The sequence below is a fragment of the Tyto alba genome, unplaced genomic scaffold (genome assembly GCF_018691265.1).
Source record: "Tyto alba isolate M040663 unplaced genomic scaffold, T.alba_DEE_v4.0 Super-Scaffold_28, whole genome shotgun sequence".
NCBI lineage: Eukaryota > Metazoa > Chordata > Aves > Strigiformes > Tytonidae > Tyto > Tyto alba.
In genome coordinates this window covers 7198637-7321646 of record NW_024881302.1, presented here as the reverse complement: position 1 = coordinate 7321646, position 123010 = coordinate 7198637, and the positions used below count along the sequence as shown (strand labels likewise).

Below are 123010 nucleotides of genomic sequence, written 5' to 3'. Positions count from 1 at the left end.
TAGAAGCCCTGAAGGGGTTTGTACGCTACTGGCTTGGACATGCTTCTAGGAAACAACCTGTGCTTTAATGGGCACTTTGCAATTGCATAGAAGTTCCCACCAAAACAGAAGTGGCCTTTCAAGTACGTTTAATTCTCTCTCATGATGTCATGTAGACTTTCAGGGTGGTCTCCAGGACCACAAGGGAAAAAAAAAAAAAAAAGGTGGGGGTTGAAAAGAGAGAAAAGGAAAAGAGATGTAAAAGATTTGGAAGCACTTTAAAAAGGAGAATTTTTTTAAAAAAAAAAAAAAAAAAAAAAGAAAAGAAAATGCTGAGCCAGTGTGGAGTCATTCTCAAATACCTCCTGATATAAAAAAAAAAAAAATTATCTGAGTGCCATGCTGCAGTAGACCCATCCATGCAGGCTGCGCGGGCAAGCAGCAGGGCTAGCAGGCGGCAGAGCAGGGCAAGTTGCTCTGGGAGTTGCCATCACTTTCTTACACAGGGGTTGACATCGCAGAAGTAAAAGTGATGACTAGTAAAAAAAAAAAAAAAGTCTCATCTGCACTTATCATTTGCTGGGGTTGAAGAAACAATTCTTATGGTCTGTGTTGTCATAGTAATAAAAAAAAATAATTACCAAACAGTGAAATAGATTCTGACAGTACCGGCTCGCTGAGCATTTGCTTCTCTCCTTCCTTCCTTCACTGGCTAATGTGTCTGGGATCAGAAGTGCTGGGTATTTGTAGCTCTCTCAAGTGGTATTCCACTACGAAAGCCAACATAGAGATAACTTCTACTTTATCTATTGGTTAAAAAAAAATCTATGCAATTTTGATTTTTCTTACATTTCCCTCATTTTATGAGAAACATACTGCATCAGCATCTTTTTTAAATCTGTCATTGTGGAGCTCAGATAAGCATCTTTCCCCTGGGTCGAGTTACTTTTGGAGTAGCTTTTAACATTAGACTGTTTATATGGATCATTGCAAATATTTGATAATACTGAAAAATATGTAAGATCCCAGAAGGAACCAAAGACCAGGGAAAGTAAATAAAATTCACACAGATTCTGCAAACAAATTTGTACTTGGGTTGTCTGCTTACAAAACACGTTTTCTCCTTGTCCATTGTTTGATCTAAAAATGCATTTGTGTCATGTAAGTCCTTCCAAGCATGCAAAGATACGCCTGTGTGAAAAACATCACACAAGTGCATCTTTACTTCAGCACGGCACCTTCCTACAGCCCGCAACATGCGTGCACCAAATGTGAAATGCCATCTTTTATGTAATACCTACAAGCCACACATGTGGAATGAGTGACAGGATGGTATTTATAGGTTTAAAAGAAAATCAGCACAAAGAACAGAACACCAGAAAATTAGGGTTTGCACTTTTGTATTTGTCTGAGAGCAGCGAGCAAGATACTGCTTGTCTAATTTAAAGCATGTACTGTTAGAAGTCCCTCGAATGCCAGGAATTATAATAGAATTATACTCTGACAGCGTGTTGAGAGGGAGGATTCCCAGGGTTTGCACAGCACTTGGCATGGGGGAAGGGACGCAGAAGCTCCTTGACACAAAATGAATCTACTTCAGTGGCACCAGAGCTCTCCGCAGGTGGTGACGCAGGAAGCCAGGGTGCCCCAAATCAGGCTGCCCCAAATCAGGCTGCCAGCACCGGCTGCAGAGCTCACTGCAATCTCGGCTGGCGGGGTTGTTAGAAGCACAGGTCAAGCCGTGCGGCGGGACCAACCCGTGTTTCAGAGAAGCGTGCCGGGGCTGGGACGCACGAGAGCCGCCCGGCCGTGGGGGGAAGCGTGGTCCGGGGGTGGGCAGCGAGGCAGGCGCTGCGGCGCTCGGGACGGGGCTGAAGGGCACTGGGCTGGCTTCCGAATGGGACCTGCAGCCCGTGGCAGCTATTTCAGAACCCAGGCTGCAGTGCTGATGCTTGCTTGGCCCTCCTGACAAGCCGTAAAGTTGCAAGAGGAATCATTTCATTGCAATCACATTCCTGCTGAGGGAGCCTTGGGAAACCTGTCTGAGTGTTTTCGAGACTTGATTTTAGGAGGGATTTTGCCTCATTGATAATCATGTTAAAATGAACAAAACAGCATGAGTTTGGGTAAGGGTTTTTTTTTGGAAGGGTGGCCTGCTTTTATTGTAGCGGCTGTTTGGGGCTGGCCACGGTGGTTTGGTATGCTCTGCAGGATACATCCTGCCACCAAAGCTGAAACGGGAGCAAGTGCCCAAAGCATCCAGGCTCTGGAAAGGGACCATAAGAAATACTCTCAGCAATTCGGACCCACACTGTTCAGTGTCAGTGCCACACAGTATAGCACGAAGGAGAAAAGTTCAGAACATAAAATCCAGAAAGCTAGACAGGAAGCTCACCCACTTTGGGTGGTTTCTCTCTGGTTTTGAACATTCCTTTGGCCTGTAGCTTCAGAGGGGCACACGGCCATGGTGGGGGAAGGTCATCTTCCCGCTCTGCAGCTCAGCTGCTGCCTGGTACAGGAACAGGCACAAAGCTGCCACAGGTGCAGGTGAACTACAGGCAATGGATTACAAATGCAGAAAGCGCTGATGGCAGGCAAGCTGTTCCCTTTCCTGAAACCTGGCCCGTCAAGAGCAACAAGGAAAGCTGCAAGAAGAACAAGCAAGTTATTATTCCAGCTGGTACACCTACAAACACTATTTCCTCCTTTTCCAGCTCTTCCTTTTGGATCCTTGCACTGGCTCCATCTTTCTGGCTGAGCTTTGTTTTCTTTGAAACTTTTGTTGGTGCAGCTTTCCAGATGCTTTCACGGTTGATAATTTTCTTAAGAAGTCAGAAGATGCAAATCTGCTACAAGGTTTCAGCTAAGTGGAGTGATCAAAAGGGGCTCGGAAAAGTTTTATGATGTCCCTGCCCCTGAATACAGAGGCTAGCCGGGGTCCTCACCATCTATGCAGGTCAACACTAAAAGCCACAATATTTCTGGAAATGCTTTGCCCTCCTGTGAATGGGGCAGGGTCCCACTAGAGCTGATTCTCCCCCCAAAACTGCCCCTTTGACTTCAGTGGGGGTTAGACTCAACTCTTCCTGAAGAAATGGTTTGGTTTAATAGCAAAGACAGTAACACTCCTGTTAGCATGCTCTTCTCTCCCAGCTGCCCAGCTGCTTCTTACCAGGAAGTTCAGCAGCACAGCCGAAAGCAAGGGGCTGTTTGACCTTCCCTCCTGCAGGAGCCACTGCTGAGTGACACACAGTTCACCTTCAGGGCTGCAGGACGAACTGGCAGCCCTGCCAGCCTGGGTAGCAAGATACCATGTTTAGGCATTGAGCTAGGGCACTTGCATACCAGCACAGGCCGCTATTTTAGTGGGTATATGAAGTTGCTCCCTGCTCTCCACCCTTCTGGGACAACGGAGCTGCTGCAAGCGCAGGATATCCTCTGCCTGGTGGATGTAGCTATTAAAAATGGGCTGTGTTTTGTCAGTAATACTTAGTCCTTCCAGCTGAATAACTGTAAAAGTACCAGCCCAGCTTAAGGTATGCTGATATACGTTGTAAATGAAAGCAATGCGCTCTGGGCTCGGCCTCGGGGGTCCTGTGCGTGGTGCGCTCACGTCTCTTCAGCAATGTGGGTGTAAAGCTCTTCTCCTCTGACTCAAATCAAAGCCAGTCGCAGTGATTCTGTGGAGACCATCCAGGATGTAACTCAGCCACGCTAAGTACCATAAAATTGTGATATTATTCTTCATTGTTTGTAGCTTGGAAGCCTGTAGAGGCCTAGCTTGGAGCAGTCCATTTTATTAAGCTCCATCCAAACACAGTGAGATAGTTGTTCTTCCGAAGAATTTGTATTCTCAAAGTGCAAGCCGCCCCGTTTGTGTTCTTGTATCCATGCAACCTTGTTGCGCTTACAACATTACACATTTGTCCTGTGAGATTCCCTCCCTTACAATAAAAACTCACGAGAATGATACACACATTTGCAGCTCTGCACACACCAGAGACTGCAGGAACCAGCAGTACCCAAAGGACAAAGGAGATATGAGGGCTGCTGTAGTGGAATTGCTAACTTATTTTGAACTGCAGATGTTTGTAATGGCTGTGAAGTTTCCTAATTGAATTTCTGACCCTTTTTGTCACATAAACCCAGTTAATATAGGGGAAGGAGAAGAGCGAATAGAAGGGTTGGTTTGCCTTTTTTATTTATTTATTTTAACAGAAAGTCCAATGTAGAGTTCTGTACATTTTTCTTTTAATTTTCTTACATCTAGAAATACAACAGCCTGGTCATCGCATGGTCTCAGTGGTTACACATAGTTCAAAGGACCATGCATGAGTTCCCCAGTGCAGTGCAGTATCTCTCCAGAGGTCTTCATAGAGCCCACACTAACGACGTCCCCCAAAGCTAATCCCCTCTGAGCACTTCCATTCTTTCGAGTCACGCTGGTACACACAGACCCACTAGTGCTGGTGGCCAGACCAGAGCAAGCAACCCATGCCGTGTCTTCTGTTCCTCAGCAGAAGTTCCCAGGGAATTCAGTGCTTTCCAGCAACTTACTCTCAATACTTAGTACTTACACAGTTTCTTACTAAAAGATGATAAAAATCCTCTATAACCACAAAGCATATCAATAATCAGAAATGCAGAGGAGACATAGTGAAGCTGTGTAGTGAACCTGACATGTGACTGTGGCCAAGTTGCAGATGAGAAGATGGGAGCAACCATTTCCAAAGCTCTTTTTCTCAGCCATCCACCACCCCAGGACAAGTTTTAGTGTTGTCTTGCTACGTTCCATGTCCAACAGACCTCCTAGAAGCACACAGCGGTCACATCATTTGTCTGTGTCCCATGTAGATGTCTTAGCTCGGTCTGTCATCTGCTAGCCAATATCGTGTGTTCACTAGGAGCGTGTTCTTGCCCATGATATGCTGCTGGGCTGCAAAGGGGACATGTACCAGCATTTATGGCATAAGTAAATTTCTCAGTTCTTGCAAAAAGTGAAGCGCAGAGCCACCTTCTGCACCCTACTGAACGCAGCATTTGTTTACCTTTCAGCAATGATTTGTGATACTGTACCCATCGATCTGGATACAGAACTCCTTCTTTCTTGGAAATCGGTGAGAAATACAATGTTAAACCAGAGCACAGGCAATGGCCCTTTAAGCACTGTCTGTTTAACTGTAGCACAATCTCTCCTGCACTCGAGTGCTTTCCATAAACAGCAAGTCATCCTGGAAGGGGAGGGAGAGGATGATAAATAATCCTGTTATTCATGCGACTGCGTTCTTTCATGAAACTGGGAAAAGGCAAAATAAAGTGGCGACTGCGAGACTGAGAGCGAAACGCGAGGCGGTGGGTTGTGTTGCTGCAGTTATTTGGGGCTAGAAGAAAATGTGAAAAGAGAAAGGTGAGCAGAAAAGGTTTAAAATGCCAAGAAGAAAGCCAAGAGACAGGGCAAAAAATACCCAGCTTTCTCTGCATCCCTGCTCTGTGTCTCAGCTGACTGCGAGGGCTGGCTGTAGCGCTGGTTGCCCGCTGCCCGCCCCCGTGGTGTCCTACCTTTCCCCAGGCTCTGTGCATGCACCTTGTGGAGAGGGGAGATGCTGGAGCTCCAGTAAGGAGAGGGACGAGAGTGGGAAAACCCTGGGAAAGAAACCGCATGGAGCAATGTGAGAGCAGAGAAGAAACCTGTTTGCTGAGGGTCCTAGCAAACGAGCTCTAATTAGTTTTCCTGGGACAGTCTATGGCGTTGCCTCCATTGTGCTTTGCCCCTGTGCCAGAGGTGCCTCCCCAGCTTGTGGCGGAGGCGTTGGTGCCCACGCTGCAGCCGCTCCAGCTCTCCATCTGCCCTCCCCAGGCATCCCCCTGGGCCCTGAGCTGGGACAGCTGAGGCCCAGGCATCCGTTCCATTCAGTCGCCTCTGCTTGCAGGCAGCCTCCCGCAGAGAGCCCGGACAGACAGCTGTGGGGTAACAGCTTAAACCACTGCAGCTGCTTGCTGTCTGCATGTGAGTCAGAGCCCTCCATCCCTGGGATGCAGCTTGGCCCCATACTGCTGCCAAATTTCCCGGTACCAGCCTGGTCTTCAGCTTGTAAGAATATCTTATGCCAGGAAAGTGTGTCAGCCCCTCTAAAACTTCAGTGTTGGCACACACATCTGTTTCAGTGATGTGGCATCGGGGATTAGGTTAAGGCAGTCACATCACTACCGTCTTCCAGAAGTGCCTCTTCCCCGTGTAACTTCATGGCATCAATGCAATTCCTTCAGGCTTATAAAATCTTAAGCCATTGTAAACAAAGCAGCCTTGGAGCCTAGGTATTGTAGAGAGAGAATTCCTCTCCACATCCTAGATATTTCAGATGGAAAAAAAAAAAAAAAATACACAAAACACATTTAAGACGTGTAAATGGGACCAGCTCCATGTAACCTCAGTCCGGTGTCTCTGTTATACCATCATTGTGTGAAGCTCCCGTTAAGGCAAATGGGAATTACACATGGTGTGATGAGAAAGCAACAGATACCTTTGTAAATACTGCACAATCACACGAGCCACATGTATCTTTCCTGAAACACCCTGCCAAACTAGCAGGTGTTTTTCACATCAGGCCTTATATTAACACACTCCTGCGTATGTCTGGCTGCATCTGCTGCATTAACGATCATTCAGTGCATAATGGCTGGGTTGGTTTGTGAAGTTAAATACCATGGGCAACAGCCCAGCCACAATGCATACAAACGTTAAACTGCTTCTGTTTGAGTCACAGGATTTATTACTGCTGTTCCTTCACTGTGACTTCTTTCTTTCTTCCTTCCTCTTGCTGCATTTTTTCCTTGTTCCTGCCCATCCTTTCCCCAGTTTGTGGGTTCCAGATTGCTTCCATCTCTATTTTCTCCATCTTTTGCTATAGCTTTCCTGTCTCATTTAAGTTGCTGTGGATGCCAGAGAAGATGAAAGCTGCAGCCAGCCAGCCCCAGCTGCTCCACCACACCCTGACAGCCTCGGAGCGATGGGGTGCTCCTCCAGCCAGTGTGTGTCTGGAGTCCAGGGGTACTGCTATGGGGGCTGCAGGTTGGGGATGCCACCATTTCATCTCTGGATGCTCCTAGTGCCTGCTGTGAAAGTGAAAAAGGGCAGATCAGGGACTGATGCTATTTGAGTGCCTGCTCCACTTCTGCTCTGAATGCAGACAACAAGAATAACTGGTGGATCTGTGTCCCAAGTCCAAAGCCACCAGGGAAAATATACGCGCTCAGCAACACCCAGTGTAAAATCCTGCTTTTACAGAAGTCATTGGTAGAAGTCTTTGGGGATTAGTCTTCTATTGTAATTATCAGTGACTTAAAAAATATTCTGTGGCCAGGCATGAAAGCCATTCAGAAACAAGGAAGGGCTGAATCTGAAGCCAGGTATCATAGACTTCTACCAAAAAAACCCCATCAGTCTTTGTAGGGCTGATACTGAAGTTAGGTAGAAATTCCCAAGGGCATGAAAGAGGTGTGCATGGTCAACTCCCACTGAAATGGGAGTTGGGGGCATTACTTAATGAGGATTTGCAAAAAACTTTTCTATCCTCCTTTGTTTAAGATGCCAAATTCAAACATCCAATGCTAGCACTGTCTCTGTTTCCATTGCTCATGCTTTTAGTCTTGCAGTTGTTGTCATAGTTCTTCATGGAGGTCTCACCTTTGGTCCCAGGCTCTCTTGGCCCAAGGTTTAGGTTTTTGCAGTACTTCCATGGCATATGCACATACACAAAGCACAACAGCTGGTGGATCTCTTATTCATGGCTTAATCACTTCCCTCCGGAGGTGTGCAGTGTGATGTGTGGTCTTACTCAACCCTGGCTTTCTGAGGGATGGAGAGGCAGGGTCAAACACAGTCCAGATTCAGCCTAGAATTTAAGAGCATGACTAACCCAGAGCATGGAGTGATATCTTGATGTCATTAGGACGGACCTGCTTCTTTTCCTGGAGTTAAGCAAGCATTTAGTCTTTTGGAGTTTGCCTTGCCACACCCTTTCCATCTCATGCTCCTCTCAGCATCACATTGCTAGCTGCCCACTGGGTTTCCACACATCTCTGCTGACTTTCCCCAGGCCATCTGTCTGATCTCATAACCACATCTTCTCTGGTGGTTCACCATGTGCCCCTGGTCCCACCCTCCGTTGGGGTTTGTTGTATCATTGCTACTTTCCCATCGATCTGGAATTTCCCCTGAAGGCCCTGAGCCACCTACTCCCATAAATGTCATCAGAAACCTTTTGCTGGGAGGGACTTTCTGCATTGTGTCTTGTGTTTCTTTGCTTCGTGGTTGCGTAATCCAGATTTGCCGTTGATTTAATTTGAAACACCATTACACCAGAAAGGGCCTCAACATTCTCAGCACTTGAGAAAGATAAAATAATGATAGGGAGCCAGATGGCTCAAGAGACTGGGAATCAGCGATGGAGTCTTTAATTTCTACATCACTGCTTCAAAATACAGCTCTGATCCACAGAGAATTTCGTGGTCTCAGTCCAATTTCTAGTTATGTATGGTCATGCCAGAAAAACTTCCCCAATAAAACACCACCTGCTTTGGCTGGGAGGCCTGAAGAGGTGTGTGGTGGTCACCTCAAACCAGAGTGAAATGTCACCTACTGCACAAGGCTGATGTGGCCACGGTGGCTCTATCAGTACTCACACATGGTCTGCAGCAAGGGAAATTCTAATTGCAGCACTGCCCACCTGGCCAGCTTCCACAGGAAAGACATTTCCTTCTCTCCCAAATTGCCTTTCAAGCCATTTTTAAAATAGCCTTGTTACTAAGTCTCATGAAGACTGTAACTGCAGTTGCAGAGGTCTGACTTTGATCTCATGTGTACCTACTGAAAGACTCCTCAGAGGTGAGGGACACTTTGCCAAAGTATCAGTAGAGAGAGTAAGAAGCAAGTAAGAAATTTGTGTCTGGAGTGTCCTTAGGATAAAAACCGTGAGAACAAAATCTGGCCATGCACACAGGAGCCAAAAGCCATATTAAACTAAGCTACAATTTCTAGCGGTATAGTCTTCCTTCCCAATGATGGTTATTTTCTAACCTAGCTTTGCATGAATTAGAAGGAAGTAAGTGCCAGAGAAGAGGTGACTATGAAATAGTGCTGAGGTCATTACACACAGAGCAGGAGAACAGCAATCCAGCCTTTCAGGATTCATTTACTAAAGCCATAATAGCCTGATAGGGCATCAGACCCCTTACTGGTAAAGTCTTCAACTGTATGTGAAGGCAACAAAGCAAATGACTGTTTTTCCTTGCAAGGCTTCTTGGCTTGGATGTTGTCCCTCCTCAGCCCATGTTCACTCAGCTGCTCTCTCCCGGGTTCCCCTTGCCCCCACTGGAAAGCTGCCCAGAAACTCCCTCCCTAGCTTAAGAGCCAGGCCCAAAACAGCCGAGTCAGGCTTGCTATTTAGGTCTCTGCCCCTCCTCGCCTCCCCGTGCAGGTCCATCTCGTGCCTTCATCCTTGTTTTGGCTGCATACGCTCCCTATGTCCCCCGGTGCTGCTGGCTGTTAGATGCACGCAGCCAGCCAGCGCGTTGCCGCTCCGCGTGCCCCCCATCGCTGGTCCCACGCCGCATGTCTGCAGCCCCGCGTCGGCTCCGGGGATCTGCTTTGTACCATCAGCAGTTGTTTGGTTTATATTCGTGTATCGGGCTGTGACCCTGAACTGGCTTCTCCTTTTAAATTCCTTCCACTTGGCTCTTCCCACACTGTCCACAAAGCCTCTCAAAGAAATGCAGCTTGAAAAAAAAAATTAAAAAAAAAAAAATATCTCAGAAGAAGAAAAACCCCTTCACAGCAAAATGTCCTTCTCTCTCCCAGCAGCTCCGCTTGGGTGCGGTTTTCCCAACACTCCCCCACAAATGAGACACAGAGTCTGTCTGGCACTGCTCTCCCCGGCACCGCAGGCAACAGGGTCACCCCTCGGCTGGGCACAAAGCACCCCCAAACTGTCCCCATCTGCAGGGCTTGTCCCAGCTCGTGAGGGGCTGGGTACCGTCCTGGGGTCACCGCATTGCTACAAAAATGGGCTTTTATCCACCTTTCATCCCAAGGCCCACATCACTCTTTCAGCTTCTGCCGTTACACAGTGCTGCGCCTCATGCTGAGCTCACGAGCGGAGTAGCGTGGCCCACGAGTATTCTCCTCCGCAGTGAAGAGCCCGTGAAAGCCCTTCGCCGTCTCATTCACTCCCTTAAATATATATATAGGATTGTCCCCATAAAGTGGCAGCTCCACACATGTGCTGGTGGGTGGATAGCTTTGCATTTGCCCTCATGATTTCATGCCAAAAACATTTGCAAGTTCAGCTCGTCGCTTGATTTCCCTCTCTCTCATCCTCCCTTTCGCAGTTACTCACCGAGTCTGAGGCAGGCGTCCTGCATTCGTCCCCCCCAGCAGGCCATATGGTCTCATGCTTGGGTTTCTCCTTCCATCCCTTGCAGCTTTATCATTCCCTTGTCCTGCCCCAAGTTCTTAAAGATTTTCTTAAGGAGTTTCAGTAAGATCAAAATAAATTATGTCATATGCATTGCTGCTATCAAGCCTTCCCTTTCACCTCTATTTTCAGCAGCTATTTTGAGATGATTAATAATTTACAGCGAGGCCTGGCACAGTAATGGTTAAAGGGATGAAGCTGATCTGATGCAGGAGCCTTCTGGACAGAAGCAGTTTTATTAAGTCTTATAAGTACTATTTTTTCTTTAGGAAAAGAGTGGGTTTTTTATTTTTTTTTAAGTGTTGTGAGAACAGGAATGTTTCTTTTTTAGCCAATTCCACATACTTTTTGTTATAGGAGAAGATGTGGTCTGAGGGTTTTAGCAGAGGCTAAAACAGGGGAGAGCTGGATTTATTTTAGTGGTGTATCAAGTGAATAGGAAATAATCGAAAATGCTGCATTAAAAAATGAGTTTAGCAGCAGCTCCAGGCGAACCCTGTTCCACAGACAGCCCTCCCCTTACCTGCGCAGCACCCAACAGACCATGCCACTGCGTGCAAACGTGCAGATTTGATCCATTTCCACACTTTGGCCAAAATACATTCATTTAATCATGCCCTCCTGGGAACTGAGGTTTGGTGTGTAATTGTTTTTCTGTTGGTAAAATGAAGCATTTTGGTTCCCAGAGGTTGCTGCAAGGCTGTTTTCAGGAGTGTATGTGGGATGGTGGACAGACAGGTCTTGCCCGGGGCTCCACAGAGATGCTCCCACACCTACAGGTTAACGAGCAGCGTGTGCTTTGCTTGGGCTGAAGCACATGGGATAACCCCTGGTCCCCGGGGTGCTGGTGACAGAGGTGCAGCAGCCACCTTCCGCCTTGTACAGCCTATTTCTCTTTCCCCACCTGTTGCTTGGGCTGAAATCAGAGCTCAGGTTCATCCATTCCCAGCTCAGCACCCTGTCTCCATCACACCCTGCTCGGTGGAAAGGTGACGGTGGTTTTTCGGGACCCTGCGTGACACACACATCCCCAGCTAAGGACACTCGCCCGTCCTATCACTTCAGACACACATCCAGGTCTGCTGACAGCTTCGCCAGTAACGATGGTGGGACGTGAAACAGATTAAAAACCAGAGGCCAGAATGTTTTTAGGTTAATCTGCTAATGCCAAAGGATCATATTTGGCAGCAACATAAGGAGAGTTCTCATCAGTTTGTATTTCTGCTTTTCTTCCCTTTAACAATCTAATTTTGCACATCGCTGTGTGGAATCCAGATACAGATAATCCTCCCCCGGTTAACACCGCCCTAGTTGTGCCCTATGTAAATCTGTGTGCTGCCTGTGGGAGCTGGAGAGATGTGGGTGCCATGCTGGTCTAGAGACTATCTGGAGGGGCTTCAGGGAGCAATGGGTAGCTTAAGGTCACAAGAAGTGCTGCTGGACACTCGTTCAGAGCTTTTCATGAGCACTTTCGAAGAAAGTGACCTTTCGTGTTTGCATCTCGCTTTGCACTTTGGTGCAGGGGACAGTTGGTAGCTATTGGAAAATTAAATATTTTGAGTGTCACAGAGGAGAAACTCAAAATTTCCCTGAAAACTTTCACACCAAATGGAAATTTTCTGACAAACTATTCAGCCAGAACGACCTTTTGTACTGCAGAACAAACTGTGATGAACATTTTTTTTCTACCAGGTTTTTCTTCTGACATTATGAATCCTGATGGGAGATTAGTTAACATGGCTCATTACCAGTGTATGTAGCATCAGAGAGGAAGACTTGAAGCTATGTAAGATCTTGATAACAGTCATCCAATGCCAATAAGCAATTTGAGATGCTGCTAGAACCAAAAAGCAGAAACCGTGGGCTAAAGTCAGTGCTGATGTTACTCCTAGCTCTGGGTGAAGTTGCCCCAAGGCTGAATTTGTCTCAAAAGAGTCAAGCTGGGGAGCAGATTAAGAAACTCAGAGTGAATGAATTATGGGAATTAATTGGTAAGGTCAGCATGAGTCCATTGCAGAGGAAACAGGATGCATTTCTAAAGGGCTAAGAATGGCCCCTTTGCTAGATTTATGGGGCTAAGGTGATGAGAGGGAGGTCAGATAATAACCTTTCAAATCACCAAGGCAGACCAAATATGCTTTGCCATCGTCCGCTTGCTTTCCAATGTATGTGTGTCATGTTTGGAAAACAAGGCCCGGTCTGTCCCTGCTGAAACAGAAGCAACAAAATAACACTGCTTGTTAGGGAAATGCCAAAACAGAAAAAAAAGATAATTGAAACATTCAGGCTGGCAGTAAATGGGGATAAAGGCAATAAATCTTGAAGGCACGCAGCGTTATCTCAGGCAGGAGCTGCTGGCGCTACTCTTTGGCCAGCATTTTGCCACCCCGGGGAGGCTTCCTTCAGTGCCCAGTTATGTGGAGTGTCAGCCTTCAGGCAAGGCCACCAGCTTGTGATAAAAAAGGGATGCTGAATCAGAAAAAGATACCTGTCTGTCCTGCTGCAGCTGTTTTCTAATCAGTGATGCTCTGCATGGGGAAACGGCTGCAGGTGAAATGGGGTTTATAAACTAATCCTGCAGGCACACAGCCCACAAAATGCTGCAAAACAGGAGGCAGAGAGGGGTGGCGTCACTGGGGAAGGACACATGGCCCCTTACAGAGCTGCTCCAAGGCCATGTAGCACAGTCCTGGGGCTCCTGCATCACCGCAAGGGCTCGCTGGGTTGGAAGCTGCCTCTGCGGTACTAGCAGCCTTCTACACCATTTCAAGGGCTTTCTTAAGGCCTGCAAAAGCAACTGATCCCTGGTGATTAACATGAATAAACTTGGAGTAAGTTGTCAAGGAACCCCTATAAATCAGCTACAAATTTGATTTAAAAGAAGACACAAACTTCCCTTCTGGATTTACGTATAGTTGAAACACAAGCAATAGAAGGGGGGAAACCTGCAAACAAAAATAGTATCCTCAAGTCTTATGCTTATTACATGGCAGCAAAGCTATGTGGTGCTGCGAAGCTCTTGACTCCTGGCCTTGCCCTGCTCTCACACAAATCTTGGAGAAGTTACGGAAGTCCAATGGGAATCCGTGAGTTCTGATGAGGAGTATCCCCACTTCCCACCTTTCCTGCCCTTGTGGCAAGAGTCAGCACAGGGGTGAGCTGCAAGGCAACTGGGTGATAATGACCACCTCACTGCTGCCCAGCATTGCACCCCATGGCTTCGTTCACCCAGTTTTCCATGCTCAGTGTCCGTGCTCCTGTTGCGGCGCTGAGATTTGTCTGTGAGTGATTTTTCAGCTGGCAGCCTGTGCAGCGGTGGGCCCAGCCTCTGCCAGCCAAACAGGGTCCCCTGGCGGGACGTGGGCTCCAGGGAGCACGTCGAAGCTGGAGGACTGCAATCCTTCTCTGAAGAGCAGCTACCCTGTGAGATTTTTCAGAGATCACCCTCTGCCCTTTTGCTTGCACTGATGTTCTTCAGATGGAGACAGAATTTCAAAATGCTTGACTATAGGGAAAAAAAATGTAGAGGAGAATGCTATTTCTCCACCCGCTTCTTTCCCTCCATCTGCTCAAGGGCTTGATCCTGCAAGTACTACTGAGACAAAACTGCAGTCAGTGGGGAAAAGATGTTTTCCAAGACAGCTCCAAAGTGGGCAGCATGCACAGAGCAATAGGCTCCTGTCTGTGTTGCTTTGGGCTTGTCAAGCAGCAGCCAGAGACTCTCCAGAGAGACCTGCTTTTTCTAAGGTGCTGGTACAGCTCCTTACACAGAGCACGTCGGTTTGAGGTCTGGAGGCATCACTGTAAGACCCCAGATTGCTATGGAAATGTTGATCTGGTAAGGATTACCTCTCTTCTGCAAAACACAGCCCTTTCTTTCACTCTGCTGTTGTAATTTTTCTGCAATTATAACTTACCACCGAACAGCTTAAACTGCAGGCACTAATACAACACAGGCAGCAGCCTTCCTCTACCTTCGGGTGGACAGCGTGTATCAGATGGCACCCGGATGGTTTCAGCATGAATCACTCGCTGCCTCTGTAACCAACATTCCCATAACCTAAATCTATCAAAAAGAACATAAACCACATCAGAAGCCAGTTCTCAGATACTCATTTGCTAAGACTTTGGAAATCTCTTATATTAAACAGATCATCTCTTTATAGGAGTATGAAGCTGCCCTAATTATACAAAGGGTGGAAAGGGACAATCTTCCATCTGGGATGGCTGTTTAACTTTTTCTGGCTTCCTAAAAAGCCATTGTCTTGTAAACTGAGCATTCCTCTGCTAGCCGGGTAGACACAACATTCCCCATGTCCCAACCAAACACCATGCAAGGCCAGCTCTGCTCTCTGTGGAGCAGCAGCTCTGAGTGGGCCAGCCCAGAGAGCCCCGTGGGGCTCAGAGATGCAGGCAGGCTGGTGCTGGCTGCCCCAAAGCACCCCACTTGGACCACAACCTGCTGCCCAACATGGTCCTGCGTGGGCTTTTGTGTGTGGTCCCTCATCAGTGGCCTCTGGCCTGTTGTTTTTTTGGAAGGATGCACTTTGATCCAAGCACCTACTGCGCATGGAGCTCTGCTTGCCAGTGCCCCTCACACTGTCCCTGCGTGGGCTGTGCACCGAGATTCAGCTCCAGGCAATGTGGCATAGCGAGAGATGTTAATCTTCAACCTTTTGGTTCCCTCCTCTGCCAAGCTGTGTGAGACCAACAGCGATTCCCACCCCTCACCTCCCCAGTGACATTTTAAATTGGGGATCAAACCTAGGAGCTAGCTTCCACACTGCATGTTGCTGGAGTTGCAGGGATCTCACCGGGGTTGGCAGCAGCCTCTGAGGGTTTGATCTGGTGGCTCTTCAGTCTCTCCACGTGGCTGGAGATATGATGAAAACCCCAGATCTTCAGGAAGATGAACTGCTTCGTTACAAAGGCTGCCTCGTTTCTTACAGGCCACCTGGGCAGCAAGCAGGGCCAAGGTCACTCACACTGACCACCGGAGGAGGGTGACATCTCAGGATAGTAAACAACATCCATCAAATGCCCTTGGCTTGCAAACCATGCACAATTTTTTTCTGCAGCTAAAGAACCAATTGTGAATAACAGTAAAGTGTCAGCTACTAGCACCAAGTCATATTTTACGGGGAAGATTTTACTTCTGTGTTGCAATCATCCCAGGCATTTTTATTCTGCACTAATAATATTTCCTCTTAGTTTCCTTTATCTGTTGGCAATAATGTATTCGGTTTGTGTTTGTGTACATGCTCTGGTACATGCTATTGTGTAGCAGATGGGCCTTAAATTCACACTTTGTTGGAGGTATATTTATTTCAAAAGGTTTTACATTACTAAAGGTAGCAAGTCACAAAATAAAACCATTGTTTCAAATATCATTTTAAGTTAATCTTCATATAATCCACAGTAAATATTTGTACGCAATACAAAAGTGGCTGGATTTGTTTACAATTTGAAATTGTTGGAGAGGATTCCATATAGATTAGTTGGCTAATCTGCTGTAATCTTCTTAAGAAGCAAATGAAATGGGTTTTCTTTCACTGAATCATGTTAGTCCTATGTGTGCAGTGAGTCCAGATAGGGAACGAATTCAAGCACAAAAGGGCATTTACCTTGTGGGCACTCCGAGCATTGCTCACATTGCAGGACAGCCATAAATTTCCTCTTCTGCCTTAAAGAATGGGACAGCTGCAGTGACTGAATTTAAACTGAGGTGGGTGTCAGGCTCTTCTATCCCATTTCCTCGCTGCAGCGTTTGAACTACATCGCCTGGGGATAAACTGATCTTTGATGAGGCACCTGCAAGGTGTTTGTACAGAAGTCATAATTTCTGAATTTATTCTGTTTTATTTCCCTCCCTCCTAAGGAGGATCTGCATGAGGTACCTCTGTGCTAGCATGCTCCTGAGTTAATAAGGAAAGCATCCTGCTAGTTCTCTCGATGTTTCTAAATTTTGGGAGGAATGGGAAATTATCCCGTATTCTTTACTCACAACTCAACTTTGCTCACAAGGGAATTGCAGCTCATGCTGGAAAAAGATTTCAGATACTCACCATAGTTCACAGATGGTCTCTGGCTGATCTGGGGCCCCACAGGACCTGTGTGTCTCCTCTGTGCAGGTGCTGCAAGGTTCAGGCTTGGAGCTCTAATAGCCCAAGGAGATAAAGGCAAAACATGGGCAGCAGAGTCAGAGATCCTCCTCCAGCCAAGCAGCAGGCTCAGCTACAAGGTTCATTTCGCACGTGGATGAGACTCTGTGAATGGTGATGAAACTCCACTCGTGGTTGTTCACAACGCACCAACATTTGGAGATTGTGGAGGGATCCCTCCGAGCCCCTGTCACCAGTGTGGGGACACTCATGCAGAGGTGGCCTTGCTGAGACAACACACTGGCTGCAGCATGGGCGAGTGCCGAGCCCTCTGCACCCCATCAATCCAGGAGATGGGCATGAGCCAGGCAGGGAGCTGAAACAATCCTGCCTTTGGGTAGGAGCCCATTTTACTTCCCATTTACCCGCCACACCTGGGACCAAGCCACTGGCCATCAGCAGAGCCTGCTGGCATGGAGGATGGGGTTGCCCACGTCTCCTTGCTCCTCACTGGTTTTAAATCCCATCTCCTGTAGACCCCACACTGGGCAGGCTGGGCACCCCCCATTCCTGTGACCTGCTCCTCTGTCTGGGTCAGAGTGGAGCTGCAGCCCAGCTCTTCTCCTGGGGGTTGAGATCAAGAACCTCCCCAGGGAAACCCGGGGAAGGAAAAACACATCTTGCCTCATCCTGTAAACAGCAACACCCGCGGGGCTGCAGATCCCAGCCTGGGAATGGATCTGGCCCATCACCTGTGCTGCCCTCTGGCAAATGCATCAGCTTTCAGTGTCAGGGCAATCACTTTTTTTTTCCCCTACCACATATCTCCAGTGCCGGTAGATTATTTCAGTGTGGGTCGCTCTGAATAATACATTCATCCGCAGTCCTTCCCCCACCCCGTCCTCAGCAAGGCCTTCATTAGTTGAATACAGTGGCTCAGCTCCAGCACGCACAGCTGCCGTCACTGCTGCAATTCTTTTGCCTTGAGAAAAAGCATATACAATTTAATATGCTCCTGGCACAACAGCTTTTCTGTAGCAGAGGAGGCGGGTTTGTTTATGGCTATTTTGATAGGGCAGCTTTCATCCGGACACAGGTTTTGCTGCATCTCCCCGCTCGCACAAGGGTGCCTTTGTTGGGCTGGTTCTCGCGTTCCTCGGGAACCTCTGGCCATTTTGGTACCTTCTCCTGCCCCCTACAAATCCAAATTTTAAAAAGCCCTCCTTGGCTAATCCTGTATTTCTCTAAAAGCTAAATCCCAGGCTAAAAGCCAGAAATGCAAGGCAATAGGAGAGGGTGTGATGCTTTACTGGATACGTGTCAAGGATATGAACCATCCTGCCATCTCATGGGAATGTGGCCAATGGTAGGGTGTGCTGGATGCATCTGAGCATCCACGCCAGTGGGAGTGGAGCTCATGATGCTGCTGGTGGCCGATAGTTGTGACTTACAATCTTGCCAGGCTCGGGAGCAGCTCTATTGCTTTCCCAGATACCTTTGGCCTTGCCGAGAGCCATACAAACCGGGCGTGGGGGGGCATGATTCCTTCCTCCTGATTGCAGGACCAAGACCGGGGCTTTCCCATCTCTGCGGGAGCCAGTGCTAAGAGATGCAGATTCTGCTCCGGCAGAGTTTCCCGCGGTCGTCGTTACGCAAGTTAAACTCTGAACAGTGACACATCTGCCCGCTTGCGCTTCTGCAGCACGTTCAGCTCCCTGGGCAGGATGGGGTGGGGGAGAGATGCCCCTCCAGGCTGGAAAGTTTCAATCAAATAACCCAGAGTCTGCAAAGGCAGCCAACTACTTCTATCTGGCAAATTGCTTGAGCTGCCCCTGGATGAGAAGGAGCAATAATCTCTTGTATTTTTCAGCTGTTAAGTCTGTTCCCTCTCGCTGCCGTAGTGGAAATAAGTGGTGGGAGGGTTTAGCCAGCACTAATTCATTGCCACGTTCGATCTGAAGTTGCTGCGACTTTGTGCTTGGCCCACAAATACAACTGAGAAAATGAAACCGGCTAGAAATACGACTAATCATCCGATCATCGTAGACACATGGTAATGAAACAGAGTCACTCTGTAGCGCATATAAATTCCACACATGTGGAGGAATGCAAAGCAGCTATTGTACCCCCACTTTGCAGCTCCATTTCACTATTTTCCCAGTTTATCTGGAAAATACATACTGCATGGTACTGTACGTCGTATTTCACTGCTATGCACCATGATGTCTTCTGATGGAACAATCACCATGCTTGTAGTCTAAGGGCAACACAAGAGTGCTTTCAAATAATAACAATACATTTTCTGTATAAAGAGGATAGGGAGTAGCCACTTCCCAGAAAGGCTTGATTTCCCTAGAGCCAGCAGTCTGAACATCCAGAGCGCCAGTAACAGCAGGCAGTGGTGAGAAAATCCCTACCTCATCATTAGTCTATATGTCCCGTCTCCAACTGCCAGTTCTTGCAAAGAGCAGAGGCTGTTAGCACTCACCGAGGGTAAGGTGAATGCACCCGGCGAGTCCTGGCAGCACGAGGCTCGGTTTATCCCATCAGGGCTTGGGTGAGGGGTACTTTTTTGGCAACTCAGTTCTTTCGGCTTCGAACTGAAGCTGTGAGGAGAGAGGAGCAGCATTCTCACAGGCAGGCTACCAGAGATCATGCAGCCGTGCAGCATCTGCCAATTCATTCAGCACTGCTGGCCCATGCAGCAACATGGCACGCCGCTGTTCCATGTTTGGAGACAGTTTATACTGGAATAGAAGCAGTCTTCTTGGGTAAAATGATTATTTTTTTCCTCCATGAGAGCTCACAACTTTTTTAAAGAGAACTCTGCACACTTAAAAAAGCCTAAGCACAAGAGGATGGGATGTATGTTGCAGCTTGCCTGGGCAGTGGAGGTTCTCTGCGATAGTTTTGCAGACAGTGACTTGAAAACAATGATTAAAGCACAGCTGGGGAGAGGCTAGAGCACTCAGAGGCAAAAAGTTACCCGTGCACTTCTGAGATAGGAGTCAGAGTGTGCCCAAGGAGACACTCATGCTTTGCTTTCCTTTCCCAGGCAAAGTGCAGCCTCTTTTCTAAAAGCTGAATCCAGATTTTTAGACATCAGAAGAATCAGTCTGGTATTGGAGCCTGATCAAGCACAAAAAACATCCTCAGCCTTTGCAAAAATACCAGATGGCTGCAGATGCCAGCTCCTTTGGCCAGGGAGCTTTTTCAGAGAAAAGGCCAGCTTGTTGTGCGAGTGCTGCATCCCAGATAAAACTCTGCTGAGCAGCAAAGAGCCATAGAGGCACCCTCGGAGAAGGAGGAGCATCGAAGCCAAGGCATTCCCGTAACATTGGATTTTCAAGTCTGCGCATATGCTCATATCCAAATATGTTCTTCTCCAGAGGGAGGTGGGACCTACAGAAGTGACTCTGGCTGTGGAAACACTCTTATGAGTTTCTGAGCAGTTGTGTGCATTTGAAGAAGGCGAAAATGAGCTCCAGTCAGAGTTGCCAAATCATTAGAAACAAATTAAAAAAACATGTCTGGGAATGTAAGAGTAGATAATTCAGTCTCTAAATGGTGAAACTGGCCTTTGAAATATCAAGTGTGAGCTTTTAAACTGGTTAGCACTCATTGGGTCAATGGTGCAACACCACCTACTCTGTCTCTCTATTCTGCTGACTCCCATCCACCTGCAACGGCCTCTGGGGACACTGCTGTGGTTGTGGTGACTGTATAGCCGTGCGGCACTGCAGTGAACAGCAGGCAGTAGGATCTCCGGCTCTCTTTAAGGAAATCACCATGATTTTGCCTCTGCGCAAGATAATATTCTCCCTCTCAGCTGCTACACAGAAATGTGCACAAAGAACTAACATGATCTCTTCCATAAAGAGGTCAGTGAAAGGATTTATGCACCGTTTAAGACTTAAAACTGAATGTGATGCACACACCTTGTGCAACCTTCACAGCAGAAGAAACATCACCCTTTGTGTGGTGGCTCTGCTGCTGAAGAGCACTTAAAGCAAGAAAAACAAACCAGCCGGCAACGACCAAACTGGCGTGCGTTGGGATTACTTGGTTCTCTGCAACAGCTCTCGTTTTTCACCAACACCTGAACAGGTAACATGGTGTCAGACTGTGCTTGCTCGAGGATCAAGGATTCACGTGGTTCCTGTGACTCCACAACTTTCAGCACCCGTTGCCACAAAGCTGTGGGAATGCTTATGAGAGTTTACAGTAATCTGATACACACACTAAAGGCTGGTCAGCCACATGGGCCTTGTAAAAAACCTGGAGGTACAATTAGTTTCTATTAAAAAAAAAAAAGTCTTCTCTTTTGTCTTGGGAGTCCTGAAATGGCTGCGACACAATTAAAACCAACCGAAAAAAGAATGACAATGAGGAGTGGTGAGATGCTCTTTTCTGGGGAGCGTGGGCTGGTAATGTCCTTCTGGAAGAACCTCAGAGAGAGTGGTCACTTTTGATTACTACATAATGTGAGTAATTCTCTGGAAAGACAAGTCCTTCCCGCCTGAATCATAGCAAAGGGGGGAAAAATAACACATTCCAAAAATGGAAAGCCGGACAGCCCTTGGATACTGGGAGCCGCCCAAGGTTCCTGTGCGGGGGCCACCGTAGAGAAGCTGCGTGGAATGAGCCCGAGCCCTGCACGCTGCTCTGGGGTGATGGCTCCAGCACTGGAACCAAGCTTGGACCACAACGTACCTACTCACGGGGCCACCCAGAGCTCTGGTTGTAGGTAGAGTAGCACTAACAACACACTAAACACCTCTTCCTCACCCAGAAGCCATACTCTCCAGTCCTTCAACCCATGCATTCACCCTGATGCACGAGATACGGCTGGTTCCTTTGGAGGCTCTGCCTTCTCTAAGAAGTTTGTCCTCGGTGTGGTTCTTGGCCAGCCCCTCGTATGAGCACAAGCCATGGTGGCGGCACAGTACATCTCTGGTGCCAAAAAAGGCTTTGTGCCTCAGGGCAGCTGCATTTCTAAAAATCCATGCATGGCCAGAGTTGAGAGGAAGGATCGGGACAGATCCCCAGTGTGGTCGGGGAAGTGGGCTTTGTCTGTGATCCTGGGGGGAAGAGGAGCAGCATTGGTACTCGAGAAATAACGAGCCTGCTCTTCCCCAAGTCTTCCCACTGGCTGTACAGCAGTCCTGGGGGTTTTGAAGCTCTACACAGGGTCCCTCTGACCAGCAAGGCATCTCACATATCTTATGTTTCACATGTGTTTCAATGCCTGCCTAAACTGGCATCTAAACCACAACATGAAGGTCTGACAGACACCTTGAACCCCTGCTTCTTCATATAGACATATAGGGTTACATTTTAACAGAGTAATTTTTTTTCTTCATGCTAATCCTCCAGAAAACCAGTTTGGTTTCCATTACTATATATAGCACTGGGATTCTTGGTCTATTTTTTGTCCCTTTGCATCTGATTATTTTCAGTAGAGTTCAAACTTTTTATGATATGCAGATTTAACTAGAGCATGACTTCTATTCATACAGACTTCCATTATTAATAAACCCACAACGGCTGCATATAATATAGAAGAATTTTATTCATACTCTAATCCTGTCCCATCATCCACTTCAAATATTACAATTACCTTTAAAATGTCATTGAATATCATTTTGTTCCACTTAAAGCATAGGAATCCTGGTGTTAAATGGTTACACTTCTCATGAGATTGCTTATAACAGAACCATAATTCAAATGTATTTTCCATGAGCTGCAAAGGTTTAAAGCAAAGAATCTGTGTTGTGTGTGTGTGCTCGAGTAACTTCTAAACAGTGAGGCTAATACTTGGTGTTTAACAAGAAATGTATCTTGCATATTATGCAAAACACAATTTTTTACCAATACAACAGGAATGCAATAAGTAAAAGAACATACATGAGTGACTAGTAATCTTTAAAAAAGATTTCTTTTAAAAATTGCACAAGAGAATACAAAAACAGTGAGGCAAATAAAAAGTTTTGCAAATGCATATACATTTACATATATATATAATGGGGGTCTGCCTATATAAATGTACGTGATAAAAACTGCAGGGCTGAAAAATGTGAATGGTCATATTTAATAACACATGCAAGAAGCATAACATAATCATAATAAATAGTAGCAACGAATATACACTGACAGGACCACTGAAAATATGTGGAAATAAATTAAGCACCTTGAAGTGATGAGAGGACTCTGAAGTCGAGAAGCAGTTAGCTCTGTGAAAACCACTGTGGGCAACTACTGGAATATCGGGCCCTCTTGGTGGGAGTCTATAGGAAAGCCCCGAGTTAGTTTTTGTTAATTCCAAAGAAGAAAGCACTTGTATGTCAGTAGGAGTAATTTTAGCCATGTTTTTCACTAACACCTTTAGTTTCAAAAGGGAGATTGCTGCTTTATTTTGTTGCATGACCTTTGGCATGTTACAAGGTACAGACAGTTTGTATTTGCTCAGAAGAACATGATCCTATAAGAAGAAATATAGTTTTGCCACAACTGAAAACTGGGCGGTGCTATTCAGGGCAACTGAGATGCAGAGCTTTGCTGCTGTTAGCAAAGACAAGTTTTCCTTCAAAGGAAAAGCTTCATAAAGAATAATCTAAATGATCCCATCCTCAAGGGCTGTGCTGCAGAGTAAGGTCTGGATCTGCAAAAACCTCTGTGCAAGAGAATACCCATGTCTGGGCAGGGCAGCAACTGCCAGCAGGGCTGCATGGGCCGGGGGGGGACCTGCGCTCTAGGAGCTTCTTGCAAGATCCTGGTGCTTTTTGTTACGTCATACATGTCTGCTGGAGGATGTATTTGGCTTTCAGAAAATCCTAAAATATCCTAAAATTTAGTATACTGAAAGAAAGGCATTGGACTATAATTAAGTGGACCTTATTAAAAACAGACTGCTGTTGTTGTCCCTGATGTACAACCAGCAGCATCTTTCCAGCATTTCATATAATATTCAGAGAAGTGGCTGAGGACACTCTGCTGCAGATAAGTATGTTTTGAAGCTCAATTAATTCACTGGAGAAGTTCCTGTTGGACTCCTGAGGAATCTAATGCAAACCCTCATTTGAAAAAAGCTGAGGACAAATAACTTAGGTCCTAAAGGTGCCATTTGAATTCTTACAAAACATTGTCCCTTGACTGCTTCACCCAGAAGACTGGAGCAGGCTGTTTGGCTTAGCATATCCTACAAAGCAGACCTGAAAGGACTTGTAACATGGAGGAGTATGGCCCCTATATCTAAGACACAAACAAAATGACTCAGAAGCTCTACTTTTCCCTGGCTTGCTGGAATGATCAGAATCTTCCTCCGACCATCCCTCTTAAACTGCCACTCATCCCGTGGGATTTTAGCAACCTCCAGTCCATAATCAGTGAAAAGTCTTTTAAAAGTGACAGGCAGAGGGACACTGCTTGATCAAAGAAGCTTGACAAAAGGTAAGACCAACTTCAAAGATAGCAAGGGAATTAGAAATTCATATGAATTTTAAATAGTTAAAAACACAGTTTTAAGCTATATGATCCAACAATAGGTAAAAATCTTGCCTGCAAGACAAGAGCCTAATCTTTCCCAAAGCTAGTCTTATCCAAACACTTGTCTTCCTACTTACATGATGCGTGAGATTTGAAGTGACATCCAGTATGTGACAAAAACAGAAAAAAATCACATAAAATGCACATCTTTTATTTTTTTCTTCATAAAGCTATGGAGCTGCACAGAGCAAATTTAAGTGCACAAGGTCACACAAAGGCAGCTTTCCAGAGGGAATCACTTAGACGGTGAGCGAAATGAAACTGTTGTATCTCTGAATGTTTCTCTTGAGGATTTCGGAACAAGGACCGAGCACACGTTCGAAGCGGGGCCGGTCCAGCTTTACGCACTTCAGGGGTCCGCGTGCCACCACCGTAGCAGCTCGGGGCCGATTGAGCAGTAATGCTATCTCACCTGGAAATAGGGTAAATACTCTGTCACACACCCTGTGCCTCTTTTTCAGAGGGTGCATATTCTAGCTACATTCCAGTTGCTTTGATTGTACAACATCTCCCTTTATATATCTCTTGATAGACACTTTACATAATTCTGTTGACAGTACAAATGCATTACACATGCATAATGCATGCGTGTAAAATGCCTTTGAAAACAAATGCTTTCAGACTGTTTTGCTGATTCTGGATCTGTCTCCTGTCAGCTACACTGGTGTAAACCAAGGAATGGTTTCAACTTCACTGAAATCTCTCTGTATTGCTGAAAGCAGTGGCTGACCTACGCATAACCCCTCGCTTGTAAAGAGTAGAACACTAATTAAGACAATAGCTACCTGATACAACTCTTTGTGCGTATCTTTCTGAACCATACTCAAGCTGAATTTTCTTACCAAAATAGTCTGATGGACCAAGTCTTCCAACTTCAACATACTCCTCGTTGTCAGACCTGCGCTGCAGAACAGAAGCTGTGCCCTGGGAAGAGAAGTGCAGAAAGTCAAATTGGCTTTGCTTAAACCTGGTATACTTTAAAAAAGTATCGAGTCCTGAGTATTTCCTTTTGCATGTCACACTCCTTTAGTTCTGCTATGAGGGAGATGACAATTCCAGTCAATTCCTCATATATGAATGAAAGGAATTAAACGATAAAAAAAAAAAAATCCATCAGTATGGAAAACAATTTCTTTCATGGATTGTTTGGATGCAGACGGAGTCAGCTCACACAAAAGAGAAGAGGAACAGGACAGAACTCAGTAACTCCTGTTTAACTAATACACATCATTCTGTGCAAATGTATGCTTTAATTTATCTTAAAAACATGTTCTGGGTGGATACAGAGCCTTCCAAGAGTCTCAGTAAAGTCTTACATCAAAAGGACTAAAAAGGCAATTTTCTCAGGCACAGTCTTGGGACATGATTTTGTATACAGCAACTAGAGTTTATTCCTCACTGGATCGTTCACTGGATCTATTGCTGAAATGGTTGGTAAAGGCAGTTTTTAATGCTTTTTGCAGCAAAGGGTGATTTTATTTTTTTTTAGTGGCTTTGCCCGCTTGTGGCCTGTAGTGATCTGGACACCTGCAAGTCAGCCACTGAAGAGATGGAATGTGCCTTGCTTCCACTACCCTTAATAACTGCTGTACTTGACACATGCTAATACATGTCAAAACTCAGTTACAGTCTATTTAAACCTTCAAAGAGGTTTTACATGCAGAAATATTCTAACCTGGAGGAAATCTTAAATTATTGTGGCATAAAGCTTTTGTAGAGGGATAGAGAAGGTATCTGCTTTTCTGGAAAAAAATTATAGTAATGTATGAGATTATCTTCTGAGTCCAAACCAAAAGCATACAGAAAGGCAAAATGTTAACATATTTTAATTTTAATTGAAATTAAAAGATTTTTAAAAGCCGAGAATTTTAAATAGACTGGAGAGCCATTTTTGACATTGCAGTTGGAGAGTATCGATGTTTCAATCTTTTTTTAAATATTTCAGCTTGCAAAGTAACGTGTGAGGGCTGATCCTGCCCCAGACAGGACATGTAAGGGGAGACACAGTAATGTGGACTGTGCTCAGAAGATTGATGCCATTTATTGGAAAATATCACAGCCCTCACTCTGCAGTTGACCACCCAAGCCTTGCACCACTTGGCTCGTCGGCGCTGTGGGTGCCTGTCACCAGTGGCAGGACCACCCCAGCCTGGAGCATCAACCTCCCTCCAGCGCAGAGTGTTCAGGGCAGACTCACTGGTTGCAAATACCCTGCAGCCTCCTTCCACCAAAAGGAACTCGTGTGCCTCCGGGTGTGGTAGGGAGCTTGAGCAGACACTGAGCACCCTGCAACACCTTGGCTTCAAGGCAGTTAAAAGCACTCAGCACCCTGCAGAGCCAGCGCTTCACCCTTGCACTGCGTTTAAATATACCCGACAATATCCCAAACATCGTGACTGAATTGCAAACCTGAACAGCAATGTAAGGCTGCTTCAGGTCTGGCTTTTGCTCCTCTAGGACCTGGGGTCCCAGGAATAACCAAGTGCAGTAGAATATCCACTCTTATGTAGCAAATTATCACAATTTGCTTTCTTCTGAAGAAGCACAACTAAGCTGCTGTAATACTGTTGTATTGCATCATGTCCTATTTCATAACAGGGTTATTTTTAAGCCCATATACTTTACAAATTGCTGGGGCACTCTCTAGTTTCTCTTATGTGCTATATAAATGAAGAGGTAAATTTTATTTCTTCTGATGCCAGACACTAGAAACAAAAATCAAATAATGTATTATTTGATACATGCTAAACACCTCATGCTCTTTATGTGGACTTGGATGTATATCAAATTAATCTGGCACATTAAAAATTATAATTTCTCATTTTGCCCATTAGCAGTAACCTGTGCTTAGTATAAATCCCTAGATATCAGACTGCCAACATGTTATATTGGTCACAACAATTTACCGTTCCACCCCCCCAGCTACATGCTATAACAGTATTACAAAAATACTGAAGAAACACCAGGGCTGTAAATCCAGGTCCATTCGAAAACAAACCCAAAACTCTTCTCAGCTTTAATGCTTTCACCTTAATATGCCAGGCAGCTGGTGGCAGAAGATAAAGAACCATGTGCTTGGCGCAATGTGCATGAACAAGGGCACCTGAACTGGGCAAGGTTGTTCAGAAATAAGCCAAACATACAGAGGAAAGTTGGTTTTGGTCTTTTGTGGGGTTTGTTTGGGGTTTTATCTACCATTAAAACATGTCATGCACATAAAACTGTCCACAGGAAGTGTAAGGCTATCCACAGAAGTAAATGGAAGAACTGGATATAAGAAAGTGATTTGGTGCCTGTCAAGTTTCCAGAAAAAATTCCTTATCCTTGATATAACTACACTGTTCCGCCAAAGTTGCTGTTTTCCAAGATCTTCCAGTAAATCTGCAAGGGCATGAAAATGCAAAGACAGTGTAATGAGTTTTGTTATTCACACTTACTGCAAGTTTTCAGAACAAACACACATTCATATACAGCATACTCAGAAATACCCCATACAGGGAATAATGCGTATATCCACCTCCCTCTTGCCAAACTTCAGATCAGGTGCAGCTCACTAAATTGATGCTGTTCTTATTGACTGTGCAGTTTAGATGGATTCAGCTTCAGAATCACTTCCAGCCCCTGTCCTCCTCTGCATCCCCATCTGGAGCCTGGCAAAAACCTAACCCCTTGACCCAAATAGCTGTCTGCAATCCATGTCTCCAGTCTCTTTCCCAAAACTATTTTTTTTAAAAAGAACTTTTATTACAGATGTTTTATTACATAAAACAAACAAAAAAAAAAAATCCCCAAAGTAATCATATTGACCGCCCAGGTCAAATGAAGAAAGGACTCAATTCCCCACTGCCCACCTTGAGTATGTTGCTGTAAAGGTAATCACAATATCAAGCAATATTGCTTTCATCTCCCCAAGTGTCAGCTTTTATTGTGGCTAATGTTTTTTTGACAGGGTCCATATGATATAGGACTCTAATAAGTCAGTCTTCTGAAGCAATTTCTTCCACTGTTCCACTACAGTCGGCCTTTTTAATCCAAGAAACACCATGATATCTGTTGGAGGAGGACAGATGTGTCTGGCCTCCACAATAAACACTTGGCTTGGCAGGATAAAGCAATGCATATTCCAGATACATATTTTTCCACTCTTGTTTTAACAGTCACATAGGCTTTTCCCGTTGCCCAGTGAGAACAGGTCTATCACAGAGCAAAAGAAATTTCCTGAAACCGTGACAGTGAGCACCCAGATGTAAGATCTGATTATGGCGCTTGGCCTTTTGCTGCACCAGTCACCAGCTTCACAAGTACATCCTGGAGCATTGTCAGAGTGACCTTCACGGGAAGACTGTCCACACCATGAAACAAAGAAGATGTATTTATAATTATCCATCTGTATCACCTTCACTTTGCGTGTCTTATCTCTGGAATCAATGCTATTCTATTAGAGGAAGAGTCCAATTGTAGATGACCAGTGTAACCAGGGAAAAAATAATACAGCAGTAAAGTAATAGAGAACAAAATGAAATAATACAGAATAAAATACTACAGAAACAATCTTTTATTACCCATATACTTCATGAAGTTGTCATACTAAATGAATTCGGTGCTGACTCCTACCCTTGCTCCCACCATAGGTTTCACGGCTGTATTTCATTTTACTTTACTTGTCAAATTTTTCCGGCAGTTTTTGAGCTTTCTATCCTTCTTGTGATTCAGCAAACCCTACCTCCTGTAAATGATATGACAGAATAAATCTTCTGAGCCCTGTCCCAGGAGGTACAGGCATTATCTAGCAAGGATTAAAGGGGCTTATCACTCTCAATCCCAAAAGCATTTGGTCTTGGTGGGAAAGATTTCCCCTCAAATGGCACATAAAACTTGGCAAGATCAGGCTCTCTGACATAAACTGCACAATCCTAGATTTGCAGGATCAGGCTCTTTAGTGCTGCTCAATTTAAAATACTGTCTTCTACACTTGTACACTTTGACCAAACAAAACCTCCAGAGCACAGGCTCAAAGACTGTCAAGAAGTTTGACACCATTTAATAAATCAGCACTTTGTGATGATATTGAACTGAAGGCAGACAGGCATGTCTTTCTGCTAGCAGATGCTTGGGAGTGAAATTATGATCTTTGGTGGATCCAGGAATATTCCCTTTCAGTCACTGGGGAGTGCCTGTGTTCCCAGGAACCGATATCATTAACCTTCTCTCCTCTCCTTCAAGTAAATACGGGCATCTTATTGCAAAAACAACAAGAGTAGCAGTTCTAAAAGCAATGTGCCATCACCAGCTCTCTGCCATCCTCACCCCACGCACCTGCTCACTCCCTCTATCCCTGCTCTGTCGTGGTGCTGAGAGTATTTATTCGACTCTTTCAAATGCATCAGCAGTTTGTTTTGTAAAAATTTATGGCTTAGATACGGTACCATAATTTAAGATATAAAAACTAAATTAAGGTTTATAATCCATGAGCTCCCATCCTCTCCGAAGTAATGAGATTTTGATAGATGTTTCCCTTTTAAAATATCAGACCATACGGATGAGTGAGACATCTTACAGTGTAAAGGCAGTGACCCATCTGGATCAACACTGAGATTCCCAGGCCTTATCCTGCATGTACTTATAAGCACTAATTGCTTCAGGAGCCCTAATTTTATATTTAAGTATGAATCCTATAGCCAGCAGTTGGCCTAAGTAGCCTGGATACAAAAGGCAAGTGTTCATGATGCTACAAACTGAAATCCTGTATTTTTCCCTCCACTTCAGCTCTGCAGATTGGATGGGATCATTCCCATCCAGCACAAGCCAAAATGTGGTGGCCAAAATGTGTCCGAGTTACCTCTGCATGGGACAGGCTATGCAGTATGGTCCTTCACCAGGGGCAGTGAGTGGGAAGGGAAATTCAGCACTGTTTTAAAAGCTCTTTGGTTTAAAAGTCAATCTTGTTGATGTTTTGGTTTTGCTGGTCTAAACTCCCATTATTAAGATATAGCAATCAGTAAAAAAAATAGTGAGGCTCCATCTGTAATAAAGGACATATTTATCATTATTAAAATTGAAGAATATTTATTCTACCATAAGTGTATGCAACGTCAATGCTTATGTCTTTTTGACACACTAAGTATACAGAATAAATTTGTACTTCTTAGAATAGAATTTTAATTCTCAAAAGCAGGAAGTTACTATTTCTATTTCCATTTTTATTTCATACCTTTTTACTTACTGCTTTTCTAAAGAAAAGCACAGAAGACAAGTTTTTTCCCCATGCCCTCAAAATGCTACATTTTTATCCTAGTTTTGAGCTCAGAATTTTTTTCTAGCCTATATTGTTTTCCTCTTTACCATCCACTAGCAAAGAGAAGTGCAGTCTATAGAATTAGAGATGGAAAAGGTCAGGTGGATCAATCTGCTATTGCTGTTAACTCTATCAATTGCTATTATGAACATACCTTTGCTCTTTCTCACTTTGTTAATCTGCACACTCCCTAATTCACACATTCAAAAGATAAGTTTCTCCTCACTCCACAGTCACACAAACCCTCATTATATGTTGCTATTAAATCTTCGCTAAGTTACTACAAAAGAGGAAAGAAGAGGCTGTGAAGTGGTATAAAATGCTCCTGTTTGCACAGTGAAGCAGACGGGACTGGATGGAAGCTAGAACAGATCCGAAATGAATTAAAAGCTCTTTCACATGGTATGATTCTGGGAGTATTTGATTGCAGGCAAGACGAGGTTTGTGGAAGTAATGCCTTTTATTAGACCAACAAGAATAACTAGAAAAGGCAGAAGTGCTTTTGGGCACATATGCCCTTCTTCAAGGTGCCTATTTCTCTCTCTATATATAATAAAATATACCATTTACCTATCTAGAAGCACTGTCTGGGCAACATTCTTACACAACTGTAGTAAGTTGCACCTTATTTAATCATATCTTCCTGCTTTCTGGTTCACGCATGCAATTCAATCATTCATAGAGCACCTCCAAATCACTACCTTAAATTAAGGACTCAAAAGCTACAGCTCCTGATGATACAAAACTCCTGGAAATAGTGATTGTCTGGTGAATCTGCAAGACCTGCTAAGATCTGTCAGCTAATGTTTCACCCTTCACTTTAAAATGTAATGATTTAAATCAGTTCGGTTGTCTGATGTGAAACCTCAAAAAACTTCGGTCCAGTTCAGCAAACTTTATGACTATCATTTACAATGTACCTGTTGTAATGACTGTAGGGCGGGTAAGCACTACAAGAACAGATCCCAGGTTTTCACTGACTGAAAAAGTGGTGGTTGTTTGGTTTGCTTATCTCTAGCAAGTGAGTTCTTTTCTGCAACCTTAAGGGTTCACTACAGATTACAGTGCGACACAATGCACACACTAGTGAACTACTGAGAGCTTTTGAGAACAAATATAGAACATTTTACACATACAGTTTTTTAAATTTGGTCGTGACTCTGGAAATCTTCAGTGCGACTGCCTTGGGTGGATTTTCAGAAAGCCAGCACCTTGGGAGTATTGTTAGGATTAATAATGCAAGGTCAAATGTGCTCAAAAGGCAACATTAGAGTAACAATGCATTCACTGTGATACCCATACAATCTCCCTGAGAGAGCAGTGCTGCAAAAAGTGCCTTTACACTGCAACAACTGCAGTGTCAATGGATATGATTACCATTATGTTGTCATTGTAACATTAATGTGTCATATTCTTATTGGCCATAACTCTCAACAACACTAATGCACACTGCAATCTAGAAAAGCTGGAAAGCGAACATCACTACCCAGCTGGCATGGATCCTATACATTAGCTCTACAGCCACGCTTGATATCAAACAATCTGCACTTCGTCATGTGTACCAGCTTTATCACACCTGTGTAAGACTATCGTATGTATGACTAAACTTCTACCACCTCTGCTACTTAGGCACATTTATATTAGTTTAGGAATAACATTCAGACTCATGAGAGGGGAACAAAGCTGTCTAGAGCACTCACCAAAATAGCAAACATAGCAACAAACACAAAGGTACTTTTAAAAATGACAATCAATCACAAACCAAGTGTAGTTTAAAACAGCAGAAACAACTGAGCCACAGGGCATTTCTTAGGGATATACGAGAGGCCAGGGTTAAGGCCCAGACATGACTACACCCAGCCCATCATTAATCACCAGGAAACACCTTTGCCTTGATCGTTCAGTATTTAAAATCATAGATGTTTGACATGGGAAGACCTTTTCAATCATTCTGATCATCCCCCTATTGCAGTATCTCAGACAATCTCCCCTTTCAGTGTTTCTTTGATACAGTCTGAATTAAACCTGTGCTGTAACTATGTATTCCCCCTTAACTAAAAGAAATGTTGTTATTAAGATGGAAGAAGACAAGATTCAGGCAGAAAGAGACCAGTAAACATAGTGAAAAGCCAAAAGAAGCAGAATACACTGCACCAACTGAAATTTGCTTCATCTATGGAGACCCCTGCAATACTTAGGCACAACAGTGGGTTTTGAACAGAGAATAAAAAATTAGGATTTTTTTTTGTTAAGCCTTTTCTGTTGAAAGGCTTGTCAGAATCAAAACATGAAGTTTTATAGTTTTTTGACTTCAAAATGTTGCCCTTGAGCTGTAGCAGCAGAGCTAACATCAGGCTAGATCATCAAGGTGTCCAACAGAATCATATCCATGTGTTGGGGGACTGAAGACTTCATCAACAGTCACCATCATCCCCCTCATCAGATGAAGGGACACCACAGTGACCTCTGTGCTCCCCAGCCTTGGTGCCAAGGTAGTCCCACGCTCCTCTTCCATACTACCAGTTGCCAACTGAGACTGGGAAGCCTGGGAGCAAGGGGATGGTGACAGAGGGATAAGGATACCAGCTCTGAGCCCTGGGAGGAGCCCCTTGCCTGGGGTGTGATCCTCCTTGGCTGCTTGTCCTGGCTCCAAGCCCAGAAAGCTGGGAAGCGGTTGCACCACAGCCCAGCCTTTGGGGTCCCTCTGCATTTTTATCTTTGCTCTGTTCTAGTTGCCCCTTTTATTACACATTCAGTCCACCTGTTGCACAGGTGAAAAAAGCAGATCCACTCAGTAAAGGTGGGCTCAGATGCTGGGTTTTAATGAATCATATCAGTGATACTTGGCCTTGACTAATCAGTAGCTTCTGTGGGAAAACAAATGAATTAATATTCATCCTGGTGCCAGATTTTAAAGACCGTCTGTGCCAAGCGCTGTGGATTATTGGCAAGAAGGCACTGTTTTCCTCCCTCAGACATGTCAGCGTACAAAGCAGTAAAAGTCACAAAGGAAAAAAAATGTTGCATTTTAGAGATTCTTTCTTTCTACAAAGCTAGCCATTATCTTGACTCTCTCTGAAGCCAGGAAACGTCCACTGAGTCAACATAAAAGTGACTCTATAATGGGTTATTCATCAACTGTTCATATTTGTGACTGACCTGACAGGGTGCATCTCCTGGAAGCAGACAGTGCAGAACACTACCACCTACAGCAGGGACAGGGTTGAATGTACGGGAGAGAAAACAAGAAAACAGTGCTGAACCTCCCTCACCCTGCCCACAAAATCCTTTCTGGGGAAAATCGTTTTTAGTTGTTAATGTTGTTTTACGGCCCAATTACTCCTACCACCATCTGCTTCTTTGTGAAAACATTCTGTAGATGCTGAAGTAACCAGACCAAGCAAAAGGCTGAGACAGACATCGTCATTAAAGTCTCATAAGTAATGCTGTGACCAGGGCTGGGTGAGCAGCTGTGGCCAGCTAGGACAACAGCTTCTGAGCAAGAAATAAAACTTGGAGCAAGCGAGGGGAAGAGAGAAGACAGTTTATCACAGAGATCAGGAAAATCCCCATGGAAAGCTGTCTTTTAGTCCCTTCAGTTGGTGAATGTTGTGTATTCAAAAGACCAAATTCTGAAATTCGGAAGAAAAAAATTCATGCACTCAAAGTTGCCTCTTCCTGGAGCACACTACGGAGACCCTTGCATGCTCCACAAAATCCACAGTACACAGCTAATGAATGAGCCCTAAGGGGTATATTCTTTCAGCAAATCTGCAGTCATCTCAACTGTATCTTTGTAGAGGAGGGACAAAAGCCATCCCAGTAAGGGACAGCTTTAACATAATCTAGAGAAAGGGATGAACTCCAGCAGGGATTAGGAAATTCTCCATTCCTCCTCCACCGAGTTGGACACCACTATATTTCAGGTCTTTTTCATACTGCAGTATTTTTACTTAAAGACAGAGAAGCACTCCTCAGGACAGAGCTCCTAGCTCCTAAAACAGCAGATGCCTTTAATTTCAGTTCAGATTTAAAGTGCCTCGGGAAATAAAGTTCTTGGTCATGTTGACTAAATGCTTTGAATCAGGGCTTCTGAGATCTGTCTGCAATGGCAAAAGAGTTTATAAGGATCCTGAAAACCTCCTGAAAACCTTGAGGGGTAAACAGCCTGTGCTGCTCTCCTTACTCATACAGAGAGGTGTTTTGTTACCTGGGAACCTCTGCTACTTCTGCAGACTTCCACAGTAGGAAGACACTGCTGGACAAGATTAAGGACAGAAGAGTTAAAGCATCAACCATACCTTAAAGCAAGTATTAGCTAAGTAAAAAGTCACAGGTTTTTTTGAACATGGAGAAAATTTAACACTGATTTTTATGAAAATTCAAATGGAGCATGTATATATTAAGAATCAAATTGCCAATTACTAACTTTGGGTTTTACTTCTGTGAACACCAAATGATCTCCCAGTTTTCCATGTATCCTATAGTGGTAAGAGGCCAGGGTGTGTCTGTATTTCCAGCATAAACTTCAATTTTATGGGTTTACAAATCAGATGTTTTAAATTACAGCTGAATGAGACTGAAGACTCCTACACACGTTGTCATGTCAAAAGTGAACTGGGGAAACATTCATACACATTTTTTTTGTGCTGGGTATAGCATGTGCAAAAGAGAGGTTATGAAAACTACTTTTAAGCCTTTGAGAATAGTACGGCTACATTGCATCCTCCCGGTGGTTTTGCTTCAAGACCTAAGTTTACCAACATCCCAGTGACACAGAGTAACACAGCAAATCCTGCATGTACCTCATGACGCTGGCATAAGCAATGTTCTCAGTCGCAGTGTCCTGAAAGGCAACTAGCATATCACTCCTCAGCTGCCATTTTAGCCCTTTGGGACTGCTGATAGCATCCTTCCTGGGACGACTTTTATGTTACAGCTAAGGATCAGCAGTTCTAGGGCTACTTTCCAAGAGAAGACAAATCCTTTGAACTATGTAGCCAAAGACACTGCAAATATTCTTTTAGCCAGTAAATAATCTTAGTTTTTTATTATTTGCCAACCTTTGATTTATGAAAGACTTTCGTACAAAAACAAGGGAAGAAATAAACAATCTTCAGACAGCAATACAAAGTGCAAGTGACTTCTACATAACCTGCAATAGAAAACAACACCCATCATTTTTGGATGATAAAATTTAACATAAAGGAAAAAATATGGTCAGTTGTTGTGTTACCCTTGGATGCTGGCCATAGGGCTAACACTGCTTCTCTGCCTTAGACCTCTGTGAGCAAAATCATGAAGGTCCAGACCTTCAAGGTGCCTAATTCCCACTGATTGTTTTCAGCAGGAATGGAAAACTATCTAAATTCTTGTGCCTGTGCTTCAGACCGGACCATGCAATGTGGAGGTTGCTTCACACACTTCACCACACAGGTGTAGTGAGGATAAACCCCATGACGTTCGTGAGATGTTCATGTAAGTAGCTAAGATGAAATGAGCTGGTTAAAAGGTTACATATATACTACAGTTATTATGACTCTTAAAATTATTTGGTCATATTAAACGGATGTGCCAATCCAGGTGAGAAATTTTTTTGCATAAAAAACTACTGGCTGTGTACATTGCTTTTACATTGTTTTCCTACCCATCAGACTTACATTTTTAAAAAGCTTAATTTTCATAATATAAAAGCTAGCTGATCTTAATGGTCTTGGAAAAGGATGATGCAAGAGGACTTAATTCTGATTGTGGACTCAAGATTGAGTCATGACTGGGTTTGACAGTATTTTTTTTAACTGTACATTTTTAAACTATTATACATTATTCTCCAGTCTCTGGGTTCATAGCAACTCACAGAATTTACATACAGTTGTCCTGGTTTCTGCCACAAATGAGGAACAAAATCTGCAAAGTTCTAAAATAGACTAGAAATATTGGCTAATCTGAAGTTTCACAAAATTGTTAAGAAAATGCTCCATTGTACATCACTTCTGAGGTTTCAGATTTTGCAGAATTTACCATAGGTGACTGCACTGCGGTGGTTATTAGTGGGGCCACAGAAAGAGCTGGAAGGAAAGACCAAAAGCTGCAGTCACTGACAGGTCCTCGATGGGTGGTGGGAAGAAGAAGGGGAGCAGACAGTTGCTTCCTATGAAACATGGTCCCTTTCTGACAGAGGAGAGATAAGAATACGCTCAAGAGTGCATGTATATGGATATTGCAGGTATGTGCAGTCTGATCCACTGCCCATGGAAGTCAAAGTTAAACTGAGTTTAACAAGATCTGGACTAAGCTGATGTTTTAGTCCCTTTGACTCAGCAAAATACTCCACCTCCATCTGTAGTCAGGATGGAACCCAATCACACACCTAACTTTCAATCTTTGACATCAGCTGGCTATTCAAAATACCATCCTGAACACAGCTGAATTTTGAAACAGGGCCAATGGAAGTGCTATTGCTCCAGCACAACTAGGTCGTATCTAGAAAATTGAATGCACTTTTCCTGTAAGAGCTCTGTGGGAAACAATGTCTCCGCAGTTAAAAATAAGCAAAGTACAGAGACCACAGTGACTGCTGGCTCTGCTTATTCGGTATATTTTGTTTATTAGGTATAAGGAGTCGCTGCAGACTGCCTTTGACAAACATTTTCAGTATCAACAACATCCCGGTAACACTAAGCAGTTCAGATTGTAGCCTTTGAAACTCCTTTTCTAGACAACATTCATCTTCCTAATTAATAATTAATCACACTGTGTTTTTAAAGAGATTATCAGGTGTGATAGCAGAGTGTGCCTAAGGCAGTGACTTCATTAACCATACGGAAGAAGTTTACTTTGTAGTTCTCCTGCCTGTCGCAGGGGTAGGTGCCAAAGGGGTCTCTCTTAGGTTAGAAAGTCAAAGAGCAACAATTTAGAGCAGGAAACAATTGGGCTATTATTTTTCTTTTTTCTTTTCCTTCTTAAGGAGCTTTTAAATCATAAATCTTCAGATGCTTGTTGTGCAATTTAAGACTCAAGTTGACTTTTCCTACAAAAAGGCCTAATTCTGTGAAGAACAGAGTGCCCTTCCGAGTTAGACGGAGGACCTTCCTCTGTCAGTGCACGTTACCATGGTAGGAAGAGTTTACAAACACTGTTCCACCTAACAAGGCTTTGAACCACATTTGTGCAGAGACACTCCATAGCATGCCAAGAGTGTCAGCGGGGCTGGAAACACTGATTTCACCTACAGGACAGTATCTCAAGTACACTCTCAGCAAGAACTCGCAACAGATCCTGCCCAGACCGGAGCCAGTTTGTGGCCCTGACTGGAAATGTCAACAGCAGCACGAAAGCTGGCAGCCCCCTCAGGATTACAAGACTGTTTTCAATGTGATCAGCCAAGAATAATGCTGGACAAATAATCATTACCAATTAATTTGATTAATTTCTGTCAGCAAGGCAGCTCTATGCATTAATTCTGGAAGGATTTGTGCACTATCAATTAGATTTTTTCTCTTATTTGTCAATTTTGCTATTCCCATTGCCTGGTTTCAGAACTGACGGATCCTTTATGCCTTTTCTCATTAAGCTCATGCTCACCTTTATGAAGTGTCATTAGGATTATTCCCACTGATGGGGAAACAGGGAGGGTAATGTTCTGCCCACAGATTGGACTGATAATACAGGTGAGAATGAAAATCAGATGCCCTGACTCTGCCTCCTCTCAAACCAGCAGGATAATAACAAAGAACACAAGTCCCCAGCTTTTTTGAAGTGCTTTTCCCAAAGGAGTTGCAGAGGAGGGTGCAGCTACCCCCTGCAACTTAGCACTAATCTGCAATTAAAAATATTAGTTCTTAAAGTCAAAACCAAAAATCCAATGTGAAACTACTTGATACAATGGGTCCGTTTCTCCTTGACTTTTCTCCTGTGAATTATCTTCTATTTTTAGGTCTTTTATTTTTAGGTTGCTGCATGCTATTGGCTGGGCAGCTCGACCAAGTATTAATTGGAAATGTTTTACTTCTCATGCAGTTTTTTCTTTGCTTTCTGCACCACTTAAACCAAACTGTCCTCCGAGGAGATGACAGGCTATGGAGAGCACATTTAAAGGACAGTTACAAGCTGTGCTCTTCAGGTGCAGTGTGGCACTATTATAAACCTTCTGCTATTCTCTCCTCCTACACCTGCGTACTTTTGTGTCTGTGCATGCATTTTTCTTAAGCCGTGTCAAACTTTACGGAGTATTAGGGGAATATTTTAGCAGTTCAACAAGCTCACAGTTTTCAGCTGAGATTAAAAGACTCCCCGAGCACAGTTGATGGAGTCCCGTGACAATATCCGTGTGCTGTATGTGGTGCTTGGTCATGACAAGTAGATCCAAATGATCGCCATGGGGAGGGATGGGAGCTGGAAAACCCAGCAGGGCCTTCATGGCCGCAGGTCCCAGCATTTCTGGCAGCTGCATTACAGACTTCGAGGTACTGTGCCACCCAGCCAAGTTCAAAGCTGAACTTAGGAGAGTGGTACATGATCATAACTGCTATTTTTAATATTATTGTCATTACCTTTCTCAGTAACCTAGACAACAGCAAAATCCTCATTTCTTTCCAGTTTCAGAGCACTACTACACTAGTCTGAACTACTGTTCAAGCTGAAGTCAGTGGCAAAGCATGAGTCGGGAACAAAATCAGCCCCCATTCAACTGACATTTCATTTAAAGGGACTTAATATTTGCTGGGATATTTAACTCCACAAAGCTCACACGCCTTTGCAAGCTACCACTTTAAAATGCTAGCTAAAAATATTTGCGTTATCTGAAGTCAGATGAATAAATCCTCCCTACTGCTGGGTACACAGTGTGGCAGTGTACAATACAACTGCAAATTTATTTGTTAGAAACTGTACATCTGTTATGATTTACGCTTGCCAAAATATAATTCTTTATGGCAACAATTGTTTCATGGTGCTTAAAGTTTTTCACCTCTGTGCCAGGAATCTCATATGGGATAATTCCATGACCTTGGAATCCAGCAGATACATTCCACATCTGTCTGGTCTGGGAAAGCCCAAGCTTGTTGTGTGAAAACCATAGTGGGAAAATAAGACCTGGAAATGTCTGAAAATACAAAAACTGCAGAGCTGCTTCTTCTTTTCTTTTTTAATTACCAGTTTCAAGTGCAGTAAATCAATCTCACACAAGCGGTTACTTTGCTTTTGTAAGTAGATATTCATTTCTGATCCTATCTTCAAATTAAGAAATATGGTATAAACATTAAAATAATTCTATCTCTGGAAAAAATCACAGCCTTTAAATATTAAAACTAAATCTTGTTGAAGGCTGCTTGAGATTTAAATGGAAAAGCACTACTGCAAGTAAACATCTTACTGGTGCCTGTGAAGATTTAGGATGGCAGAAAAACTGTAGCTGTCCTGGAATCTCAGGGTAATACTTTTTTTGTTAGACTTTTTAACAAAAAATGAAACATAAACAGCTTTGTGAGCAGTGAACTTAAAAAGCCCTGGTTTCCTGTGACTCTTCCCTGTGCACATTTTCTGTTATTCTAATAATGTGGCTGAGCTCCTGCTGTAGCCTTGCTCTCCATGGGGCACTGTAGCATTTTCATGCATACAGCCTGCACCTCAAATAACCTGTAACCTACTACAATCTGTTCAACACTGGAGATAAGATGGTGGACACAAAGCCATGAAAAAAAGGTTATACTAAGAAAAATGGAGAAAAGGTGAATGTGCTTGCTTGACAGGAGGGGGAGACTGAATATTCTTGTCCATACTAATCAGGATGAGATGATATTCCTGGTTTAAAGCAGGAACTGCTGTTCTGATCATCACTGAGGCTGGAAGTCTCCCTTTCAAAAGGGTTTAATGGTTGCTCTTCAGTCTGCAAATCCTGAAGGTGCCAATTCACTTATAGACTATGTCCTCCTGCAGGACCAATATACTTAAAAGACGGTATCCCAAAGGGATGTCACAGAGGAAGGCAGCATTGCAGGCTAACTAGAAATGAATGACTCATTTATGAAGTTCATACAAAACTGTGCTAACAATTTAAAATCCATGTGTGAGTCCTGGGTGTCTTAGAGAAGTTTTTATTATAGGAATCACAAGATCCCACTTGGAACCAGTATCTGTGGTGCTAGTACACCAAAGCTTTGTAAATTGGTAACTGATTTGTCTAAGGCATGCCATGAATGACCATGGTTTATAATAAATGAGTACCTTGCCCAAAAATTTATGTGGCAAAGTACAAGTTAGCTTTGTACTACTGGACAGACAGGGCTCCAAAGGAGACTGCATTCTGGTGATATATGAAATGATTTCTGCATATACAGCAGCCAAATAAATTGGCTGCATTTCTAGTGTTTTGGATAATATGACCACAAACAACAACATACATATGAAAGAAGCTAATGACTTTTCAATGTATTGTGACAACAAACCAGCCAAAACTACTTTCAACCACTTTGTAGAATAATGTGTTCCTGGCAGCTTGCATCAACTCTCCTGCAGAAAAGTTTAACATCAAAGATGTAAACTCCTGTGAAATCAGGTTTAAAATACAAAGCTTAAACTATGTGTTAGTAGACTGAAATACTAATGCAGCAGCACAAGAAATAGTAGATACTCAAAGTTCATTCTTGAATTTAGAAAAATATAGGCTATTTCCAAAGTGAGAAACTATATTAGATTTATAGTGGAAGGGTGAGGTGAGCAGTTACTTTATGATTATGCACTATTCAGTCTTGCTACTTTTCTACCCATTCAAGTCTTTAACGCTGTTCCATCAAGACGGGGAAAATAAAGGCCCTTGGTAATTCTTAAGCAAGCTGCCAATTTTCCACATGGGATTCGATGGCTAAGAAAATTAGGTTTTCCTAGTCTCACACTGCTGCAAGGGATAACAGCACACTTAGTAACACTAGTAGAAATAAAAATTCCGTATTTCTGAAAAAAAGTTTTATTTCCTAAATTTTTCTTACATACTAAATATCTGGTTAACAAAAAAAAAAAATCCCTACCTAATATCTAGTCTCTTTTATTCTGACACCATTTTTTGAAGGAGCACTGTTCATCACATATTTAAAGCTCCTTAAGTGGCTAACTGTGTAATATACAAGTGCAGTTATTTGCACTGACAATTTTGTGAGCATCAGAAGAGAAACTATGTTCATAAATCAAACACATATTTCCAACACCCAAGAGGAAAGAAGGATGGAATTTTAAGTGACATTGATTATGAACCAAATTCTGGCTGCCTCAGATAGAGGCATCTGTCCAAAAAAAGGATAGATAAGGAGCAGGCAAAGAAAAACCTACTGGACTCTAAACCATCTGGAATGAATGCTGTACGAGCCCCTTATCACCTGAGAGGGGCAGGGTCTCTTTCGTCCTAAATCACATCGCAACACAGCAGCCTGATGGAGCCAGAGATGTATTCGGTGTACATACAACTGGATCCCAAGGCAACACAATGATCCCAGCTTCCTTACATCCATCTGACCTACCTTCTCCCACAGTGAGGAATTCAGATTACCCCTTAGCTCCTGTGCCACCACTGCCTCATTGCTGGTCATGTAACATCTGGCCTGGCATGTGTGCTTGAACTGTCACCACATAGCCATATGTTGGTCATTCCTAGTTTATATATTTGTGTATGAACACTTAGAGCTGGTACTGAAAAGCTCCTACTTCACTCCTACTTCAATACATATACAATCATATCCTAATGCTGTCTTGTTATTCTTAGTCTGAGTCTCTCTAATACCTTTATATAACTTGTTATATTGCAGAGCCTAGGTATTTGTATGAGATACCAAGGAACCAAATATTTATGTCAGAGAGGGAGGAAAAACCCCATCAGCCTCTGTTTGCAAAGTGAGATGGTAGAACTGAAGTGTCAGATAAACTCCCCAAAAGAAGTCAGCATTTTCAGCTGCCTGACAGATCTGTCTGTTGGTGTGAGAGTAAACAAAAAAATGTCTCAGCCATTTGGACTGAGTTTAATGCAAAAGAAAGAACAAATTATCCATTTTCAGATCAGGTCTCCAGATCTCCAGTTTACAGATGTTCACTTGTGATTTCTCCTGTAAGTCCCTTTGGGAACAATGATCAATGCACTGTGTGGCTGGCGAGCCTGGCTGAAGTACTGACAATTTGGAACAAGATAAATCTCATGTAGAAAACAAACCTTCAAACAGTAAAGACACTAGACACACCTCAAAATTCCTCTATGTCTTCAATTTACTGGAAATTAGGGATCGTTCCACTTAATACATTTCCATGGAACTGTTGTCTGAATTAATGTGAATTTTGAGTAATCCTCCTGGCTTGAGTGGAGTTAGTTCAGATTTATGCTGAAGTAAGAGATAACACTGAACCCAAATGTCTTTTAATATAAAGTCTCCATCTTTACTAGGAAGTGACAGAGTTTATCAGCATGCCAGTCTTACCTCTGTAATAATGAAGAAGTCATCACCGGGCTCTCCCTGCACAACAATTTTTTCTCCATCTTCAAACTGGACAGGTTCCAGAGCATCAGCCACTGTCAGCCGCTCCCATTTATCCAGGGACTCTAAAATATTGAAGATCATAAAGCTTTATTATAAAAAGACTCTAACTTTGGCTGAAGATTCGTATCTAAACTGACAGATCTGCCATGCCTGGTTCTGTTATAAAAGAAACATTTCTTTCATCCAGGCACTTTGCACAAACCTCTAGTTGGGAAACATGAATGTATTTATTCATTGTGTCTTAGACTTTAGTAATCACCCAGATAATAATCTTAAAAGTTGGACAGGAAAAGTTGGCTCCGGTCCCCTACGCCTGCGATCTGATCTGCGCTGCCCTGATGCTGCAGCAGATTGGAGCAGCCGAGGAGCTGTTTGGAGATACCAGCGATATGGGAGCGCCGAGATTCTCTTACCACATCCCACACCAGATGTCGGAACAAGTCCTACTGTCTTTTCGTCAGAGTTGCTGTCAGCTGGTTACTGATGGCCTGCCAGATAAGCGATGCAAAAGTGCCGATCTAAAAGATGACTCTTCGCCCATGGGTGAGACCACGCACCACTGAAGCCAAGGGCAAGACCCTGGTAGCCTGGGTGGCAGCAGGAGTATGGATGTTTGACATGGCACCTCTGTTTCATTTGCCAGCAGGATGGTTTACAAAGTGTTTTTCTTTTCATTCCCCCACTTAGAGGGAAAAGCTACAAAACTTCAAAGTAAACTTCTATAAGAAAAAACTACCGGTCAGTTTTATGAGTAATGGAGCTCCTACAGCCTGCTTCCTGTGGCTTGGAGTCCTTATCACCCACCTGCAGCTGCCACAAATCCCCTGAGATACCCACACAGCATAAGACAGCCTGCACAGCCGCTCGTCCAGGGCTCCTCGCTGTCCCACTGCCCTCCTCCTCCTGCCTTTGCTAAGGGATGAATTTCACCTGTCCTGCCCTCGGGGAGAGGAGGGGTGCCAGCCTGTGTCTCTCTACCATTTGCGTGAGAATTCAAGACAATGAATTGTACTTGAACTTCTGTACTTTCATCAGATTTGACTGAAAGAAGTGACAGGTTTAAAAGTTGTTAAAAGAAACAGATAATAGAATGACACAACCTTCGCTCCGTCAAAAAACACGGCTACAATTCCTATACTAGAGCTCTGCTGATTCTTACTTGTTATGAATTATTGAACTAATATAAGTCAAGACATGGCTTCTGACACCAGGATTAGATCTGAGCTGTTCTCTCAGACTCTGTTTTCCCCATTTTGTTCAAAATACCGCTTAGAAGTATTGTGTGAGGGTGAAAGAGTTGTTCTGTAAAACTTAAAAAGGCCTTTTGGCTGAGCTTGGAAGTGCACACTGAATCTGGGAACAAAACCAGATTGAAGTGACCAGTGCACCAGAGGTAAGTTTTGAGTTGCCTGACACACAAACATGTTAATGTTTTTATGCCACTTTCTGTTGCTGTTTGGGAAATTATTATTTCTAATATTTTCCCCACCTATAATCATTAATGCACTTTCCTGGTATATTTGCGACCTTTGCTGCAGAAGCATTACTATCAAAGACCAAGTCCATATTGTCAATGCAACATTCAAAAAGTTCTCTATTTGATTACAAATAAGCATAAAACTCTTTCATACAGACTAGAGTAGGCTTTTTCATTAAAAAAAAAAAAAAAAAGAAGAACTCAGTAATTAACAATGAAAAGAAAGAGTCTCTTGAAACTTCTTCAGTTGGCTTTATGAAAAATTCAAAGCTAATTCTAGCTCCAGTCACGAAGCATCCCTCTTTTGTCTAAGAGACTTGTACCACTACAAATACATTGGTTAATGACTCTTGCAAACAGAGCATTATATAGAGTATTGTATGTACACGATAAAATTCCTGAAGTCTTAGTTGCAGAGTTAAAGTCAAGCATCAAATAAAGTAGACCATATGCAATTTTTTGCAATTTCTAAATTGTATGCATCAATTCATGGGGTTACATTTAATTAAACTCCAGAAGAAAGATTTAAAACAATTAGTTTTCTCATATCTTGTTTGATACATTATAAGCAGCTACTGATAATCTAAAAAGTCCTTACATTTTTTTAAAAATATGACTCTTACAGTTATATGACTAGTTACAGACACTAGACAGGCTTTGAAAAAAAATATACAAGAAGCAGGTAGAGGTTTTTCCACCAAAAAATCACCGAGTTCTGACTACATTAAGGCACGAAGTGAAGTTGACTTCTCAGTGTTGAGATTTCTAAAATATCTTTCCGTTTCCCAGGTGTCATCTACTTCTTAGACATGTGAAATAGATCCTCACACATTTCACCCAAATTCTCCATGTTCCTGAAATGATGTTATTTTGTCCACTGCTTTTCCATACTTAAAAAAGGTTCAAATCTTGAAGTCATTCCTCTTTTTTTACTGAGATTCAAAAGACATACTACAAACTAGGATATAATTACATTGCAGACCGCAAATGTAAGGAAGCACATCTGTGAATAACCTTTCTACTCTGAAATTGTTTTGAGATGTCTCATTGTTGTAATTGCTCCTCATTAGTGCAGGTGCAGGTTTATTCTTTAAATAATCATTGTAATTTGGTATAATTTGTGCTCTTAATTTAGGAAGATTTATATTAAACATAAAAGAAAGCATTTAAATGATGAAAACTTCATTAATAAGTGAGCAACATACTTGGCCTTACTTTAAACATACAAATATAATTGAAAATTTCATGGATTTCACTCTTAGAAGTTCAAGTATATTTGCACTAAGACACTCTCAAATTTCAGGTACCTAAGCTCAAATGTTAAATGAATACCATACCAAGAAACGGAAATTGTTTAAGTAGAAATATAAATGCTTTAATTATATAACAAATTAATCCTGAACTGCTTTTTTCAAAATAGCCCCAGCAGAAACATGATGTTACTCCTACAGAATCAACATTTCATTGTACTGTGTTACACTGTCCTCCTTATTAGAAGCTTTTGTTCTCCTAATGGTGATTGATTGGTCAGGCATTATGGGTTTGTTGTTTTTCCTACTGAAGGCCATCAAGAACATGTCCAAATTTCGTGGCTATCACATTAATCAAAGGGAAACAAAATCCAAGGACAAGAAGCTAAACAGATGTTTTAAGAATGTGAGACAGGGGCTGTAAAATACACTGAGGAAAAAAAAATCACTCCGTTTTGATTTGTAAGGTTAGTTTGTTTAGTGCACATAAATACAGTATTCTTGCAGGAAAAAGCTTCTCACCTGTCAATTGGAAGGACATAACTAAATTTTATGACAAATTCACATCTCTGCAATGCTTTCTCCTCTATCCATATGATTTTTACTGCAACAGCAGCTACCAAATGGTTACCAGTGCATGCCTGCTCCCATATTTAAAGAAAGATTTGTCTTTCAAACGCACATTCAGTGGATACTAAAAGATGAGAAAAACAAGTCCTAAAAGGGCCCTTTACACTTTAATTCCTTCAGAAATGATGCAACCGTGAGACCTTCTGTTTGACCGCCATTGCTTTCATCATGCCATCAAAGACCAAAATTCATTCTGCCAACATGTATAACAGAGGAACTAACAGGCAAGTCCAAAGGGCAACTGACCCAAAATGGAGACCTTGCTCAGGAATTCTTCATACATCTTCCGCTTTCTCAGTGTGCTGCCCTGTTATTAGAGGAGAGAGAAAAAGGAGGTAGAACATTACACAAAGTATTTTTGTGATTTCTTCCTACAGCTGCCCTTTTTTTTTTTCCCTCCCCTTCCAAATCTTAAGCATAGCCAGTATAAACAGCCTAAGGCAAACGTTTCCCCATAAAATGTCTGAGCAAGTTGTATTGCTGATAAGCAAAGACAGAAGGAATCAAATTCAATCCTGGTGTAATTTCACTGACTTCACTGGTGTTACTGGACACCGTGGATGAATTGTATCCATTATTTACAGGCTCTCATTTTGAAGCCAGAGCTTCATCAATTAACTGTTTAGTTAATTCAATATATATCTTGTTACCAATGAGGCCCTGCTAGAAGGGAATTTACAATTAAAAAGTAGGATAAAACTTAACATGTCCCCCTCATGGGTCCCATCCTTTTAGGTTAAAACCTCTTTAATGCCAAGAGTGTTTATCTGTAAGCCTGGTTTATATTCTATGTAGTGTTGTATGTACTGTTACTGCTGAGCAACCTATTCATATTATTATTTTAACAAGATTCAAGTGTTTTGGAACAGATAATCCATCAATGCATGTGCAGCCACCAGCACAGTCATTCCCACCCTACTAAGATTTTATTGTGTGATAAATTACTGAGAAACCTTCTGCTTACATAGTGTTTGATCACTATAGACAGAAACCATAAGTAGCCATTCTAGCACACAGTTTTGAAGGAGATTCAGGTATGAATAATGCAGTTTTACCAATACAAAAATAATTAATTCATCCTTAACTCCTTCTGCAGTGACACAAATGACTTGAAAAGAAAACCTTCCCAGGTACCAAAGAGGAACTTCAAGGGTCTTCCTTGGTACTGTGCAGTTTATTCCACACTGTTATACGATAGCCTACATCGATTCTGCCTGGGTAGATTCCCTGTGGATGTCAAAGGCTGCCTGCTGCCTCTTAGTCAAATCTACAAGGCAGGAGTACAGCACAAAGATGATACGTTCATCTTCTGAAGAAAGGGGAAGCAAAGAGGGCATTTACTCATAGGCTGGGCAGAGAAGACAGAAGCAAGTATCAGCGTCTGCCACAGAAAAAGGCACTTCTCCATACCTCCTTCTCCAAGTGAGCCCTGGTAAGTGCTGGAAGCAGAGGCAGAATGTGGGGACAGTGAAAGGAAAAGGAGAAGAAACAGTTTGCCCTCCACCGTGAGAGCATTCAAAAATGTTCTAAGTATGAAAATGGGAAAGGCTGGTGTACTCAAGTGCAATGATATAACTAAGAATTAAACATCGTCTCTCTTCCTACACGCTCTGTGCCCATGGAGCTTGATCCAATGGCCGCGAGAGCAACACGAATCCATCTACCACCATCAAGAGGCTTTGGCTTGGCAACTGACCGCAGCACTGGCAGAAGGTGCCAAGTGCTCTCCCCTGGGGACAGATCCCATTTGCACCCCTCTCCTGGGGCCACCCCTTCTCCAAAACAGCCGCAGCACTGTCAGGAGCTGCCACTCTTCCCAGGTATCTCTGGATCAGCAGCAGCACCAGCTACTAAGGTCTCCCCCTCTGCACCCCGTTCATAATTTCCAAGTCTGGTGATGACAGTTAGCCTCCAGCGATAGCATCGGTAACCCTTGTCTGACCTCTCTGTCTGACAAACCTGGTTCTCAGCCTCCGGGGCCCCCAACAGCATTTGAAGTGCCAGAAAGAAAAAAAAAAAAAACTACAAAAAAAACTTCAAACAGAGGAAGCTCTGCAAACCACGCCAGATCCTGACAGCTCACTGCAAGACAAAGAATGGAAAACTGGACACTGCGCAGTTGTTGCTTTCCTCCCTGCAATCGAGTGGAAACGCGACCAGCAAAATTGACAGCTGTGGAAAACCAGATTGGTGGTTTAGTTTGATGGGCTGGGGCACCCAGGGACAGATGTGGAAAATGCTTTTTAAATGACTTGCGGACACAGATGAATTTTAAGAAGCAGTAATCAGTAGCCATAAGTGACGCCCGACCACAGTTTCGAGTATTTAGAGATGCAGACTAGACCCAGGAAGGTAAGAATTGCAAGCATCCTGCCTGGCCCAGAGAGCCCATCACCTCCTACAGGGAAATGAGTGTGTTATGTCTTGGCTAAACTAAGCCAGCACAGCAGTACAGAACCCACTGTGAAGACTAGTGCAAAAGCACTTGAAGTGGAAAGAATTAATTAAATGTGCCATTATAATTTTTGGAATTGTGATAGTATCTAGAACCTCAGTGGGACTCCACTTAATGCATAGCTCCACTGTCTTAAATATCCCATGTCTCAGAAAGATACCACAAAGGTAAAGGAGAGCTTTGCCTAGGAAAGATCCAGTGGTTGAGACTTGGGACTCCTATTTCCCAGCACATGCACTGAAATCCAAGGTGACCCAACTCATGGCTCACGACTCAACAAGCAGGATGGCTCCATCCAACCCTCCATCTCTCTTGAGGAGACAAACAACAACCTACAGGATGGCACAAGCCACCCAACAGCAGAGCTTCACCTAAGGGTGCCCAGGCAGGCACAGAAGCTTTCTCGGCATTTTCAGAGCACATGAGAATGGATCCCAATTAGCACAACCAGATCCCAATTTCTCTTCCAGAAAGGAGAAGTTTGGCTTATCCTCATGCACGTTGTCTTCACTTGAGTGTGTTTTCCTGCTTAAGCTTTCTCAAGCAGAGGGGAAGACATTTTGAGAGAACACTAATACAAGCTGAAAACAACCCAGCAGTAGTACTCTTACAAACAACCAAAGCATGTGCTTATTTCCAGTGATATTAATCATCTCTTTCTCCCCATGAAACAGAGAGAGAACACGCCTACTTCCCACCTTCCTTGTTCAGCCTAATATTCCCCTCTCATCTGCCCCAATAGACATAATATCACCTCTGACTCTTGATGTCATTTTTATACTTTTATTTGGTCTAGTCGCTTTACCCAAATTGTTGAGGCAACAGGTATGAACACCATCATAACCTCTTCTCCTACCCTTCAAGTAATTTCTGCAAAAGTGTCAACCAGTATGCTCTCTGGAACACATGCTAAGTCTGTTCTTATATAATATTTTCATGAATGTCCTAGAAGCGGCAACAAATCAGACAGCAATGATATCTACAGACTAGAAGATACTATGAAAGCTTGCCAGAACAGGAAAATAACAAGAAAGAACCTGGAGATATTAGAAATGGGAGTAGAAGATAATAGAATGAGCTTTCATTTGGAAAATACAGCTAAGAAATGCAAGGAGAAAAAAATTCAAAGCACAGATGTTTGACAAACAGAAGATGGGAAAGTTGTAAAGCTGAAAGAGATTTACAGACAGTAGGTGAGACCTGGTTTGCAACATCAGACTGCAACAAGACTACAGCCAAGCTATTTTGGTCTGTATACTCAAAGACATCATCCAGGAATTAAGTTTAGAGGCTCCATCTCTATGGCTCAGACATGACAGTGCTGGCATGCTACACTGTCTTGGTACCTCTTCTCCAGAAAAGTGCTCCCAAACCAAATAGAGCCTGAAGAAATGCTAGAACACTTGGGGAGAGCTGATAAGGAAGGAGCAAAACAAATTCAGCTTGTATATGTTAGCTCAACACTGGGATCATAGGTATGTCATGCTCATAGCTAGCATGCTAGCATGCATTGTTGCAGGGGTTTCAAGTAGACAGTGATAATCATCTACAGACATATGACAGAAAGAGAGGGCAATTTAATATAGCATAACTTGACATAACTCAAAGTAATAGGAGAAAATTAAGAAAATCTAATTTAAGATCAATATCAAGTTTTCCCAATGTAGGGATTATTCTCTTGCAGAAAATTTTCCCAAGGGAAGCAGTAGAAATCTTACTGCTTGAGCCAGATAAAAACAATAGTAAAGGTACATGAATTATTCTGTACTGGCAGGGTTCTTGATGGCATGTTTTAAAAAGTCTTTATTAATTCTGCTTTTTCTAACCTATTAATATCTTATTTCAATATTCTCTGCTTCTCTTTCTCCCCCCTTTCCTTTGTTCATTTTCTCCCTGGTTCTGAGCTGTCATGTACAAGCTCATCTTCTTAAAGACAGTGGTTCCCACTAACTACAAAGACTCATTAATATTCTAAGCTGCAGTGCTCCTCCCTGAAACAGTCCCAAGGAGAAACGAGATCACTTGCATTTGCCAAATCCACCCAGAAAAGAGCTCAAAGCCAATTTTAGGACCAGTTAAAAATGTAGCAAGCCCTAGGCTACGCTTAAGCAATACACAGGCTAAAAAAAATGAATGCCTCAGAGATTATAACAGGTCTTGTTGAAGAGGACTGTTTGCATTTCTTTTCCAGCTGCCCCTTCCTCAATTTCCCTGTTTGTTTCAATTTTTAATTCCCTCTCCTCCAGTCCTCCAGTACTCTTCATGTCTTCTTTCTTGCTCCATTTTTTCAGGTGAAGTTGACTGGGTCCTTCCTAGAAATTCCCAACTTCAATAAGAAGCCAAACAAATGTCTATTGAAAGGCAAAACATGGTTCAAGTTTCAAATAAAAAGAATTGTCCTCTGGAATGGCCTTCTGGACTGCTCCAGCACCATTTAATCCCTGCATAAACCTGATATTGGATGATGCTTTGGGTGTACATTCTTACAAGAGCATGAAAGAAAGAGTCACTGTGCATACTGGCCAGGAAAATAAAATAGCCTGCAAGACCCCGGTGCTATACTGCACACATGTTAAGTGGATTGCAGGCTCTGGATTTGCTTTATGTTTTGGCCACTATGCAATCTACATTTTATGGCAACATGAAGGCCTTCTGACTTCATTTTATCTGAATAGAAAAAGGCACTTGTTAAAAAACTTGTTCACAGGTTCAAAGCTGTGAAAAGATGGTAAAACAAAGCCAAAATAGCATAAATAAAATGAGGCACAACATTAGGAACTGATTAACCTCGATTTGTCATTACTTATATCCCAATATTACAATGCACTTTCTGAGAGCAAAGTTTGCCAAATAGGCAAAAAGTATGCTATCCCATGCAGCTCCACTCTCCAAGCCAGGTATCTTGGACCATGGGAACTAGAGGATAGTTAAATTATCTTGAATCAAGCCTTATTAAAGAAGAAATTACAAGAAATTAATACTTCAGATTTCCTCAGTCTGGGAACTGAATTGTCTGGGGGATCAATCTGATGTTGGGATACAGACATTTGCTTCTCTGGTATTTGTGGTATTTGCTATGTTTAGAATACAAATATTATACTACCCCGGGATGTTCCCCACTCCGTGATGCTCTTGAATCTCGATTGCAAAGAAGAGAGCAGCAACATTTCAGCAACTGAATTATATGAGAATCCTATGGCAAAAAATTCCTTTGCCCCTCTCCCAGAAGAATATCAGTAAATAAATATAGAATATATACATAAACATGTGTGTGTGCTTGTGTGTGCACACACAGAGAACATATAATAAAAAAATTTGCAACAGAGTGAAAAGTATGCAACTCGGCACAGATAACTTTATGAAATAAATGGAACACCCAATGGACAGATAATTTGTGACTCTACTGAGGGGGGAACATGTTGAAGTGTTTCTTTGTAACACATCTAGGACAACAAATTTCATGGTATAATACTTTGTCAAGGATTGCAGTGAAAGCCAAGCAATTTCACCACAAATCCTGACAAAAAGAACTATCCCAACATTTATAATCATCACAGCTGCTAAAACAAACTCGAATGTGACCTTCAAGCCATCAGGGTACCTAAGGTGAGACAGTGAAATATAAAGAAATATATCTGGTTTAACAAACTTCCTTTGGGACCGGCTAAATAATAAATGGATGACAAGTGTAACTAAATGCCAGCAGGAGCTTTTTGCATCAGGCTTTGTCTGTCCAGAAAAAGGAAAACCCAAACTCCTAAATCTCCTGAGATGCATTTCATTCATATCATAAACCAGTCAGGATCAACAAGACACGTAAGGGGGAAAATGGCACTAAGAAGAAATAAAAGCTAGAAATTACTAAACACAAAGCAAATAACCAAAACAGAGCCCACAAGGAGAAATGAGGTAGAGGGTCAAGTGTCTCATGACAGGATAAAATCTTTTTGGCAAGTGTAGATCTTGAAGGCATGACTTGCAAATAAATATTTACAACTTGAATAAAATTTCAACACTAGACTGAGAAAACATGGAGCTGGTCATAGTTGAGAAGGAATGCAGACAAAAAAAAACTATCTCGGGTTATGAAGGGGCTTTATCTGTCTACAGAAAAAAAATCATATCTTTGGGAGAAAAAGGTCATTGATCCCTTGGACAAAAGAATTTGCAAACAGAAAATAAAAAAAAAAGAAAAACCTGCTCACTCTCAAGCTTTAAAACCATCTTAAATGATATATTTCAAAAGATATCTTGAACATTACTACCTCTTATTTAAAGGCAAAAGCCTTTCTACATCTAAAATATCCAGCAACTGTCTAGAAGTATAAAGTTAGAGGCTAAATGGCAGGAAACCACATTTCTGTGACTTGAAAGGCAGTTACTACTACATCTTGAAACTGTGTACAGCAAAACCAGCCACTTAATGGTGGAGTTAGCTTCAAGTACAAAATTCAGCCATTGAAACATGATGTAATTAATTCTTAGGCTTGAGGAAATGTGCAGAGAGCCACTGTAACCTGCCCTCACACGAATGCACAGACAGGTGTCTCATTTCACCTACAGCAAATAAATTATCCATACTGCACCTACAAATAAATGAAAATATGACAGAATTCATGTAGACTGGATGGGTAAATTGCATTCACTGTGGACAGCATTTAAAATTGAACATTTTCTATACCTGCAGCAATTAATCCACCATGCTACCTGAAATATTTCTTATTTAAGTACTGGGAATCCCACAATTATACTCTCTAGGTATCTAATGTAATGCAACAGACCACCAATTTTTAATGGCCTCAACTGTAAAAAAACACAGGAAGAGAGAGAGGGAGAGAAAACACCTTCGTGTTAAGTTAAAGGCCTCATCAGCTGCAGAAACTGAGCTTGTGAGGTAAGGTACACCAGTCACTGTTCTGAGAATATGTAAATTAATTTGAAAAGCACTTAGCACCACACCAGGATCACATAAATCTATAATATAACAGTTGTAGGTATGGCTAAAGCTATCATTAAAAACAAAGTCTTTTCTTTCCCACTTGGGACTTCAAAACCTTTTAGTAAAATCCTGTTTCTGCACCGAATACTCATCTTATGAAGGCTGAACCCTCACAGGGTTGGATGATGTTAGGTACCACTATTTTCAACAGTGCTAAAACTGAAATTACCTCTTGGCTGTGAGGCCTGCGAATCTGTCCCTCCAATTCTTTAGTAGCAAGGTTACAGGCAGCTGTAGAAATCTGTGCTTAAAAAGCCAAGGAATATGTGTCTTGTCCTGACATTTATTTCCCTCCTACATTCATCCTCTTTTATATCTTGGATTCTTCCTTGCAGCCTGCAGGTTATTCCAGACACTCCTCCATTGCATGCATGCAGGACATGGGATAAATAAGTTGAGTGTGCCTCTTAAATCTGTTAGGAAATTTTCCTGCTCTATGTTTTAGAAATACCTTGCAGAAGGGTCTCAGTTGCTTCTGACTGCTTCCCTGCATTGGGGAACATTCAAAAACTATTCATCCTGCTTATCCACAAGACAGAAGACAGTATGCTTTTCATCATTATTCCTCTATTTTGTCTTGGAGCCATCAGGCTGCGAATTTGGGGATAGAGTAAATTTCCATCAGATATACTCTCCTAGATTGCAGTGTGATGTTTGTTTATGTGATACAGAACTCAGCCCATGAAATACAGAGTGAAAAACACTAATGCTTCAGAGAGACATCCAACAGTCATCACACAGTATAAATAAAGATCATTTTTACATTCAATAGCTTAAGAACTAATAATTTAAATGTAAAATCTACTCAATTTTTTTGCTAATTTTTCTGTTAGCCATGACAACCACTGGAAATATAGAAGATCTCAAAATGCACACTCCTTTATTTTTCTGAGAGCATAGTGCAATTGCCTTCAAATCAGAATGAAACAATTCAGCTTCTAGAGGCAAGTCCTATTGAGAATGAAGCTTTCATAGAGTTATGTCTGTTAATTATCAAAAAGAAAGGAGTATTTTATGGAGAAGGAAGATATGCACATGGACATCGGAAACAAACTCATAAAAAAAAAGTTATGACATTGCTAAAGTTAATTATCTGTCAAAGTTTCCATTATAAACTCACCACTCAAGAACCAACAGCAAATTCATAAGCTAGCACGTACTCCAGGTGCCCAGAAGCTCTGTTGAGCTTTGCTGCAGAGGTGAGGGAATTTGAAAGGAGTAGAGCAATGAATCATTAGCAGGGACTGTGCAGCTACCATCCTATGATATGTGTGGCTAGTGAAGACAGAGGGCACAGTCCAACCGAGATTTTTTTTTTAATTAGCAGAGCTGGATTTACCTTCTATTGTCTGCCTTGAAGAGCATAATACAAGTTCAGACAAAGACTACATAGGTAAGGGGTAGTGCTGAAAGACATTTTGAAGTTCACGATAAGGAGAGGATTTGCATAGCTTCAGTGGGTAACAGAGGCCTCCTGAGGTTTTCATTCACGTATAATAGTAATGCATAATGCTATTCAATTGCATTTCTGACTCAGTGCCTTTCTGCTGAATCTTGTCCGTTTTCCTTCAGTTCACTTAATTCAGTTACTCAATGTTATTGTCATGTCCTCTCTCTTTTATGTAGAAACACAGACTGTGCAGCTTTCTATCATCAGTGCACTCTGAACACAGAAGTGCTGGCGCCACAAAAGAAAGTAAAAAATATCAACTACATAAACAAGCCCTTCTCCATAAACTTACCATTAAAATGCGTCTGTAGCTGTCTCTGTCGATGCCCCAGAGCTTGAGATCTGTCTTGGCCTTGACGGTGGCAGCCCGGGGTGTTCCATAGATCAATGCCAGTTCCCCAAAGCTGCCTCCTTCTCCGATACTGGTGACCCACTCCCCGTTGACATAAACCTACCACAGCACAAGACAAAATAAGAAGCAAAACCATTTTGGGGACTTAGTTTCAGTTTTCCTCCTACTGCCAGTTACCTAAAAAGCTATTAGTAATTTCTTTCCTAATTGTCAGTGCTGGGGACACAGAAGGAAAACGAGAGAGTAACAGTTTCCACAGTTGGTCCCCAAAGAGGGCAGCAACCTGCTTTCTGGACAGAATTTCAAGCCGTCTTGCTTCAATATAATGATTGTATTTACTCTCCAAGTTTTCAGCTCCCATGGTTAACTGGCATCATGTTTTCCCTCTTGTGTTCAAGGCTCAGACAGTCAACAAGCAGAACTGTCACAATTTTGGCTTTTTATTAACACTGTCAAACTTGAAAGGAAGGAGATTTGTTGATATGTGTAATGAGGTTTGCTGAAAAGCACCATGGCCATGAAATGAAAAACAGTCAAAACAGGGAATCGTCTTTTGAAAGGAACATTTTTTACTTCCCTAAGCGTAGTGCCTCCAACAACCATTTAACTATATTGAGATATCTTTCTCCCTTAGTGAAGACTACTAAGTGCTTTGGACTTGAGAAGCTATATGCAGAATTACCCTTTGTCTTTAACATCAGCTCTATAGAATTTACGAAGCAGTGTTTGACCCACAGCCTATTTAGATAACATATCTTCTTGAAACACAGTATGGATCGATACCACTATTACAGTATTTTTCCTGGATGACGTTTAATTTGAGAAGAATTCCTACACCTGAGTGCTATGTAAAACCTTCACTGGAGAAAGGGGAACTAGTGCAGGTTCTTTCCACTGGGCTGCATTTTCCTCGCTATTCATGGACAATACAGCTCACGAGACATAATAGTGTATTCAAAGACTGGTATGGATTGTGTATACTGCAGCTTGCGTGTAGGCTTGCTGCTATAAACCTACACAATACACCCTTTTCATTCTGTTAACGTGTCTGTGAGTTTAGAGGGTAGGAAAGGCTGCGTGCATTTACCCAGTGCAGAATATATCCCAATCTGTTACAGGTCAATAATGGCAGAAATCAGCCAGAATGAATTTCATTTGTTTGGAAGCTCTGTGAAGAAAAATAATATGAAGAAAATATGCATGTATTCTCATCTTAAGCAGAAAACTATGGAAAAGGAAAAGACCATAACCTATTACCAGTTACTGAGTAACAGTCTAGTAGTTTTTAAAAAATATATGAATTAGAGCTGTGTTGAAGCCGGGCATGAGAAAAGCCAGTGACCAAAATACATGAACTGGGATCGTAATTCAACAAATTCAGTATTAATTTTACTTCTATCTTCATTTTATGATGAAAAGATGTATTACAAACTAAGCTGGAATCAATCCCAATTTACCTTCCCAATATTCAGTTAAGATCTGATCCAGCTCCTGCTGAAGTCAGTGAAATGCTGGTTCAGTAGGAGATGGATGAGGCCACAGAGCAGTTCAGCTCATCAAGAGCAATTCAGCTGAAAAGGAGCAGTATTAGCATCACCGCTTAACTCCAGGCAATTTTGTGGCTCTTGGTGTTCCTGGAGCATCTGAGGATCAAGGGGCTGAAATAAAGGGTAAAAATAATACCAAACAGGCAGGTGGTAGCAGACTGCCAAGAAAAAGCTCAAGCCACAAAAGCTATAGCTTCATTTCTTTGCCACGACAGAATGAATGTCGCATAGGAGAATATCACACAAGAGAATGACAACAGTGTTTCCTTTCAAACTTTTTGACTCACTATAGAAAGAAAATCTCACAGAACAATCTACTTTTGATTCTCCTCATGATGAGAAAAATGAAAGCAAAAGAGGAAGTTTTAAAAAAGCTAGGCAAACCCAAACACTTTCTGGTGAAACAAGCAGGAATACTGTGGCTCCTGGATCTTCTTTTGTGAGATAAGCATGAGAAATGGATGAATAAAGTAGGATTCTAAATGGCTTGTAACATAATGAGAATGTATGAAACTTTTCAAACTCAATGAATTCATTGCAAAATTGTCCAGATGCATATTTGAATGTACAGATAGTCCTTTACTGTGGGGATTTCACCAGATGGACTCAGGGTTTGCTACAGTGCAGTACTTCTTGCCTTCAGTAAAAAGGAACAATGGGGAAAATCTAATAATTCTGATGAGGTTTGGACCACATCCTGAATGTCAACTCACATTGCATCCTTGATTCTTTTCCACCAGACCAAAAATACAAATGTTTCTATATGCTCTTTTGTTGAAAAGCACATGTTTTGTTATTGCAGAAGGGTCTGAATTATAAGCAGGAAATACTCATTCCAACATGTGTCTTTCTAAGCAATATGGTGACGCTTCTTGTTAAATCAGTATATATGATATGACTGCAGACCAGAGAGGGGAATTATGCTGGTAAAACTCAAGATGGAGCAAATGAAGGATGGACATTTACTGTTGCATGGTTATTATAAAGAGAGGCTACTTCTAAGCTGCTCTAAGACTTCTTTAATTTTGATGTCTTACTTGACAAGCCTCCCCAAAATGTGTTTGACATCTCGCCTGTAAACACTTCATGCAAATAGCCATTTCTCCACCCTAAAGCTGTCAGGTTTAAAGTACTCTGAGGTGAAACCAAATCACTGATCTGACAGTCTTTGGGCCCTGCATTCACTCCCCCAATAAAAAATGGCATTTCCGATATTAATCTCCAAAAGAGAAAACAGCTTGAGAAGAATTGTTGTCTTCTATGAGGAAAATGATTGCACTTCATTCTCTGCAAAGGCCTAAGTCAACAATCAACTTTTGTCTTCATGATGAAGTTAAAGTACATTAACGGCACATTACAAAGCCATTCTGCCCCTTAGCAGAGTTCAGCTCAACTGTGAATTCCTTTAAAATAGATTTTTTTAAAAGTAGAATGGAAAGTAGCTCTGTTTGTAAGGTGTAGGAAGTAAAGCTATTTTAGGCTCAGAACAGCTTATGAAAGCCAATGTCATATGGCAGCAGCTCAGATGATCTCTTTCTTTATCCCAAAAAATGCTGGGCTGAGGTTTTGGCTCAGATAGTTTTAGGCATTTGTGAACTCTCACCAAAGTGAATTACTCCTCACTGTTACTTGACCTGCAGATCACAGCTCTGTAATAGCTGGAACCTTCTTCTTTCATGCATGTGAAGAGAAATGCAGAACTGCTGGTGACCAAATATGACCAAGTCATCAGGACTACTTACTTTCCACAGATCAAAAGTACTTTTAGGTTTCTGTTGTTTTCTATCATGTAGCATGAGCACTGAAATTTTTGCAGGCTTGAAAATCACACAACTTGGTTCATTCACTTATTTTTTTAGGATGCAAATGGGAAAAAATTCCTGTGAACACTAGCAGTTCCTTTCCTCATGGGCTGTGATATACTTAGGCGCTAACTGAGAGAGAAAATGCAATGAGTCACACAATGCTCAATGCAACAGGAATGCATCTTGGCCTCACTCATCTTCATGTTGTCTACAGAAGCAGAAAGCAACCTTACCATGAGCAGTAATATAGCCATTTACTTTGAAGGCAGGATACGAACATCTATCTCTGAGCTTCACTGGAGTGAATCTACCTTTATCTTAATTTTGTATTGCTGATTTCAAGTTAACTTTTAACATTTTTTTTGCCACCACTTTGTGATCTATGTGGAAAATTTCATTTGTTCCAGGCACTGCACCTTTTAGATGTTAAATCCCCTTTCTTTGATCTGTTTGTAATAACTTGTGCTCGGTGTCTTGTCAAGCCTTAAAATTTGTTATCCAAAAATTAAGATGAAGTTTATTTATTCTTGGAAAAATAAGCAAGCCTTAGACATGAAGCGTATTTATACATGGGTAGTTTTCTCAAATAAAGCCACTGATTTATTTGTAGTATGAATTTACTTTTCTTAAATATAAATATATGAACTTGGAGACGACTACCTTGAGAATCCTTAAAAATTCAAGCTGAAAAACTCCAAACTCTAAAATATTATGTTTCAAATTTCAAAAAGCATCCTTCTGAAATTAGAGAGATCATTAATGATGGAAGAATTCAAACCAAAAACAATTTATGGAATCTAACCATAACTAGTTTTAAAATCCAACTGTATTCTCATATAAACCACCATGTCATTTTCATCTTTGTATATACAACTTAGTAAGTTTGTATATATGAGTAAGGGCTTCAAGAAGATTATACCTACAATCAAAAGATAATCTTACTTACTGTCCACAGTATTCATGTATAGCTTCACATATATACTTATACACTAAATTCAGAATCTATTTAAGAAAAAATACTGAAAAGTTTTCATTTTGCTTTGCGCCATACTATAGTTTGGCTGCTGTTGTTTTACAAGAAGAAAACCTGAGAATGACTGTAGAGAAAGTTGTTGTGACATTAAATAGAATAGGAAGTTGTTGAGTCTAAAAAAAATACATCTGTTTTAAAAGAGTAGCTGATGGTGCTTTTTAAAGTAAAAAAATGTAAGGTTATAAGATTAAAATAATAAACAGGAAGTCATTTTTATATTTAGAAATATGGATTAAAGATTTTTGCAAGGCACATTCTTTAGCAGGTACTTTCAACATCTTTCCTGGAAACTATAATTTAAGCTCTGCCAGATACTTTTTGGCATACGTTCACATTTGTCTGAGCAGAAAAGCTTCCGGTAGACAACTGACCTCTAAGACTTCAAACCTTTTGCCATCATCTGCTTAGTATAAACTTTATCCACCTGCAGGGCCAGGTCATGAGCTAACAATTCTCCTCAACCCTGACATGCTAAGGAGGAAGACTGCAACTGATAACACTATAATGTCCTTCCCCATCCAATGCCAGCTTTGGTCAAAGTATATCGGGTTTGTAGTATACAGTGTAAGAGAGAAGAACCCCAGGTTCTCCAAGACCTACCTCTTTCTGATTTCTAAAAACCTTTCTTTTGCGTATGAAAATTTGTGCCCTTCTCCCTTGGTCCACAGTCCATGTGTGGCATGGGATGGAACACTGTTGAGTTTTCTTTGGCTGTCCACAGTAGTATCAAGAAGGAAATGTACAGCTACTTTATTCAATGCCAACGAGGCTTGTTTATACTCTAAGAAAGTGAAGATAAAGTGTTTTATATTTCAAAATATTTTCTGTACTTCTAATCTGATTCAGATTATTTTTAAGGGAAAATATTACAGTACTCTTACTCTTTGGAGCATCTATGACAAAACTCTAACAGCAAATTACTTTTAAATGTTGCGGGTTTTTAAACTCAAAACATCATACACTGATTTTGTTATTCTGGCTTTGCTGGTGGTTTCTGTTTGGTTTTGGCTGCTTGGCTGTTAGATTTTTTTTTTTATTTTATTATTTTTTTTTTTGTTTTGCCATGACTTTCTTCCAGGGTATAGGAGTTTTATGATGGCAATTTCAAGTTCCTTTATGTGTATCTTTGCATGTGTATGGGAAACCTGGGTGCTTACCAGTCATGGTAAATTGTTCCTTGAATCCAGCAGTCCTGGTATACCTGCCACTTCTGTGCAGATCAGGGAAATGCTGAAGGCAGATAGCCTGGCCAGGGGTTAAAAGCCTCCAAGCATATGCCAACACCAGCTGACCTAGGCAGAAAATTACTTGAGGCTTTAAGACTCGGGGTCAATTGTCTACTCTCCAAATCACTTTTTTTCTTGGAGAAGGGTGGAAGCATGCCAAAAAAGTATCTGGCAAGGCTTCAATGAATTGCAGCTCACTTACTAGCAGTCTGGATTTTCTTCAGACAATAAGGATTTTAGCACTGCTGCCCAGAAAGTTGAAGAACTCTTTTCTGGGGAGCACTCTATACGGTGTGATAGTGCACAGCCATAGGGTCTGGGAGCTGCTGCCTTATACAGAGGCAAGTTACTCTGCACTAACTGCACCAGTACCGACTTTATTCTGTGCGAGAAAAATGGGATCACCTCCCTGCAGCTTCCCAGCACAGGCAGTTAATGAGGGTAACCTCTGCAGCTACCAGGGTGTAGTTGCAACTTGCTCCCGGATGAGCAAATATTTCTTGTGCTTTCCACAGTATTTTGCAAAGGAATTCAGTGTGTGTTTTGGCTGAAGATATAGGAAAAGCTTAGGAAGGAGAGAGCACCTAGCTGAGGAGATGGGGAAGGCAGTGGTGGTAAGGTGCAGCAGGATGAAGGAAGGGGGATGATGAAGTGGGACAGCATGAGAGCTGGTCACAGAAGTTTTGCAAGACTTAGAGGGTCGGGAGCTTTGGCTGTCCCTGGAATAAGCTCAGTCCAAATGACATCTCTTAAGTCTTGTTAGGATGTATTTGTCCCACAGGTCATGTCAGAAAACTGTCCGTACACGTGTGTGAGAAGTGTCAGGATGAGACTGTTGTGTATCTGTCCGTTTTGATCTGTCCTAGCAGGTATAGGCTGATTCTGGCAATTAGGGGAGTAGGGTTTGAGAATGTTCATGAAATTGAAGTTGCAAACTACTCAATGAAACACAGTTATTTCATTCATTCCTTAGAAAAATCTGTTGTTGCAAGTCTCAAAGACAAGGCAGGAAAAATGTATATCCTATATCATATATAAGTGACTGGACAACTGCAAACTACTTGGAATACAAAGAAAACTTCTGCTTTCAACACTAATAGTGTAAAAGAAAGCTGTGCACTAAGCTCTTTGTTTAGCAAAACAGTGAGTCCCATCAAAGTCAACAGACTCACGTGCTTAAAGGAGGACTGATGCTCAGCTTGTCAAATCAGGGGTCTGGGATAAAATTTTCAAAAACACCTACACAGCTTAAGAGCCTACATGTAGTTGCAATGCAGTGGCACTGAGGCCACTTGGTCACTTTTGCAGTTTTCCGAATTTTACCCCAAATCCTATCTCTGAAGCCTCACAGGTCCCTGAATTGTTCTGGGAAATATATTAGTCTGGAAAAGACTTTCATGAATTCAAGAAAACATCAATGAAAAATTATTTGGACACATGTATCTTCTTGGGCCGTTCGTGGTCAAGATTTATGAAAGGATTTCAAGTTTCCATAAAAACACAGAGAACCTCTGATATGCAACTAACATGATGTAGTAAAGGTGTTTCTGAGTAAACGCCAGGTTATACCTGGGAAGGGAACTACGATGCCATCTCACCCGACAGAATACAGCAGCTGGTGCTCTAAACGAGTCCTTCTCAACATTTGTAGAGCCACGGCCACCTTGACCATTAGTGGCAACAACCAGTTACAGAAAATGCACAAACCACCTCATACAATGGTTTTACAAGAAAGCACAAATCTTGCTAGGCCCTGGCCATTTATTTTCCACACTTTGTCACTGCTTTGGAAGAGCAATATGTGCATATGGAAGATTATCTTTTTTGCAATTAATTGCAAGGGTTTTGCAGACTGTTTTCTGATGTCATTCAGTCCCCCACTATTCCTGATCCAAACGCTGAAGAAAGCTTTCCTAAAGGTTTTGAGCGAGGACAAATTATTTTTAAAGAGGATTAATCTATAACTTCAATATGTGTATTTGTGTATGTTTGTGGGTCTGATTCAAAGCCAGTGAACTCATTAAGCTCAATATCAGGCCCTAACCAATTATTTTAAAACTAAATTTTAGCGCTGTTCTATAATTATTGCCCTTTTATTTTCTGGCCTTGTGGATGTGGCAATGCTTGCTGTCGAGAGGTATGCCTGATAGGAACAGTGACTCAGAAGGATTTCCTGAGGAGAAACTTCCCGAGGCAGAGGCAGCATGTGAGGTTTCTCAATTCCCAACAATACCAATTAGATGGTCTCCTGACACAAACAGACTGCTAAAAAAAAATAACTTTCACTAAAATAACTGTATGCCTCCTGCCCGGATTTAAAATAAATCACTTTCTTCTTTAAATACACCAAACAAAACTCATCTGGGCATTTGAAGAGCACTGTTGCTAATGAGCAAGCCCATCCTATCCGACAACAGTGGATATGTAAGATGTGTGTAGAAAATTCAGTCAAATGAGAAACTTGTAGCAAAACTGCAAAAGGGCGAGTTTCATCCGGGATAAAAATTATAAGAGGTGAATAAATTATGATTTGGAAGGCAGGTTCAGAAAGAAGATTCTTTTCAAAGACTTGCTGATTAAACCACTGCATACTCCTGTAAACATTTTGTGGTCTAACAGATCACTTTAAACGTATAATAATCCTTGCTTTATTAATATGCTGCATTGTTCGTATATTTGGACCTAATTTTAAAAGCAAATTAAGGTTTCTAAGATGAAACTAGCTGCCTGAGGCTGTATCTCAATTTGAGGGGAAAAAAACCCAACACATGAGCTAAGCTAACTGATTAAAGAAAATATTTTCCTTATGGTTGATCTGAACCCTCGGGTGCATTCCAGCATGGTGGCCTGCTCCGCCAAAGACTGCACACCTCCAGGTGTGGTTAGGGTTCTGAAGATAATGTCATTTGCTTGGTTTTTATACCATATTTTTCTGTTTGGAATGGACAAATAAGCTAGGATGTAAAACATGTCAATTATAAAATTATGCACAAATGACTTAACACAACAAAAGCAAAGTAATGAGACCAATCCTGTGAAATCTATTTCAAGAAGAAAGGAGACAGAACCACAGAATGTGGCTGGATCAGGCTGTGTGCCACAGCATACAATTTTATTATGTAGTTTCAAAATAAATATTATACTGTAAGAGTGTACTTACATCCACCTCGCCTTGGTCAATCACATAGAAGTTGTCTCCTTCATCACCTGGAAGCAAAATACAAAAGGTGATTGTTTCCTGAAGATCTGCTAAACTATTCAATAATTTCCTGTCTCCATATTTCATCCTGTACATATTTGCACAGGTTTGTACACCAGATTACTTAGAGAGATTCATTTTCTGAAACATCCTTGCTTATTTGCCTTCATAAATCAAAATATCATTATGATTTCTTCCTATTAATATCTTTCAATGGTATTAATTTCTCTCTTTTGATTGATTCAACATTTCATTCAGTGTAAACACACAAGAGGCTTTAATATAGCCTGAGGGCAACAAAGTCCTCCACAACATGCTGCAGGCACGCAGGTAAGTTGCCAAGTGCGATAACTACGATACAGCACAATGAAGTGTTGAATATTCCCAACAACCATAAAAATATTTTCCATCTCTAATTACTCACAGCTAGCCTGTGCCACCCTTATGCATTCTCAGCTGTGGTTTACTTCCTGACTATCTTCAGTTAAGGAATGAACATTTTAATTTGAAGTGCTATTTATCTATATTTAACTGTAGCACTTTGAAACCCTGGAGAGCTACCAGTGTGGTTTTGTAGGAGACCTCTACACATGTAGCAAAAGGCCTGCATCTATGAATTTATGATGTATCTGCACACTTTGATGCTTTTGGAATATGGTTATTCTTCTCGTTATGCAAAGAGGGTGAAATCTCAAATGCAGAGATGTGAATTGTACAATCTTAGCACACACAAAAGAGAAAAAATGAGAGGATGAGTTACCCTGTTGTATAACTGTTTCTCCTGCGATGTGTGTGACAGGGAACATGGCATCGAATATGTCACTGGAAAAAAAAATAAATTTATTAATGAATCAGACCTATTTCTTATCTAGCCGGTAGACCTACCTTCATTGTCTCCTTTAGCCTTCATTAACAGATTTTGCAGAAAAAGAAAAGGAAAATGTTAGTTGTAATTGGAAAAGTAGCCCCTGCTTGGCAAGTAATCAAAATAACTAGTTAGGCACAAGCTGTGGTTTAAAACTGAGACAGTGTTTCAGTGCATGATATTTTGAAAGAACTCCTCAATTATATGCATATAGGCCACTTCTTGTAGCACTGTACAAACTAGTCAGCCTCAGTATTTTATTGTCTAAGCAGACAGATTTCAGTTTTTCAGCTGCGCTCAGTATGTGTCACACCAGTAATTGCTGGATGCCTAAACGGGAGCTCTCCTCTTCTGAACATCTGGCCTCACATTTACAAGCAAAACCTGTTCCACAATACAGAGCACATTTGGGAAGGTAGATGGCTCTAAATTAATGTAGCATAAGAGCTGGCAAGAGATTGCATTCACAGTACAGAAAAGGCCAAACTCTGGAAATCTTAGAGAGTTACTTGTGAGAAGGGAATTTGACCAATGCTATAGAAACACCAAAGCTGCAGAAGAGCTTTGTGCTTATTAATCATCACTGAATTACACACCTTACTGTGGTCTCCAGCATACTGTCACATATCCTTAAAAGGCCAGGCAGAGCAGTAAGGACGAGAACACACCCTGCACCAACACTGTGGGCAACTTGCCCAAATCCAGTCCTTTGTTTATTGAGGGAGACAGCAGGCTCTGTGGAGCCAGGGTTTCCTCTCCCCACATCAGATTTTGGGGAACTTATTTTCAGAAGCATGAACTGCACTGAGACAGGCACTCCCAACCTCTCTTCCCCTTCCTATGCATCAGTCTCAAGGGCTAAAGGAAATAGCTCCCCGACACAAACAAAAGGCAGCAAGGAGGAATTGTTAACTAGTCTCTTCCCTGGTCTGGCCTAGGAATGGTCCATCCAGGGACAGCTGATGGCAACAGCAAGATGAAATGTTTCAGCCTGGAATGGAGCAAAGTCCTCACAATCATAATGGAGTGCAAACACTGAAGAAACCTAAAATTTTCATCAAAATAGCCAGATCAGCAAACAAACCCATGCTACATTTCAATGCCTTATATGGGAAATGCATATTGTAAAATCCCATTATTAGCTTATTTCCTGTTCAACTGTTCCAGAATTTATTCAGGCTCAGTTCTAGGAAATGTTTCACTCCTAAGTTCAAATTGGTCATGTCTTTCCTCTTCAACAGCCAGAATGTTTTTGCTCAGTATTGCAGCTCTGCATCAGCACCACTTGTAGGAGAAGTGGGAGATTTCAAACCAGGCACCTCCCACTGCTTCGCAGTACCTGCAAGGGATGCGTAGCCCATGACCTAGAATAAAATGATATATTTTACCCCCGTTGTTTCATCCGTCAGGCCCACCCTGTGCTATTCCTACTCACATTCAGGAAATACCTCCATAAAAAGCCTGCTCAGAGACTCTAAGGAGAAACCTCTTTCTCAGCTCATTCTGAGCACCAATACAAAGGCATATAATAAATTATTCTGTATGGACTGTATTCTTAAGTCCACTAAACTAATTTTTAATGATCTTGAATAGTTTCAGTATTTCTCCAGTTCAAGGGACTTCTCCGATGGCAGAAAGCATCCATCTGGTGTAGGCTACGGAGCCGGTCCCTGTGCCAACCTTCGGTGACCTCCACCTAAAAGAAATGGGAGCTGAGATTCAGATGGGATGGGGGAAACTACCACGATGGTAGGTGCTGAACTGGAACAGCCACCGAGGGACCTTATGTCGATGAGGCAAGTCAAGTTGTTCTTCAGTAGCTCTGGGACCTGGAAATTCAGTATGACAAAGGCTCATTTGCCTCCCTGCGGTTTCCCCTTAGCTGCGCCTGAGCACCTCACCAAGCTTTAAGAACAGTCGTGCAGCCTGCAGAAGATTTACTGAAGGAAAAGGCACTTAGCATGGCAGAGAAGAAAGTCTTCAATGCGATACATCCAAAAATAGGCACAACACTCTGAATATCAATAACCAAACCAAAATGTGACGGTTTGAACAAACTTAGGAACTTTTTTTTTTTTTAAAGAAATACAGAGGAAATAACTACCCACAGTTTCACCCTTTCATTTTTGTTTTAAGGCTGTATTTTATTTATAACTTAACAATTGACTGTACAAACAGTGCCCAACAAATTATGTATAGCACTGCACCCTTCTCCAAACTGTTCCACATTTAATTCCTACAATACCTTTTAGTTTTACCAAAAAAAACCTCTTTAAAACTCACAGACTAAAACTTTCAGCTGACAGTGTAATGAACCCAAAGTCTATTAGAAGCAACAGCAGTTTTACACTAATATTCTGCTGTGTAGGACGGTAGCAGAATATTAATGCAAATATTCTAGCACCCTGTATACAGTGTGTTTCAGTGAAGCCTTGATCTTATTAGACCAAGACTTGGATTTTTAAAGAGACCTATGAAGGACATTGTCATCAAACATTAATCTATGATACATATGAACACACAGACACACAAGGCCCCCAAAATCATGGTGATGTTGATTTACATCTCCAAAGTGAAACAAGGGCATACCTCTGATAAATAAATGTAGGTGACCAGTAATATCATGAGTGTCATTGCAAACACTTCATCATGTTTCTATTGTTCTTAATTGATATGGTTAGGCCAAGATCTCTCACAGTGATTAATGAGCCAGAGTGTTTCTGCTTTTAGATGCTCAATTTGAGATTCATTAAATAGACTCAGATCTCAGATGATACGGATCAGCATGCAGCCTCAAATTTTCTCAACCTACAAGTCTGGCAGCCAAGAACTGGGACATTCAGAAATGTCCCACCACCAAAGAAAACACCCTTCTGGAAATTACCATCTCCTAAAGTAGTAAATGCTTAAGGTCCTTGTATGAAATCTGGCTTTTGATTTAATTCAGACTAAGTGTAGAATCTGCTTGGAAATTTTTCTTATTGCCTTTATCCTCAAGTGTCTAAAATAAACACAAGAATGTCACAAGGATCAGTATACCGAAATATTTTGAAAATTTGAAAAATTTCTTCCTGACCCAAGCCAAAATCTGAAACTACAATTGTCGTGGTTTAATCCCAACTGGCAACTAAGCACCACACAACCACTTGCAGCACAATAAACAGACATATTTTCCACCTCCCCAATAAATGTCCAATGCTCCATATTCAGTTTCAGCCATGTGTCCAGGGTCTGTACTATGTAGAGAAAACAGCTTTAAATGCTGAATAAGTTAAGAAGTAGCTCTTGCTAAAGGCATAAACAATATGGCCAAGGCCAAAAATATGGCCTGTAGTTTTTTTCCTGTACCATGCAGATTTTTATGAGACATTTGACATATCAGTCTCTGACTATTACAGTAAAAAAAAGCCCTTACAAATACAGTGCTGCAACCATCTCTCCATCAAGCAAAGATTATAGCTATGTTCCCCTACAGCTCTACAAAAGTAGGTAGTTGTAATTCTTGGGTTTGAAGGTTTTGTTAAATAATTAGGGCCAAACACATGCATACACATTCCTAACAACCACAATTTTTTTTCATGTACAAACAGGTTTTATTCCAGCACAAACAGAAGTCCAGAAAATCAGTAGTTAAGTCTTCATCAGATGTTGAACTACCATGATTTCATCTTCTGTCTGAGCTGCAGCACCAAGAACACAGCAGCCTCTGTCTTCTGCCCCTGTACCAGCTATTTAACTGTTGACACCAACTGTGCTAGCAATGCTGTGTGCTCAACTGATATGGAAACTGTTTGATTTTTTGCCGGCATTTTTATGATTGTGCTGTAAAGGAGAACTGCTCAAAAGGATTCCTTTGTTTTGTTGAAAATGTATTGTTTGCCCTGTTTCCAGATGACTTATTCAGGGGATGGAAGAAGAAAATAGGGCACCAGTTCTGATATTTCAGCTGCTGTTTCACGAGACTGCAACCAAGAGAGATGCACTGCACCCAGCGCGTGCCGGGCTCAGCACCAGTACTTGGGAGGGCTCTTTCTCACTCTCTCCAGAGCCAAAGCTTTTGACAGGCTTTGCAATTTTTTCACAGCTTCCCTACCTACTTCCAGAGGACCTGTATCTGGTTACTCATGGCACTTGAAGTCAAACATTTGTTCCAATCAGAAGGTACCAAGGGCAATTTTTGGCTTGAAAGTGTACTTGCAGGTGGGACTGTATGTACCAGCAGAACATTACTCATGTTTTCCAGGGGATTTCTGCACATTTAACTCTTTGTAACTTTTTGATAGTATCATTCAAAAACAAATCACAAGAAAATATTGTGAGCAGCATAGGACATACAGAGAGCAGGTAACTAGTCCAACAAAGTGAAACCAAGAAATGCGTTTAGACATGAAATCTCTATCTATTCAATCAAAAAATACCATCTGTCTTCTTAGGGAATATCAAAATTTAAAATACTTTTTTTAAAAGGTCAAAGATATCAAAGGCTTGCAGCAAGTTTTAACACATAAAGTGTCTTCCATGAGTGTAGAAGAGAATTGCAAACAACTGCGATCAGACCTGAAATCACAGGGGCTGATCCTCTGCTGCCTGTCATGTGTAATGACTTCTGGCCACTTGTCCAGGTTGAGCCAACTCCCTTTTCATGCAAAGAAGGAGAACTTCACTCGAATCAATGAGACTGTTAGACCAGCATAGAGCCTATCACAGTGATTGCAAAATAAATATGATGAAACACTTTGCTGATTTAATTCAGAACCATTTTATAAACCCCATTTGCCAAGATGCAAATGACTGTGCTAAGGGGAAGCCAGTAGAGAGGGCAGGCCAAGGGGTTTTCTTTCTCACAAGAAAAAGTGAGTGATAAAAATAAATCATTTATCTGCTTTTACACAGAGGCTGCTTGGAGTTGATGTAGAATATGAGATAGACAAAAAAAAAAAAAAGTGCACTGTAGGTAATATAGCACTGGCAATAAGCAAATGAGAAGAAGCTTGTTAAAACAAAGTGAGAGAAGGAGGATTCCAAGCACTTTCAGAACCAGACCATGGCAATGGCCAAAATAGGGAAACTATGTAAGACAATTTATCAGTTTCACAATCAGATTTCTTTCCAGCCCTTGCTGTGCTAAATGCTTTGCAGGAAAGGATAAATGGAAGAGACAAAATGTATACGTGTTAGGCAAAAATGGAAAATCCTCGTTATACCTGCAGGTTATAATTTGTCAAGAGTTCAATCAGAACAATTTAATTGTGCAGACAGACTCAGAAAGCCTTCAACATGTGCACTCTACAGAGTTTTTTCTTCTTTTGCTATCTCTCTAGAAAAACAAAGCAGACCCTATATTGTTGAGGATAGCTTTAAAAGATACATAGCTGCTCTGGCACAATTCAACAAAAGACATACAACATTTTCTCAGAGTGAGGCTGCCCTAGCAGAAGGATTCCAGCATCTTAAACCTTTCCTACTTACATACCATTAAAGTTTAGTAAACTGAGCAGATAGTAACTCCACCTTTATTTATCTGTGGTTCTTATGTCTGAGTACTATTTTAAGATTTCTAAAGTCTGGGGGGAGGGGGGTTTCTCTTCTTATGTATGTCTGAGATTTTCTTATGATTCATTTCCTGAAAAGATAACAACTTTCTAGCAATCATTCTAACAACTGCTTCTCCTGTCCTATAAGGATGAAGAGCACAGAATTTAAACCAAACTGGCTTCAATTAACATCTATGCAGTGAAGCATTAAATGCAGTCCTTTACCACTGAATAAAATGGAAGGGTCTATGCTATGTGTAAGTGTAAGGCTTCAATCCATACTGCTTGTTCCTAGGAATGCTGCAAGTCCTTGCTCATGTACAATACTGAAATCACCAAGAAACTATTACTATGTTTCACTAAGTGCTGAGAATAAAAGCAATGCACCCAGGTAAAATAAAAGATTCCTTTTTATAGGTATTTAAAATTAACAGCCCCGAGCTTACAACTGCTATAATCAAACACATGGTGTCGCAGGCATGTACCTAAGAAAGAGAGTCAGTAGTGAAGCCTTAACAAAAATATTACCCATCTACTTCTGTTAATTTATTTTTCTGTTAGGGACAGCAACAAATTAATTATAGCAGCATACAAAGCTAATAACAATTGAGAATATTTAATTACTTCATTATAACATCCAATGTTTAGTTATTATTACAATTAAGACATGCATTAATTTTACTATAATGACTATCTAAGTCTTTGAAATAGAACATGAGAAAACATTATGAAGGGCAGGTCAACATTAAAGTCCATGTCTAATTCCAAAACATTTAAGTCACAAGCCCACATAACTAACAGTCATGTGAAACAGAAAGAAACAAAAAATTGTCATCTTCTATTTCTGTTAAGTATTTAGATTTTTACTGGTTTATGAAGTCCTTTTATAGACACATTAATTACATTGAATTAAATGAATGCAATTTTATGATAAGAGCATCAATTCATTTTACAGACTTTATACATCTACATGTCAATGTTTCACATCATCTTCCACAATAGCTTTCAAAGAGAAAGAGTTTCTGCAGGGATCTTCATCTGGAAAACCATCTGCCATGGCCTACTGCAATAAGAGGTGAAAAAAGGGGCCAAGTCTTGTGGCTCGAGAGTGACAAGGTGCTATCCCACACCCCACACCACTGCTTTTGCCTTGGCCTCTTTTCCTCCCGTCCACCCCTCAGAAGCACGATTTCATTCAAGTCATGCCGCCAAGGCCTTGGTTGTACCACTCTTGTCCAAGAAGCAGAGCTTGGTAGGAATGTAACTCGGGTCCATCTCTTCCTATCATCTCTACCTAATCTTTCACAAGATTGAGGGAAGACCCATGCTTTCTCCAGCTAGTCCCAGTTCCAGACCCATCAGCCTGTTTGCATAAGGAGCCCTGTGGCAAGGCGTGCAACGGATGCTGGGAGGTAGAGAAGGACATTACAGAATCTGCATGTTAAGCCATATATCACAATTATGTCTAATGCCAGACTGCAGCCCTTCACAGCAGACCAGTTTCACAGGTTTTCATAGTTTGTAGCTCAAGGACAACTGCAGACTGGGCTGTATTAACAGGAGTGTGGCCAATAGGTTGAAGGAATTGATTATTTCCCTCTGTTCAGCCCTTGTAAGACAGCCTGGAGTTCCATGTCCACTTCTGGGCTCCCCCATACAAGGAAGACTGACAAACTGGAGGAAGTCCACAGAGGCCACCAAAACGGTCCAGGGCCTGAAGCATACAACAGATGAAGATGAAGAATAAACTGTGTTTATTCTCTTATGAAAAGACAATAAGGGAGATCTTATTGCGGTCTACAAATGCTTATTGGGAGGGTGTAGAGAAGATGGAGCCAGACTTTCCTTAGGGGTGCACAGCAGAAGGATGTTAAGGCAACAGTCCCAAATAAGAATATAAAGAAAAAAAGAATTCACTATGAGGGTGGTCAAACACTGGAAGAGAGGCCCAGGGAAGGGGATTGTTTCCAAACTCAACTGGGTGAGACTCTTGATTAGAGCAGCCAATTCTGACCAGAGCTGCTTTGAGAAGGAGGTTGGAGTAGGGATGACTGGAAGCCCCTTCCACCTGCTGGGAGCCCAGGGCTTGGCACTGACCTTTTCCCAGTGGGAGAGATGAGGTGTCCTGTGCTCAGCCGCAGACACGGGGGAGGCGGGGGAATGTGAGTCAGGAGGCCAGCTGGAGGAAATCCCATGCATAATGCATGGAAAATAGGCTCTCTGTGTACTGATGTAGGAATATCTGTGTGCTTCTGCATGAATAATGGCAATGAGACTGTATCGCAACTTCACATCACTAATACCACCACTCATCAACAAAGTCTGTGCATATTAGGAGGCCGGCAACATGGGTTTTGGGGGAAAAAAACCAGTTTGCTGAAACCGAATATTCCTGTGGAAAATGGCTGCTGTTATTTCCCATTTAAAATGTTTTAAAAGTTTCGAAACTGTCTTAAATGTCCTACTGTGGTATCTTCAGAGGATTGACTTTTCACTACGAAATTACTTCAGAATTAAGTTTCTTAGTAAATGGTTACAATCAAAATAGGGCATTGTTGAAAATGATATTTCGGTTGAACTTAACCATACTCGTTTGCTTGTTGCCTGTGTGTGAGCATTCTGAAGATTTTCACCTTGGAACTAAGACTCAAGATGGGTGAAAAATTTAAATACCAAAAGCAAAAAAAAATCCCAGAGAAACTTGAGTCAGTAAATACACTTCCTACTTGTTTATGATGTACAAATATATACACACACATAGAGAGAAACACACGTACTAGGCTACACAGGCTTCTTTCTGTTTTAGTAGGTACAGTATAGTGACTGGGAACTCTTTCCTTAGTACTGGACTCTAATGTAAAGATAGAGGCATTGATGGAATTTACATACTATAAGAATACAACATTGCTGCAAGCACACTCTGCTGAAGCTTTTACTTTGAGAAAGCTCCAAATACATTATTATTAGAAGCACAAAAGAGCACTGTGATGAAATCAAAGGCGCTATTTGTATATGTTGGCATTGTAGAAGTGACCTGGGGAAACGCTTAGCGCAATGAGAAACCATGTACTTCAGACAAAGTGGGCCAAATTCACGTCTGGTATCACTGAAATGAGGTCAGTGTATTTAAGGTGACTAAAGGATGGCCCTTTAAGTTACAGATAAGTATATATGATTTACATTTCCAGCATAATTAATTAATTGTCTCTTCTCAAACATTCTAGAAAAGCAACATCAGATACCATGTTGAAATAAGTATTTTAACTTAATAGCTGAAAGAAAATTGCTTCTTATGGGACAGAAACACACCACCACAAGAATAGCTATCATCCCCAAAATAAATCTCTGTTGTTATTAATATGAAGTAAATTTCAGCAATGATAAAGGGTGACAATAACAAAGTTCCCATATTTGAACAATTTATTCCTTCTAGTACATTTAAATCTCTTCACTCTTTAATTTCAAGCTCCCTCTTCTGGACTATCCCAATGAAGCTAGAGAGTCACTATGCACTACTCCTCATCCTTACTTCAGTATTCAGGTAATACAGCTGAAGAAGCCCTTGGTAAATGGCACTGATAAAGATCACTAATCAACGTGGCCCAATTTCATGGTTACTATAGCTGAAGTTTTTTGAAAATATATTAGTATATGCTGAGATTCAAAGAGCTCCCAGAGGTTTGCAGTTATAAATGCACTATTATGTAACCTCTTTGAGTAGATGATGGAGGAGATGTCCCTCAACATAGGGACACGTGACATTATATCCCTAGAGATAGCCCTATATAGGGATATAGGGCATTATATTAAATAATGAACTATGATAAACTGTATTTCACATGTACATAAGTAAATATGAAGAACATACTATATACATTACATTACTGTTCACATTATGCTGTGAAGAGAAATACCTCCCTCACTACAGTAATAACGATTTTTGTTTTGCCTTTGAGATAGAGATGGAGGACATTCTTTCATGAAAAAGAAATTATATATATTTGTGTTTCCTTGCATCTCTATGATTAGCATACTGTTGACAGAGAAAGATTTATTAGAATACTTCATCCAATTTTCCTATTCAGAGCATGCCTACAAACTGTTGTGATTGTAGGAACTTATGCATGAACACAACATTCAGCTATTTTCATTATTTTCTTTTATTTTACCTTTTTTTGTACTCTGTGCCAGAATCACTTCTAACAGTTTTCTATAAATATGGGAAAATTAAATTGTATTTGATAATTGTGATTGTTCCTTCAAATCATATACTTACTGCTCCTACACACTATTTTTATGATTACAGCTTCTGCACCTAGAAGAAAGGCTTGAGTGCCACAAGACAGCACCTGTGCCTGGCAACTATATCAGCACAAAAATAGATAAAAGATAAGAATTATCAGGTATTATGAGCAAAATCTTTTCGTTTCTGTGCCTGCTGGCCCTTGACATTAACATAAAAATCAGGATACCACAAGAATGCTAAAGATGCTAATGCTAAAGAATGACATGATGCTAAAGAATAACAAGGTGCTTAATATAAATGCAGTTAGAGGGGTTTTTTTATCATGTTCATATAAAATAGCTTTGTACATCAGGAAACTCCTAGGGTAATTCTGGTGACTGGAAAAGCTTGGAAGCAGTTAGAGACTGAAGCCAAGGCTCTGCAGAGTTGTAGTTCCCGAATCACTCAGCAGCATGCCTGCTGTGAGGCAGAGGAACGCATGCTGCAACTAATCAAGCAGTGTTTGACACGCGTCTCCTCTGGCTGACGAGCACATAACATACGGCTGCAACCTTCTCCCACATCTTGCTTAATTAATTTCCATCCTTGTTGTGTGCTCCCACACCTGGAGATATCAAACAGCTGTGTATAATAAAAATATTTTAACCTGCGTTAGACAACGGGATTCAATTTAGTTTATAATTGGATCAGTAAATGAAATCATTATAAAGTAGCTGATAAAGGTTTCCTAGAAAGAGTCAGAACTATTTTTTAGAAGTGTGTAAATTTAGTGCTAAATAGCTGATGAATAAAATTCATAGCTGACACAAAACCACATGTCCACAAGCACTTGCTTTTCTATTTGCATATCTATTATAGCTTACAGACATGTGCAAACTCATACACCCACACATTTTCCTTATGTTTTCCCTAAGTTTATCATTACTCCCCTTCATTTCTGATTCATAGCATCTCTGAGATAGAATCTTTTACAATAAAACGAACTAGAGATACAATTTCCCTAAACAATAAATACTTTTGTAGGAGCTTTCTAGTGAACTATCATAGTTAAGGAGCTTCATTTTTTTTACAGCTCCGCTAGTTCAATTAAGTAGAAAATAGAGATTGATCAGATCAGATGATACATGCATTTTTTCTTAAGTGATCTGTATTTGCAGGGGTCTGAAGGACAGAGAGCTTTTTAGGAATGAAGAGATGTTTAAATCTATAGATGCACAGAGACCTAAGTGTGCATTTCTTTATACCTTTATAAATAAACTCAGATGCAGTTACATTACTTCCTTCCATCTTTCTTGGTAATTTTCTTTCCAAGTCTTCACCAACCACTAAAATGTACATCAAAGACATCTCAAAGACACCCAGCAATATCACTGGCAGCAACACCTGCTACTTGGAACCTCACAGCACTAATTCCTTAGCAGTTTGCTGTGTTTCCAAAACCTGCCTAGTAAACATGGCACTAAGCTCTTTCTTCTGCATTCTGCTGCAAACATTACCAAAATCAAGAATGCCCATTAAATTCTGCAATGTAATGTGCATGGGTCTACTTTTATCTTTCCACGGTGATAGCAAATCTGGAAATCTCAGCTATGCTGGGATTTCATCAGCATTGCTGGGATGGGAGAGGGGAAAAAAGCAGTGTTGTATATGCCTTCCTGCATATCTGCAGTACATTTTTTAAATGCCTGGTTGAAAGGGAAGATGAAGAATTCGTCAGGCAGTCTGGTGGATCAGTATTAATGCAGACATTTGCGGTCACTCTTAGTCCAAACCTTCAAACACCTTTTGCTTGGCTCTGCTAACACTGTGTTTGCCTTCACATCGGTACCATTTCTAAGCAGCTTCTCAGCAGGAAGAATTATATGTTATGGCATTAAATAAACCAGGACAAACTCAGCCCCGAAACAAATTGCAAAAAAAAATTGCAGGAGTACATTATCACACGACTCATGTTGCTTCCTTGCAACTAAATAATCCTCCTGGTTCAGAGATTTCTGTTTAATTTGGCCTCTGGCATGACAGAAAGGAATTTTTTGCCCATTTACACAACTCTATGAATCAAATGTTGACAACAGTAAGCTGCTCTTCAGTCTGACTTAGAGGCATGCACCAAAAACCAGTCAAGTGCTGTGCTTGCTCTATCAGGTCTCTTGCATAAACCAGCTATGATATGGCCTGTAGCATACAAATCCTTCTGAAAAAAAAAATAAATGCTTCACAGTTCCTTCTCTCAAAGACTTGATGTATCAGCAGGTATAATTGCTCCGAATCTTGAATCTTGGCTGAGTATGCTGCTGTGAACTGCTCCAACAACTTAAAATACTCTGTCTGAAAGCTGAGAACTGATTTAGGTTAGGTCTAAAAAATGGTTTGAAAAATATAAGATTTTGCAGTTTAAGAAACATAACTCCACTGGTTTTAATATATTTTTAATGTAGGGCAAGAAGGCTTTATCTATGTTGATATGAAAGTCCAAAATACAATGAAGAAATGAAGCAGAAATTTCTATACTAAAGCCCACTTAAAAATCAATCCAATTTAAGGGAATAAATAGGACAAGAGAACAACTAATTCCTTGTCTTTGCTTCTTTTCAAGGAATATTCATATAAATCCCCTGTCTGACATTTGTGCTGTTTCATGTGACAGGGATCAGAATTCTCCATAGCACAACCTTTTTAAGCCATTTACCCCGACAGCACCTTTATAACAAATAATAGAAATCTCTCCACATTCACAGAACATTTTCTATAGGCTCACAAAGGGTTTAACCCTGCAAGCTTTTATCCATGTGAACAGTCAGCACTCATACTTGAAATAAAAGGAGCAATTTAATGAAAAGGGGGTGGTAGAATGAGGGATTTGGAGCGAGAACACTCCGGGATGAAGAACATCTCTTATCTGTGCTGGTGAAGTGGCTTGTAATCACAGGTATTATATATGTGCTTTGTAATGGAATAATAATAATAACAAGGAAAATTTTGAGCTCAGTGCCTGACTGAAGTAACTATCCTGGATCCTTCAGGCTGCTTTATTTTAAAGAGAGGGTTTCACAACTTGTGGACCCACATCATATGCTTCCTTCACATGTTCCTGTGGCAAGAGGAGGTAGAAGAAGGTCATAGGTATTTGAACCCCATTTTGTATCTCACTTTTTAGGGGGAGGACATCAGGAGGAACCTCACCCATGACTGAAAGGCTCAAGATTACGTTTAGATGGGATGTCCACATCTAAGTAGACAGGTAGGAAAGGGCAATCTCTGTGCCTGTTTAGGGGTGACAGGCTGGACAGACTCACAAAGCAACATGCCAGTCTTTGGGACACTTCAGTTTGAATATAGAGTGTGATGTTATCACACCTTATCAAATAAATTTTAAAAGAAAATTTTAATAAGAACACTGCAGACAAATTTCATCTTGGTGAGAGTCAAAAGACAGAGGAGAAGGAAGGCAGCAAAAAGTTTTTCTTAAATAGAAGAGACAAAGATGGCAGGAGATAAAAAGGTCAGACTAGGTGGTCTAAAGGTCCCTGCTAACCCTAAACTCAGTCACAGATACAGAAAAGCAAACACTTGATCTCTGAAGGATTTCCTCATACAAAGAAAGTCTTGAAAAAAGACCAGAAAAGAGACACTATCAAAGCAACACTTATACCTAGGTAGTAGGTAAATACATGATGAACCTCACAAATATACACTGGTACTATGGGCCACCCTCCCTCTCCATTTGAAATAGCAACTTGCACTAACATTCCTGTGATCCTCCTCAAAAACCAGACCGCACACTTTCTGCAACACCTTGACAGTAATATCAGAGGTTGTTAAAAAAATCTTAAATGAATAAACAGATCTGAAAAATAAACTACCGATGTGCCATAGGATTTGTAACATTAAGTTGACTTTTAAAAATAGACTAATACATGCAGAGGTCACTAAAATATTTATATTAATGATGGAGCTGAACACTAAGCAGATATTGACTTCTGTTAAGGTGAACCTCAAGATTTATTGGCCTAAGAGGTAAACATTGACTGAGATAAATCCAAGGTCAATATTTACTACCAAGGAGAATAAATCTTGGTGGCCTATGAAACATTAAATAAATAAATATATGTACATTCACAGACACAAGTATATCTACAGATATTTACACAAATCATTTGGAAGAATGAGCATCAACATTATTTTTCACAGCATTTTTTCTTTATTATGCTAGAAAGAACCAATAAATAATTATGAATCAGTGTTAGATAAATCTATTTGCCTTTGTTGGCCCTGATGATATCTAAGGATGACATTTCTGCTTCTCTAAGTAACTCCCTTTGCCCACTGAGCTAGGTGAAAGGTTTATAAGACACAAAGGCAAGTCAGGACCTTAAGTGCAAATTAGCTGCCTTACTTCCATCTTAGCTTGAGAACCCTGGCTTGCAATTTAAGAAGCAGAGTTACATACAGCAAAGTAGTCTGAATAATTGTCAAGCTCTGGACTTATCAGCCAGAAAGATTTCTGATGAAGCACTTCTGAATTCAATGCACCTTCATCTAAGGTCAAGTTTTCTCCCATGTAAGGCAAGCGCAGGAGGGGAACATGTGGATATTCTGGAAGCGTTTTAAAAAGCGGCACTTTTACTGTAGTTGTGGTCAATTTTGTACAAGCTCAGAACAAAGATGTATCAATCAAACTGAGCAAAATAAATAAATAAAAGCATTGGATGACTTTCAGAATTATAGGCTTTTTCCTTGAACTAGAAAAGCAAATAAATTTAACAGGAGTGCTGACAAAAGTAGACCTTCTTCCTCCAAACAGTATGCAAGATCTAAGCCAAAAGGAAACAGATGACTTTGTGTGTTTGTAGGAAGTGATTAGAGAAGATAGAACTTCATTTATTAAGATGGGAGATGGTGATTCTTTTGTTGACTTTTCAGGTCAAGTGTTAAAACCTTCTGCAAATAAGGCAGTAGATACACTACAACTAAGCCTTAATGGTTCAGGAGACTGGGATTTTTTGATACTCTAGGGTTTTTTTGTTCTTTGAACAATTGTTTTGGAAAGCCAACTGAGAGAAACTTGCAACCCCTACCTATGCCTCCTGGTGGCCTCCCCCCTTTGCAAACTGCACCAGCTTGGGCAGTTGGTTTGCACCAACATATACTTACTGTCCCAATTCAGGACACTGCCTAAAGGCAAGGGGGACAGCTTCCGCATGACTTCTGAATTTTTTTCTATGTACCCAAGGGATGACAGAACAGGCAAAAAAGAAAAGGGAAGGAAAAAAAAAAAAGGGGGGGGGTGAGGAGGAAGAAAAGGCAGAACAAAGTGCTCTAAAAAAGTATTCCATTTATCTACCAGTCTGACAAGTCTCAGGGAGGAATGTGGCGCTGCACAGGCAGTGCTGGCCACTGGATTTGCAGGAAGGAAGAGCAATTTGAAGCGCTGGGCAGGAAAAGGCCTGTTAGCACTGTTACCTTTAACTTAATCTTTAATCTCCTCCTATGCCTCCGACTTGTCACCACAGGCATTAATCACCTGGCAGGTCTTATAGCCATCTCAGGCTCATTTATATTATTTGTTTTAATGGCCTCTCTCATGCCATCGGTGTTCAGTGGTGTATAGTTCTGCCCTTATTTCCTGCTGGCTGTTTTGGTCAATCAAAGTGATGTGGTTTATTTTTACACAGGTTTCCTAAGGCTACAGTATAGCCACAGGTTTCAGTGATCACAGCTGACCTCTGAAGAGAGTACTCCAAAACAATCCATGAAATATTATTGCTCCGAATATTTTAGAAGCCACTGAAGTCTCATTAATACAAACATTTTGTATTTCATTAAATTTTATTAACATTCTTAGTAATTCAAGGAATGGCAGTGCCAGAATGGCTGTACTCTTAAACAGGACTTATTTCTTAGCTTGTAAAGAAAGGAAAAGTGATTTTCACCTGTACAAAAACTGGAACATGGAGGGAAGATAATAAACTGACAAGCAAAAGACAAACTGTCTTTGTACTCTGTCTTCTAAATCCAGATGATATCTCAGGCTAAGTGTTCTCTTGACGGACAGAATAGCTATATAAAATTTATAGCCAAGATTTTCCAAATTAGAAGCCAAAATTTCACATTTATGTGTTTTCAGAAGAACTGATAATTTCAGGACAGTCGTGTTTAGGAAAATGTAACTCCAGAATAGACTCAGTAAATAAGCACAACTTTGAAATGCTCAGCAAAAGGACTGCTGTCTCATTTGAGTAGAAGCTGTGTCCAGAACAGGCATATCTTGTTTCTTGCAAACTATTTACCCCTGTGAGGATGCTTGTAAAAGGGACTGTCAGTGAACAGCAATAACAATTACAATATTCAGAATATTTACATTTAATGTCACTTTCACTTTGAAATAGTGCCAAAAAATTTCCCTTAAATTTGAAGTTCTTTTGTCTACTGTGAAGACTCTACTACAGATTCTTAATGAAATACAATCCATATTTTATATGATGAACTCATAAATATGTGAAACATTTTATATGGTAATTATTTCACAACATGCAAAATGATGAGGAAATAATGAGGAAAGTTTTGGATGAGATTTAAGAGAAGTAGTGACTCAGTGACCTGCTGGGAGAAAAAATGGAGAAGCATAAACCTCTTTCAGTTTGTTTGTTTTTTTTTTTTTTAATTAGAAATAGAGATTTCTAAAAATACTGTTTACTTCACTAGTATTTTGAGAGGGAGATAGCCTAGTAGTTAGTTTTCATGCAGTTGAAAACTAAATCAATTAGACATCCCACAGTTTGAAATTCTTGCAGTGTGAATGTCTGACCTTTTATTAATCAACTCAGAAAAGACTGAACTAAAAGGCACTTTGTTAATCATCTTTGGTGGCTATAGACTGATGTCGTCCCAGGGTAACCTGTGCATCTATAGATTCACCATTAGTCCAACCTCAGTAGTGCAAGGCTTAAAAACAAACTTTGAAGACAAGAACAATAAAAGTCATAGAGGTAACTGGTAAATGAGACATACTGCAATATCTGCTTTCTCCCTGTATTTGATAACTGATATTCTAGACAAAATAAATCAATCAGTTCTTCAAGGAAGCATGTTCAGTGCTATGAGGTAAACTGCTGGTTAAAATGGGAAAGTTGATTAGGAAGAAGAACCATAAAGTGTTTAAGGCAATAATTTAAGGTAAATTAACAACAGTTGACATTGGAAGAATAAGCCCAGAGGTTATTTTATTAAGAATATTTCAAGGCCCAGTCTTAAGAAGTGGAGATGCTGTGTTCAGAGGTATTGCACGGAGTATCACAGGAAAAAAATGGATGCTTTTGATGACTGAAGTAATAAAGTTGGAATGAAATTCAGTAATCTAACATGAAAGGCCATGCATGTTGAAGTTACAGCAACAATTTCTACTTTAATCTGAATTTATTAAATCACTGGATAACTGTAAGCTACCCTTTTTACCCTTGGCTGGGGAAAAAAGCAAAACCACCCTGTATCTGTATAAATTGGGTTGCTTCCAAGTGAGCAAGGAAGTGTTAATGCCATTGTAAAAAACACTTCTGTAAATGATCTCACTTCAATATTGTGCACAATTCTAATCAATCACGTATAAAAGAAACAAAGAATTCAATATGTAGAAAAAGGTATTCTGGGGTTAGATGGAGAGCCTATCTTTTATAAAAATCAAAAGAGTTTGAATCATTTACATCAGTAAAATAAGTGAAGAACAGACATCATTTTAATTTATAAATACATAGAGATAAGAGGCAATGGTAAGGGTGAACACTGGAGTTTAAAATGTTATTTTAACTAGTGGACAGTGAGGGCATGAAAAATCAACTTATATAAACGTTTAGTCTGGAAATTAGATGCTTTCTTGCTATGGGAACAGTAGTGTTATGGAGCAACTTTCCAACAACTGTAGCCCAATAAACTGGAGAAAATAAAAATATCTTCATTTAGGTTATCTGAGGGATCATATGACTTGATTTTCTACAGTATCAGATGGCTGAACTCAGTGATTCAAGAGAACCCTTTCAGATTGTATTCCCAAGGACAAGCAAAAAAGATGTTTCCTAGCAGTGCAATGAAGAGTAAAACAAGTGCAGTATCGCTGTCAGAGAAGACACATTGATTTCTGACAGCCTACTCTTGTAACTGAGACGAAATAGCTGGAAACCTCATCAGATTTGTTCCTCTCAACTTTTTAAAAGATGAGAGGCAGTGCCAAACACTCAAAACAATAACGTCTTGCCTTTATAAACAACCTTTAGTATCACTGGATATAAACCAGAGACTTGGACATCTGCTGAGCATGCCTATTGGATTGGCATCAGTGCTCTCCCCCTGGCTCGCACGGAAGGTGACGGGGTCAAGAATGAGACATCTTGTTCTTCAAAAACAATCTTCCATTTTGCCACTGGTAGCTTTCAGAATCCACCTACTTTATAGCTGAAGCCTGTTTAATTTTGTCTACTTTAGGATTTTTTTGAGCATCCTCTAGATTTCAGTTAGAGCCAGAGAATCTCTCTATAACTGTGTGTGTTGTGCTGAATTACTGAGTATCAGGAGATGTTTGGAGTTCGGTCTCTTGGCACAGCCATGGGTAATGCTCTATGTCCTGGTACATACTGGGGGCAGATTGTCTGAGACTACTGTAAGAATTTAATTATTACAGACGTAACTTGGGACTGCCTTTCTCACTGTTCCACCAAACATCCTTCTCTAGCCTTTAATCTATCTTCTAATAAATGTTATTTTTAAACTGCACTAGCCCTCTCCATATTTTGCACATCCCCACCAGAGATGAAGTCAGACTTTATCCAGACAAACATGCTGGATGGTCAGGGAATGAAAGTAACTGGGAAAGGTCAGTACCAGTGGTGTACCACCAAAGGTGTAAGCCCGAAATAATGCTGTCATTCCTGCATCTTCTGAATTTTCCCCTAATGCTTCCACCCTTGCCAGGAGACAACCCTACTTGGCATAGCCCAGCATCATGCCTCATGAGATGCAGAACAAACCAGTGCCGTGTTCCACAAAGTGTTTCTTCAGCTTCAACTAATGGGATGATTAAACCAAAATAGAGTTGTAGATTAATACAGTAACTGATAAAGACACTGGCTGATTCAGCCAGGTCAAGAGGGAAGGCAGGCATCTGGGTACTGGAACAAGCAGTGTGAGATCATTAACACCCAGCTGATGGATTAAAAGAAAGGTGAAGGAAATCTCTGAGGTCTCCCTGTTTCTTCCTTTCACCAGTCTGAATACTGGACAGAAATAAGGGCATGTGTAGGGGAGTGTGAGCTATTTTAACCAAAACATTTCATCCATCCCTAAATATGGTCACAAGATTTTAGATACTTGGCTTACTCTTAAACAGTAAGATTCTGAATTATCTCCAACTGTGTAGGCTGTAAAAGAAAATGCATAAACCAGCAATCCTGCAAACTCCCTAGAAAGATATTCACTGCCAGTTTTTTCTCTGTAGCTGTTATACTAATCAGTGTCTTAGGAAATTAGAATGCCCTGTGATTATATCTCTTTCAAACCTAATAAGCAATGCTTTGCAATTTACTTAAACTCGCTCTCCTTAATGTCATTATCTATCATCTAGAGCTTTGAGATACACCAGAGGAAAACACCAAAATTATGGCACCATGTATACGGGTTGCATTTTCCTTTCAATGAGCAGAAAACAGCAGTATTTCAGTGGCATTTTGGTTACTCTCTTAAGGTTTCTAACCCAAATGGAAAAAATATGAAAAGATCAGCTGTTCTCAAAAATATTGCCAGAAAAACATATTCAAGGGATTCTGCCTGAATCGGAACTCAAATAATTTTCCAGAATCTGGCCTTGAACCAAAACTCAAGAGATCAGCCCAGATTTCAGGATTCAGTTTCATATCTTACCAGATATTCATATACAAGTTCATCCTTCAAAGCAACTTATATGCACATGTGTATAAGCGTGAGCATACACACAGTGAGTGTGACACTGGGGTGTAGTCAATGGATTTTATTTCTGTACTTGTAAATGTATATAGTCTCACAGAAACATCTTTCCTCATCTGCCATATGAAAGTGTTATATATATGGAATGAATGGTATAAGGTATTATCAACATAAATTTGGAACAGTCAAGTTATTTATAAACAGGCTTGGTAATATCAGATTCTAATTGACGAATGTTGGTAAAAATGGAATTTATATTGCCTTTAAAGACTCATGGGCTAGAATTATTTTTTTTTTTCTGAAACTGAACAGATGCCAGAAATAAATCAGAAATTGTAAAGTGGAAGAGAGATGTAAGGCAGGGTGCGAGAGCCAGGAGGAGAAGAAAAGTGGAAAATTACCAGAATGTAAAATTGATGGATTTATGAGAAAGGCAGAGTAGCATCACTCTGAATACCAGGGAAATAGAGATAGGAAGAGAACCCAATCTGACCAGAAATTATAATCAATAATGTAAGTCAGGAACTAAGAACATCTTGTGGGTTAAACCCTGAGATTTCAATAAAAATAACTGCAATATCCTACCAATCACCAAATCTCCAAGTGCAATAGATGGATTTTGCCAAGCAACATACATAGCAAACATGGGTGAGCCTTCTCTCATATCTCATTTGCATTTTATAAAAGCAAACTATTATAAACTTGCCTTAATATATGACTTTTAATTATGCTCATTTTTCATGTCTCTGTGACTGAAATGCTGGGTCACCCTACTACCAAGAGGCTGAATCAGGAAAGAAAGAACTAAAAAACATTAAGAAAACTAAAAGAAAAAACAGAAACTTTCAAAAATGTCAGTTAGGAATATATACTGGTTTTAAAGTCATATACTTGCAATCTATGCAAAGTTGCGCTGATGCAGTATTATACTCCTGCATATTAAATCCACAAAAATAAGCAAAGGAAAAAGCAGACTCCAGTAACAAGAAAACATTAATTCAATCACGTTAGAAATATATTCTATTTTATGTAAGACTTCCAGTAACTATGAAAGGCAGCCAAGTTTAAACCACTCCCAGAATTTGTAAAAACTAATTAATGACTTTCTGATTGAGTTAGTTTTACAAAAGAGCTATCTAAGAGCACAATTTAATTCTCCCCTACCGATATTTTCTGTTGTTTTGCTCCCAGTTGACTGCTCCTTTACTTTGGCCATCAACTTAATATCAATTAATTCTCCTGCTTGCAGCGGTTCCCACTGACATCCACTGAGCTCCTCCAGATGCTAAGAGCTTGTTTGCATGGATTCACTTTCAGGATCAGATACTCACTTTGTAGTTTTATTCATCAACCACAATAGCAAAGGATATTCAAAAAGTCTTCAACATAGATAATGGTTACTTACCCTTCTTAATAAAAAGCCCAAAGCACAACAGGCAAAGAGCACCTTTTAAGAGTCAACTATTATTAATATAAATATAATTCACAAAGCTTTCAATCATTTACTCTTCACTCCCATTCATCCTTTCTACCAGTCTCTTACACAGACTTTCTATCAAGTGTCAGATCAAATCCTACAGCTGGATTCTCATTTCTCCTGAGACTTAACACAGTTAGATGTCACTAATAAGTATTAGTTTACATCCATAAGGATCTTCTAGTTCTGCCTTAATCTGATCCATTAGCAGCAGTTATCTGGGGACTAGACAATGTGCTTTCGAGGGACTGCTCAAGTCCAACAGTGCTTAAAACAACTTAGGCCACAGAGAAGGAAAAAGTGCAATTAGCAACTCCAAGTGGAGTTAGCAATTTAACTTGAATATAATCAACTGTTAACAAACCCCATCCTGCTGCATACTACTGCAGTCATGCTGCTATGCTGTGTCAGGAGGACTGATTCTTCCATCCTTACACCAACAAATGGTACCACCAAGCCATCCCTTTTGCCATCCCTTTTGCCCTGCTCTTGTGATGAGATGATGAGACTGGTGTCTCAGCACTGAACGTCATGTTTTCTCATCCAAAGGGATGCTGCTCTCTCTCTTACTTCACATTCCACACATTTTCACATGTGTAAAGGGAAAGCAGATATGTCATATTTTTAGCTTAAATAGTTAAAAGGAAAAGCAAAGAAAGCTAAAATCCGAAGTATTATTTTGCACTATTGAATGTATTAATGATGCCTTTCCAACCTCATCAACATTCCCATCAAAAATAACATGTTAATTTATATTCTTCATATAGTACTATTATTCATATGTACAGCAGCATGATATGCTGTATGAGGAGCTATCTCATTGTAAGAGATGAAGACATAACGTTCTGATTCTCATTTCATGATGGTATAAGCAATGAATTACTCCAAAGAATACTGATTATAATAGGACTAAAATGTGATCCTTGGAGATGCTTTAAAGATCATGCAATTACGAAAGATGCTAAATAATTTTGTTTAGAGGTTGTGCCAATGATGCAAAGTTCATTTGAAGAGGCACAGGAATAAGCAATTATGACTATCTAATCCTTCAGTATTGTAAAGAATAGATGATTTCCATTTGCAGAGAGCTATAGAAGAAACACTACTATGTGCAATACTGTTCTCACCATCCCATTCTCCTTCAACTATACCTGTAACTGAACAACTTATCTAATCAAATGCACAGATATGTCAACAAAAACATTAAGTAAATTATACACATAATTTCTAATCAGTAATGACAAAAAAGGGTCAAAATATTGATTTACCAATTTTTCATACTAAAGAACAGTCTGAATTCCATGCTGTATCTTGTGTAGCCCAATTACCTAGAAGTTTCAGCAATATTTAGCTGAGAAAAAAAAAAAAAAAGATGCACTCCATAGATGTACGTTATCTTCTTCAGGTCTAATGGAGGCCACCCAGTGGCCAGGTACAGCAGTAGAAATATGTTCTCTGAGAGCCCACAGGTCTTTATAAAAGGCTTTATGAATAGAAGAGGGTGGGAAAAGGGTTTCTGTGCCTTACTGCTTTAGCTTTGACTTCCTCTTTCAGACTGCTAGGCACTGATTTTGCAGCTGCTGTTAGAGACAGCTCTCAAACAGCACTGGGGATGTCCAGTTTCCAAGCAGCACACACACTGATGATGCCGTTCTGACAATAAATGGAGTTTGAAGTTGCATTTGCATCATCTGGAGCTGCTCTTTTCCCAGGCCACAATCAGCCTTTTCTCTCTCACAATGCAGCACCTCAGAAACAGGTTACATCCACACAGCATTCTGAGGAGTTTTAACATAAATACATATTTTGACAGCTTTAAGCCTAGCCAGCTTGAAAATTCAGCTAAAGTGCTTTTAAAAGTTCTGCAGGTACATAATATATCATGTGGGGTTAGATGAGACAAAAGTTTAAATAATAGCACACTTAAGAAATTCTGTAAGATGAATGCACATTCAAAATATATATTAGACTCACCTATAATCTCACATGTGTAAATAATACAAAAAACCACAGAGACATGTGTAGCAATTTCAGTGTAAAACAAATACAGTGTCAAGACCACTGATGATTTCTCAACCACAAAATTACACTGCTACAAAGATCTTTAAAGTCAGTTGTAACACACTGTATGAGACAACAGGTAGAAGAGCTAAGACAAAATGCAATAAGAAAAGGTCTATGAGAGATGAAGTCTTTCTTGTTACCACATCATCTCTTGCTTTATACAAGTCTGACCTTTTAAAGCAGACTTCTGTTTACACACTGAAATATAGGGCTTCATTTTTTCACACACAATAAAAATTTCAAGTAATTTGTATACTTATGGAAATCTCAATTTTAGCCTCCAGGGGTTAGGGTCTGGTAGTACGGTTTTTACTGCTTATATTTTCTTTGTTACTTTATACTTCCCCTTTTTAATAACCTTGAACACAGTGACCCCAGGTGGCAGATACAATGATGGCTGCTTTCAGAAACTGAGCCAGACCTTCACATTTAATCATGAGGCTGAGAATTCTCTATGTCCTAACTCATGAGTCCGCAGCATCAGTCCAGGACAGCTCGGTCCCTGCTATGGGACTGGGGAGGGGTTGTTCCAAGCAGGTCAGTAAAAGCCCTTACAGGACAGAGCAATAGGTCCTGTTAAGGTTTTTATGTCAGAACCGCTGTTCCCCATTTATGCATGGAGGTTTCTCTAACAACACTGACTTCAAGTTTGCTTGAGCACTGGAAGGAGCCCAGCAGCACAAACCTCTATACCTGGGCTAATTCAGGCTGCTGAGAAGCCAGGTGAGGTACCCGGCATAGACCCTCACATTGCCATGGCCAGGCAATTGTTTTGCCCTAACTTGACCATTTAGGTAGTTCTGTATTACCAGCTTGACCTGTAGACATGCACAAAGTTGCTTATCAAAACGAGACGTAGATCTAGATTCAACAAAAAACATTAAGTATTCTCCAACACCTTGAGTTTAATAGGACTTGGGCATCTTAATGCCTTTCTCCAAGCCCCAGCTGCCCCACTTTGCTGCCCCAACTGCCTTAACAGCTTACTGTTTTTTCTCATATTGCCTGGAAAAAATTTCACTTGCAAGAAGTTTGCATTTTGTGACCCATAATGTAAAACAGCACAAATAAAAGCCTTACCAATGCAAAATACAAAATTAACAGTAGGCAGAGAACTCACAGTAGCTTTTCTACCTTTAAAAACCTGCTTTATTTCACAGGTAGAAAGAATCAGCGAGTCATCTCTGTTCTGGTGCAAGCCACACAGCAGCCAGAGCATCTGTAAAGCTTTGCTCAGAGGCTGTACTCCAGAAGAGAAAAGCATGCTTTAGAGTTGTCATAAACAAATTAATTTAAGTACAAAGGGAGACTTTTCAAGCTGCTCACCAAAAAAAAAAAAAAAGCAGCCCAACACTATTTATTACATGGTACTTTAATTTGTATCAATTAGCCATCACGGTCATGTACAACATTAATTAACTTCATGCATGTGATTTCTAGTCTTGAGCCAGACCAGCTCTGAGAGGGAAGGAAGCACAGGCTATGCCAATGCCTTTCCAGTGAGGTTGCTTGAGCTCCCTGATGGCAACGAAACTATCCTGCCATTGCCAGAGGGTGTCACTACGGCACTAGAACAAAGCAATAAAACAAATAAAACAGATAAACAAGAAATGCGGAGAAGTCTATCAGAAATAAGCTCTATGTAACCTTCACATTAATTGTTCATTTCACCCGCGGGCTTTAAGAACATGGTTTTGGAGTCTAAGAATAACATAATGCTCTATTTTCTTTTCCTCCCTGTATCTCTTGCGCTCTAATCTGATTTCTAACACTAAAGAAGGAAGAAAGGAGCTACCTATTAGAGCTGTTTGCATAACCTCCATTGTTCCCACACAATTTAACCTTGTTTTCCATGAAAGCATCCTTTGAAAATGAAACTATTCTAAATGCACATCGTTCACATTCACAATAATTGTATTCGGCAGGCAATTGTTTTAATCAAAAGTTATATAGCCCAGGTGATTAAAAGGAGTCTACAATGAGCATATTAAAGTTAAGATCAGATCTCAAGTGCTGAGTTTGGCTAAAACCCTAAACCAGAAGAGGAAGGAAGTCCCAGAGCCAAAGAGCACAATAAATGAAAACACTTGGAAGCCAGTGAAAAAAACCCTGCAACATAAGGAGGATCCCAAGGTGCAACAAATTAACAGGTTTATTGTCTTTCTAGTCTAAATGCAATTTACTTATTACCAAAAAATGCCAGGAGTCAGATGACCATGAGCCCAGATTAATATGGTATATGACAGCCAAGAAAACTTGATAGATGTTGGAATCTATGAAGAACTCAAATTAGGATGTGTATGTAAGAGAGCAGACATTTAAAAAGCATGTGTTGCTAGCTCCTGCTCTGAAGATGACTGTCAGTATCAGAGGGTGGGGTGAGTGTGAAAAGGAGACCATTAAGTCCCAGATGCCACAACACATTGCCCAAGCAATTGAGCAGATTTATTTCAGCTGTATTTTAGTACCAGGATAAACCGTCTGGTGTTGCTAAGGTCAGTTTTGATTAGGGAGGGCTGTTCCCATAAAGTGCTGCAAAGCTCTTGTCAACCTGTCAAGGAATCAAACCCTGTGCTCTAATAACAGAACAATAATGTCATAGTCAGGGAAATAAGTTCTAGACAAAGCACAGGATTTAATAAATAAGAGAGGAAACATGACATACCATTAGAGAAGAGCAAGTAAACTTGGATGAAACACAACCTACCACTATTTTAAACCAAGTTTCTAAAAGCAAAGCAAAATCTGCATGATGTTGTAACCACATTGCAGAAAGCAGCTGTATGAGGAACACAGGTCAACTGCAGTGATGAAACTGTCAGGACTTGAAATCAGGGCACTGCTACACTATTTTAACACAGCAAATCCAATCTATCATGGTGAAGGTTCAGTTGGCTATTCTGGGAATTACTAGGATGTGAAAAGGCCAAAGTCTGTTTCTGGATACTGAAAAGTAATTCCCATTCACCTTGTAAGACAGTGATGTGCCTCTGTTAGGGAAAAGAAGAGCAAGAATTTCAAAGGTAGCAGCAAAGTCTTCTTATAAATCTTTTCAACGAAGAATACAAAGACAAAATTAAATTCAGAACGTATGTAAATCTGTTATTTCTCTTGTTTCTCCCTGACTTTTTTATGACAAATAGATCTCACAGACTATCAGATAAATGAAAAACACAAAGACGTGGAAATCTGAGATTGAATTTGTCTTAATGACAGCAAATTTGGTCTTTCATTGAAAATGGAGAGAGGGATGTCATGAGGTCTAGCCTTTACGTGGACCTTGTAGTAACAGTAAATAGAAAATAGACTGTGAAGACAGTAAAGTGCTTTCCTATTTATAAGAATTAAAGCTTTAGATTGTGCAGTTTATTCTGTTTATCTCAATTATTACATATGGAAGATCATTCAATTTATGTCAGCCTTTACTCCAGGACATTCATTCATGTGAGCAAAGAACTTTAAAATCCTCTGGGGTCATGATACAAATCTACTTTTTTCCTGCAGTCATATCCACAAATAGAAGAATAAACTAAACTTGATTCTGCAAACAGTGATGATAATTACCAATCTGTTAGTTACTTAGATGGTGCAGGATCAGGACCTAGGAGTACAGGGCACAGGAAAGTAGATTATATGTGATCATTAAAAGAGATTTTATAAGAAGCTGTGATTATGCACTGCTTGAAAATGCTGAAGTAGATCACTTAGGAGCAAGTTTGAGCCAGCATGGCTCTTTAGGCAAGAAAACAGAGTGTTCAGTGCTTAGACACCAGTCTCATCGTCTGCTCAGCAGCACTCTTCATGAAGCAAAGCAGAGGGATCAAGGTATCACTTGCTGGGTGCTTCACCTTCTCCATCAGCGGTTATATCAGCCATGCTTTTCATCATTCAGAATTAACTGATGAATAGATGCTAAGGCAACTACAGCTTTCCTGATACCATCTAACAGAGACTACAAAATTTCAGAGGCTCCTGAATAACATCCCATCCTTTGTAACTGAATTAAAACAATAGTTTAGCAAGAGACCCCATATATGCCTATTTCAGGCATCCAAAAATCAGTCAGGCTCCAAGTTGTAACAGCTTGACTTTCAGGCATACCAAAGTCATACAAGCATTTTGTTCACAAGAGATGGTTGCTGACTCTTCATTAAGTGAAATAAATTTTCATGTCATCACATTTTGCCATCTTTGAAGAAAAAAAACCCACAATATTCTGGAGCACTTCAGAAAGTGCTGCAAGAACTAGTAACAGCAGAGAGCCAAGCTTGATCTGAAGGCTTTATGCAATGGAAAATCTGCCACATCCCAAGCTAATTTAAATTATGGATCAGTTCCCTGATTACTCTAAAAGAAAAAAACTAAACTTTTCCAGTCTGAAACAACCAACTTCAGCCACCAGCTTTTGGATCTCACATGCCCGTATCTATTAAAGAGACCATTGCTATCACCCACCTTCTAAACATGATCAATTCAACTTCATTCTGCTTAGCTAAACTAAATACACTCTCCACATTCAAAACCTGGAAGATGCCGAGTGCCTTAAAATACCATCTGACACTGTCTTCTGGATATACACTATTATATTTTCTATTCAATGCATCACACAGAGGAGCGTGTTATACTTTTTTAATGCATGTCTTCATATTGGCTACAAATCACAAGTTGACTAAATATGAAAAATAAAATACCTACAAAGAAAGTGATAGTTTTGTGCAGGCTTTTTTCAATTTCTGAAAGCAAAAGGCAAGTTGAAAACCCAATATATTTTTCTGGCTTTTTTTTTAAACGAAAAAGAGAGAAAAGGAATCTGATTGTGCCAAAGGGTTAAAGTATCCCATTTCGGGCAGTCTGAATATCTGAATTTAGCAGCTGACAGTGCGTGGTGTGTCAGTCTCTTACAGCTGTTCCAGTTGATTCAAAGACCATCTTTGTTTCTTGAAATCTTAGTAACTGTTACTTTTTTCCGAAGACAATGATGGACCAGCTGTTACCTCACAAGATGCGATGTACTTCAGGTCAAAGTCTTTAGTAAGGAACTTGTAAAACAAGAACTAAATCATTGTTTCTGTTTGTCAGATTTTTTTTCATTAAAACAGAGTTAGCAGCCTAACAGTCAAATAACTTACACTTGGTATTTCCATTAAGTGCACTGGAAAGACAGAGAAATTTCATCTGGTTGTTGAGCTGAACCCTCTCTTTCTATAAGGAAAAAAAAAAAACACTAAACCTCATAGTATTATAGATTATGTTTTGTTTGAAGGTTGGTTTCTTTCTGTCTTTCCAATCATGCTGTTACTAAGCAGATGTCATCTCACAATGGAAATACACAGGCCTAACCATTCAGAACATACGGTGGAGATTTTTAAGGGAACCTTATAGGAGTTAAATGTTCACTTCCCACTATATATCAATCAACCTGAATATTTAGTTCCTTTAAGCTCTTTGAACATCCTCTTATAAATGCATAACTAAGCAACTTAATCATACAGTTGATCCTCCAGTGCCGGTATCAGTAATATTCCCACTTGAAGACATGTAGGCTTTCAAAGCCGTGCAAGGTTGCAGAATCAGTCACATAATGAAGACTTATTAGAGTAGGAGTAACTGTTGACAGGTTACCTATAATCCTTCTGGGGAAAAAAAAAAAAAAAAAAAAGGAAGCATCATTTTAAAGAGCTTTAGTTGAAATAAACCCTTGTTCGTCCATGCACAAAGACAAATTAGTGCTTCCAGCTGCTCTGATGCAGAAGACAAGGACTTGCTGAGAAGTGTGGATGTTCTTTTATTCAACCTTTGTGTTTAATTCTGGAAAGCCTTAGCATTGAGTAATGCATTTTCAGAACTACTGCCAGCTAACTGTTGTGTAAAGAAGCATACAAAGGCACGGTCATATACACTGCTGTGGCAGAAAAATTTTACAAGTCCTATTAAATTCATCAGTAGTCTTAATTTTTCTATTTTATATATAGAGAGATAAGTTTAGAGTTTTTCATGAGCATGCATGAATACTATTTGTCTCAGGCTATTTTTTCTAGACCTAAAAAGAATTCATGTAAATTACTTCTCCGCTTTAACCCTTGTTTTCAGAATGGGTGACATACCGCCCATATGTAAACCACTACTTTACACAGAATTAAAAATAACTACCATTAGGAATGGCGCCGCTAGTATTTGTGATGAAGAATATAAACTGTCTAACAAAACACTGAGGGTGAATCACAAGCTCTAAAAATCTATGAACTGACAGTATTCGTTTCTCAAGATAAAAATACCCATAAATACCAAATGTGTGTGTTTTTAGTTATGTTTAAGAGAGTAACCTATCTACCAGGCCAAATACTGACATCACAAAAAGTACATCCCTAGTACCAAGTCTGTACGCTGTCAGGCTGTTGTAAAGGGATTGATACTAAAGCAGATACAATCTCCTGATGACTGCTGAGAACAGAACTTTGCATAACTAATTTAAAGACTGCTGCCTGCAGGCACCACAATGGTAATTAAAGGCAATAAATCTTGGATAAATGAGATGGATGTACTGGAAAATAAAGTCAGTGTTAAATTCATGGCTAATCCTTGAATGGAGAATTGGGTCATTTATTTTCCAAATGGCTAGGAAATTCTACCTGGTTTCATTTCCATCTCTGCTGCCAGATGACTGTTGTCTCCAAAATCCATAACTTTTTCTAGTCTAAGTAGTATTCCTCATTGGCAAGCTCCAGTTCAGCAGGACTGAATGTGCTTCCATTTAAACACATGAAAGTTCCTTCGACATCCACAGCAAGTCAATAGAACAACTCACAGTTAAACATGCACTTTTAAATACCATGCTGAATCAGGGCCATAAACAAGGCATAAAAGGCACAAGGAAATGCTGGATTGCCAGGAAGTTTACCTAGAAAATACCTTGGTGTTATCCAAAGAGGGAAAGCTTTATTTAGTATGCCTTGGTTGATTTGAGGGATGAGTTTCCTCTTCTTGGTTGTTTACAAGTAGAATTCAAATGGCAGGTTAATCATCTAATACAAAGGATGATCAGAAAAATTTCACCCACAGAGAGAAGTTTTGCACCAGTCTCTTCACCACCAAATCTGTTACGTGTACATATAACTTGTATGTACACATCTCCTCTGCCCACAAGTTACCACGGTCTGCTGTCCATCTCCTGGAGTTCCAGCAGAGATGGGACCTTCATGTCTCTACAAACCTTCATGGGATGCAGCCTGCCCTGCTGTGCACCCGCCACAAAGCGCATTGGGACGATGCTGTCACCCTCCTTTCTCTGTTGCTACTCCCAAAAAGGAGCGGGAGGAAATCCATCCAGTACTTTGGTCACAGAAAATCCTAATGTAACCCAAGGAAGCCATGTCATGGACTCAGCAAAGCCCTCCCCCACTCTGCCATGAATTGCTGTACAATTTCTCTTTCATCTCTTATTCTTTCCTCTAATCTCTCATATTCTGAGTGGTTTAGCTCTACATTTTGAGCATTCTTGGCAAGGAACAATGGCTCATTATAGAGGTATTCACACCATCTACTTCCATGCTCTGACTTTGTCCAATGACTAGTAAGAGAAACTAAAGTGCAGTTTTGACATCACTTTATTTGAACTCAACCTCTGCTGCTCCCCAAAAGGAGAGGTCCTGCCCTGCCCTCTCTTCCCTCCAGCTAGCCAAAGTATTTCTCCAGCCAGGTAGAGGGTGGGAGGAAGGACCTGATCTGACCTGATCACTTTTCAGAGAGCTGATCTGGCTAACCGTGGCCACGAGAGCAATAGGAACATGCTGCCAAGGTCTGGTACTCACTGTGTTACTTCCTCCTTTGGTACCAGCTCAGGATTTGGCTTAAATCAACACTGAAACCATACCCTGAGGCTCCAAACAGCTGTTTTGAGCACCAGTGAACTTAGATGCCTACAGCAGGCAGAGTCAATATGTCCCCTTAACATCCATGTGGGTTTAGCACAATGTGGACTCCTGGAGATACAGAAATACTAATGCAGCACCATGGCAAGGGCATTTTTCTAGCACTGTTCTGCTCACTGTAGGCATATACAAAGCACAATCAGAAGCTAGATTTGTGTTTGGTTTTTAGCAAAAGAGTTAAGTTATAAATGCAAGGAAAATACAGGATGTGTAAAGAATATGTCATAGCTGTGGCATCCTGTTTCTAAAACATCTTGCTCCTGAATGGTGCTGTCTTAGGTTTCTTCCACATATATGAGACTTTCCAGCTGGCCTGTAGCCAGTGCTTTAATAAAGCATGGCATTATGCAGAAGTGAATAAAGCTTATAGCAATAATAATGTCCTTGAAATTCACTAATCACCAGAAGTTTCAAGAATATTTTAATATGAGATCAACAGGACAACAACCAAAATTCATCTGTTAGCTATGGAAAACCACTTTCTCATGTTAGATTATGCCTGTATTGAAAAAAGTACCCAAGACATTACTGACCTGGATAAAGACTGTGTTTTCTGAATTTGATGACAATACCTAGAGTAAAGGAGCTTCAAGCACTTCAAAAAATAACATTAGGATGGATGTAAAACCATTAAAAATTGAAGAACTGGTCTGAGATAATAGATATATTTTCGCTAAAGACACAACAGCTAAGCATATTTGGGTAGGAATAGCCAATGGCGCTAATATATGGTGAAGATTCACTGCCAAAGTAGCATTTCTGCAGGAAAGGATGATTCCTGTGATCACATGCTAAGGAGTCAACAATATCCTGTTGCAGTGAAAAATATAAACAAACAAGAAAGTGGTGGAACAACCAGAGAAAGTTGAGGAGAACAAAAATGGTCAGTGGTCTGAAGAACCTGGTTTGCAAAGGAAGATGGGGAGAATTAGATACAAAAACAGATGTACAAAATAACAGTAACCCTTCAAATAGATTTTATAAAGAAAAAATGTATAGAGGAAGAATACAGAGAAAGAATACACTAGCTTCCCACTACCGAGAATCCAAGAATTACAAAAAACAGCTAAGACACTTCTCCCATCCAAACAGAGGTCAAACGAAATTATGCTCAAAGAGATTTGCCTAATCTGTCCTTAACAATTATAGATTCTACACTCTATTTAAGTATCCTTACCACTAAAAATTATTACGGTATGTCGAGTTTACATCCATCTTGCACAACTGAAGCCTAATTCTGATGTTTCGTCTTCGGAAGACACAGATACATGATTACTCATTTACCCTCTGTGACAGCCCTTAATACATTTTAAGAACGTTATTGTGTCTTGATGCTGAGAAAGTCTTAATTTGGACACTAATGTCCTTCAAATAGCATATGTTTATGCCCAGTAAGTCCCTATGGGATCCCACTTTGCCACCCATCATGGCTTACAAAACTGCTTGAATTGCAGAACATGGGTTACTTAAAACACACTTCTAAGGTAGTAGAACATTTTTCTGAAATGTTAACAGCAAGATGATGGTATCTACAACAACATGCCTCCAATTTTATCTACAGTATCACAGTAGTATGTGCTCTCCATAATGTTTGGGAGAATGCTGGAAAAAGGGTAAGAATTTTTGTGTGAAGAAAAATCTTGATTGGCTTGAATGCCTCATACAAGTACCAATTTTCATCTTTACATCTTGGTCCCAACAAGCAAAGAAAATTTAAAAAGCCTTTTTTTCTCATACCTTTGCAATTCAGGCAATACACAAGAGTAAATGCAGCACTGTGTTTTCCTGTAATAAATGCAGCAGTTTTTTCTGCTGTTTAGTTCATTGGTTGTTGCTTTTTTTGTGCCTTTAGAAGACCTCAATATTTTAATAAAAGCATTATATACAATTTCCTGGCTCTTTGTTTCCAAAGCAGTTTCACACCAGTATACAATTCAAACAAACCAATTTATTATTAATCCAAATAATAAAATACACAAAAGCATTCTGAAAGATGTTGCAGGCATTAGAGCTGCACATACATTAATAATAAAGAATTAATGCCTGTAAAAATTATTATATTAGCTAAAATGCCAAAAGTGGAATATAGAAAAGCATGTTAAATATTTATCAACTCTCTTTACTCATTGACAAACAAGTTTTACATAGTTTTTACATATAGAATTCACACAGCATTTACATACAGGTATGGTGAACATTTACCCATTCTACTTCTTTATGCGGTCAGGAGCCCACCAAGCTTCTGAACCGGGACTGACAGACATGGACCATGACTCAGAGAAGAGCAGACAGGCACTGGTGACGTCCTGGAACCAGGACTGACACTCCTGCTCTCTCACAAAGTTTATGCTTCAGTTGTATTTCCTTCTCCTCCTTGACAATCATCGGTTTTGGGTCCAGCTTCCATTCCCACAGCAGGTCACCTCTGAATCTTCTCCCTGCCCCCCTCTCACTGGCTGCCCCCATCCAGTAGAGACACAACATCCTGTCAATGAAATGATGAAAAAATATCTTTTATTTTTATCTACAGAAGGAAAACAAGCAATTTCTTCATTTTTTTTACCCTTTACTATGTAACATCATGGCAAAGCCAAGTGGGCGTACGCTGAACTGATAAAAATTCTTACTAGCAACACTGCCAGATTAGAAGAGATTAGGACAATCAGACTTAGACCCCTGTCACCAATTTTGACTTTATACACCATTTCACAACTAGGAAGGATGTTAATCTGCTGGATATCCAAGAGCAGGAGAGGAAATAAAATGCTGCCAAGTTATGGGCGTAATTCTGTCTTTGCACAGATAGAAATCATTCACTGCCTGCTGACTGAACAAAACCAAAGCAGCAGAAAGGGCATCAGTACAGTGCACCCTGCCACGCTGATTTCTCCCATATGCAAAACTCTCAAGCATCACAGACCAAAAGAAGGGGGAAAGTTTATGCAAACTCTTAACGGCCTCCAGAATGGACTTGAACCATGAAATCATATTGGAATCAGGAGGGATGAGATCAGCAAGGAACTTCTCCCCCTTATTCTGCCATTAGAATCTATAGCACAGGCCACCTAAGACAAGACTTGAATGTTAAGTGTAACTTCCCACCAGCATTTGGGAGGGACATTACTAAGATAATTACAAAGATAGATCTACTTTCTGAAATATGCATCCTGCAAAGTCTGTAATTTCATCTTTGAGTTCTTTTTATTAGGTACAAATGCCATAATCAAGGATTGTATTTAATTTTTTTTTTTTTGGCTGGGACTTCCTCTTGGATCACAGGTGCAATGAAGAGCAGAGAAACAAGGTGGCTTCTGCCCTCAACCGATGTTAAGGACAAGCTGTTGCAAAGAACATAATCTATAAAAAATAAATGTATGTATTTAATGAAAAAATCCCTCAAAGTTAACCTTGCCGTTTTATTTTTCCCCAGTATGAGAGAGAGGGTGAATGCCTCTTACCTGGCTGAAGATCCCACTCCACCGATGTTTTCTCTCAAGGCTGTTCATCCTTGAACAAACTGCAGAGCAATTCCTAATGCTTCAGGGTGCACAGCCTGTACAGCGCTGTCTTCTGTGTCATAAGTCGTTTTATGTTGCAGAGAGCTCCTTCAGAGCTGTCACGTGAGAAGCTGTTTTGCAGGACTGTGTATATATCTGTAAGGCTTTGGTGAGCACGAAGCCAGGACCAGAGTTGCTGATCTTGCAGTGATCATAACTAGCAGGTCTTAGAGTGCTTTCTGCCTGGGAAAACTGTCCTCTTGGTGGCCACCTCCACAGCTTCTGCATGATGTTTGCACACCAGTATGAACTCTGCTTTTCCAGAATATCTTGCTGCAGTCAGATCTGAGTTTAACTAAAATGCTCCACTGCCCACCCAATGAAACCCTTTGAGCAGTCTGTTCCAAGATTTTTTGAGTGGAGTCACAAAGGAAGTGGAGTACGGGAAAAAAAACACAAAATGAAGGGCAAAACCCCCATGTGAACATAAGCCAACTAATATGTCATCAAATGGGGTGGGGGAAAGGAGAGAAGTTAGAGCACACGTGTCTAGGGACCTGCAGGATGATACCACAGCACTATCAAAATACAAGCTCAACTAGCCAGGCATTAAATACATCCTAACTGCAGAGCAAATACATCAAAATCTGAAACAAAGTGAAAGGGCTTTGCCACATATCCCAACGAGGGAAGCAAACCCCATCAAAACACATATGACATGAGGCTACTCTGAGAAGACTACAACTGAGTTTGGGCTGGTAAGACAAGAAACAATTATGAGACCAAAGGCAGGCACACTGATACACATCTATGGATTCTCTGCAACTCACTGAGCTGTTTAGTTCATAATTAAGCCCATCACCACCTTAACATCCCTCTTTTCCACACAGTTCACAAATATTTACCCTGCCTCTGAGTATTTCACTGAAATTTTTAGTATAGTCCAGTATTTTTGTTAGATGTGCAATATTATAATAGAAAATCAAAATCAAACTATACCTATTAAAACACAATCAGAAATTAATTTTGTGAAGTCCTGATGTTGCTTTAATTTTTTCCAGCCAGTTTCTCATCAATTCAATAAAACTTTGCATAATGAGTGTATGATACATCCATGTAAATCTGTGGTTTTGCTGTAGCGGACCAGCTCTAGGCAAAGGAGGATGCACATAAAATATACATCAGGTGCACATGTATGGAAATACAATTAAAAAGCCATGCATTCTTGGTTTTGAAAATGAGAACAGCTCCCTTACTGTTAAAAGCACGTTTCCACTTGAGGTAATGGGCATTTTGCCACTGGCTTTGAGAGAACCAGGACCCTACTCCAGAGTTTCATCAAGATCTTACTGAAGTCAGTGGAAAAGTCTCACAAGTAAGCAGTGGACTGCCACATCATTTTGCAGAGCTGTACTGTTCTTTGTAATATTAGCAACTCTTGAAATTAGCATTTTGGCAAAAGTTGCCGATAACTAGCTCTGCTGCTTTTAGTACTGATGCAGTTACAGTTTCCCTTTTGCATTTCTCAGTATAATTTTACACCAGAGACTGTGTGCATGTGTGTGTGTGTGTTTGTGCATGTGCGTGCACAAGATAGATGGCAACCCTTTTTGAAGCATGGCACATGGAAAGATGCTATCTAAAAGAAGACTTGAACAAAACTATTTGACACCAGTGCGAAAAGATACTTGTCTACCTTAACTTCAGCATGAATTCTCACGCACTTAATCATTCATATGGAATATCTGACACAGAGATAATATGTTACGCACTGCCTTTATAAGTAAGGGTTTATGTCAGACATAAGGCCCTTCACAGCTGCCAATCACAAAGTCCAACACAAGTCACGTGGATGCACAGGCATAGAGCAGGTTAACATAAATATGTTTTCATAGAAGAAGGAAAAACCTGAGAATCATCCATTGTAAATGAGAAGTTAAGTCCTGCTAGTCCATCATTCCTTCACTTGAACATCCTCTACATCTTGGTGAATGGTCAACCTTGACATTAAGTGAAGCAATGGCACTGTCTTCAGTGTAGAAAGTAGGGGGAAATAAACACCATCGCCACCACTGCAGTACAGAAAATGAAATAACCTCACCTAGCTTTCCACCATTCCAAGAGGACAGAACCCAAATGAAGTCATAGACCATTTACTTTACTGAACTACTACTGAACTATCTCCATCGACAAGACACAAACTGGAAGTGATGGCAATGGTATGATCCAACTTGCTGACTTCTCCACATTTGACCAATGAAACCAGACAAGGGCAATACCATCATGTCAAAAGTGAGCTCAGTAAAATGCAAAGAGAGAACAGTTTATTCATTCATTGCTATCCTATCTGCAAAAGCAGAATGCATGCATCCTTCTGTGAGTTCCTTTTTATTTTCCCAGTGACAGCAATAGCTTGCTGTGCTTGTCATGAGGCTTGAATGAGGCACCTAGACACATCCATGAGAAAGGAAGATGGTATATAGCTGAATATGCTCCAGTTCACAACCCAGACACCAAGAAGCTTCTAAATCTTTTGACGGCAGAGGCAGTATACACTTGGTCAAGCCATAGTTTGAGGACTGCAAAAGCAGACAGTCTACAAACCATCTGTAGCACACCCATGGGAATCTGTGCACATCTCTTCACTCCCAACACATAACCGTAACAGGACAGTCTGGCTGACAGAGGTAAATGGGACACAGGGAATGGATAGGGGAGACCATAACCATGATGTACAATCAGTACAGTGCAAGAAAAAGCAGTTTTTCTTCAATTTTTCTCCCTCACCCTACTTGGATAACAAATTACCAAAATGTCCCTTTTTTTAGCCCTAAAACCTATACTTTCAGTGTCTGTCACGTTAGCATGCTGATGGTATAATTGGGATTTACAGCAGTTCTATACAAGAATTATTTGCTGTGGGTGAAAAAGCTAGAAGAAACATGCAAAATTAATCCTTTTCTAATTACTTCAGAAATCTGCATGTGAGTGCGATATCATCATAATTAGGATTGCAAAGTAATTAAATTGTATGAATGCCTGCAAGAGGGAGCAACATTTGCACACTTGAAACGTGCTTTGACTGAAAGTGTTTGAGTAGCCCCACTGAAGGACTGTACTGCTGATGTTCCGCCAGTACTAAAAACGTCAGTGTAGACAAAGTCTTTGTCCTTTCTAACCACAGAAGCACAGAAAAGCAGAGTTGGCAAGGACCTCATGACATCACTTAGCGTATCTGCTGCAAGGCAGGACTGACACTACTTATGTAATTCCTGGCAGACTGTAGTCTAATCTGTTCTTAATGTCCTCAAGTGGTGGAGACTCCACAACCTACTCAAGCAGAGACCTCTTCCTAGTATCTGACTTGACTCCTTCCCACTGCACTTCTAATCCATTATTCTTTACCCTTTGGCACACACAGCAGCTTATTCTTCATATACAATTATTCATACACAATTATAAGCTATTATCACATCCCTCAGCCCCAACATTTCTTCTGCAGGCCAACCAATCCCATTCTTTCTTCAGAAGTGATGTTATTTAGATCTGTGATCATTCCCACCACTCTTCCCTAAACTTCCTCCAACTGTTTGTCCTTGAAGTGTGATGCCCAAACTGGACACTGTGTTCCAGCTGAAATCCTTCCAACACTGGGACATGTCTTGCATGTTCTCCTGTTTAATTACCCCAGTAAAACATTAGTATTTTCGAAACAGCTTGACATTAGTGACTAATGTTCAGACCATGATTCATAATAAGCTCCACATAGTTTTTCAAGGAACTACCAAAACTGCAATACCATCTTACAGACACAAAGGTGTTCTTCCTCCCTAAGTATACATCTCTGCACTTGGCTCAGTGACAATCCATCCTGCTTTTACTACAACATTTCTTCAACCCATCAGCCCAATTCTGAATTCTAGCCTCGTCTCCCAATCTTTTAGCAGCCTTCCCCATCTTCATGTCATCTAAAAATTCAACACTCATACTCTATTCCACCACTGAGGTCATTAATGACAATAATGATGATAACCAGAGCAACCCTTCTCACACTTCAATATATCTTTCCATTAGAAAGATATACTATTGATAACTACTATTTGGTATGGCAATCCAATCAGGTTTGCACAGACTCCACAGTGGTTTCACTGAAGACATTTCCCTTGATTGTATAATGAAACTGTCATATGCATTAATGTCAAAACATTACTAGATGTGAAGCTTCTCTGGCCTCTGTTGTGCCTTCCCTAGCTACAAGACTTGCTACTCAGCTGTAGAAAGACTATTTGAAGTTTTTAAAAGTCATGTTGTCTGTTACTGAACTCCTTGATCTCCTTCAGGTGTTTACATGTAATTCGTTTGTTTCAGTTTTTCAAAGAACAAAATAATTTACCTGTAATTCTCTTTTACATCTTTATAGATACTACGTTTTCTCTTTCCCACTCTTCCAGCACTTGACTTGTCTTCCCTGAGTTCTCTAAAATAACTAAAAATGCTTCTGAGATTGCTTTAGCCAATTCCTCAAGTAACCTAGAATAAAGTTCATCAGGCATAGCTGATTTGAAAATATTAAATATGTCTGAATACATTCTAACCCGTTCTTGCCCTTTTTTAGCTTGTGATTTTACCCTTTGTCATAATACCATAAGTGTGTGTGAGGGTGCATCTAGTATGACTCAAATGCATCAGTGAGAGTAGTTCTGAACTCTGAGTTAAAATTTAATATCATTTCTTGTCCTAAGGTCAAGCTATAGATTCCTTTAAATCATAAAGCACCACATACCTTCGTTCATTGTCATCAAGATGAGCAAAGAGTACGTTCTTAGAGATAGCCTTTGCCAGAGCAGTCATAGTTTTATAGTCCTTTGGAATAACCTGTAGAGAAGAGAACAAAGAGTAATTACATGCCTGGTTATATCTCTTCATAGATCTTGAAATTTATAGAAAATTCCACTACTCAAGATAATGGATGCAATTTGATTTCCAACACTGAGACAGGTTTAGGCTATAATATAAAGCCACTAAGAAAGTAATTAATTACAGTTTTGATAAGAATTTATGTTCTCAGTATGACAACCAGAAAAGAAATACAAGATCCAGGATAAGTGGGGAGAAGGATATCCGCAAAATACTATAATTTGCAGGTACTGGTAGCTGTGTAGTCTCCTTTCAAATCTCTTGAACTGAGGAAAACATATTTCATACTCTTCTTCCCCCACAAACAGTATCAGAAGCAACCTACTTTTAAAACTAGGGAATGAGCAACATTTCTTAAGGTAAAAGGTAAAAATGTATTGATTACACCATACTTTTCAGTACTGCTTGTGGTATAAGAAACCAAGCTTCTGAGGTCCACCTGGGTCAAGATCCTGTGCCCTTGCTTCATGGCAAATGAAAAGGACTTACATTTGAGAATGAAGAGGCATTTTTATTAATTGAAGAGATGGCATAAGTCCTGTTATACATAAATTTGCTCAAAATAGATGTTGAAATTCAGGAGTATGTTTTCATATTGGGTGAAGTTTTATTGCAAGACTTTTGCAAGTTAGACTTTCCATTTTGGTAAGATATTAGTAATGATACTGTATCTCTCTACTTGCCAAGCACCATCATCTGCCTGTCAGAGACTTTGTGATTATAAGAGACGCAAGAAATTTGTAACAAGGTTATGACTTATAAAAGTTGTTCTTTGACTTATGTGATTTTCCTTAATATTTTAATTATAACAGGACAAAAACAAGCCTAGCAAAAGTTTTGTGTTAAATAAACCTTGCTCCAATCTGAAAATCAACATCTGTTTGCCTATTTTAATTACTGTATAAAAAAGGTCTGAATATGAGCATTTTTCTTTCACATTCTCCTATGACATAAATAGTATATCTGTCTTATTTAAGTTACTACGTACGCTGATGTGTATGCAGGTGCCATTCCTCACCCTGGAAAGGCAAGGTACTACCCATCCAACCAGAAGAAGGATGTCTCAAATGGGAAAACTGATGTAGAACCAGTTCTCTCAAAGAACTGATCTAGCTTTATTTCAAGGGAAAATACTACAGTGTGAAGATCTGAAGTTAAACTCTGACTTCAGACATCACTTATATTGACTTCTGTAGTCATTAGACTACTCAAATTAAGTCTAGAGAAGAGTATATGAATAAACAGTATATGTGTATCAGAGTGAAACATAATCTAATTTATCTAAAAGTTTAAATTCCTCAATGCAAAAAAAATTAGTATCTTATTCTTGTTTTTTACCCTATCAAAGAAACCCTGGATTGAATTTCAGTCACGAACCCTTGCTCTATTAAGAGCACCCTAGCTGTTCAGCTTCCTGCTGATGAGGGTAGATAATCAAATCACTCAGACTTTCAACTAACCTTTCTGGATGATTATGGAATAGCGTAGACCAACCTATCTTAGTTGAGATCTGCAGCAACAAAAGCTACAAGGCAGAGATCAAAGTGGGTCTGTTCGGGCAAGGGCATAGAAAACACAGGAGGGATTCTTTAGGTGTCACAGTAACCATGCATCTGACCAAAATCAAATGTCAGGAAGAATCACTTGACCATTTCTCACACCACTTTTCCAAGTTATCATTGAATGTTCTCTTCAAGCTGATAACGCTCTTTACAGCAAGATTCCTATTCTGTTAGTTGTTAACTATATGCTATGTCAGATGTGTTGACAAATATTGCTTTCTCTAGTTTCAGGAATGAAGCAATAAAATAACCCTCCACAGAGATCTTGCTTTGTGCTCCTCAGATGGAGCCATGCCAAGTGCTTGCTCAAATCACAGAGCTAAATCTCCTTTGATTTTCTCTCCAGTGACATAACTCATTGCACTGCCTTTAGCACTATTCATCCTATAGCTCACTCCTTCAAGGGATCCTTTAAACTGGCTTATGACCCAGATGTGTTTCTATCCAACATCTGAATCTAAGCCAGCAGTTCTTCCTAGCTACTTTCTAAAATTCCATCTGTTTGCAATAGTCTAACACAACCCTCGCCTTGCTTTTTACACTTTTAAATTAGTTTCATAATTTGTCCTTTCAGTGTCTCCATTTATTTCTGCATTCTAGAAATCTCTGTCACAAACACACATCCGTGAGAGTCACCATGGGATTCATTTGATGATGGCAGAAGACAAAGCACTGACACAAACCCTCCCAGTGCTAGTTCTCTATTCCTTGCAGCATCTGTAGCCTGACAAGAAACCATCCCCTAAATTATTATTATTTAAGTTCAGTCAGTTCCTAGGAAATTAAAACTGTAACAGCCCTAGTCACAGAACATACAGAATATGATCTGTGTTGCTTCTTCTCGTTCTTGCCTACCCATGCTACTGTCAGGGCATATTGGCATCACTGTTGAAAAATGAAGAAAACAAAGTTAACTTCAAATTACATTATAAACATAGAAGAATTACTCAGGGGTGTGGGAAGGAATATTTCCTTTGATTTTCAGAAAAGTCAGATGGAAGCCATATTAAGTAGAGACAAACGTGATCTTTTTATGGAAGTTTTTAAGAGGGATATTGCAATCTGCACAGAAAGCAAAGTGTTTGAAAGCGGCTTTTAAAATAACATGCAAGTTTTTTAATAGTGCAGTGCATTAATAGCTTGACCACTGTGCTGTTAAAATTTACAGTATACTTGCAAGCATTAACCGCCACAGGAATACTCCTCCATATTGTTTTTAGGATGAAAGACTCTCCTAATTCTTTGTTTCTTGGGACAGAAATCCCCAGAGCAGCCAGTGAACTTGTATCATAAGTGGATGACAAAAGCATATCTGACTGCAAAGGCAAGAAGTATTCTGCCAAAAAACAGTTACTGACAAAATGTATTTCCATAAAGAAAAAGCTCTTTGGGTTAAAGCTACTCTAGGCATGCACAAAAGCACATTAGTAGCATCTGTCAACCTTATGAAATGCATTTTTAGCCTAGCTTCCTAAACAAACATGACATACGCTATTGTAATATCTGTCTTTTAATAACCTTTGTAAGCTTAAGCCAGTTTAAAAACAAAAAATTGCAGTTATTAAGAGATATCAAGGATATAATAAATCTAGATATTTTTGTGAAAAAGGCAGTTGGAACAAAAGAAGCCCAAGTTAGTGCTCCTACTGAAGAAATTACCGAATTTGGGATTGGCATTTCATCAAAGACAACAGCCACATAAAATCGCACAAGTATGGTCAACAGACTTCCAAAAACCCATGGGTTAGGTGGTACCCAATCAACTTTGGAAGCATGTGCCTGAATGTTCTAGGGAACTTAAATGATCTCAGTTAGAAGAAAATGAGCTAGAAGTGATTTTTGGAAAAAAAAAAAAAAAGCAGGAAATGCAGCAATAGAAAAGGCTGTTTTCCAAAACTTTGAGGTTCTGACAAAACTCAGAAGTTGCTGAGGTCTGTGAATATCAAGAAAATGGCTGAGAGTTACCAACCTTATTAGAGGGGAAAACAGATTAGCAGCACATCTGAAAAAGGACAGAACAGAGGATGCTGAAGCCACACTGATGGGAAAAGTATTTAGTCAAGGAGGCAGAAAAAGAACTTGAGTGTGAAGAAGATGGTCAAGCCGTGCATATGACACCGTGAGGACACCATCCTACAGGCTGACCCATAAATCCAAATTATGACCAAAATATGAGTCCCTCAATTGTCCTGTACATCTCAGAATCAGATGGACAGAAACACATTACCTTTCTGACATAAGAAACAGCATCTTCTTCGGTGTACACTTCTGCGCTGACCCCCCCTCTCCTGCGTCGGGCTTTTACCACTGGGTTTGGAGGAGGAGGGGAGATCTCATCATCATGAGAATCAGACTGGGAACTGGATTTCTGCCGAGCCAGTATTTGTTTGCATTCTTCCTGCAAGGCAAAAAGAGACAATGAAACTTCTCTTACCCATGTAACTAACTTGCTGAATATTCTCCATTTTGGTCTTCTTTTACAATTATCAGCAACCCCTTCACTTCTATATTTGGATGACTGTCAATTTACACAAGTGTACCACTGAAAGAATATTAAAAATTTAATGTGAGCAGCATGAAGGACTGAAGCTAACTACAATGTGTGTACTGGTATCATCACTCCAATACTTGACCTGTTCAACTCTTTCTTATACGTAATGGAAACCAATATATTATTAAACTGCAGACATATCGTTGCAGCTACTCCTGGCTGAGAAAGCAAAAGAACAAGCCTTTTTTGCTTACTCTCCAACATCACAGCTGTTATTTTCTCAGTTGGCTTGTATGTATCTTTGTCTTGTACAGAGAACATATCAGAAGTCACACATCAATACATTAGATTGGTTTCTTCATCTTACTCTTCTTTGCAGGCTTACTATCACCAGAAAGAACAAAGATGCTCCCTACTCCAGAAGTTCTGCCATATAACAGATTTACAATCAATGGGACAACTTCCAAGCAAGTAAGATCCAAAGTAGGCTCCAGAGGACTATGAAAAATGATGGCTGGCCTACTACCAGCTGGCCAATAGGGAGGTTATTCTCCAAATTTCACGCTTATGGAACAGAGAATAAAATACAAAGGGAAATCCCTGAAGAGATAGTAACAACAGCAGGAAACAGTACAGAAAACCTTCAAGAAAGGATGTCAGAGTTGTAAGACTTTGTCCACTCATATGCTGAATTATTTGACTTCTAAAGAACTGACACAAACAAGATTACCCCATAATTATGTTTTCCCAGACCCCCATCTCTATTCTCCAGCTTCCTAGGATTCGACGGAAAGCACACAGGAGTAAAATTCCTTTTGCATCACCCCTGTCTATCAGCCAAAGAAACGGGGGCCTGTCTGCTCGTTCTCAGCCCACCCACGGTACCACCTCAGCCTGGCATCCTGCTCACAACACACCACGTTACCACACTGCCTTTGCTACTTCTTCAGTGCCTTCTTTGCTGGTTCCTTCTGGTCTTCACTAACCCTGCCTAAGGCAGGGGAGAACTGGAGATGAGAGGGACCACATGCCCTGTCCTCAGCTTGCCTAACACAGGAAACCGAAGGGCATATGCAGGAGAGGCATGAGCACTGTAAGGAGGCAAGCCATCTTGCGCAGCAGTAGTCCAGTAATTTTACTTACTGTTATCTATTACATTGCTGTCAGCATAACCTGCACCCTGACAGTCTCAGGGTTATGTTGATCTATGTACACGTAACCAGCTATCATCCAGCGACTCCCTGAACAACTCCAGCATTTTTGAGACAATTCAGATTAGCAGCATTGCAGACTACCCAAAAGAAAACGCAGTAATGCTGAGGTCCCCGTGCATCCCATAAAACCAACATTCCTTTGGCAGGGATGCCAGAACCTGGCCTCTGTCTTATACAGTTACTTTCCTATTAGTCTTTCCAATCAAAGCTAATACATGGAGTTGGTGGAGGAGGGAGGATCTGGGAGCACCACCACTAGACATGTGGTGCATTACCAACATAGCCAGTTGGTCTCACTGACAGGGGAAATGAGTTATAGTTAACTCATCAGGTATGACACCAGAAAAGAGCGGTACAGAAAACTGGAACAAGTTCACAATTTATAAGCTTGCAAGAAAAACAGATGATTAATATATGTTTTGCCACTGATGTTTACAAATGTCTGACAAATCCAGTCATGCCACTTGTCTTTTCTGGTCTTATTCCAGTTTCTTTCCTCACTATTACTGACATTGCCCATGTCACTAACCTAAGGAGCCTTTGACACCAATCTTTGATGTATCATTGCTATTTGAAATAAATAACTAAATAGTACTTCCCATGCTGCATAATTCGAAGTAACAAATCACACAATCTTGTTTTCGATTAGGGGACTACTAGAATATTTAAGAGACAAGCGCAGAGGTAGAATGAAGAGGGCTGGCTAGAGATTTGACTTTTCAAGGTCCTGACCTGCCTCAAAAAGTCCCAAATTCTTTCTGAGAACAGTATTTTTTTAAAATTGGGATCACAACACTGCAACTCCTGGGCCATAACACAGTTGAGCTAGGTGCTGCAACAAAAAAAGAGAAAAAAAAACTGATTTCAGCTGTATTAAATCCTTACTGAAACTTTTTCATTTCCAATTCAAATTTCAAATAGCAGCACTGATAGGTAAAAAATGACTCAGCTAGATTTTCCTATCATGTAATAACTACAAGCTCTATTTAAGCATTCTTACCAACTTCCCTACTGCTCTCTGTCTCTAGCTTCCTTAACTACAATTATGCACTTGCAGAAACACAAATATTTAAAATACAAATATGTGTGCTACCTATTATCATTATATTTAATATCTAGTCAACAGAACCAAATCTGTGACTGAAGAATTTCAAATAACATTACTGGCTATTGCAGCTTATGTATCTCTTTGATATTGTTAACATTCTTGGTTTATATTAAATGAATAGAACCAAGTGCACCTTTTTTATAAGCTTAACTGAAAGGTAATGAAGGCCTTTCTGGACAGTAAGCAGCTGAAAGTATACTAAAAGGTAACTACAAAAAGAAGGCAGTCAGGTAACTATTTAATTGTATGCAGCACTTACAGAGTTCTTTTTATACATAGCATATTTACTCATTGAGAAGAGTAGTAGTTTGTCCCACTTGAATATCAAATACACAGTTCTTTTTCAGTACACATTGTATAAAAGGCACTTCCAAGGAATTAATGAATAATATCTCCTCTGCCCCTGCACAGATTATACATGAAAGAAAGCTCAGTGAGATAATATAATTTCACAAAGCATGCTCTTAAACCAAATACCTTATAAAGCCAAAAAGATATTAAAGGATTATAAAAGTGAGTTACCATATGATTCATTTTAAAGGGAAGTCTCTTCGCTACAAACTCCTTTTATGTAAACAGCAGATAGTTGACTGGCTGGCTTTTCCATATGTCGCTATTTGTAGTCTAGGTAGGATTTCCATTACTGAACTAAAGAGTGACTTTTGAAAATAAAAGAGTATGCTCCGTCCTGGGTTAAGCTTTCAAAAAGCCATCTTCCATATATCCTGGGGTAAAACTGCACAAATACAGCAAATATTTTAAAGGAGGAATAGAGTCTCTGAAGAATAGTTCTTCAAACACTGATCTTCAGACACAGCTTGATGTGAACGCTTGTGCAGAACTCACTTTCAAGTAAACACCTCACCATCTTTTGTTGTCATGACAACAAGCAATCTCACTCTCTATTTGGATGGCACAGATAATTCATAATCATACTGCCCAATTATGTCCACCTTAAAATGAGAAAACACATGCAAGACACAACTGCAAAACAGTGTATTTGCCTTTAAGCAAGCTCCAGTGAGCATCTTGTTCTTCACACCAGTATCTGCACTAGCTTCAGAGGAGCTGCTCTAGCCTTGTAGGATATGTTGGGTCTGATCCAGTTATCCATGCTCCAGTGACATTCTGGGTGACCTTGCTCAGTTTTCAGCTGCCAGATGAGAAGGACACGAGTCTCATGTCCTGTGTCACATCAACCAGCTCCAGTGGACATCACACATCATTCAGGAAGTCTTACATGGCAGTAGGGGACCATGTGTGTGCCACTGACTGAAGCCTCCAGCATCACCGCCACAATCCAATACAATGATATACACACCCTAAATCTACAAACCAGCATTGCTGTGTGACAGTAACACCCTATTTCATATGTACATAATCTAATTCTACTTCTATTCAAACCATGTTGCAAGTGACCAAAAACCTAGCTAAAGTTGAAAACAAAAGTCTTTCCTGGGATTTCTGTGGGAGATGGATGGTGAAACTAGAATATCATCACTGACTTCAATGGTAGTAAACCAGAAAGGAAAGAAAATATACCATCATTACCTCAAATTAAAAGAAAGAATAGCCAATAAATACAACTGCAGTGAACCATTTATCTTTTGAATGTTCACCTTCATCTATGACAGTTCATGCTACAAGAACTGAGGTATAAAACACAGGAATTTAGCACACTGTCCTCAGCGTATGGGGTCATTGCCTTCTCCGATTAATGTTTCCACAAGTTTGTAATGAGTTTAAACACTGCAAGTGAAGCGTCCACAACGCAGAGACAGTTTTTGGTTTACCCTTCCTTTCAGACTGCTGCTGAAGAGCACACATGCTTCCTGACCCACAAGCTTTCTTTATCATCCAGAGCATTTTGAAACAGAAATTCTTTCCCAGTAGTTCCTCTCACGGTCTCGCCTTTCAGGCTTTGTCACCACCTGGAAACTCGGATGTTTCAGCTGAAGGAAGGACAGCACATGAAGAGGCTCCAAATCACTGCGCAGCTTTACAACATCCCAAGGAGACTTTTAAAAGCAACTCAGCCATTCAGTATCAATGCTCACTATCTCTGCTCTGCCTCTTTAATTTATTCACTGCATTCAAAAGCAACCACACAAAGTACACTCTAAATGAAATATTTTCTCTTTTTAATTTTTTCTCAAGCACACTCATAAAGTTTTCTGACTGACAGACCTGGAATCCACTTTCTATTTATCCACAGAAAACGTGCAGGACACTTCATGCTCATGTAACTAATCTCTCTTTGCACTGCAACTGACCCAGAGGAGATGCTCTCAATACAGGAAGGTTTCTAACACCGCCTCGTCACTCCTGGAAGCTGACACAATGATTTATAGCAACTAATAAAGGCCAAAGGCAAAGCACTCTGCTTTGTTGAAAGCACAGGACTGACTGATGCCATCTCTGAAAGCTGGAGAAATTTGGGAGGTCTTAATGTCCTTTCCAGTCTTGTCTTTGTCACGCTGGACATCTCTATCTTTATGACTGTTCAGACTTGTAATAAGAGACTTTTCACAGAATCCCAGTTATTGTTCCTCTGCCTTCCCTGTGTGAAATGCCACCTTTTCTTCTACAGCATCACTAAGAAAGATCTTTAACATCCGCCCCTAACCCACTTACTAACATATTTATCCACTCCATAGTTATCTACCACTTTGATTACTACTACTGCATCCTTGGTGGTCTCCCTGCATCTCAGTTCATTCCCATTTCCAATCCAGGCAAAATTCACCTGCCAAAAAAACGCCTACTCTTCTGCTGCTCTAACTGTATCTCTTGGCTTCTTGAGCCTCTTTATTGGCGTCCTTTTACCTCCTGCAACATGTTAACACTCCTTGTCTTCCCCTCCAGTGTCTTGCAGTATCTCAACACATCACCACCTCTTCCCTACTTTCCTACATACGCCTCACAGTAAAGTAAGAGAGGTTATGTTACAAAACACAGACTATATTTTTGATACTTAAAAGCTTATATAATCAAAGAGAACCATAGCCAACACTTCTGATTTTTAAAATTCAGCCAAATAAGAGCGTATGCACACATACCTTGTATAAGAAGAATCATGCCCACAGAAAAGCTCTATTTCTACTAGATAAATAGAATATAAACTAAAATGCTAAATATTATGTCATATTTTCCAGCAACAACCAGAACACCTAAGTCATTCTGAAGTTTTTAATCACTGGATATGTAATGCAAAAGCTGCTTATTTATTTTTTATTCCAGCCTTCTAACACAGCAGACCCTTAATCCAAGACAAACGCTACCAATCTCAGTGAGGCTTACATGTAAGAGGCATAAATGGACCATCAGAGCATAAGAAGAGATAGCTGGTAATTGAGGTTATCAACAAAGCGGAAATTATAAATGCTAGCATGCCATTTTGTTCCTTAAAATACTTCTGTTGTGTAAGCCCACTTAACATTTAGAAGCATACTGATGCCCTTAGATCAAATGTGCTGTTGACAGCAAGGACGGTTATTCAAAATCTTGTGTTTCCTCAGTCATTTCAGAGTGGAAATTGTCTCTGAAATATTTCTACATTTTCTACTCTTCAATAAAATTCTACTCAATTTATTCTCTCTTCTAAGAAGTTATCTGATGTTAATACAAATATTAAAATATGTGCGCTGCGCTGCCCAACTTAAATATACACTCAGCTTTTTTTTCTCTCTTTCATCCTGCCCTTTTCCACATGCATGTCATTTTTGAAACCCAAAACAATTTCCCTGTGCTATTAGTGCCTTCATTGGTACAGGGGTATTAAGGCTAGATATAAACTTGAATTGCATGCTTGGGCAAGAATCCATGTGTCCCCCTTAACCCTTCAGTGAGATGCTCACAAATCATTAAGTATTTTTCTCTTCACAATTTGCCAATAAATCCAAACTAAATAATTACGGACATGTTTTTGTTTTGAGTTTCCCATAGCTCACTTTCTCCGTTCCCTAGCATCTTGCCCAGGGATGATGGAGCTGGCAGGCTGAGCTCCCAGGAGTTGCAGAACCTCAACAGCTTGAGCTTACAAAGCTGTCAGGGTACAGTTCCAACACAGGCTGCCAAGCAGGCAACCGCAGAGGCACAGACCTCAGCACAGCACACCGGAAAGCAATTAATTCCCCTGCCTAGAGTATTTCAAAATCTAAGGTCCTTTCCTTAATTGAAACAAAGTCAAAACTCAAATAATCTTAAATCTGCTATGAAAACTGCAGTTCTCCACTCAGTCCTACTGGTATCCAGTTGGACAGTCTCAAACCCCATCCTATGTGCCTAATTAAAATGAATTCATGCAGCATTAAAAAGGTTTTTAAAAATAAGGAGTCATCTTTTTTCTGAATTTAGGAGAATATTAATGAGGAACTACTAGAAAACTAACTTAAAAACAAGAGCAAAATCAAAATTCATCTTCATATTTGAAACCTGGTTTGATTTGTATCATTTTTTACATAGTCTTTTTCCTTGTTATCATTCTTATTCGGTATGCCCCTCACTTTAAAATAATTACTGTGGAAGACAGACAAGGCTTCACTACTTATGTGCCTTAAGTCACCTCCTACAAATGAAAGAGAAAAAAAGGAAATCATTTGAATGATAATTTAGTGCCTTCAAGCAAAGCCTCTACCTCCCTTTGGCTAATCAATGGGCTGTAATGGAAAGGGTGAGTAGCTCTCAGAGCGCCTTGCCCGATGCTCTGATGAGTGTGAAACACAGAGAATGAGGAGGAATTGCAGGAACACAGCTCAAAACCCTCCCATCCCTCAATATGGAGTTCTACCTCATCTGAGGCAAGTTGCTATGCAGTCCGACCGGCCTCTCAAAAGATTAGTGAGGGATTTGCTGAGCTGCAGACAAGCTGCAGGGTAGGTACTCTGCCAGTTCTACAGCCTTGGAACCCAACACAAGCAGAATTTCAGCTTGGGCAAACTCTTTTTCAAAAATCAACTGGTTAAATGGCTTAAGGGCTCCTACATCTGTTTGGGAAACTACAAAAGGCAGCAGTCAGCTGAAGGCAAATATGTGTAGATACCTGTTCCTAGCTGTAAAGGCCCATGAATATCAAGAGCTTTTCTAAAGTTCATAGTGATCTAGTGAAATCTGCCATCACTCAGTGCCAGACCCAGCACCATTGTTAACTTCACACGAATTTGACACGGTATTTCATTCATGTGTTTCAAGCTAAGTATAAACCTGTTTCTTTAAAGCCACTTAGATGCTTAAAGATTAACATGGATTAAGTATCCTGATGAATATAAAAGATGATAGCTTGAGATGTGAAACAAAGATGACTTCCGGAGAGACTTCCCTTCTCATTCCATCACTGTGCTCCATTTTTGCTAGTTTTTGACTTTGACACCGGGAAAGCTGCTCATACTTGTAGACACACAAAGTAAATAGGAATCTCAGTGACACTCTAACATGTTCTGCACAAGCTTGTGAGAGCACAGCTTCACTTGTAGCCAATTCTATTTCTTAGGAAAAAACTTTTATTCTCTTTCTGCTCTTATCCCCTTTATCCTCCACCCTTTCCTAAACCTCATGCATTTAGGAAAGCTCGCCTGAGTGGTCTTAAGATTTCACCTCATTTTTCCTTTACCTGTTCCAAGAAAACTGTCACCTCTCATAACACTGCTTATGACTGACTACAGCAATCACAGAGGTCTGACCTGAGCTGATTTGCCTCAAGCTCTCCCCAGTACTGATATGAGAGGAGTGGCAGGAGCAGAGGCTGCCCAAGCCTGCTCAGAACCGCAGCCACACAGCAAGGGCACCCAGTGCTCCCACCGCTGCGTTGCTGTCAGTGTCTGCGGTAGTACAGGTATGTTCCCACATGCTTTAGCAACATTTCTGACCACCGAGCAGATATCGCCCGACTGCTTTGCAAGCTTTGAAAGATACAGAAATATTTGTCTTATTAGTCTTTATGAAACTGCTTAGTTAATGAATTTTTTCAATAGTTTTTCCTCCACAGGCTTTCCTTCCAATCCATAATGTTTCCCCAGCTTACCTTAAAGGAATGAGTTATACTTAGCATGAACACCTGTGCTTATAAGAATTAATTTCATTGTTTTGGACAGGTTCTGGTAGAAATTATTGACTGAAAAATTTCTTGTTGTGAAGAGATGTAAATACTGGGAAAGACTACTGTTGCAGAAGAAAGTTCAAGTCTTGATGCTCAAATACCTTTGGTTCTGAAACTCTTTATGATAAATAAATAAATAAATAAATAAATAAATTATATTTTACTAACAGTGAATGAATTTGTAATTTACTGCACACTTTCTTTTCAGTGCTAGTTTACAGCAAACCTCTCACACAAATGCCTTTATTTTTCTGACCAGATCTGTGTGCAATATTGTCTAATATCACCAGGTGGAGCTGTGCAGATAATCTCATTTTACTTTATTTAATTACAGAAGGTAGAGTCCAGGTGTTTCTAAAACTTTCTTTTTGGATGACCTTAAGACATGCAGCATCAGCCTGGGTCCATTAAACCACTGGCAATCCACAGCAATCCAAGACAGTAAGTTCAGTGTGCGCTAGACAGTATTTCTTGTATGTGCTCAGGGAAATAGAAGGGACCAGGAGAGAGCTCAGGTCCAGAAGGTATCAACAAAGACCAGCTGGCTCAGCCAGCAAAGCCACTGCTCTGAAACACACTGCATGTAAAATGGCTTCAGCAAAATACTTCGTAATGCTTAAACATATCCTGCAGGTTCCTGCTGCTTCCCCTTCCTTTGTGCCATTTTCTTCATTAGTTCTATTCTTCATTATAATTTTTTTTCTGCTTGAAAAACAGTCTAGCTTAGCCTGGCAAGCCAGCTCCATCTTTGATCATATAATCATGGCACTAAACAGCCTGGCACTAATGAAAGTTTTGCAGTCTCAGTATAGCTGAAAACACAAGGTTTTGCCTGTAACTTCTTAGTATTTAACTTTTTTACAGAAGGTAAGAAATGGAGATAAAAGATGGGTTCCCTGCTTTTTCTGTTCTGCTGTCTTTAGCCCCTAAGTAAACAGGACCTAATTACAGCTGTTAAAATAACATCACAGTTTCTTAGCTAACATCCATTCCCCTGCTCTATAAAAGACAATTGATACCTCTAAGGGAAAGGTTTTCCTCACCCCATCCACCAACAAGTTCTATACAGTCACAGCAAATTGTAAAACAAATTATTCAAAAGAAAACATTACATAATTTTTAAAATCTCAGGTATCTAAACTGTTTTCAACTCTTTTCTGTGGTCAATGGAATGTTAGAGATTTTTACAAAGTAACTGTTAATGTGATCAGAGTAGATGTCATCTTGAAGTTTGTAGGTCACATCATATGAAATTGACTTTCAAACTTCAGAATATAGAAACTTAGGCTGATTCTCAGCAATTACTGGCATCTTAAGACAAGCAGGTCCTGCCAGTATTAAGTGAACAGAAAAATAACTATTAATGTTCTCTTACAATTATTTTCAGAGTTATGTTTTTTAATATTGTACTTGACACAAATAAGCTGTAAACTTAAACAGGCATCAGGCGTTTCTTTCTAACCTTGGCACTTCTCCAGATGAAAATGACGACTCCAGAATCAAACATCAAACCTCAATCTCCAGCTCTTTATTCATAGGTATTTATTCATGTTCTCACTTTACAGCCCTCTCAGGCCGTGTCTATACTGTGAAATAAAAAATGGCCCAGCCAGGAACCTGAATACTAGCCCAAGACAGTCCACATCCTTCAACTATTAGCTCATTCCCTGGCTCTGCTCTGAGCTGCTCATACTGACTCCTGCCAAAACAAACCTGCTCCTAGACGTGTTAGACCTAAGAATTATATTTGGGGCCAGTTAGTGTCATGAGGTCAGGGGTTAGTCCCTGGCCCTTTTTCATTTAGCAGTAGAGATATAGGCTGGAGGCAATGGACCTAACTTAATGTCATCAGAAGTAAGGTGAAAAGCATCTATGATCTGCTCTGATCTTGCATATAGATAATAAATGTTGGTTTTCTGAGTTGATTTTATGAGACGTAGTTAAGAATTAACAAAATGAAATAAACTTTTGGGGTTTTTATTCACCTCTGAGGTAGCTCCAGTATATTGATGTGGGTCGAGCTCTACATGTTTTCCATAAGCTCCCTTTTTAACCACTTGAAAAATATCCCATACTTCATCTCTAAACTGCCCACATGATTTTTTGACAGATACTGTTATTCTACTGCTCTCTTCAGTGAAATGTGTTGTCTATTTTAATGAGTTTGGAAAATAACCCCAAAATACCACACTTCAGTGGAAAAATACATGACTTTGTTTAGAAAATCGTGCTTAAACCCAAAGATTTTCACTTCTCTCCCTGCACAGGACCAAAATTAAAGGAGCTAATGGCAAATACACCATATCAGTGTATTGCTCATTCACATTCAAAAATCTAACAGGCAATTGCTAAATTCACAATTACATTAAGATTCTTCAAAGAATCCATATACGACAAGTATCTTCTAAAACCAGGATAAAATTTATTTAAATTCTTTCTCTATCTGTACAAGCCTTCCTTCAATTGTTACTATGAAACCAACTAAGTCAAAATACTATCCTACAGTAGAAAATCCTCCACGGTGCAATCCATCTCAAGCAAGTCCTCAGAGATGGTTGGGCAAGGAAGTCAAACTGCTGTAGGAACAAGAATTACAGTGCTGGAAACCTCCAGAAGCATCCTAGAGCCTTTAGGCTCAGCAGGCTTAGCTCCCAACCTGCTCTACAGAGTCAGTGGCAAGATTGCTAAGCATGATATTCACTCAGTTTGATGCCTTGAGACTGGTTGTTTCTAAATCATCTCATTTGGTTATGAGGCAACTAACATCTATCAACTTCTGTGTTTGCATCTTGATCGATACCCTGCTACAGAATTCTGGTATGTTCTGTTCTTTGGGAAATAATAGGAGATTACGTGAAAGAATATATAATTTCTCAAGGGTAGGAACAGCCTTCCTGCCTCAATTCTGTGTACTGTGTTTAGATCCGTAAAGCTAAACTCCCCCAGTACAACAACTCGAGTAATCCTAATAGCTATGGAGAATATTCTAAAATATTACAGCATATTTTAACATTTTTTGCAAAAATTACATTTATCCTCTTGCCAGGAAGTCAAGAATTGCACACATCATGATGGGTAACAAACTCCTAACACGATACAGGAAATTCAACAGATTTGACTCTCCTGAAATGGGTCTTGGGTCTAAGAAGTTTAGAATATGCAGAACTAAGAGATTTTTTTTTAATAATAAGTATTACAATTAAAAAACATCTTGTACTTCCTACCTGTCCCTGATGTTCCAGGCATTCTTACCAGGCTTTCACAAAAATGCAATATTTGCATTTTTTTAAAGCTACACAAATTTGGCATATACTCACCTATACAAAAATTTATCTGAAAAACCAACAATGAGATCTATAAAATGCTTTTATCGCCTATAATATATCAGCTCTGTGTATTATTCACTAGTTATTACTGGTTTTGCTCTGTCCTTACAAAATTCTGCCTCTAAAAGAAAAAAAAAAAACTACATAAACTTCGTATCTTAAGCCTACAAACTTTAGACATTTCATTCAAAAGAAGTAAATAATTCTCTTAAACTACGTATATGAATAAGGTTTCTGACAGACTGAGGACTCTAATCAACAACATGCATGCCCATGCTCCCATTTATTTCTGGAGGAATCCCATCACCAGAGAAAAGTTGTGGGCACACAACATGCTCTTCCTGCAAAAGACACCCATAGGCTTTAGTAAGAATTTATCTGGGAATGTTTTGAAAGGTTTCCCCCTCTACGCCACTTTTGAAGACGGTCACGGTATATGAAGTCTCTCCAAATGCATCTCATGTTGGAGGATCCTGGGATAAGCAGTAAAGACAAGCGAGACCAGTAAAATTAAGTAGCAAACTGTTCAATGATTTTCAGAACCTGCTGGTTCCCTGATTTTGTTCAGTTTCTGGGGAATGAAAAAACACATTACCTGACACTGAAATAAACAGGGAACAGCATCTTTTCCCCTTGCAGGCCAGTTCTTCCCATAGATAGGTTCATAGATAAGTTCAGGAGACCATGTATCGTAACACAAAGTATGCTCATACTCTTTGGGTCATTTTTAACAAGCGCAGTTTGATGAGAAATTATAATCTTGATGTTATGTACAAAAAATCCTATAGAACGGCTAGTATTATAGGAGACATCAGCAAATACAGGGTTGGCTTTTTTCTTTCAACAGCCCATTTTTTAATCATAGCCAGATAATTTAAAGTTTAAAAGGAAAAATGCACCAAAATATTTGAAACTTCTTAAACAATCTTTTTCAGTTTAAAAATGGAAAATTGTAAGTCACCTGAAAATCACTAACCTTTTCTAATTTTTCAAAGTGTTCTCTGAGAAACTTCATGGGTCGGTCTGGCTTTGCTATGCAAAGGTTTACAATGCACTCTTTTAAAATCTGTTGGATGTTGTGCTTCTGAACATAGAGTTCACATCCTTTCAGGCTCTCATCTTCTTCCACACTGCAGGAAGAAGCAGCAGCCATCTTCAGGCTTGTAAACAGAAAACAGACCTAGGTAAGAAAATGGTGCAAGAAAGAGATAAGAGTTCACAAATCCTTTGTCTGAGAGATCTGAAGGAGCAAAGACATCTTAATACTGCTTGTTGCCTATTCAAGAGCTCTTGATTCTGAACATTTTAACGTTCTGGGGTTGTACGTGGAAATGCTCAACTAGTGTCATCATACACCAGACCAGTAAGTACAAAAAGAGCATTTTACTCCTAGACGGTGGTCAATCTTTGGAAATAACGGTGCAATTAATCATACAAGGCCATGAGTTTCAAAGACAGTTATTAAATGACAGTGTAAAGTCTTGCTTTTCTATTCCCTTGGGGACTCCCTTCCCGTCACCAGAAACCCAGTTTTCTGCAACAGAGGGATTTTGGGTAAATTTTAAATCTCCCCCTTCCACATTGAATGACCCTTCCCGGTCCCGAGGGAGATGGTGAGGAGGGGGCAGAGGCGCCCAAAGGGAAATTTGGTAATTGTGGGGGGACAACAATGCCAAACCCCTCTTTAATTCCCCCCCAGCGAGCATACGACCGCTCCGTTACGAACCAAAAACCGCGAGGGCAGCTTTCCCACCCGCCTGCCAGCCGCCCCTGCGCGGGACGCCGGAGCTCCGGGGGCGGCGGGGAGCGGCGGGGCAGGCCCCGGCAGCCCGGAAAGCACCGGGGCCCGGCTGGGCATCCCCCCGGCGCCGGCGGCAGCGCATCCCCCCCCCCCCACCACCACCCGGGCCCGGACTGGCGGATCGGCCCTTCCCTGCCCGCCGCCGGGGCTCGGCCAGCGCTGCCGGGGGCCGGTAAATACCTGGGCGGCTGGAGCCGGCTGAGCGGCGGTGGCTCCTCTCTGCTCCCCCGGCGGTGGAGGCGGAGGAAGGGGCTCCCCCGCCGGTCTCCGCACTGCAGCCGCCGCCGCCCCCCTCCCCTCGCTGCCCGCCCGGGGCCGCGGGGCGCCGCGGGGACCCTCCCTCCCTCCCTCCCCGGCCCCGCACCCCGCCGCTCCCGCACAAAGGCTCCGGCCCGGCCGCCGCCGCTCGCCCGCAGGAAGTCCCGTCACACAGCGGCGGGCGCGGCCTCCCCGCCGCCTCCGCGGGAGAGGCGGCACGGACCGCTCCGCTCCGCACCGCTCCGCACCTCGCCGCTCCGCACCGAAGCGCTGAGGACGAGCCGCCCACAAAGGGCAATGTCCTGGCCACTGGGCTTGGCCATGAAGGATATGCCTCGCCGCAGAGGATG

General features: G+C 40.7%; 1 protein-coding gene across 3 annotated transcripts; it reads right to left on the bottom strand.

Annotated features, from left to right (window-relative positions):
• Positions 1–22106: 22106 nt before the first annotated feature.
• On the bottom strand, positions 22107–122692 carry PRKAR1B (protein kinase cAMP-dependent type I regulatory subunit beta). 3 transcript variants are annotated; one of them, XM_042798769.1, is made up of 12 exons: positions 122663–122681; positions 122583–122632; positions 121578–121781; positions 108596–108766; positions 104673–104764; positions 65091–65152; positions 64292–64338; positions 55461–55619; positions 46511–46571; positions 42848–42969; positions 24940–25021; positions 22107–24509 (listed from the first exon to the last, which is right to left on the bottom strand). In XM_042798769.1, exons 3-12 carry the CDS (start codon positions 121752–121754, stop codon positions 24337–24339), a joined length of 1146 nt encoding a protein of 381 aa, XP_042654703.1. In that variant the 5' UTR covers positions 121755–121781; positions 122583–122632; positions 122663–122681; the 3' UTR covers positions 22107–24336. The 3 variants fall into 3 exon arrangements, with proteins under 3 accessions (XP_042654703.1, XP_032839615.1, XP_032839614.1); XM_032983724.2 differs by having other exon boundaries at positions 122583–122692; XM_032983723.2 differs by lacking the exon at positions 122663–122681 and having other exon boundaries at positions 121578–121761; positions 122583–122627.
• Between the last annotated feature and the right edge of the window lie 318 nt (positions 122693–123010).

Excerpts from the sequence above, each read along its gene's own strand:
- PRKAR1B (XM_032983724.2), bottom strand. The coding sequence starts at position 121,754 with ATGGCTGCTGCTTCTTCCTGCAGTGTGGAAGAAGATGAGAGCCTGAAA. Across the intron at positions 65,153-104,672 it reads CTTGATGACAATGAACGAAG|TGACATATTCGATGCCATGT; the intron begins GTATGTGGTGCT and ends TTTTTTTTCCAG. Across the intron at positions 25,022-42,847 it reads ACTTCTTCATTATTACAGAG|GGCACAGCTTCTGTTCTGCA; the intron begins GTAAGACTGGCA and ends TTCTCTTCCCAG.